Here is a 121,516-nt window from a genome sequence, read left to right on the forward strand (position 1 = left end):
TTTCCTATAGTGAGAAATCAGATTATTGAATTAAATCTATAACAGGTGAAAACCACAATGTACCATCTTTTTTTTTCCAGTTGAATAAATGGCATCGTAAAGATAACTTGTTGCTAAGGTAATACATAATGGAAATGGCAATATAATGGAGTTTTAAGATTTTTAATATTGGTCAAATATAGTAGCTTTATAATGAAACCTTGAATAGGCAAAAGAATTTCATATAAGTTTATCATTGGTCAGAGTGCTGTTCTGTTGAATTACATTATGCAGCAAACCTTAGGTGCTATTAGAAAATGGAGAACAGCCTTTCTTATTGAGGGCTTCTCAGGAATTGCTATACCTGATCATTTGTGAATGCTTGATAATCTTTATGGTTTTCTGTATTTCTGTTAAACTCATAGTTAATGCCAGAATCTCTTACCATGAGTAAATATTTGGATTTACTTAAATCTAGTAAAAAGAAGTGAAGATAAGAGAGGAGAATTTTAAGTTATTGAAAATACGTGCAATGTTCTCAATATTAGCAAATGTTACTCAGCTTAAATTTGAACTGTGACTTATTTTACATATGTTGTTGATTACGTTGTTTCTGGTTTATAAATTCTGCCTTTAAAAAAATTCAGAAAATTTGCCTGAATTACATATTTTGACCTCCTAAGAATTTGTATCAGTATTGAATTTTGGCCACTTCTCCAACTGAAGGAAGTTACTGTTTTAAAATAAAGCAAACTTATGTTTTCCTTGGACCACAAGGCATATATATTATTTTTTAATGGGTAAGATTCTCTTATATCGTACATGCATATTCTTTAGAATTTACTTTCTGCATTCTGAAGGTGGAAATCTGTTGCCACTTACTCACCAGTCTGTTTCTCCCACTCAGCACAATGCCTTAAGTGAAAGATGATAAAAATATACTTTCTGAGCCTCAGCTATAAAACGTAAAGTAACTAGTATGTTTTGTCTCCTGTGATCTGACTAGTCCGAGATGCACTATATATACATACTGAATAGGAGTCAGCGCTGGACTTGGGAGTTCTACAAGTCAACAGGAATAATGCTCAGTTCAAACAGTCGTTGAGGATTACATGAAATAAGTTTGAATGCATTCTGTGAGTGGTAGATAGCTAAATAATGACTACTCACATGATTTTACGTGAGGGTGCTGTAGTTTCCAGTAGACTGATTTCTGCTCGGTGTCATCCTGGATACTGCTTGCACAGGCTTGCGGTGGAGCCGAAGTCATGGGCCGGTCTGTGCAAGAATCCTGTTTTCTTGATATATCTAGTTCCGGAGTCTGTCTCAGTGATGAAGAAGACAACGTGAGGTAACAACTACCAGAAACAAATACTTTGGAAAAACCATCCTTCTAACAACTCCAAAATTAGGGAGTTTTCTCATTCTCTGAATGAGTTTTCTCACTCTCTGATAGAATGAGGCAGAAGTAGACTTTTGGGAGGCGGTCCAGGATAGTGGTTTAGGGAGCTTAGAGAGCTGCTAAACTCAAATTTACATATAAAGCAGTTGTTCTTGGAGAACTAAGGGCTGACTGAATAGCTTCTGTACAATGGGAGAGGGAGGGACCACAGAGAGAAAGGTAGGTGAGAGGGAGTAATGACAGGAACCCCAACCCCAGTGCAGCACACTACATAAGGAGGGATATCCTGGGGGAGCCGGTGTGCACATTTGTCCACCCTGCGGCACAGCAAAAAAACTGGTTTAAAGGGCAATTAGCCCATGAGTGAAGGAGAGCCATTTACTAACTACAGCTGTCAGAAGAATGGTAGAGAAACCGCTGGGCCTCAGGTGGAAAGCACTGCTCATTACCATTGTTTATGTTGCCCTTCCATCTCGATAGTATAGGCTGGAGCAGAGTCCAGGCACTCTAGCCAGCCTGCTGAGCCACCCCAGTGAGCCTCAGGCCCCCACTAGCTTGAGCCGTTCCTCCCAAAGGTGGCCCTAGCATAGTGTGCATAGGATATCCCTGGCCTGTGCCTGTTTCCATTCTGGCTCACCATGCAAAGCTGTCAGGCAGCTGCAGTCTGCACAGGGCATTCCTACACACGGCCACTCCTTCAGGATTGGGAGGGGTAGCTGTTTTGCCTACTTTATAGAAGCAAAGAAAGGCAAACAAAAGAATAGGACAAAACCTGAGAAAAAGAACTAACAAAATGGAGATAAGCATGTTACCTATGAGGGGTTGGCTGGGTGCATTTTAAAAAGACCCACGTATTTGCCGGCTGCCTATAAGAGACTTATTTCAGGGCACCCGGGTGGCTCAGTGGGTTAAAGCCTCTGCCTTCAGCTCAGGTCGTGATCCCAGGGTCGTGGGATCGAGCCCCGCATAGGACTCTCTGCTCAGCGGAGAGCCTGCCTCCTCCTCTCTCTCTGCCTACTTGTGATCTCTGTCTGTCAAATACATAAATTAAAAAAAAAGACATTTCAGATCTAAAGACACCTCTATTGGAAGTGACAGGATGAAGAAAGTTATTCCATGCAAACATACAGTAAGAAGGTTAATGTTAACATTACACATATCATACAAAATAGACAAAGACTAGGGGGCAAACATGTGGCTCAGTCTGTTTAAGTGGCCAACTCTTGATTTTGGTTCAGGTCATGATATTGGGGTCCTGAGGTGGGCTGCATCAGGCTCCATGCTCAGCAGAGTCAGTGTGTCCCTCTCTGCTCATCCCACACCCACCTCCTGCTTGTTTTTTCTCAAATAAATAAAATCTTCAAAAAAAAAAAAAAACACAAAACAAAATAGACCAAGACTGTAACAAAAGACAAGGGCATTACATAATGATAAAGGGGTTGATCCAAGAGGATCTAACACTTATAAACACCTATGCAGCCAACACAGGAGCATATAAATACAGAAAGCAAAATATTGAGACATAAACATAAAAGAGAAAGTGACAGTAATACTTTAATAGTAGGAGCCACTAATACCCCCACTTACATCAATGGATAGATCATCCAGAGAGAAAATAAGGAAACACTGGCCTTAAATGACACATTAGACCAGATGGACTTGATACATACAAAACATTCCATTCCCCCAAACTGTAGAATACAGATTCTTTTCAACTATACACAGAACATTCTCCAAGAGCGATCACGCTAAGCCACAAAAGTTTCAATAAATTCACTATCAGGCCTCTTTTTTCCTAACAGTTAAAACAGTATGAAACTAGAAATCATATTAAAACTGGTAAAAACACAAAAATATGGAGACTAAAAAACATTATTAAACATTAAGTCAATGAAGAAATCAGAGAAAATTAAAAAACACTTTAAGACAAATGAAAAATGAAACAACTTTACAAAAGCCATAGAATGCAACAAAAAGCAGTTCCAAGAGGGAAGTTCATGGCTAAAGAAAGTCTACCTCAAGAAACAAATATCCCAAATAAGCTACCTAAGTTTGTATCTAGTTAGTAGAAGGAAGGAAATAATAAAGATTACAGAGGCCAGCACTGCCCTGATACTGAAAGACAAACCACATAAAAAGAAAACTACAGGTCACTATCCCCAATGCAAATAGGTGCAAAAATCCTCAACAAAGTACTAGCAAACAGAATTTAGTATGTTAAAAGGGTCATACACCATGATCAAATGGGATTTATTCCAGGGATGCAAGGATGGTTTGACATCTGCAAATCAATGTGATATACCACATTAATAAAATGAGGATAAAAATGTATGATTATCTTAACAGATGCAGGAAAAAAAAACACCACAAAATTTGATGGCCATTTGTGATAAAAACAAAGAGGGTGCAGAGGGAACGTACCTGAACATAATAAAGGCCACGTATGACTGACTCACAGGTAACATCGTCCTCAATGTTGAAAAGTTTAAAGCTTTTCCTCCAAGATCAAGATAAGGGATACCCACTCTCACCACTTTTATTCAATATAGTATTGGGAAGTCTAGCCGTAGCAATCAGGAAAAAAAAAGAAAAAAGACATCCGAACAGAAAAGTAGTAAAACTCATTATTTGCAGTTGACATACTATATATATAAAACTCTAAAAGGGTCTACCAAAACACCATCATAACTATAAATGAATTCAGTTATGAAATTTTAGACAGGGGCACCTGGGTTGCTCAGTTGGTTAAGCATCCAACTTTTGATTTTGGCTCAGATCATGATCTCAGGTTTGGGACTGAGCCTCTCGTTGGGCTCCACGCTCAGCAGGGAGTCAGCTTGAGATTCTCCCTCTGTCTCTCACCCCTGAAATAAATCTTTTTAAACAGTATACAAAAGTAACCTACAGAAATCAGTTGTAGTTCTATATACTAATAAGGAGCTATTAGAAAAAAAGTTGAGAAAATAATCCCATGTATAATTGCATTAAAAAGAAGATACCTGGGAATAAATTTAACTAAGGAAGTGACACCTATACGGTGAAAATTATAAGACAACTGATGAAAGAAACTGAAGATAACACATACCATGCTCATGGATTGAAAGACTTGGTATTGTTAAAATGCTCAAACTACCCAAAGCAATCTACAGGTTCAGTGCAGTCCCTATCAAAATGCCAACAGCATTTTTTTTTTTTAACAGAACTAGAACAAATAATCCTAAGATTTGTATAGAATCACAAAAGACCTTCCAATAGCCAAAGCAATCTTGAGAAAGAACAAAGCTGGAGGCACTGTGCTGATTTCAAAACTTATTACAAAACTCTAGTAATTAAAACAGTATGATACTGGCATAAAAACAGACCTATAGATTAATGAAACAGAATAAAGAGCCCAGAAATAAAGCCAGGCATATATGGTCAATCAATCTGTGACAAAGGAGCCAAGGATGTACAGTATCTTCATAAGTGGTATTTGGGAAAACTGGTTCACTTATACTGTATACAAAAATTCAAATGGATTAAAGACTTGAATATGAGGCCTAAAACCATAATCTCCTAGAAGATACCACAGGCAGTAAGGTCTTTGACACTGGTCTTAGAAATAGGCTTTTTGGAGCAGTCTCCTTAAGCAGGGGCAATAAAAGCTACAATAACAAGCAGGATCATATCAAACTAAAAAGTTGTGCACAGCAAAGGAAACCCATCAACAAAATGTAAAGGCAGCCACTTAGTGGGAGTTGTTACTTACAAACTGTACATCTGATAAGGGGTTACTATCCAAAACAGAAAGAAATTATACAACTTCTATCAAAAAAACAAATAACCTGATTTTAAAAAATGGGCAGAGGATTTGGATATTTTTCCAGATAAGACCTACAGATGGCCAAGAGGTGCACGAAATGATGTTTGTCGTCATCAAATTGAAACCACATACCATCAGACTGACCAGCATCAACAAGTGTTGGTGAAGATGTGGAGAATGTATATTAGAATCAAATTTGAAGGTTAAATGATTTTGCCAGTCATGGGTGTTAAAAAAATTCAAGAATTACTAGAAATGGTGTCATTTTCATCATTAACCAAACTAAAACCATTCTCCTAAATCACACCCCAATATTTTGCACCTACTTTGTGTAATACAGAAACTGCCATATTATAGAATGCTTTTCACACATCATTTTGCCACCCAAACATTTTGAGAACAGAGACCAGGGTTTTGTCATTTTTAATACCTTTATTACATCCAGTGCCGTGCTCTCTGCATACAACAGGAACCCAGGTGTTGCTGACCACATGATTCACCATAGACAGACTAGTTTTGATATAATTGTTCAATATTAGACTGATGGCTAAAGAGGAAAGACATCGATACCAAATTAGTTTGTTCAACAAACATTTATTGATAGCCCAATTTACGCTAGCCCTGTGCCAAGCACAAGAGACTAGAAGGTGAATGAGACCTGCTGTGTGCTCCCTGTCAACTCACCTCCAAGTAGTGGTCATTCTACCTACAGACCGTGGACACTTGGGGGCCTTCCAAAAGACACAGGTTGTCTGCAGATCCTTAGCAAGCAAGGAATGGTTCAGATGAACTCTTGCATGTTTATTTAAAAACATTAGTGAATACGTATTAGCTGTATGTCACTGTATATTTTCTCAAGCAGGAGATACTGATTGGGAGAGGATTTAGTATTTATACAGTAAAAAGAGTTCACATGAAAACATCGTAAACCTCTGATGCAAAAGTTAGAGAGTTTTAAGAAAACTTAAAGCTTGAAGAGCCAGGAAAGCATTTTGGAAAAAGAAACCAATATAGGAATCTTCAAAGAATTACTAGCACCTCTAACCTGTACCTCAGGTACAAATATATTTCCCAGGTTTGCAAAGGACATAAAATATTTGCTTCTTTTATACAAAGAGGATCATTATAAACCATCGCATTTACAGAATACAAATACTGACCATGTACCAGATTATTTTTCATTAAGCTAAGGCTTGTGCCAAAATTTCCTCTCCATGAACCTCTACCCCCAGAGCAGAGGAGATGCCCCCCGCCCCCACTGAAGTATTGGGCCTAGAGACCCAAAAGGCTGCTACATGCTCAACAATTCTTTGAAGTCTCCTGTTTTAAAAATTCATGTGAATTTTAATTCTGTTCCATAACATTTACTTAAGTGTAATCTTCTAAATTATTGAACTGTTTCTTCAAATTCCTTCTAGAAAATCAATGCTCAAGGAATATAGGTTATATTTAAGGAGTAGGGCTATAGACTGTGACCTCCACGTACATGTAACAAAACATGATTTTTCAGTGGGTTTATGATATGCATAGGCAGGAAACGGGAGCAATACTGAGGTGTCTCTCCCAAGAATGGAAATAAGAAGAAAATCCTTTGACTATCAAACAGTAAGAAACACAAAATGGATCAGGGTAGAAGCAATCATACGCCGGCAGATGGAGCCCGGGCAGGCCCAACAGAGACAAAGCTGAAGGTACTGACAGATCTACTGGGTGTGCCAATCAGAAACTGATGTGGAGAAGCAACTACTGGCAGAGAATCTCTAGCATCATCCAGGGGAAGAGTGTACCCTGGTCGACACACATGGATATCAGCAGGTATATCCCCACAGGGAGATGGATGCATGAGGCAACTTGCTTCCCTTGCTCAGAATCCATGCTCACCAAGTAACCGCTGATCATAATTTGACTTCCCAGGAAGGTTTGCCTAAAGGGAGAGAATGATTGATAGTTATATTTCCATTATAAATTGAAAAATAATACTAACTTTCAAATAAAATATCAGTTACTATGAGCTTGGTTAATGTGTTTCCTGAGAAAGTTCCACTTCCCATGTGCTGACATACTAGGTCTGTAAAGATCTCAGAGCCTGTAAAGATCTCATCAGACTCTAGATGCATCAAATTTGCCAGGATGGTGCCGCCTTAACTGGCCATTGACCTGCCCCAGCTACAGTCCACTGGACTACCGTCAGACTTTTGTACCCGTGTTGTCCAATATGGTAGCCACTAGCCACAGGTGGATATTGAGCACTCGAAATGTAGCTAGTCTGAACCGAGATGTGCTGAAAGTGTAAAATACACACCAGATTTCAAAGACTTCGTATCCCCAAAAAGAATGTAAAACATCTCAACAATTGTTTTTTCTAAGATGATGACTACCTATTGAATTGATACAATATTTTGGATATATTGGAATAAATGTTAATAAAATAATTCCATCTGTTTCTTTTTCCTTCTTAAAATTTGGCTAGTAGAAAATGGATAATTCACTTACATGGCTCACATTATATTCCTATTGGACATCACTCTTCTCTGCAAATAATGACAGTATGTTTGATTTTAAAGTTTGTACTATATCCTTTCTAATGAATTGGACTGGGGAAGACACTGGAGAGGCCCAGTGGTGCCTGTCTTACACTGGTACCGGTCAAAGCAAAGGCCAATATAACTAGTATTTAAGTCCTTGCAAGAGGTGCTGATGTCTTAGGCAATTCCCAACTGTGGGAACAGTAAGGCTATGGAGTCAAGAGGTAAAAGCTGACTTGTACCTTGTATCAGTCTGAACTCTGAGCCGACTAACTGGGGCCGCTTGCTCCCGCGTGAGCTGCGGAAGACCGCACAGAACCCCAGAGGACTGCGCCTGCACCTAGCTCTGCCTAAATAAATAGTGGATGAGTGACTGCTAGCACAAGAAGCGGAATCTTTGCTTTCTAATAATTTAGCATCATGATTTCCAAAAGATTGAGTTGGAAGTTAAATATCAAAGATAAATATGTGAAAAGATAGGTTTTTATTCATCAAAAGTTAACAGCAACAGGCACATATTAAAATGAGTATGGCAAAGCCTTTTACAAATGGCTTTACACTCAAGCTTTCTCCCAAGAAAATGGCTGTTGCGACAAACTGTAAACATAATCGATAAACAGTCTTTTACAGTAACAAGGGAAATACAGTTGAACTAAAAGAAAGCACCGGTTTCTCTTAAAACTAGATTACAGTTGTGCTTACTATACATAAAACAATTTAAAACAAATTACAAAAGTGGAATGTTTGAAGTTTAAAATTAGTCCTTAGATTTTGTCCTAGAAAACATCTGTTCACATCAAAAGGCCCATCAAAGGGTAACGTTTCATCAAAGGGAGGGACAAGAAAACAATGCACTTTTTTCAAATCAAAACAAGAAGTTTGGTCACTTAGCTTTGTGCATAGTTTAAGGCAACTGGAGCAGTCTGGTACAGCTCACCTACCTTCCCCTCCCCCGGTGTGGCTGCGCATTGTGTCACATTCTAAAATAATAAATAATTTCCCACGTGGATAAATATAACACATGCACAGTCACACATGCACAGACATGCACGCAAACATACATCCACACATTCACACACAACATACCTCTCACTCACTGCAGCGAAAGGGACTTTAGTACCCTTGCTCTGAAGGACACACTTCCCCATCCCACTTTATTTCAGATTGGCAAATACCCTGAGCTGATTATGGTGTTTTAAACATTCCACCTTTTTCTTGCATGTGCAGGTCAAGTGTACAGTAGTGAAAACAACATGCAATGTCTTCACTGCAGAATCATAATACAGCTAGGACATTGGTGTTCTTCCCCTCCCGCCCCAAATGAAAAACTAATAGTTAAAAAAAATTGCATTGCCAAACAGCACTGGAGGGAAAGCTTGGCGGTACTCTACGATAAATGCTCAGTTTTCCAGTGCGCAAAATAAAACTATAGCAAATGGGAGGCTTTGGTGGCATCCAAAGAAGAAAAAAGGCAAACCAGGGGGAAAGAGCTGCAGTTTCAGTTTGATCTTTAAAATTCTTAGTGGTTCCTTCACAATCATGCTCCAAGGCAATTTAGAACCAATATTTCAGAGTTGATTTGTAAACATCGAGTCTCGCAGGAGGCAGCAGAGGCTGGGCACTTCACATTTCCATTTTCTCAGAACTTAGTGGAAGGTACAGATACACAAAGTTGCATCAGACTGGTTAAATTCCAAGAGATTTCTGCTGAAAGATACAGTTCAAGTTTCGTGGTTCAAAGAATAAATGCTTTGAAAGACTCATGGCACACCGGAAAACTTCCTCTGTTACTCCTTTCCAATGGGCTCCTGCTGGGCTTTGCATATTCAAGGTTTCACACGAAAGCCAAATGCATATTGCTATGTGTTCAGGTCTTATAATTAAAAACTGGGGTCACATGATCCGAGAGACAACACCTTGGGAATAACGCTGGCCTCGTTCCTTCGGAAACCTTGGCAGCCAAGAGAACGTCCTTTCACCTCGAGACCCCATTTCACATTTCTAAAAACCTACAGGAGGCAGTCTGTCCCACTGCTTCTGGGGGCTATGATAACCGATTTTCCTGAGGTAATAACTGTGAGTTCAACTCCTCGAACGCAGCGTCCGTGTCCTCACTGGTGGACTGTTCTCTCTGCAGCCCCTTCCAGCTGGCTTTGTTCAGCCCCATATGTCCGAGCATCGTCTGCGAGAGCCTGGTATTGGAAAACCGGGCCCATTCTGTGAATAAAGGCTCCACTAGATAAGTCATGAAACCTTGAGAAAATAAGAGAAAAAGGGCATTAACATATATTCTGAAACTTTTATCTTCAGAACATCTATCCAGCGTTTATTCTCTTAAGTCCTAACCGGACATCACCTAAGTTTTCAGCAAGGATGTGTGTGCGTAAGTTGACCTAACTTCTCTGAAGAACTATTGAGTAACTCAATGGGACTTTAAGTAAAGGTGAACTGACAAATACATCCAATCTTTTCTGACGATTCCTCTCCACTGGGCAAGCATATCCTATCTGAGCAAACACTCAGTGGCCCTCTCAGCTCTGCAGAAAGCAGGACACACAGTTCCCACTGAGACAGCTGGAGGCGAGGAGGGGTCTTTTCCAAAGGCCTTTGGGTGATGAGGTGGGAACTGAAGCAGCACAGTCTTCACACCTGGTCATGCTTACAACTGGCCACTTTATTTGAGTCAGAATTTACAAAGCCAAAACTCATGACAAAATGCAAATTCTGTCACTGCTACGTTAACAGTGCTTAAAATTTTCTTTACCTCCAGAACTTTTTCTTTTTGGCAAAAGACCATGTGGACCACAGACAACCTAGGTTACATTTAGGCAACAAAGCAATCAGCACCTGACTTTTCATTAGAAAACTGTACAGATTGTGGTATCTGAACTAGTAGTTACTATTGGAAATAAGGCTTTCTTCCATTCCCTCCACACATATTAACTGAGAACCGACTATCTGCCAGGCACTGTTCTAGGGTGGCCAGGAAGATAGCAATGAATAGATATGCCCTCAAGAAGTTGTGTTCTGGTGAAGAGAGAAAACAAATAGAGAAATGTCATCACTGGTCAAAGCAGCACTGTTCTGGGAGCCATCCTCACACCACAGTGCCAAGTTGAACTGTCACCCAACGCCCTGTCTTTTCAAGGTGCCACAGTGAAGTCGTGAGCAGCTGGAGTTTAATCCCCAAATGAGATCCACCCATTATTCCAATTGGTTGAGAGCTTCCGGATCTTGCCTGTAACACCCAACAATCCGGAAGTATTACTTCAGGCTCTAAGTTAACCTCATTCTTTTAGCTCTTAAGCACCTGGTGAAAATGAATGGCTGGGGTCCTGGACACAGACAGCCACGCAGGGCCCTCTCCGAAGGTGGGGCGCCATTCATCAGCTGCCCGGGAACCCACTTACTGCTCTAGCCCACAGGCTTCTCTCACCTCCACACACACCACAGGACACCATGCCAAATGCCTTACTTACCCAGGACATAATCTTTTCTTGTTTAACAAACTATTATTCCTATTAGAGAAGGAAACTGGATTAAACATGACTTCTGCTTACTGACCCTGTGCTGGCTCTCAGTAGTCACAGTATTTACAGTCCCATGATTTATCCTAGAAATAGAACTTTCAATCCCTGTTTTACCTGGGATTTGATGTAAAAAAACCAGTATCTGTGAACTGTACAAATTGGGCAAACTACCTGAAAAGGAGGCTACCGGTGGTACTTCTGTCGTAGGGTGGTTGTGAGGAGCCAGCAGATGTCAACTGTTACTGTCATTTTCTGTGAAATCTTTGTCCCTCAGATAACCTTACCCAGAACTGTCCAACATGGACAAGATCTATAGATGGAAATGAAGAGTTTAAGGGATCCAGCTTCTCTTCCCTTTTAAAAACTGCAATTTTTAAAAACCTCATTGTAAGTTTCCTCATTAACCGAGGGGGTCATTTACTTAGGCAAAAGAATGTGAAGGGCAGCTATGGGGACTCTGCTACCCACTCTCCTCTCTTCGATTCAATCCCCTTTGCCCATGTTTCACCCATTCTTTGGCATTTGAAGAGACACAACAGATCTGCTGCTTAACTGTCTTCTCATCCTCCCCAAAGAAAACATCATCCTCGGTGAAGTTCCTCAGGCTTCCTGGCTGCCTGAGATCTCTGGGCACCCCAACACCCCCACACCATTCCTGAAGGCCTGCGCCCCACTCTGCTGGGCATGGCTCTTCATCTTCCCCACCCCTCTCTCTGCGGTCAAGTCCTTTCCTACCCACTGTCTTCCATGTGACCATCCTCTGTGGTTACAATGTGAGCATTAGATTTCTGAATTTCTCACCCTACAGCACAGCCCTCTTTTCAAAGTATTATGGTGCAGAAGCATGTTATCGTCTGAGTTTCTAGAAACTTTCTCTTTCTGAAATTTGTGTACACATTTTATGTTCACCAATGCTCCAAGACCCTACTCAACACCAACTACCAAAATTATACTCATCCCTCAATACCTAGCTGACCTGCCCCTCGGCACACTGTCCTCCTACTTTACACTCAAAACTCCACCGGCCACTCCCTGCTCTTGCACAACAAGCTGTCCAAACTGCAGTCACAGCCCATCTCCCTTTGTTTTCCATGACAGCTACGCTCGAGTAAAGTTCTCAAGTGCCCCCTGCCTGCAGGGGGCGTGGCTGGCCCTCAGGAACACATCCCCAAGGGCAAGGGCCAGGGAACCAGGAGAGACATGGATCCTGTGCTCTGGATGTCTGGAAAAGGGGTGACTCTGCCTGCAGACAGCGGAAGGCAGCTTCTGGGGGAGGTGGCTCTTCCAGAAAAATGAGTCCAGCAGGCAGGTGGGAAGGACGGCGAGGTGGAAAGAGTGAAGGGGCATCACAGATTTGGGGAACAGGGCCGAGTCCCAAGCTGCTATGGGTGCGTGAGGGGTGGATGCTGCGGAGCAGAGGCCTGTGCAGGAGGCTGAAGAATGAGCCAAAAGCAGAGTGAAAAGAGACAAGGAAGCAGTAGTGGAAACTGATCTTCACATTATGGTCCTGCTCGCTCAGTGGTCCCCTTTCTCACTGGCAACGCCAGACTCGTGCAAAAGAAGCACGAGTATTCTTTCAGTGTCAGAACAGACACAAAGCTACTGCTACCTGTTTTGCAAAAATCATGGTTTGGGGGACCTAAGATCAAATGAGAGCAAATTATGAAAGCCAAAAATGGAAAAAAATGGTACAATTTCTTCAATTAAAAATAGAAATGAGCACAATTTTAATGTTATATATTTCAAATGTGCATCTCTTCTTGACAAAACTAAAGTCAGCAGCACTTTTCTAAGCAGTTATAACTAAATAAGCACAGTTACCGATCTGGATGTTGGCAACAGATTCAGTCTGACGATCACAAAGTGGACTCACACCCAAGTGATACTTCTTTTCTATATCTCCTAAAATTAAAAAAAAAAAAAGAATTATTAATTTGGAACATACCTATTGCTTAAGTATATAATTAGAGTCCTCATCTTACCTGTAAATTCCTTAGGAAAAATGACATACTTAATCCTCCTGAGAGGATGGCTTCTAACTTAGCTTTTTTGAATTTTTAAGTTATTCACAGATAGAAAAAGTTGCCAACCTGATATCCTATTTTAAATGGAGGAGATGAAAAACTTCACTAGGTGTTACCCCAGGACTGTATTTCTGTCAGCATTTTAATTTAAAACTTACATTTCTAAAAGGAAGGGGCTTGAAATGAAGATCCTTAGTTCCTGGCTTTCAATTACTAAAAATATCCTGCCGTTCATAGAGCCATACCTTCCTCACAGGGCAAAGATGGAACAAGGGAAATCTTTCTGTATAGCAAAATTTCCAACCTGATCTACATCTGTTTACAAATCCATACATATATTCATATCTGATCACTTCAAAAGTGAACTGTTTTTTTCCAAAATAGGTGTTCAATTGGTACATTATTTATTCTATGTATATCTACTGTGAATTGTCACTAAAAATAGCAAGCATCTCTTGCTGGACTCCTGTAAATGCCTGGGTTAGTTTATCCACATGATGCTAAAAATGGAACTGAACAGACTACTTATCACTCAAAACTGTAACTTGCCTTGATGGAAGAATTCCTCTGTTACTTTCTCACTCCACTGCTTGCTTAATTCCCAGGTCCGACATGGGTTACAAATATCAGCACATTTCAAAGCCATCTAGCAAGCAAAATATTAAAAGTCTTTTAAGGAAAAAGTAAAATTTCAATTGTACTAAGCTTCAACATACTCATAATCTAATCGTGGGAAAAATAACATCTTAATAAAAGTACAGCAACAGAAAACTCATTGTCTTTTTTCTTAAGTTCATGATGCTGTTAGGGCTCTCAGTTATTTCTGCAGGAATGCGGAAGGACTGCTCATCTAACTACACATGCTTACTAATATCCAAGAGCCATGCGGAAGGACTGGATTAAACGTAAAGCTACAAGTAAATCATGTGATTCTCTCTCATTTGTAGATGCAAGAATTGATTCGGATCCCGCTGCAGCTCAGCACCCTAATCTCACAAAAAACACTTTTGTTAGAAATCTCAAATATGAAAACTACAAAAGCAATGATGCTTTCCAAATGAGGAGATTCACCTTCTGGAAAGTGCTTCAGTAACGGAAGGAGACTCCACAGCTTTCCCTCCAGATTTGACCACTCTGAAAGCTACCCCAGAAGAATTCATTTTTATTCTAATGGGTATGTGATTTAGCCCAGAAAGACAATCTTTCCCAGCCCCATTTTACCTGTAAAACCAAATGCCTATGCCTGGCATCTTCTAGTTGTAAGTCACCTCTGTCCAAATGGGACCTAAACAATGACAGATACTCATTTTGGCGACTGATGTCTGTGGCTAGTATCAAAGCACCTATCTGAGTCTCCATTTGTTGCCTGCAATTAGAGAAATATAAAGAGAAAATACAAGACTTTCAATTAAATAGTTACCCCTTGATTTTTTTTCTTAAACTTAATATTCTAATTGCCATTCAATTTTTAACCTATCACAAAACATGAATTTTTAAAAATGCATTAAAGAAAACCTACTAAAATAATGAAAACTAAAACCAAAGGAGCTTAAAGGAAAATATCAATATGCATACATTACAAAAAAGATTTATTTTGCCAGCCAAGGAGGAATTATTTGCCTTGAAAAAAATCTACATAGCATTGGTATGTTATTTTAGAAAATTCTTTGCTGGGATGTGCTGAGGGTAAACAACTCTGGTCTATTTTTTGGTGTCTGACATCTGAAAGCCAGGTTCAAACGAAGGCTGGTTCAAACGGAGAAAGAACAGCCCATTCAACAACTAATTCCTGTAGGTATTTTGACAAAGATGCCCAGTTACACACTGATAAAATCCCACCAAATAATCTTATAAAGTTTAGATAAAATTACAATTCAGTTCTTGAATTGTAATTCAAGAATCAAAGTTATCTGAATGAAATCCAACTTTTCTGTAAAGGGAAAGGTAACATGTTAATACAAATACATTATATCATTTTTTAAACTGTCTCAAGTCAAATAACAAGAGAAATAAACCTAAAAAAAAAACCCAAAAACAAAACAAAACAAAAAACCCTGCCTTTTTTCCCCTCAATGGGCCATAGCAAATATTACCTATGTATAAAGATCAGTAAAGAGCTGTCATCAGATTAAAAGGCTCACAATACTGGATATTAAGTAAAACAAACCCTAAATAAAGGAAACATGAAAGAATGCTATTATGCAGTGTTCCTTATTTTCAGTTTTTAATCAATAGAGTTAATCATCAAATGTAAAGCATGACAAAAAGGGAATAAAGCAAGCATTTTAATCTGCCTTAATCAAGAAAAAGATAATTTATAAAAACTATGGTTTACGCAATTATTAGACTTGTACTACAGCAAGAAACAATTTTACTTACCAGAAGTATTGTCAAAACTCCAAATGGTATCCGTGAATAAAGATTTAAAAAAATAAAAAATAAAGTCCAGCTTTTTTCTTGTGGTCATTACACAAGATACTTAAGTTTTTAAAATGAAGTTGTTTTAAATTATGAAAGGGAAAAAGGAAAGAACTATGATAGTAACTTAAATTTTCGTACCCAAACATATATTTATGCCTCACCTTGTTTTCTAGCGTTAGATGGTTTATACCCATTTATGTGGTTTTCTTAAGTGCATTGTCTCTCAGTGAGGCATTAGTAAAGTTTTGTTTGTGGATCAATGGTAAGAGATTTTGTCAACCACCATCATATTGGACTCATTTGCGCTGCTGCTTCTTATTAGGCTTTCAAATGGCCTTCTTAACATCAAATGGCCTTTACTTAAAAAATTAGGGGCGCCTGGGTGGCTCAATTGGTTAAGCAGCTGCCTTCGGCTCAGGTCATGATCCCAGCGTCCGGGGATCGAGTCCCACATCTGGCTCCTTGCTCGGCAGGGAGCCTGCTTCTCCCTCTGCCTCTGCCTGCCACTCTGTCTGCCTGTGCTCGCTCACTCGCTCTCTCTGACAAATAAATAAATAAAATCTTTAAAAAAAAAATTAGTATTTCCTTTCCTTCCATCACTATTTTATCCTATAGCTCCAGAAGTCACTCCAGGACTAAGCTAACGAACTAAAAGCATTCATTTTATTTATCCATTTTGAAAACTTCCTGAAACTTATTTGAATGAGTGTATTTATTATACAGAACGATTAATTTCTTTACACCTAGAATGTAAGGTTTTATTATAATGAGTGTAACATGGAAATATATAATACTGTTTACATCAATAAGTAGTAAACTATGACTGAGCCATTGTGTTTGGAGTGAATTTTATAATCCTCAAATCCATAGAGTGAGCCATAAAAATTCACTAAAAAAAATTACTTTCTATACTGTAGAATGTTTAAATTACTATAATTTTGATGTAAATTTGTAAAGTAACTTAGCCAGTAAATTTAACAAAAACTGCAAACTGTGGAACATCTGAATAAATTTTTAAAACTTTGTAAAATTGTTTTGCCAGCTTAATCTCCATAGTTCATAACAAATTAAATGTGTCTTAATCCAGCCTACCTGCTTTCTGATGGCATATGTGAGAATAAACCAGATTCTCTCAATAATCCCACTGCAGATCTCCAGTGGTGATTTTCCAGTACTGAGGTATTCTACAAAAAAAAGGCATATCTGAGTTATTTAATGGTAAGCCTCTTCCTGAACATAAAGAATTCTTGATAGGTAATATTAATCTGGTTAAAATTCCAACATTCGTAGACACTCTGTTTATGACTTCGACTCCATTAAAACATTTTCTAGAATGCAAGAATATTAAGCTCCATGATAAATTGTACTAACCTTGTACAGAGTTGCCAAGTAATGGTTAGTTTTAATAAGGAAAGGTTGATTAACACCTGGATGATCCAGATCGTGAGTGGCAGCTGCAATTAAGCTCAGCAAGACGTCCCAAGGGGTTACAGAACTGGCAAGCTGAAGTGTGACAAGAGAATTAGTTACAGACATGTCTGAAATAAACAACCTGACCTGTGGGCATGGCTGTGGGCATCTGGCTGTGGGCATCTCATGAACAAGTAATTTATTAAGCAATATGCAGAGGTATCATAGTCTTAGGATAACTAAAACAGAGGGAAAGCTGCAAAAGAATAGGCAGGCACTATCCTAGAAGAATAGAGTAATCCAGAATAAGACTTAATTTAAAAAATTAATGTGTCATTACACAGGACAGCAAATGATCTCAGGTAGATTTAAAAGTTGACCATTAAAAAGAGAAACATGAGGAACAATTGAATTTTTAAACGTCCTATGAAGGGAAAGTAAGTTCTAAGTTGAAAACAAATCCACATAAAAAAAATTGTTTTGAATAAAAATGTAACACTTCAACTTGTAAAAAAAAATTTCATCAGAAAGAAAACTATGAGCTTCATAACAAAGACAGAGAAGTCAATGACATTAATACAGTTTTTTTTTCTAAAGTGCATTAAAACCAAAAGCCAGTGTTCTTTCCATTCCTGTGACTGTATCTGGTGATGCTGACAGCCGAGTCATGTGAAGTCTTAAGAAACTGCAAATCGTCTGCTGTCTGTGAGTGAGGCTTCACCTGTATCTGCAAAGCTATCAGCAGGGCCCTTCACCGAACAGAAAACTAGTAACAGTGAGTTTTCCTGTGTTCAATCAAAACCCTCACCATTTTTATTGTTGCTATTAACTGTTAATAGGCTCACCTGGAACAAAATTGTAATCTACATAAGTGCAGATACAAAACATAAAAAGTAAACACTAAAGTTAGAGCTGAGGCAAGTACAGAGAGAAGGAACTTTCCCCTTACTTTCTAGCAATTTGGGGGGGCTTTGAATATTTCTTTTTTCACTTTGAGTCCAGGAATTAGCTCTTACACAGAAATCATACATGGCAACTGAAAGCAGGTTTCTTACTAAATACTATATCTAGGCCTTTTTTATTTATGATTTCCTCTGTGCCTGGATCTTTCTACGCTGACTCCCCCTCAAATTTTCCCTTTCAGCTTCAGTGTTTTCTGACCACTCTACTTAAAGCCGTAAATGCTTGCCATCCACTGGTCACTGTCCAGTACACTCCTCTCTTTCACTTTCTCCATGGCGGCAATTACTAAAATACATGTCAACATTCTGAAGATATTTACTTATTTTTCGGAGAGTGAGAGAAAAAGAGCATGAGCAGGGGGAGAGGCAGGCAGAAAGAGAAGCAAGTTCCTTGCTGGGCAGGAAGCCCAATGTGGGACTCGATCCCAGGACCCCAGGATCATGACCTGAGCCAAAGGCAGACGCTTAACTGAGCCACCCAGGCGTCCCATAGCTCAACATTTATTTATTTGCTTAATGACTGCTTCTCTCACTGTGACCTATCCTGTCCTGTTTACCACTGGATTCCTAGCACAGGGAAAATGTACTCAATTAATGAACGAAAGCACCTGAAAACATGGAGCCACATGAAAGCCTGGGAAATAAAAAGATATAATCTTAAGGCTTTTTTAAAAATGCACTTTCAAAACTTCGATTCTCTTTTAAAATGTAAACTACAATAAAGGAGAAGGGAAATTTTTGCATCTGAGGGCTCAGTGATTTTATCTATCTCCTTCAGTGAAGCTCTGGCTAAGTTCATTGAGTATGTCAACGATGAAAAGTTTTTATATAAAAGAATTATCAGAGCTACCCAGGCAAAAAAAGAGTTTAAAAATTAGTATTGCCAGAGCTGCGTGGGTAAGACTGTCCTTACTCATTTTTATCCACAACCTTCGCATCCTGCATGTTCTCTGCCCCTCTCGTCACGCCCACTGCCTGGCGTCAACGTTAACTTCCGTACCCCAGATTCCAGGTGTCACCCTGGATTGGGTGCGGCCAGCAGAAGACAGGAGGGGAGAAGCCTTCACAGACATGTTCCCTAGGTTAATTAACTTCCTGTGACTCACAGAACAGGACACTTAACCTTCATCATTCTATTTACCATTCCATTTATGGTATGGTGATTTCTTACGAAGTAATTTCTCCCAAAGAACTCTCAAATAGAGGCTTCAGTCTTGGCCCAGAGATTTTCTAAAGTTCGATTAAAAAACTGGGGCATTTGGGAGTATACATTTGTCAAAACTCTACCCATGATCTCTGACAAATAAATAAAACTTAACAACAACAACAACAACAACAAAAGGACACCTGGGTGACTCAGGTCATAACCCCACGGTCCTGTGATCGAACCCCACATTGGGCTCCCTGCTCAGTGGGGAGCCTGCTTCTCCCTCTGTCTGCTGCTCCCCCTGCTTGTGCTGTCTCTCTCTGGCAAATAAATAAATAAATCTTAAAAAAAAAATGTACCCATGAAATGTATACATTTTACTATTGCATATAAGTGATACCACAATAAAGTTGCTTTTTAAAAGAAGTTGTGATGTGGAGCGCCTGGGTGGCTCAGTTGGTTAAATGCCTGACTATTGATTTCAGCTTAGGTCTGATCTTAGGGTTGCGCGATCGAGGCCTGTATCAGGCTCCACACTTAGTGGGTAGTCTACTTGGGATACGCTCTCCCACTTCTTCACCTTCTGCCCCTCCCCCACAACAGGCATGCATGTGCACTCACTCTAAAATAAATAAACTTTATAAAAGTTATGATGAGGGGCACCTGGGTGGCTCAGTCATTAAGCATCTGCCTTCGGCTCAGGTCATGATCCTAGGGTCCTGGGATCGAGCCCCGAATCGGGCTCTCTGAATAGCGGGAAACCCACTACTCCCTCTCTCACTCCCCCTGCTTGTGTTCCCTCTCTTGCTGTGTGTGTCTCTTTCTCTCAAATAAATAAATAAAATCTTTTTAAAAATAAATAAAGTCCTGATGTGTATCCTTTTAAAAAAATTGGGGTTCACATATTCTACAATCTCTTCAAAAATCAGAAGACTGTCAACTGCAGAGCTATAGTCTCAAAGTTGGCATCAACTAGCACAACTGGTTTGGTCAGGGTTGCTTTCCTTTCTAACATCTAGCCAGAATTTGGATCCCAGGGGAGAGGAGTTTATAAGCAGAGCTAAGAGTAAGCAAATGTAATTTCAGAAGCCTCAGGGGTAGGAAACGTCCACGGGCAAACGTGGCTTTCTGTTATCATCTTCAGTCAGTGATTCCCTCATCTGTAGCTCCAACAGATTCTTTTCTGTGCTCCAGAGTCTTTGATCCAACTACCTAGTTGACATCTCCATTTGGATATCACACAAATATGCTTAATTCCACATATCCAAAATGGAACTCATCATTTCTACCAGCCTTAACCCCCAAAACTTGCTCCCTTTTCTACACTCTTTCTCTCACAGAATCCCACCTTCTACTCAGCTGCCCCCTGCGGTCTTCATCGACTCTTCTCCCTATTTCACTCCCCCGTGTGCATGCAGACACTATAACCTAGGCACTCAAACTCCCGAGAGACCTTACAGACCACCCACCTCTCTCCTTCCCCAAGGCTACCTGTTCTAGCTTGGGCTGCTAGGCTCGTTCATGGTGCATTGAAATGAAACAGCTCCCGACAGGCCTCTGTTTTCCTGGTCTTGTCAGATTCATTTTTACACCACAACCAGGAGAGGTTTCTATAGTCTCCGGTTTCCCTTCTGTAGCTCCCCATTCATTCACTGACCTGGACTAACGCTGTCCAGCCTTCATGGAGCTCACAAGAAGCTTGGTGTAAATGCCAGTGTCTTAAGACAGCCCTGGGGGGGCAGGGGGTTGCTAGGATCTGGACCTTGCCTGGACTTCAGCCTCACTGTCTACAATCACCCAGTTCTCCAGCTGCTGCACTTATAAATAGAACCACGGTGGCAAATGTGATCCAGGCAGATCTCTTTCTTGTGAAGAAAGACTCTCATTTTGAGTCAAATCACTAATTTAAGGAAAAGTATTTGAAAGTAAGTCAAAGGAATTTTCTTAGGATTTTCACCCACTGGAAATGTCAGCACCTTACCTTAGGTTCTTTTAAGTAACAGTGCATGGCCTGAGTAACATCTGCAGCGTGGACTGCATTGTGGTAAGGGTTCTGACTGTGGTAATCCTCTTGAATCATAACTGCATCAAAGACAAAAGACCCCAGATTTCACTGTAGCTGAGAAACATGTACAAGTACAAAAATTAAGATGATTCCATTTAAAATTTTCATGTGGCTATCAGCTAACTTTCAGCTTCAGAGAGATGATAATCACCTCATAACTCACATGCATACCAATGAATCAATACCATTTGACGGCTAACTTGTTCGAAACTTTCAGAAGGTATTCATGTCAAAACAATAAATGTTTTTCTCTCTTAAAATGTGAATCTATCACTGTGCCGAACTTCCCTCTTTTCAATGTAATTTAAAAAGTTTCTCAGCTTAATTAAAAAACAGTATAATTCATTCAACACATACTGTGTCAAGTACTGTTTTAATTCTCAACAGTTACCAGTGAACAAAAATCAATATGAAACTAAAATATGACAGTTATTGGGGGTGTATGAACATGAGCCTACAGGTGCCTCATCAGTGGGGTACCTTCTGGATCTGGGATTAATTTTTCAGTAGTAGGGCTGGACCTCCTGCTAATCCTACTCTCTGTTCAGTATCTGTCATGCTCATGAAAAAGTAGACTAGGATTAGGGTAGAGCTGTCCCCACTGCCATCAGGTCTGCAGTATGGTCCCAATAGCATAATACCCTAATCTACTGGTCACTGAGTCAAGTGAGCCAATTCCACAGTGATAAACCAGGACTCACCGGTGAGAAGGAATGAGCACTGGGATTCTATATTTACTTTAATTCATCTTCTCAAACAATCATTTCATTTTTCTTAGTATCTATTTTTCTATGTGTTTTATAATTTATATAATATATAAGTATAGTATTACAGGCATATAAATTATAAATAAATATACATGAGAAGTTTCTCAAAGGCCTAGGTAATGAATTTATCTTTGTTTGGTATTTAAGAGGAAAGAAAATACTATCTTCTTTAAAAGAGTAAGAAATAATCCTCACGCTTCTTTTAACATAGCTGGTGAAAAACTTCAACTTTTTTCCTAGCACAGCAGTCCTAAGCAAATATCAACCTGCTTGTTTAAACATGTTAAAAATGATCTTTAAAATTTACTGTAAAGAGATTTCTGGGATCAGAAAAAGAGAACACCTAAATACAATGTACTTGATTTTTTGAAGTCTGAGCTTTCAAACTTTTTAAAAAGGACAGAAACAGTGTCATTTTTGTAACAAAGCTGTGGTCAGTATAAGAGACCGACTGCAGAAGTGTCCCACCTTCTTCACTTTGCCCTCCAGCCATGGCTTTGAACCTTCAAAGCTTCCTGGCAGAGAGGTGCTGCTCATCCCCATCTGATGTGCTTTGGCCAACAGGATGTGGTGGAAGTGATGGAGAGCCAGTGCCGAGACCGGCGGGGGGCGGGGGCGTGGTGACACCAGCTCTCTCATGGACACTGGTCACTAATCCTTGAATAAGTTCGGCTTGTTGTCAAATAGATAAATATTTCCTTTTTTTCTGTTTTTATTTAAAAATTTTTTTAAGATTTTATTTATTTGACAGAGATCACAAGTAGGCAGAGCAGCAGGCAGAGAGAGAGGAGGAAGCAGCCCCCCCTCCCCAGCAGAAAGCTCGATGCAGGGCTCGATCCCAGGACCCCAGGATCATGACCCAATCCAAAGGCAGAGGCTTTAACCCACTGAGCCACCCAGGTGCTCCTCTTTTTTGTTTTTAATGTGAATTTATTAAGGTGCCAAACTCCTCTACCTCCTTTTAATTTAATGGGAGACCATGGACAGCTAAGCCCCAGGAAGCCCAGTGTCCCCCAGCTGAGGTCTCAGGTGAGGTCCCAGGCAAGGCCCACGGAGCAGCTGGCCTATGGTCAGCCTTGGGCCCATAACTGAGCTCAGCCAGACCACAAGCAGCATTCAGTGGCCCCACAGACTCAGGAGCTAAACGAATGCATGTCATCTCATGCCACTAAATTTGGAGTAGCTTGTTTTAGAGCAATAGCTAATGGACAGAAGTAATGAAAATTTAAACAGGTTCTTGTTTAAATCTTATTACTGTTAAGCAGGTTAGAATCACTTACCTAAAAATCTACGAAGTTTCATCATATCTAAATGGAAGTACTCAATTAATCCATGAAGACTAAATAAATGAAAGGTTAAACTTACTAGACTATTTCCTAAAATGAAAGAAGAAGAGATATTAGTAAGAAATACAGGCTTGCATCATTGCACTGTGCTTCCAAATATGGGTTTTGAATATAAAACATGGGGAGTACAACTTCCTACTTTTTGTCCATCTAAAATTTACATCCTTTTATTTTACCAGCTATGAACTTTAATCAGCAATAATCGCGCCTCGGATAAACCTCATTGGCTACGATACTGCCACTGCGCAAAGCTACCAGCTATGAACTTTAAATCTCACATCTCTTTTTTTCCATTCTAAGGGAAAAAATGGCTTTGTTTCGTTTTTCTAGCTAAATAAGAAGCATTTTCAAACCGATCAATTTTTTGAAAGACACCAAAGTAATTACAATCAATAGAAACTTTGAAAACTATCCCACATTAAGTTGAATGTAGCTTCCCAAACCACCCAAAACAAGGCTGCACTCCCTTCAGCGACCCATCCCTCCACCACAGAGCTTTAACTGAATGAGGACATCGAAAGTCAACTGCCTTCGCTGCACTGTGTGTTAGGTGGAGGTTGTGTTTATTCTTCAAGATACAGAGCTAGGAGGAGGGATCAATGGTCTCAAGATCAAAACTTTGCACCTGACCACTTGACTCCCCCACACTTGTAGCAAGAAATCTGAATAGCAGCAAGGCGGGGGGGTGGGCAGTGGTCACAAAACTAAGCAGAATTCTATTCTATCACTCTTAAGTTCATGGTCAATACTACACAGCAGTCTTACTATGTTTTTCTAGCAAAATGGTTAATTTACCTCCTCAAATGCCTATTTTCAAGGCTCTTCTACTCTTCTCAAACTATTTTTTTTTAAGAGTTTATTTATTTATTTGACACGGAGATAGCAGAAGTAGGCAAAGCGGCAGGCAAAGATAGAGGGAGAGGCAGGCTCTCTGTTGAGCAGGGAGCCTGATGCAGGGCTTGATCCCAGGGTCTTGGGATCCTGACACGAGCCCCCCTCTTCTCAAACTTCTGACATACTTCGCATTCACCACCTCATTCTCAACAGGCTCAGACTTCACAGAAAATGTACAATTTTCCTTTCCTTTTCAAAGCCAATCTCTACACCCCCCCCCACAGAGTTTCTCAAAAACCTTGCTTGGATATCCTACCAACACACCCCACATGCCTCCTCCATCCCAGCGAGTCAAAATATCCCTCCTCAGTTGCTCCCTATATTGTTCAATAAGCCTGAGCACTTGGACATGCTCTAGATTTTCTTATCTTTCAAATAATAAATTATATCTGACTCTCTTGGCTCCCTCCAGTGACACCTTCTCTATTCCCCTACACAGCTAAATTTTCTGATGCAGTGGGGACTACCTCATCCTCAACTTCCACTCATTTGTCATGACAACGGAGTTAACACTTGTATAGAAATTACGTTTGGAAAAACTACTATTGTTGTAATGGTTAGTTTCCCTTCCAAGATGTGACTCTCCATTTTTGATACCTTTTATTGTATTTCTCAGAGTTTTGTAGATTTCCTCTAGAAGGACAAATATGTTGTGGCTTAATTTAAAAAAATGTAAGTTTTAAAGAGTTATGAGCTTTAAAGTTATTGCCGGCATTTAGACAATAAGAATAACATTACCATGTTCTCTAAGAAATCCATGATTCTTACAAAAATCTATAGAGCACTTAAGTACTCCCACATTGCATATTTATAGTAATAACACTTATGAAGAATTAAAAAGGACCACTGGGTTAACCTCATTACCCAAAACTGCCTAAACAACTGTCAACAGAAGCCATGGCTGAGGAAAATAGAAATCAACTGAAAAAGGATCTGAATGAGAAACCCTGGAAAAGATGAAGCTGACCAAAAGATGATACTCTTTTTAGAAAACCTGACATACCACCTTTAAATGATATTTCTTTCAAATCTTTTAAAAAACTAAACGTTAAAATGCATTCAAATCCTGATAACACACGATTGACATAAACAGGAGCCCATGCAGTTTGGAACCATCTGTGAAGAAGTGAGCTATATTTCTGCTGTTATGGCTGTAAGAACCAACTTTGCCTTGATACTTCACAATGTATGTTCAAGCAAATAATCCAGTTAAAAAATAGGCAGAAGGTATGAATAGATATTTTTCCAAAGAAGACCTACAGGTGGCCAAGAGTTGGATGAAAAGATGCTCAATATCACTAATCATCGGGCAATGCAAATCAAAACCATAATGAGATATCACATTACACTCGGCAGAAAAGTTATCAAAAAGACAAGAAATAAAAAGTGTCAGTAAGGATGTGGAGAAAAGGAAACGCTCTTGCACTGTTGATGGGAAGGTAAATTGGTGCAGCCACTCTGGAGAACAGTAAGAGGATCCTCAAAGAATTACAAAGAGAGGGGCGCCTGGGTGGCTCAGTGGGTTAAAGCCTCTGTCTTCGGCTCAGGTCATGATCCCAGGGTCCTGGGATTGAGCCCCGCGTCAGGCTCTCTGCTCAGCAGGAAGCCTGCTTCCTCCTCTCTCTGCCTGCCTCTGCCTACTTGTGATCTCTGTCTGTCAAATAAATAAATAAAATCTTTAAAAAAAAAAAAAAAAGAATTACAAAGAGAACTAACATATTACCAATTCTACTTCTGGGTCTTCAACCCAACTAAAGGAGACACTAATTCAAAAAAATATATGCATCCCTATGTTCAGTGCAGCATTATTTATAACAACAAGTTATGGAAGCAACCTAAGTGTCCACAGACAGATGAATGGATGAAGATGTATACATATACAAAGGAATATTATTCAGCCATGAAAATGAAGGAAATCTTGCCATTTGCAACAACATGGATTAATTTTATGGACATTATGCTAAGTGAAGTAAGTCAGACAGAGAAAGACAAACCACATGATCTAACTTGTATGTGCAATCTTAAACAAAAAACCAAGCTCATAGATACAGAGAATAAATTGGTGGTTGTTGGAGTCAAGGGTTGGTAATGTTGAGAAAATGAGTGAAGGGGTCAAAAGGTACAAATCTCCAGCTAGAAAATAAGTCTGCGGGATGCTATGTACAGCATGGTGACTATAATTAATGATACTGTATTGCCTTGGTGCCTCAGTCAGTTAAGTGTCTGACTCTTGATCTCAGCTCAAGTCTTGATCACAGGGTTATGACTTCAAGCTCTGTGTGGCCTCCAAGCTGGGTATGGAGCTTACTCAAAACAATGAAATAAAGATACTGTATTACATATTTGGAAGTTGCTAAGAGAGGAGACTTTAAAAGTTATCACAAGAAAAAAATTGTAACTACATACAGTGATGGATGTTAAAGACTTTCTATAATTGTCTTAAATATATACATATATTAAAGCATTACACTGTACACTTCAAGCTAATATAATGTTATGTATGTCAGTTATATCTCAATTTAAAAAATGGGCAGGAATTTCTGAAAATGGCAGAGTAGTAGAATCCTGAGATCACCTCTTACAATGAATACACCAAAATCAAGTACACATAGAGCAAGCCTCTGAGAATGACCTGAAGACTAGCAGAATAGCTTTTCCACAACTAAAGATACAAAGAAAAAGCCACATCATGAGGGGTAGGAGAAGCAGAGATGTGGGCTGGTCAGAACCCACACCCCCAGCTTGGTGACCCACAAGCAGGAGGAATATCATAGGTATAGAGATCCTCCCTGAGGAGTGTAGGGTTCAAGCCCCACATCAGGCACCCCCTGCCCTGGGGATCTGCACCAGGAAGACAATCCTCCACAATGTGTGAACAAAGCTTAACTCCAGGAGAGCTGCAGCGCTCTCCGAAGCCAAGATTCCACTCTTAAAGGGCCTGCACACAAACTCACTTGAGTGCTTGGGCCATACATTATGCAGTAGGACCAGGGATCTGCGGGTACTTTCTCCAGGAATGGAAGCACTGAAAGGTATCATTTTTCTTGCCCTCCTCCTGTCTAGCCAGCCTGATGCTGGTGGACACCATGCATCAGGTACTATGATGTACCTTGCTAACACTGCTCACCCTGGCCAGGTGTTCCCCTGTGTACCTGTCCGGTTCAACCTACCCAGCCCAGAGAACACCCCTCCAATGTGGCTCCCATCCTGTTGTACATAGCCTTAACTGGGATTGGTATCTGTCCCTCACAAAGTGACTACTGTCCTGCCACACTCAGTGAATGGCCTCAGCTGGGACTGGCATCCCACCAAAGTGGTCCCTCCCTTACAGTCACAGCCAGCCACACTGGGGGCTAGCCCTGCTCCCCAGATAGTCCCAGGATCCAGCCACAAAAGAAGGCACATGTAGCCCACACAGGGGAAAACCCTGGAGCTCCTGCTTACAGTGACCTGCAGCTAATGCACTAATGGGCCCCACAAGATGCCTTCTACATAAAGCCACATGTTCAAGACCAGGAGACAGAGCTGATTTATCTAATATATACAAGCAAAAATAGAGAGGGAAAGGAAGATGACAGAACAAGACAAAACCTTAAAAAAAATTCTAAATGAAATGGAATTAAGCAGTGTACCTCATGAAGACTTTAAAGTAATGGTCATAAAGATGCTCACCAAACTTAAGAGAAAAGTGGATGAACTCAGTGACAACTTCAACAGAGACAGAAAATATAAAAAAGAACGTATCAGAGCTGAAGATACATTAAAATGGAAAATTCAGTCGAGGGAATCAATAGTAGATTGGATGAAACAGAAGAACAGATCAGTGATGTGGAATTCAGGGTAGTAGAGACCATTTAAACTGAACAGCAGTAACGAAAAAAAAATTAAAAATGAGAAAGGTTTCAGGGACCTCTGGGACAATATCAAGCATACTAATATTCATATTATAAGGGTCCCAGAAGGAGAAAACAGAAAGGGAAGGGGCAGAAAACTTATTTGAAAAAGTAACAGTTGAAAACTTCCCTAACTTGGAGGAAGAAAATGGACATCTAGGTCCAGGATGCACAGAGAGTCCCAAACAGGATGAGCCCAAGGAAGTCCCACATCAAGACAAATAATTAAAATGTCAAAAATTAAAGATGAAGAGAGAATCTTAAAAACAGCAAGAGAATAGCAACTAGTTATGAACAAATGAAACCCCATAAAACTATCAACTGATTTTTCAGCAGAAACTTTGCAGGCCAGAACAGAGTGGCATGATATATTCGAAGTACTGAGTGGAAAAAACCTACAAAGAAGAATACTCTATCCAGCAAGGCCATCATTCAGAATTGAGGCAGAGATAATGTTTCCCAAACAAAAGTTAAAGAAGTTCATCACCACTAAACAGGCCTTGTAAGAAATGTTAACAGGATTTCTTTGAGCAGAAAGAAAAGGTCAAAAATAGAAGAAAATTATGAAGGAAAAAAGTCTTACTAGTAAAAGCAAACATGGTAAAGGTAGTGGACCTGCCACATGTAAAGCTTATATTAAGATTAAAAATCAAAAATAGTAAAAATCAACTATATCTACAATAGTTACTTAGGAAATACATACAATATGACATTAAAAAAACAAAATGTTGGGACGCCTGGGTGGCTCAGTTGGTTAAGCAGCTGCCTTCGGCTCAGGTCATGATCCCAGCGTCCTGGGATCGAGTCCCACATCGGGCTCCTTGCTCATCAGGGAGCCTGCTTCTCCCTCTGCCTCTTCCTGCCATTCTGTCTGCCTGTGCTCTCTCCCTCTCTCTCTCTGACAAATAAATAAATAAAATCTTTAAAAAAAAAAATGTCATGGGGGGAGTAGAAATGTAGTCCTTTTAGAATGTGTTCAAACTTAAGTGACTGTCATCTTAAAACAGAGTGCTGTATACATGAGGTGTTATATATGGAAACCATGAGCCAAAAATCTCTAAGAGATACATAGAAAATAAAAATGAATAAAAACACAACACTAAAGAAAGTAATCAAACCAAAGGGAAGACAGCAAAGGAAGAAAACTGAGAACTATAAAACAACAAGAAAACAACAAAATGGCAATATATACCTATTAACAATTACTTCAAATGTGGATGGACCAAATGTTCCAATCAAATAACACAGGGTGACTGAATGGATAAAAAATCAAGACCAACCTATAAACAGCCTACAAGAGGTAAGACCTGAAGACATATATAGACTGGAAGTTAAGAGATAGAAAAAATACACGAGAAAAAAAAAAGAGAGAGAGATAGAAAAAATATTCCATGAAAACACAAATGAATAAAAGCTTGGGTAGCAATACTTGTATCAGACAAAATAGACTTAAAAAGAAAACCTCTAACAAGTGACAAGAAAGGAATGAAGAATAAGAAAAAAGAAACACAATGATGAAGGGATCAATCCAACAAAAGGATAAAAAGAAATGGTAAATATCTATGAACCCAACATAGAAGGACCTAAATATACAAAGCAAATATAAACAGACATCAAGGGAGAAATTAACAGTAATACAATATTAGTAGGGGACTTTAATACCCCCCACTTAATATCAGTAGATGGGTCATCCAGACAGAAATCAGTAAGGAAACAGTGATCTTAAATGACAGCTTAGACCAGATGGACTTAACATATATATATACAGAACATTCCATCTAAAAACAGCAGAATACACCTCTTCTGAGGTGAACACATTGTATTCTCCAGGACAGATCACATGTCAGGCCACAAAACAAGTCTCAGCAAATGTAAGAACACTGACTTCATATCAAGTATCTTTTCCAATCACAACAGTACGAAACTAGATTACAAAAAAAAACCCAAAAAACAAAACAAAACAAAACCTGGGAAAAAAACAAACATGTGGAGGCTAAGCAACATGTTAAAAAACAGCCAAGGGGTAAAAGAAAAACATCAAGAGAAATTCAAACATACCTTGAGTCAAATGAAAATGAAAATACAATGTTTCAAAATATGAGACACCGCAAAAGCAGTATTAAGAGGGAAGTTTATAGTGATAAAACATACCAAAAGCACTAAGAAAATTATCAAGAAAACAATCTAAGCTTACAGTTAAAGGAACAAGAAAAAGGAAAAAACAAAGCCCAAAGTTAGTAAAACGAAGGAGATAATAAAGATCATAGTGGAAATAAATGAAATGAGACTTTAAAAATAATAGAAAAGATCAATAAACCTGAGAGTTGATTCTTTGAAATGATAAATAAAGTTGATAAACCTTTGGCCAGGTTCATCAAGAAAAAAGAGACAGGACTCAAGTAAGTACTATGAGAAATGAAAGAGAAGAAGATACAATTGACACCACTGCAATACAGATTTTAGGAGACTAATAAAACAAGCATATGCCAAAAAACTGGACAACCTAGAAGAAATGGATAAATTCCTAGACACATTTAATCTTCTAAGACTAAATCACAAAGAAACTGGAAATCTGAACAGTCTAAGTATTAGCAATAAAATGAATTGGGAATCAAAAAACCCCCAACTAATGAGTCCAGGACCAGATGGTTTCACAGGAGAATTCCACCAAGCATTCAGAGAAAAGGAAGTACCTATCCTTCTCAAACTATTTCAAAAAATTAAGAGGAAGGAATGTTTCTGTACCAGGCCAGAATTACCCTGACACCAAAATCAGACAGACACTACAAAAAAAGAAAACTACAGTCTAATATTCTTGATGAACATATATGCAAAACACTCAACCAAATACTACCAAAACGAATTCAACAATATATTAAAAGCATTACATACTACGATCAAGTGTGTTTTATTCCAGAATGTAAGGATGGTTCAACATTGCAAATGAATCAACATGATAACATCACATTAACAAAATAAAGGATAAAAATCATATTATCCTCTCAAGAGATGCACGGAAACCATTAGAAAAATTGAACATCCATTTATGATAACTCTCAAAAAACGGGAATAGAGGGAACATACCTCAATATAAAAAAGACCAAACACGACAAACCCACAAGTAACATCACAGTCAATGGTGAAAAGCTGAAAGCTTTCCCTGTAAGATCAGGAACAACAAAAAAAGAATCCCTATGCTTGCCACTTTCATTCAGTACCGTGCTGGAAGTAGGAAGAACAGCAATCAGACAAGAAAAAGAAATAAAGGGATCTAGGTTGTGAAGGAATAAGGCCATAACACAGGCTTGGCAACAAAGGTCCCTCATATACTAGACAGATTTCAGGGGTGACAAATCATATCTTGCTATTTCACACATAATCTCTCATTCCTATGAAAGGAATGTACTCTACCAGATGGCAAGTACTTTATTACTTGCCGTGGGCAAGCTGGGGCCATTTGTCTTGGCAGGAATCACTGAGTTTTGCCTCTTCTCTGACCTCCCCACAATGTCCTCTGGTGAAATGCCCAGAGTAAGGAATACAGAAAGCACTGGATCAATAAACAAGAAAGGAATACTATATACTTGGATACCATATACATATATCATCCAGAATTCATTTCAGGCTAAGCGGTTTTAAAGCAAAGCACTTCCAATTAAATTATGAAGATTAAAAAAACTCTTCTTCGGCCCATTTGCTTCTCAATAATATCTCTTCATGAACAGCATTCCTATAACTTTTCGGTGGCTGTATTTAACTGAATATGAGTATCACCATCTGTAAAATCATAGGTGGGTAGCTAACTCCTAACAATCAATCTTAAGAAGAAACCATCTGGCCAACTCCACAAAAAGTAATGAGATGATTAAAGTGAAAGCAAAGTATTAAATTAACTAATGTAGCTAGTGGCTATTCTGCCCATCCCACACACTGTCAACCTCACTCTACTTTTATCACCAAGATCCCTAACAAGCAAGATATGTGCTTTTTAGAAATAAAATTTAGAGAACAATCACTTATTTTGATGAGTGACAAGTGTCCCAGTAGACTAATAATAGGCTATGAGCTCTTACAGTTTATATAAGGCTAAATTTTGAAGGTGCTAAGGGTGGCATTATTTTATTTACATTTATCTTGAGATAACAACTGAAGTAATATTCATATTAAGTTAGAAAAAAAGGAATTTCCTATATCTTAGAAGATGAGTCAACTGATACTCTACTGCACATAATATTTTAAAAAGGGAAGTACAACTGTGTGAAAGATACTACAGAATTTTCTGTGTGGACATGCCAAAGTGGGGGCAGGGAGAGGAACAGAAGAGTCACCAAAGGGCAAAAGGGAGGTGGAAGAGAAATAGAAAAGGAAAGGAAAAAGGGTCGGGGGCAGGGAAGGGGGAAAGAGGTAAGATGATAAGACAGAGTTCATGGTCTTTATAGTTTTACCTAGAACCAGCCAAATTTATTTTCTGTCAAAAGCGTACAGACGAACAGAAGGTGATTACAAAGCTATTTTCACCTTACATGGCCATACATATTATAGGGACTAACATAGTAATTCTAAAAAACTAGATCCTCCTTGATTCTCAAGATGAATAAAGTTGTATCTTTGACCATTTTCCATGTCTTCCTTATGAAATGAACTTCATTCCAAAGTAAAATAAGAAAAAAAAAATGGTGATGTTGAAGTATATCGTAGTGAACTACAGAGCCGTTACTTCATCCTAAACACTCAGAAGTGACTTTCTCTCAGTGCACTTTCCACTCTGCTTCACTTACTAAAAAGATGCTTAGACAGGAACAAAGTCTAGTTGAACAACATGTACCATTTTTTATGCCAAAAATTTTATCCTAAATAAAAATGATTCCCAAAGGGAATCCTTTTCCTGTTCCCAAAGAGAACAAGGAAATAGGACACCTACCCCTAAAATAAAACAAAACACAGGAGGGGGTAAACAAATTAGAATCACCTAGTGTTTTCAGATCACTCATATTCTATAGATTCTGATAAGACTCCAAAGAAGCTACAAGCTCATCCCCATCCAACCATGGAGAAGCAGTGTCAGAGGGAACCACTGATTAGAATATATTCTCTCTCTCAAGTGTTCACAGAAAGAAAAGCCCGAGGACCACAAAGTCAGAAGAAAGGATATCTTTCAAAATGTCATGAATCTACCACATATCTGTGGCTATCAAAGCTGGAATACAGCATCAGAAGATTCACTGTAAATAGCCACAATCCAAAAGAAACCAAAACAGAAAAATAAAGAACATAATGAGGTAATAATTTCACTTTGGGTTATCCATAATAGTAACATGAACTAGGGTGATGATTATAACTTTTGATTACTGCTAAGAGGAATGAAAAAATAAAACTATGACAGCGATTCTCTGGCTTAGATAGAGATCAGTAACTAAGAAAAGGGACAAAATGGTGTTCTTCTGCCAGCAGAGGGCTCACCACCTAAAGAAACAAAAGCAACGACCCGCCAGGGCCTATACCATCAATGCAGCAGTCTAGAGTACACAGTTATTTGAGTCAAATTCTTCACTTACCATTTGTTAGTCTATCAAATAGAAAGATATCAAAATTCCAATTTCCAACTTTTTCCAGCATACACTGAAATGAAAACCAAACATTCCTACTGTAATTTAATTTCAGTAACAGTCTGTCTCTTGCAGATAGCCCATAGAGAAGTTAGTGAAAATGGAAAGTGATCTAAGAAATGCTAAGTATCATTTTCTTTTTAATCATGACATTTCCAGCTGACTCCAAAAACTATCCAAATGTATGCTTCATTTGGAAAACCAATATTATTTTGCTTTCCAAGTAATGAATGTACAGGTAAGGTTAATGCTTCTTTCAACTCACTGCTATACTCCCATGAACTTTTCAAGAATTCTAATTTAATACCACGGAAGTGTGGTTCATACACTGCATGAGTCTAGAAACTAGATTTTAAAAGTCTAGTAAAAATAAGTTATAATAGCTGGGTACTTACAGTATTCCATACTGTTAAAAGTGCTAGTTCACTCTTAATATTCATATCAACACTATGAAGATGGTATTGTTTTCAATATTCATTTACAGATGGGGAAACAAGCTAAAAGTAACTGCCTTGAGCAGCTAGAAAGTAACAGAGCTGCGATTGAAAATCGGGTGATCTAACTCTGAAAATGAGGCACTTGACAACTATTCTACACTATGCTTAAATTATTGGTTAGACATTTTCTTAAAAAAACACTCCCAACTTGCAGGCATTTATTCATATTCTTTAACTATCCTTATACAGTAAGTAATAGCATTTACTACATTTAAGTTGATGTGTATTTCAGTTAAACAAATAAATCCCTTAACAACCCCAAAATGAAATTGATTGAATTTTTTAAACCATATATTTGTAACCTGAAACTTTTATGGAAAGTTCACCATCATATATGTTTATCAATAAACTGACATAAATAATACTAATATATTACCAGTAGAGACTATTTACATATCATACAATCATACACAGATCAATATTCTCATTTTAAAAAGCAGAACATGTAAATTTTTCAAATTTAAAGAAAGCATGAACACCTTCTATTAATTCCCTTCATCAAACTGGGAAGCAATCTTTTTGCTTTAATGTAATCATAAAGGAGATGCCTTCGCCCTATGTAGATACACACACTTGGGAAATCTGGCCTATAAATATTAAATCAAAAAATGATTTTAAAAACACTAGAAACGTAAGATTATTAAAAAACCCTCATTTGGTCAAAACCAAGTTGCTCTGAGCTTCACCTTCATTAAGACATTTCTTTTAAACTATGGAAATAGAAAATAATGCTTATTATCACTGGGTTTAATTAGAAAACCTAAGGAATAGCACAGAGGACCACAGGGGCAGGGAGGGAAAACTGAAGGGGAAGAAATCAGAAAGGGAGACAAACCACGAGAGACTCTGGACTCTGGGAACCAAACCAAGGGTTACAGAAGGGAGGAGGGTGGAGGGATGGGGTAACCGGGTGATGGGTATTAAGGAGGGCACATGTGGAGATGAGCACTGGGTGTTATACACAACTAATGAATTGCTAATGATGTACTATATGCTGGATAACTGAACATGATAATAAAAAAAGAATTTTCTTAATGAAATAAAATAGGAATAAGATTAAGAAAAAAAAAAAAAGGAAGAAAAAACAAAACGTACAAGTCCTCAAAATATCTCAGTGATGGAAGAGACTCTGAAAAGTAATTTGACTGGAAGTCGTGAGGCCTAACATCCTGTGCTGGGTATACCTCTAGCCAGGAGGCAACCTCAAACAGGTCTCTGATGCTCTTCAGGCCACAGAGTCCTTACCTACGGAATAGTCTAATTTAGTCTAATTTCTAGAACAGCTATAATATTCTTCTCAGACTTAAGAATCTGTGTGATTGCATAGTTTAATGTCCTACTAAGCTACTTGTTAATGTTAAAATAAATGAAAACATTTTCACTATTTTAGTAACTTACAGAAATTTCCCTTGCTCTGTAATACCTAGTTACAAAATGAACATGTGCTCTAAAGGAAAAAACCTGAAAAATGGGCTTAAGTGATTTTTGCATACGGAGAGAGGTTCTAATAATTCAATACTACATGGTGGGGAAGGCTTCATTAAACTTATCAAAAATTAATGTTTTCTTGAAAAAGCAATACACACCTTGGCTTGTCCATTATAATCATCATCTAAAATGTTGAGAGAATTTGAAACAGTAGTACCACGAAAAAAGCGTGAAGATCTAAGATACCGTTGGAAACTTAGTAACCTTCTGATATTCCTTGCAGACACAGAAACTTCGATTTCAGATTGAGCTGAAATAAAAGAAGTAAAAGGTGAGTAAAGCAAGTCAAAACTGTGCATACACTATTTTTGTATCACCCCTTTTTAGTTATATATAAATAAAAATAACTCATTATACCACATTTCTAGGAGAGAAGAAATACTTTATATTTTCAACTAAAGAACTAGGAATGAAGGGGTAAATGGTCAATTTTGACAGCACTTAGAAAGCTAATAATGAGTGTGGCTGGATTAATCATCAGGTTTTTTTGTTTTTTTTTTTTAACTCTGAAGAACTATTAACCTCTCATTCCATTGCTTGAGTTTACTATATAAACTTTATGGAGCAGAAAGATAAAACCTTGTTTATCTATCCTTCATAGGGAGGAGCCAGGTCCCAAGTTGAATCCTAATGAGGTATCATTTCAAATACTAAGATAATTTTACTTAAGAGGAAAAGGAGATGGGCTGGAGAAATAAGTAATTTCTAATCCATAAGAGTTCTACAGCATAGGGACCAAAATCCTGTAAGATAGAAAAGCTCAAGAAGGAGCAAGTCTAACACAACCATTTTTTTCCCTCTAGTTTTAGAACAAACAAACTAACCAGAGGAAGTAATGGACTTGGGTTAAAAGCCACCTCCCAGGGAATACACATTATCTTCAGACTCTAGAATCAAACTAAATTCAGTGAAATGTTCATAATATAAAACACATGAAAATGGAGACTAATGATCAACAACTCATCTTAAAATAAACTCCATCTCCTTAGTCGGGAAGAAAAGGTATCATTCGTGCTCCAGGTTCTAGCTCTCTTCAGATTTGACTCAGATTTGATTTTAACTGCTTATTTACCTGTCTCCAATAAATGATGACCTCCAATGTAGGCAAGAACTATCTTCAGCTCTTTATTCCAAAGCCTAATAATAGCACCAGGTAGATATGTGAAAAATATACTAAATAAATGCATCCTATTTTTGAAATACCTGATGAGTTTTCAGATTCCCATATACTCACAGAAGCCAGAAATAAAATAATATACGTTGTTAAGTACATACTTCACAATGTATTCATTTTTCATTTCACCAAATCTAAAATAGAAAGTATCTACAACAACTGTGGAATCAAATTCCTGGTCTTTATCAATGTAACTTACAGTAAAAGGACTGGAACCAAAATGGTAAAACTATTAATATCAAGTGATAATGTCCAAGTAGAATTAGCAAGTTTGAGGAAATGAAGGTTGACTAAATTCTGTGAAAACAATGTTCCCAAGTGCTTTGAAAAAAGTTCCTCATTTAGTCCTTAGCAATCTCAAAAGATAAATATTATCCTTCACTTTACACATGAAAACACTGAATCAACAAGAGATTAAGTAACTCACCCAAGGTCACACAGCCAATACAGGATACAAGTAGATTTTAAAACACAGAACTATTTGCTTATAAAGCCTATGTCCACACTATGACTGCTAAGTTTTTATTATATCTTTACCGTATTGGTTATTAATTATAAAAATTTTGTGTATAAAATTATCCAAAACTGTTTACTTAGACGAAAGCATGCAGAAAAAGAAACAGAGGGGAAAGATGCTATTGTTTAAGAATTTATGCCTGATATTATCCTTCTAGTCCAATTCTTAGAAAAGAGCGAATCTGGAAGGGACAGAGTTGAATGGTACGAATATATGGGGAGCAGATGAGATCTAATTAATACGATACTAGCACTACCGTCTCTGTTTTCATAAGGCACCCTACAGTTCTAGAAAAGTGAATTCATATCAGCTATCCCGTTCAGTAATCAGAATAATAAGAAGATGACAAGAGTATCACCCCATTTTACAGTTACAACCTTAGAAACCAAAGTAGAAATGCAATACAGTTAATCTGTGGGAGCTAAAGCACTTAGAAAATTCTAGAAAATGTTGCAGAATACATGTATTCTATACATTATGGAAAGGTAACCTAAAAGAGTTCAAGGTCATGAGCATGCCTTCATGAGCATTTCCTTCAATTTATCTTAAATCGCACACAAAAGGTAACAATTTTATCACCGGCAATTACACTGCATCCCAGTGCGCGTGTGTTTGCATGCATGTATAGAGAAGTAACAGTAGCATCGCTGCTTTCAAATTCTATAGCCAAACTCATGCACCCCAGAAATAAATGTGAGAATCTCTTTGGGAGGAGAGCTGCACAAGGACCAAAAAATTAACGAGCCTCATTTGAGGGGAAAACCCTAATAACTCAACGCACTATGCTGAGTCCTCCTATCAACACAGCAGGATTCACAGTGTCAGTGGTTAAGACATCTGGGAGCCTGGTAGCCAGAGCCCTATTCACAAGATCACAGCTGTATACGCCTGCTTTACTCCTATTTTCTGGGTAATTTCTGAAAAGTCACAACCTCTTACTGTCTCATTTTCCTTAACTGAAACAAAACAAAACAAACCAAAACAAAAAACTAAACATGGGGCGCCTGGGTGGCTCAGTAGGTTAAAGCCTCTGCCTTCGGCTCCGGTCATGATCCCAGGGTCCTGGGATCGAGCCCCACATCGGGCTCTCTGCTCTGCAGGGAGCCTGCTTCCTCCTCTCTCTCTCTCTGCCTGCCTCTCTGCCTACTTGTGAACTCTGTCAAATAAATAAATCAAATCTTTAAAAAAAAAAAACAAACTAAACATAATTCATGTCTTCCTGTTTCCCAGAGTCCTGAAGTTGGTACACATTATCCAGAATTCTGGTTTGACCATACTGAGTTGAGAATGAATATTAGACACTGACTCAAGGGCAAATGCTCTCTCACAAGAGCCTAGCACCATCCAGCAAGACTACTCCCATAAATAACCTATACAAAGGATCAGAAACAGAGCTTCATTTAACGATAGAACCAGACTTAACAAGTACTGAGTATTTCACAGACAACGTAAGAAAGGGGAGAAGCTGTCCAGATGAAACAGCAAATCACCCAAAGTGTTTTCTTTCTAGAAGGCCTGGGGAAGATTACTTAAGAAGATTACATTGTGGAAGACTGAAAATCCCATAAGATCCTCCAGAGACAGCAGCTAAAACTACCCCTAAGCTTTGCCTAAGACTTTATGTCGAACCAGAATTTGGGGGAGAAGGGAAGAGAACATTTGATTTTTCTATTAGGCTAGTTATTGAATATGTCATGCATTCACATGTCTAAAAAATGGAAGAGGAAGCAAGATGGGACAAAGAAAAGCAGGGAAAGAATATGAGGAGGAGGGACGGAGGGAGAGAAGGCAAAAGGGAGAAAACACAGTGAAAAACCTAACCCTACTCAGTCATCCATGCAACTACGTCCTAAGCCCTCCTCCAAAGTGATAATCTTTTTCTCTTAAGGTATTCTGTGCACCTTTCCTGAGTTTGGTCAAATGTGAGAAACATTACATACTATTTCAAGTCTACTTTGGGTGACAATAATAAAGCCACACAGCTCTCTTTTGGTTACTATTTAGATGGAGTATCACTCCCATCCTTTTACTTTGAACCTCTTTGTTTCTTCATACCTAAAGCCAGTCCCTTCTAAACAGCATATAGATGGACTCTGTGGGTTTTTTTTAAATTTAGTTTGCCAATCTCCACTTTTAAGCAGAATTTAATCTATTTACATTTAAGGTGATTATTGATAAAGAAGGATTTACTTCTGGCATTTTGATATTATTTTGGGTATGTTTTGTATGTTTTTTTGTTCCTTAATTCATCAATTATTGCCTCTTTTTTTCATTTAGCTGGTATTTTGTAGTGTACCATTTTGACTCCTTCTTCTTTCCTTCTCTGTATATTTTTTAGCTCCATAGTATTATCTTGGGCATTACAATTAATGTCTTCAAGTTACAACAACCTAGTTTGCACAGTACCAACTTATTTTACAAACACTCCACTCCGATATTCTCCAACTGTTCGCTTTTACCTTGCTATTGTCACAGACTGCATCTTTACTTTGTAAGCACACACAGATTTATAAAAAAGTAACAAACCAGATGTACAATACTACTTTATATTTACCTATATAGTTACCCTAGCCCGTATTCTTTATTTCTTTTTATGGTTTCAGGTTATTCTCTAAGGTCCTTTCAGCTCATCCTGAAGGATTACCTCCAGCATTTCTTATAGCACACGAAGGATAGTTTTGCCAGATAATTCTTGATGGCTAGCCCCCTCCTCCTTCAGGATTCTAAATATGTCATCTTACGTCCCCCTTCTGGCTTCCAACATTTCTATAATGAGAACAATCAGTTGTTAATTTTACTAAGGATTCCCTGTTCTGACAAATTGCTTCTTTTTTGCTGCTTTCATAATTCTGTCTTTGGGTTTCAACAATTTGACTATATTATGTCTCAGTGTGGATCTCTGAGTTTATCCTGCTTGGAGTTCACTAAGCTTAGATGTATGTATTTCATGTCTTCAGATTTGGGAAGTTTTCCATCTTTTTTTTTTTTTTTCCCCTTCAAATTCCTTTTCTGCTCCTTTCTTCTTCCTGCTACTGGGACTCCTAGATTCATACATTGGTACATATGATGATCTCCCACCAGTTTATTGGGCTCTGTTCATCTTTCTGTTTCTCAGTTTGAATCATTTCAATGGTCTTTAAGTTCACTGATCCTCTTCTGTCTACTCAAATCCGTTGTTGAATCCCTCTAGTGAATTTTTCATTTTCAGTCATTATGCTTTTTAGCCCCAGAATTTGTTTGGCTCCTTTTTGTAATTACTATCTACTGAGATTCTGGTTTTGTTCAGACAACGTTTTCCCGAATTCCTTTAGTTCTTTGTCCATGGTTTGCTTTAAGCATTTAAGATACTTGATTTAACATCTTTGACTAGCAATTCCTAAGTATGGGTTTCCTCAGGGGTGGCTTCTGTGAAATTCTCCCATTGTATGTATGGGCCATACTCTCTGGTTTCTTTGTATATTTTATAGGGTTGTTTTTTTTTTTTTTGAGAAGACGATATTTTGACTATTATACTGGAAATCTATTCTCTTACTCCTCCAGTACTGCTTACTTTTGCTTGTTGTGGGCTGAAGCCATCTGTTTTGACATTTTCAAACTATTTTCAACTTTTGCATATCTATTTGCCTTTGTGTGTTTCTTGTTGTGTGTGGTCACTGAAGTTCCTGATCCATTATCTCTGCAGTCATTGCCAACACAGTGACCCAACACAGATTTCCTTAAATGTGCGGCTCCAAAAGGAGGAGTGGAGGGGAGGAACAGGTTCTTTAAATCTTCCAGTAGACACTGCTGGGTGAAACCTCTGCAGCTGAAAGGCTGAAATGAGGGCAAATATCTGTGCCTAGCACTCAGGGATCTGACAGACTGACTTAAACATAAAACTCCAAAGTTTTGGAGCACAAAGTCCCCAGTGCCTACCCTGGTTTCAGCAAGCCCCTCCAGGAATATAGGCCACTGTCCCCAAAGGCTAAAGGGCTGAGGAATGGGGAATGATCACTGGTTTGTGCCTGAACTGCCAAATAGCAGCTTCTTCCTTCATCAAGTACTCCCAAGGTTCTTCTAAGTGTCCAAACAGGATCCAGAGACCTGAAATAGTAGACTCTGGTCTTTTTCTCCAGTTTAGTGGTTGCTTTGGTAGAGAGATAAACCCCTCGATCTTCCTAACCTGTCATTTTGAGTGAGATCTGCCCCTTTCTTTTAAAAGATGTGTTTTTCTTGGTCCTTTCTGGGAGTAGCTGCCCTAAACCATCTCTTCTGCTCAACCAAAGTTTGAAAGGTGGGGGAGAATCTGCATGGGAAGACTTATCTGTATAGAAACAACCAGTGTTAACAGTCTGGCACTCCAGATATTTTTCTATGAATCACTTTCTATATGCATGTGTATGTATAGTTTTTCTTTTATCCAAGACAATTCATAGTAATTTTTTACTTACAAATTCATGAACATCTTTTCAATAAGTAACATAAATACCATCATTACTTTTTTACTAGTTATATATTATTATAAAATTATTCTAAAGTATGAAATTATCATAATTAATCTTTTTGCTTTTTGACTGTTTCTGACTTTTATTTTTCTTACAATTCTGTAATAAACATTCTTTTTAAAAAAAAATACTTATTTATTTGACAGAGAGAAAGAGAGAAAGCACACAAGCAGGGGGAGTGGCAGGCGAGGGAGAGGAAGAAGCAGGCTCCCTACCAAGGAGGGAGCCCAACGCAGGGCCTGATCCCAGGACCCTGGGATCATGACCTGAGCCGAAGGCAGATGTTTAACCAAACCCTCAGAAGTAGAACAAGCACAAAGGAGCACATTTCAATGGCTTCTAAAACACACTGCCAAACTGGAGAATAAGTTTTCTAAAAGAAAATTAGAGAGGCTTCCAGAACTGTCCTAGGATAGCTTCCAAAATGTGATCTAAGAAAAGGCTTCAGTGACTATAAATCAAGGATGAAGCATGATGATGTCATTTTAAGATGGAAATTTTTAGTTTCATCAGGTTTGCTCTCCTCCCATTCTTCTCCCTTGCACACACACATACACACACACAAATGGATTCACCATAATGATCAGACATAAAATTCTTATACTGAAACAAGAAAAGAGCACTACAGGGAAAAAAAAAAGAATATCAAATTAACTAAATGATAACTATAAATAGTTATCATTTAGGTATAAAAAAGGTTACATGGAGAACTAGAAACAAGAATGAGTGACTGTGAGAATTTGATTAGTACTCTTCACTCAAACAATTAACTAAAAACTCACCCTCTGACCATACCACATAAAATCTGACCCTACTACCAATACCGTCCTGAGCTTGTTCTGTAACTTGAGGCAGGCACTATCTATTTCACGGCAAAACACACAATAGATTAAAACCGTCTTTATTAAAGCCCAGCTTCCACCAGGCTAGGACTATTTATTTTAAGTCCCAGGCTTGTTCTAGTTTACATGGTTACCTACATTCCAATCCAGCTTAGAAAGCCAACAAGGCTCACTGAATTAATCAAGTTACTATTAAAGAGCTGTTAGCTCTGCTGGTTCTCTTCTAAAATATCACATTACCTCACTATGTGACCATGAACAAACTAATCAGCCTCCAAAAACTTAATGAGTGTTGTTACTAAATGTTCATGGGAGTTACTTCCAGCCATCCATTCTTAGAGTCTCTGGGCCAAAAAAACTGAAATGTGGGATAGGAAGCACATTTAGAAGCAATTTTTTCCCCTAATACTAGAAAGTGGACAGGAAATATAAGCAATAGGTCAAGGAAACAAAAGGGCTGGAGAATCACACACGTTGAGCAGTATTACTCCCGACAGTCTCAGACTCTCTTCTCTATCATCCAAGTTGCATGGCAAAGGATGTCACTGATACTTAGTTATTAGACAAAAATGTTTTTAACAAAAAGTCTTGGGATCCTGAGACTTGATCACTACTTGCTGTAATGGTCCACAAGAGGGAGCCCTGTAGTCACTGTATCTCCACCTTAAAGTCGTAAAAATCAACTTAGATGCATGCATGTAATCACGAATTATCCTTGGAGATTATTTTTAAAATGTTTTTAAAATTCAGTTCCAACTCAAGCCTAGGGCAATGTCATGTTGAATGGTAATGGAATAAAAAACCTGGGGGCGCGTGGATTGCTCAGTGGGTTAAATAAAGCCTCTGCCTTTGGCTCAGGTCGTGATCCCAAGGTCCTGGGATAGAGCCCTGCATCAGGCTCTCTGCTCAGCGGGGAGCCTGCTTCCCTTCCTCTCTCTCTGCCTGCCTCTCTGCCTACTTGTGATCTCTGTCAAATAAATAAATAAAATATCTTTAAAAAAAAAAACAACACCTGAATTCTATATTCTAATCTCCCTTTAATTTTCCTAAACACACACACACAGAACCATATCTGAAAGGCTAGTATTAATATTGAATAATTACATTTATCAATGTCTATGGGGAAACTTTGCTTGGAAGAATATTTACATTGAGCATGTGTGAACACATGGGGAAGAGCAAGGTGCATAAAGCCACGGTGAAGTCTTGTAGTAAACAATACAGCAGAGTGGGTAAAACACATGGGCTTGGGAGTCACACACCTGAGTTCGAATCCCAGCTCTGCCACTTTTACTAGTTTTGTGACATTAGGAAAATTATTAAGGTCTTAACACTTTCCTCACTGTAAAATAGGCTTCATAGGACTGTTGTGAAAATTAAATGAGATAATACATGCAATATGTCTTTCTGGGAAAGAATAAACACTTCAACATTAATGGCTACAATTATCATACATATCAAATATTTTTTTACTGGAGGTATAACTGGTCTGTAACATTATTTTCAAGTTCAAATATTTTTAAACACATGACTTCACACTACTTATTTTAACAAAACCGAAGTTATTCTTTGTGACAGCATAACTTCATCCTGAAGACCACTGTATACTTTTATATACTATCAAAATAAATGCTCATATTTAAAAGATTTCAATATGCTTACAATTTTGTTACTTTATTTGTGTATGTAACTATGTGTGTCTGTCTGTATGTATTTAAGTAGGCTCCATGTCCAGCACAGAGCCCAATGTAGGGCTCTAACTCACAACCATGAGATCAAGGGTCAGATGCTCAACAAACTGAGCCACCCAGGGGCCCCCAATTTCCTTACTTTAAAATGAATATATAAATAGCCCAAGCTTCAATACAAATAAAAGAAATAAACGTGCTACTCATAATCTAAAATCAGATCAATGTTAAGCTGTAAAATCAATATTCTTTCCCTTAAGCAATTCTCACAGTTTATGGAATGCAAAGTTCACTTGACAGGATTTGATATAATAATTAAGATGAAACTCTTTTAAAGATTATTCTTATTATTGTTCTGGATTAGGCATTTCCATAGTAGGATATGTGATATGTTGGATCTCTCTTATGTTCAAACTCAGGACTTGAACATAGCTCCTTATTGATTACATTTTTAGTTACCTTCTTAGTGAACTGAGAAAGAAAAGTACAAAAAGATTTAATGTGTAACATACAAAATAAAGCCTAAAGTTAAATCTTCTATTCCCCCAGTTCTTCCAAGCACAATTAGAATTAAAATACCATTAAATTGTATTAAGGCCCGTTCCATATTAGTTCCCTAATTGGTGCTATGAAGTTCAAGAAGATAGCTAGAGGACAGAATATTCTATCAGTTAGGGACAAAGAAACAACAAAAGTCAGTGGTTTTCAAATGTAGACATTTCACAAGCACCTGGAAACTAGGTAAATTTTTTTTTATAAGATTTTATTTATTTAACAGATCACAAGTAGGCAGAGAGGCAGGCAGAGAGAGAGAGAGAGAGAGGAGGAAGCAGGCTCCCTGCTAAGCAGAGAGCCCGATGCGGAGCTCTATCCTAGGACCCCAGGATCATGACCTGAGCCGAAGGCAGAGGTTTTAACCCACTGAGCCACCCAGGCGCCCAAAACTAGGTAAATTTTTAAAAATACACAAACATGGGGCAGAGTGCTCTGTTTCCTAATTCAATTCAACACAGCTGTGCTCCTCTCTACACGCACTGGTTCATAAGGGGATTCTTATAGGAAGTAGGATCATTCATGACAAAAAGGCAGGGAAAAAAAAGACATAAGATAATTGTTTCCTGTGATAGCTCTGTGAACTATTATAGATATGTTGTTTACATTACATATTATACATATGATCTCAAGACAAATGGATGACTGGGAACCAACTAAAATTTAACAGAAACCCCAGACAAGATGTGACCTTAGTCTACAATACCACAGATTTAAGTAGAGGCTGGGATGCTATATTTGTAATGAGACCAAATTATAAGTGGTGAATAGCTACGTTAGCAGATCAAACAAATAATGGCTGAAGAAAATATGGTTGTAAATAGTAAAAGTACTGGTCAGGTGGTTAATAGGAAAAAGACTGTAACGAAGAAAAAGTCATGGCTGAGGGAAACACCGAGCAACAACTTTTAAGCTTAAAGGGAAGATGTAGGAAAAGCTACCAAATAGCATAGCATCTACTCTTGTGTGTGAGTTGCTATACATTAAAGACTCAGGTAATCTAAGACAATAAAATCAGTAAGACACGGACTTTTAAACTCAAAATACACATAGAAACAGATGTTCTTTCTGATCATGTAACAGTATAAAACAAGTACTGAAGTCCGACACAGCCCTGTTAGGAAGACAGGAAACAATCCCAAATCAAACACACATGAGGATCTAAGAACAAGTTTAAGGAGTTTGTAGGTTTTCATAGCGAGTCGTTACAATAAAGACAACAGAAGACATTTGGTTCAGCAGAACGGCAGCAACTAGCCTGAATGTGGTTCATAGTTTCAGATTATATTTAGGGAATGACAAGTGGGACCCTATAAAACCTACCAGTGGAAGATAGTTTTAGACAACTTGATGCCAAGGAGCCAGACCCTGCCAGAGGCTAGCATCAAAGAGATGAGTAAGACTAAAAGCCTAGAAAACCTAAAAGCTTTTAGGCTACAATTTAAGTATCCTGACAAGTTCCCTTGCTGCCCTAGTAAGAGTGGAGTAAGAGTTCGCTAAAATGAACACAAAGCTCTAGATAATGAGTAAAACACACATGGACTGGAACATTACCACGTGCCAGAAGGAAAAGAAAATGGAAAGAACTGCATTTACATGGACATGAAAAAAAAAAAACAACAACCTGTATGAAGAGCATATTCCTTGTATTACATCTTGTCTGATATTGGCAGAGAGAACATGCCTTCCAGTCTGGATGACGTCAGTAAGCTCTAGTGAATTCCATGAAAAGAAGTAACTGTCAAGCTAGAAGCTTCTGTTACTATTTAATAATGATGTCAGAAATCTTTCAAAAAACAAAGCAAAGGGGCGCCTGGGTGGCTCAGTGGGTTGAGCTGCTGCCTTCGGCTCAGGTCATGATCTTAGGGTCCTGGGATCGAGTCCCGCATCGGGCTCTCTGCTCAGCAAGGGGCCTGCTTCCCTCTCTCTCTTTCTCTCTCTCTCTGCCTGCCTCTCTGTCTACTTGTGATCTCTCTCTGTCAAATAAGTAAATAAAAAAAAAAAAATCTTAAAAAAAAAAATTATAAAAAATAAAAAGCAAAAAACCCCCAAACCCCCAAAACCAAACCTCATCAGATTTTCTAAGTGCACACAGAGAGTTACAGCAGTTCTTGTACATTTTAAAGATACTAGTATTGGTTATTATATAAGCTAAAAATCATGTGTAACTAAAAGAATGATTCATTAATTCAGGGACATATAATTTTAGAAGCAAACAAGAGATAAAGTGTGACAAAATGTCAACAGAGAATTCATTTCATCAAGTCCCGTAACTGAAGCCTCAAAATACTGTAACTCAACAGACCAGGTATTAGAAAACTATCTGTAGGAATATTTGGGGCTGTTAATCCAGCCTGCTGAAAGTAAGCCACTGTACTCAAAAGGAAGAAAGTGAAATGAGGAGTCTCCTGGTGGTCTCTAGAGTTGAGTGAAAGCAGTAAACTGGAGAAAGCCTGGGGAGGAGAAGCCACATTACGGAAGGACGCTCAAGAGCACAGGAGCCCAGGGTAGGGAGACACAGCTCTGAGCACCTTGCCGTGTAAAGTACTCTCCTGTGGGGCTCATGTCTCCATCAGCCCCTCACTCTCTAATCAAACAATTTTTTCTGCCCCCTTCAGCTTTTCCTCCCAGTGTGTTAATGATATAGATCACTCAGTGTCACTAGGTGCCTCAAACGTAGACTTTTCACAACATAAAATCAGGAGACTACATAGGTTAAACTTAGTTGAATGAAGGACATCCAGAAGCAGTTTTTAAAAGCCAGAGGACCAGAAATCTGTACCTTCGTGAATATAATTCCCAGACACAGCAGGTCTGAGCGTTAGGGATCTTTTTACCTATTTTTAAAAATTATTTATTTATTTTTTTGACACAGAGAAAGAGAGAGAGAGAGAGAGAGAGTGAACAAGCACAAGCAGAAGGAGTGGCAGACTCCCTGATGAGTAGGGAGCCTGATGCGGGACTCGATCCCAGGATGCTGGGATCGTGACCTGAGTTGAAGGTAGACTCTTGACCAACTGAGCCACCCAGGCACTCCAGGGATCTTTTAAAAATGGGATGAAAGCTTAAGTTTCTCAGTGGGTCTCAGGAAAGTGTTAATACCAACATTTTCATATATATGATACATATTACCTCTTGTTCTATAATGTAAAAGTTAATAAGAACAAAAAACAAAGATAAAAGAATGCTTCAGAAATTCCCTTCAGTGAGAAATGATACCTGGGAAAAATTTTTGATTTCTTGTCCCACAGAACCACAATAATACCTAATAAATGCACACAGAAGTTAGCATGAGCTGCCCACTAAAGCATCAGAGACAAAAGAGAAAAAGTAAAATCTGGTTAAGAATAAAGCTTCTGTGCAATAATACACCCATTTCAGGAAAAACTTAAAGATATAGCAGAATTTACTGATTAAAGCAGAATCATTGCAACAAAGATGCCAGACTAATAACCCTGACTGCAGATTTATTCCAGATTTTTGGGAAACACTTCTTGGCAAAGAGGATTCATGATCATTGAAATCCCTCCATCCTCTGTAGCAATGAATATAAGTAAGTTTCAAATCATCCTCCCAAAGTCTGGACTCTCTCAGTTCTGTAGGCACAACCACAGAACCAGTCTACTACCAGTTATTTAACAAATACATAATGAATAAAAACCCATCCTTTTTAATAAGCACATGATTACCAAACTTTCTATTTGGAAATCATTTCAAAATACAGATCTAAAATACAAAAAGTTACAAACTAAATAGTACAAAGAATACCCTTTACTCAGATTTGTCATTGTTAACATTTTATTACATTGCTTTAACATTTGCACAGCGTTGTGTGTGTGTATATGTGTGTGTGTGTGTACACAATTCTCCTTCTGAACATCTGAGAGCAGGTTATAAACATTCTGGCTTTTTACTTCTAAATACTTCAGTCAATAATACCACAATTTAATGCATTTCCTATATAAACAAAGGCAAAATGAACATCTTTGGACATACATTAACATTTACATGTGATTATTCCCTTTGCATACATTTCTGGTGGTGAAATCAAAGGAAAAATCTGTTTAAAACTCTTGATGCAGACTGAGGAACTGCCCCCTAGAGCCCGTCACAATGTTACTATCACCAGCACTGGAACAGACAGTTAAACCTCCTAAATTTGACAGGAATTTGTCTGTTTAGAAGAAAGGCTGAGCACTCTTTCTGCATTTAAGGTAATTCTGTGTTGAACTGATTTTCTTCTGTTGTTTCTTTACACCCTTTCAGAAAGACTAAAAGGCCTATTGTGAAAATAAATTTATGGGCCTTAAGAGAAGATGGATTTATGATAAAAGACAATCTAAACAACAAAAACTCAAGGCAGAAAAACCTGTAGTATCTACGGAATTTTCCCTAACTAGGCAGCTCTCTTGAGAAGTCACCTTGAGTTTGATCCCGGGTTTCGGCACCAAAAAAAAAAAAAGAGAGAGAGACAGAGAGACAGAGAGAAGTCACATTGATACTATAAACCTAAACACTTTATTATAAACTGTATTATAAAAAATATTGATAGAAAAGCGCAATATTGCAGTGTAGATGTCTAATTTCCAGGTATATTCCAGCATTTAAATATTAGCACCTCACAGATAAAACACAGAGAACACAAAATTACTGACAAAAAACAGTATTAATTAATATGCTAATAGCATACTACATCTCTTTACCAATTGCGATGCATTTTCCCCTACTTCTTAAGCTTTCCCTCTCTTTAGGAAGACCCAACTTTGGGTACAGAGTACAGGACAGATTGCAGGAGAGAAATCTTAATGTTTAAGATAATACCAGAATAATCCCAGACAGGGGTGATGAAGGTCTGAATCAAGCAGGAAAAGAGATAAAAGAGGACAGAGAGTAAAGAAGTATGGCAGTTATTTCCGGCTAGAGAATACAGGAATTTAATACAGACTGGATTTAAGCAACAGAAGAGCAGAAAGAAACAGGAATTTTACAACAGGGAAATTAAGAGTGACTTCAAGTTACAACCATAGAGATGCGCAGAAGAGGTGTTAAGGAGCTCTATATAGAGAGAATTCTAACTTTAATCAATTTAATACACATATCTAGAAGTTTGCAATCTGAACATCTAAAAACTATTTTAACTTGAGCTTGCAATGTTTTGTGCCACTGTGAAAAATAAGATGTTATTTTTAATTATATATATGGGAGAAGACACATTACTAAAGTCTTTCAAGAGCTTCAGTCCTTCTGAAGGTTTAAACTTATCCTGGAAAGCTACTTAAGGGTAGGTAGGTGCCTTCCACCAAGTCTGCAGAAGAGATGGCTCATGGGAGGTTTTAGTCATAGCAGCAGCATGTGCTCACTCAAATTAGATCACATTTCACAAAACATACTAGATTAAGGTTTTTTCTTTTACGAATTCTGAGCTCTGCAATAAACAGTACCCACACTACCAGTAGGAAAAAATGATTCATTTTTTTCTATTAAAAAAAAACCCTCCAAATTTTATTATCGTCTTAGCTTAGTGACACTGTTTTGCAGTAACTATAGAACCAATTCTAAAGTGAGCCAATTTTCCAACTACAACCCAGACTCTTAGACTTTTGTCACTTTTTGTAAACAATCAGTGTAATGAGGTCAAGAGTTATAAGATACCATATCACACGGTTCCTACAATGGGTCTAAATCACCGGATCAGGATCCAAGTCTAAGTCCCCAAATCCAATTTAACACCTTCAAGCCCGGTACTGCTTCATACTGTTTTCAACCATTCTATGTCATTAGGTTTCATTTTTTACCTAGTCTGAGCATCTTCATCTCTTAGAAGGAATATCTCATCCCTTTACCTTTATTACTATCATCAATATCTTTGGTCTGCTCTCATTTTGTCCTTCAGATGTTATATTACTTGCTCCTGGTTTTGTTATGATTTAGAAGGTACCCATCCTATTTTAATTCCACTAGAAAGTACTTCCAACAATTTGGTCATTTGTAACTTCCCTCTCCCAACAACATGTCCCACTATGTCCCTCATTTAAATTGACACTTTATAACAATTATATTTTTCAAATCCTCTATTTCATTAAATTAAGTGAACAGCAAGGGGTTATACTAGAGACTCCCAAGACAATGGTACCTTTCTATATAATACTGTCAATATTTAGACTTAACCTTTTTACTGATATCCCTATTCACAGCCAATCTTTGTATATTATAAGTAATTTTATTTAAGCTTTTCAATAATACATGCACATGAATCAATATTCAAAAGAGTCAACAACAAAAAATCTCTTTTTCTTTCATCTTCCCAAGCCACCCATTTCCTCCTAGAAGCAATGAATGTTATCAATGTATTGCTACAAAAACCCCCCACAAAACCTAGATATTAAATCATGCTTGTGTTCCTCCCTTAAACAAACTCACTAAGGCTGGACTATTGTTCTTTTCATGCTGTTGGAATCCTTTTGGCTAATATTTTTTGAATATTTTTTATAGACATTTATAGTAAGAGTATACTTGCTTCTTAAAAACAATCATCAGTCTTTTAAAGATCCCAAGAGAATATGCCTGCAAAACCTCTACACCTCATGATTTTAGAGAGGTAACTGTTCTGCAACTTTCTCAAACATGTTGCTCTTCCCAACTCCTTCACACTCTTTAAAATTACTGACGGCATCAAAGAGCTTTAGCTTATGTGAGTTACAGCTATTGATATTTACCATGATAGAAATCAAAACAAAATTAGTAAATACTTATCTGTCATTTCGCTTTAAAATACAATAATAGGACTTCGAGTTTCTGTATCCACATAAAAGAAACTTGGAAGCTGTTGGTCTGTTGTAACAATAATAAAAAGTGAAAAATCAACAACTCTTTTAATATTCATGAGAGGTGGAGGGCACAGGAAAAACCACTGCCCTCAAGAATGGAGAGACCAACAGATGATTAGAGAAAGTAACAATTCACTAGAGCACAGACTCACAGAAATCTGGTTGGGAACCAATGCCAGGGTAGGGAAATCTGAACTATACTGATGAATTTCTGAAAGCCTGGTGCAGACAACTCTGAAATCCAGTCATGGGAGGCCCAACACTTTGTGAGATTTACTTCCAGTGGTCTAAGTTCTCATGGTAAATGTCTGCCAAAACTCACACAAGAATAAACGGACAATCTGAATAGGCCTGTATTTAAGAAATGGAGTCAATAATTAGTAACCTTCCAAGACAGAAAACATCAGGCCCAGATGGGTTCACTGGTAAAATCTGGTGAACCCTTAAGGAAGAAGTTATATCAATTCTCCACAATCCCTTTCAGAAAACTGAAAGAGAGGGAAGGAATACTTCTAATTCAATCTATGAGGCCAGCATTACTCCACTACTAAAACCAGGCACAGGTGTTCTAAGAAAAAGAAAACTACAGACCAGTATCTCATGTGTACGGGTGCAAAAATCCTCAACAAAACACTAGCAAATCAAATCCAAAAAAGTATTAAAAGAATTATACACTATAACCATGTGGAATTTAACTCAAGCACGCAGGCCTGGTTCAACATTAAAAAATCAATTAAAGTAATCCAACGAGTCAACAGACTTAGAAAAAATTACACATGATCATACCAATAAATGCAAGAAAAAGCACTTGACAAAGTCCAACACTCGTTCTTGATTAAAAACTCTTAGTACACTAGGAATATAGGGAATGTCCTCAACTTGATAAAGACTGTCTACAAAAAAAAAGCCCCACAACAAAAATACGTTGTGGTATTTTGGTGAGAATTAATGGCGAGAAACTTGAAAGTTTCCCACTAAGATTAGGTAGAAGGTAAGCATATCCCCTCTCACCATTCTTTTTAAAATCATATTAGAAATCCTAGCTAATGCAATAAGAAAAGAAAGAAAATAAGACATAGGCAGATGGGGAAGAAACAAAACTTTTGCTCACAGATGACATGACTGTCTATACAGAAAATCTGAAAGAATAAACAAACAAAGAAACCTCTTGAAACTAATAAACAATTATAGCAAGATTGCAAGATACAGGTTAATAAAGAAAAGTCCATTGCTTTCTTATATACCAACAATAAACAAATGATATTTGAAATTAAAAACACAATACTATTTACATTAGCATCCCCCCAAAGTGAAATACTTACATATAAATCTAATAAAATATGCATAAGATCTACATGAGGAAAACTACAAAACTGGGATGAAAGAAATCAAAAAAGAAGTAAATAAATGGAGATATTCCATGTTCATGGATAGGAAGACTCAATACTATCAACATGTCAGTTCTTCTCAACTCAATCCATAGTTTCAATGCAATCCCAATCAAAATCCCAGTAAGTTATCTTATGGATACCAACAAATTAATTCTAAAATTTATAAAAAGTGACAAAGGACCCGACTAGACAACTCATTACTGAAGGAGAAAAACTAAGCTAGAAGACTGAATTGACCCAACTTCCAGACTTACTATAAAGCTACAACGATCAAGAGTGTGGTATTGGCAAAAGAAGAGACAAACAGATCATAGAACAAAGTAAAAAGCCCAGAAATAAACCCACATAAATACAGCCAACTAATCTTTGCCAAAGGAGTAAAAGCGATACACTAGCAAACACAGTCTCTTCAAACAAAAGGTGCTGGAACAACTGGACATCCACATGCAAAAAAATGAATCTAAACACAGACCGTACACCCTTCACAAAAACTAATTCAAAATGGATCACAGACCTGTATGTATATGTATAAAAGACAAAACTAAAGAACTCCTAAGAAGATAACACAGGAGAAAATCTAGACAACCTTGGGTACTGATATGCCTTTTTAGAACCAATATCAAAGACATGCATGATCCATGAAAGAAAATTGGTTTTTAGATGGACTTCATTAAAAATAAAAACTTCTGCTCTGCAAAAGACAGTCCCAAGAGAATAAGAAGACAAACCACAGAATGGAAGAAGATATTTGCAAAAGTCACATGATAAAGGACTGATATTCAAAGTGCACAAAGAACTCAAAATTCTACAAGAAAAACAATGATTTTTAAAAATGAGCCAAAACCTGAACAGACACCTCATCAAAGAAGATACACAGATGGGAAACAATCATATGAAAAGATCACCCACAGGGAATTTTTAATTAAAATGAGATACCACTATGTACTTATTAGAATGGCTAAAATCCAGAACACACCACCAAATACTGATGTGAATACGGAGCAACAGAAATTCCCATTCATTACTGGTAGGAATACAAAAAGGTACAGCCACTTTGGAAGACAGTTTTGCAGTTTCTTACAAAGCTAAACATACTTTTTGCCATATAATCCAGCAATCACACTCCTTGGTATTCACCCATAGAAGTCACATCCACACAAAACCCCACATGGATGTTTGTAGCAGCTTTATTCATAAGTCACAAAACCTGGAAGCAACCAAGATGTCTTTCAGTAGGTGAAAGGATAAATAAGCTGTAGTACATCCAGACAATGGAACATTATTCAGTGTTAAAAAGAAAAAAGCTATCAAGTCATGAAAAGATTATGTGTAACCTAAATAGCATATTATCCATGTGAAAAAAGCCAATCTGAGAAGGCCACTAACAGTATGATTCCAACTATATGACATTCTGGAAAAGGCAAAGCTATGCATAAAGTAAAAAGATCAGTAGTTGCCAATGGCTGGGAAAAGGGGGGATGAATAAGTGGAGCATAAAGGATTTTTAGGGAAGTGAAAATACTCTATATGCTGTAACAATGGATACATACTATTATATATTTGTCCAAGCCCATTGAACATACAACACCTGGAATTTAATCCTAATGTAAACTACGGACTTTGGGTGATTATGATGTGTCAATGTACGTTCATCAATTATAACAAACATATCACAGTCTTGTGATGTTGACAGTAGAGGAGACTATGCATTCGTGGTGTGAGGATATGTGGGAAATCTCTGTACTTCCTCTCAAATTTGCTTTCAACCTAAAAATGCTCTAAAAAATATATTTTTTGAAAAAACATAATAAACCTATGTTAACATAAACACCACTTTTACTTGAAAATAGTATTTTCCTAAACACAAATTATTAAGAGTAAGCGCAGAGGTCTATTTTTATTAATTTCCCTTGTATCTATAAGGATTCCTCCCTGCGTCTGCTTAGTTTTTAAGTATTCATATTCACTTTATTTAATCCATTAAGTCAGCCAGCAGTTTATCTACTTTGTTGTAAAGAACCAGTTCTTAGTTTATTTTTATTTTCGTTTCTTAACTCATTAATTTCTGGTTTTAATCTTTACTAATTGCTCTCTTCATCTCTTTTTAGGTGTACTTTCTTGTTCTAACTTCTTGAACTTGTCTATTTAATGCACTTGTTTCACTTTCTCATTTATTAACATAAATATTTTTAAAGCTATGAATTTTCCTGTAAGCACTGCTTTATAACTGAATTTTGCCTGAATTTTCATAGGTTTTTATATGTAGTCTTCATCACTTTTTAAAAAGTCTGCAGTCAGTTTCCATCGCCTCTTTGACTCAAGAAGTATTTATTTCAGAACTTACAAATTTCCAGGTGTTTTCCATTGTTTTCTAGCCTTGGCTATTAATTTCCAGCTTTAGTGATCCCACTTCCCCTGTCAGCTGCCTCACTTTTTCCTTTTCTTTGCAGCAAAAGTCTCTAAAGGAGTTATCTGTATTGGCTACATCTATCTTCTTGTTCTCTTAAATTCATTTAATCATAAGGTTTCCCCCATCACCACCTCCATATCACTAAATCAATTCTTACTCCTCATATTATCTGACTTACCAGTACAAGATGGAAAACTAAATACACCCAAATTTGATTTTTTCATGTATCGTGTGAATAATGGGTCAAGATTCATTTTTTTCCCCCACATGGGTAGCCAGTTGATTCAGCACCATTTATTTAAAAGATAATCTTTTCCATACTGCATTACCATATTTGTCACCAATCAAACACCCACAATATGTGTGAATCTGTTTCTGAACTTTATTTTACAGTGTTTTATTATCCCATTTGTCAGGCTTTGAACCAATATCACCCCAGTTTAAAATTATAACTATGGTTTATAATAAGACTTTATATCTGGGAGGAGTAACTTTTTTATTTTTATTTTTTTAAAGTAGGCTCTATGCTCAGTGTGCAGCTTGAACTCATGACCCTGGGATTAAGACCTGAGCTGAGATCAAAAGTCAGACATTTAATTGACTGAGCCACCCGGGGCACCCCTGGGAGGAGCAAATTTTGCAACATGGTTCTTATTATTTTTCTGATTGTCTTGACTAAAATTTGGGCTTGCCCTTTCTTCCTCCTTTTCTTCCTTCCTCCTTCCTTTCCTCTTCCTTCCCTCCTTCCTCTCTTTTCTTAAGATTTTATTTAGTTTTTTTTTTTTTTTTTTTTTTTTTAAAGTGATCTCTAAACCCAAACCAGGGCTCAAACTCACAATCCTGAGATCAAGGGTCACATGCTCCACTGACTAAGCCAGCCAGGCTCCCCTAGGCTTTTTCAATTTTTATATAGGTTTTATAATCAGTGTGTCAATTCGACCAAAGGGGAAAAAAAAACCTACTGGGATTTTTACTACGATTTCACTAAACCTACAGGTCAATTCAAGAAAAACCAACATCTTCAAAATACTGAATATCTTCCAATCCATGAACAATAGTATATATTTCCACTTATTTAGGTCTTCTGTTTCTTCTGTAGCATCTTTTTTCTATGCAGTTTTCTATGAAGAGTCATGCACATCTTTTGTTAAGAGTGATCCCTAAATATTTGACCTTTTGTTAATTTGTTATTTCAATTTTTGTCAATGCTGCTTTATAAAAATACAACTACATACTGTCTTCTTACCAAGCAAACTCGCTAAATTCACTTATTACTCCCAATAGTTTTCTAAGTATAGAATCATGTCATCCATAAATAATCACACACTTCTTCTTTCCTAATCCCTATATCTTCTATTTCTTTTCCTTGAATTATTGTACTGGCTAGATACACCAAAACAATACTGAATAGAAAAGGTGATAAATGATACCTTTATATATTGGTCTTTCTGTGACTTTTCTCCTTTATTCTACTAACATGATGAATTACACTGACTGGTTTTTGAATGTTAAAGCCAGCCTTCTATTTCTGGGAAAACACAAACTGGGCCAAAAGATATTTGTTCCTATAAATTACAGATTTAATTTGATAGTATGTTACTTAGAATGTCTCATCTATATTCGTGAGTGATAGTGGCTATGATTTTCTATTCTTGTCATATCCTTGCCAGGTTTTAGTATCAAGATTAAGCTGGCTTTACATAATAAGTTGTGAAGTATGTCCTTTTCCTCTTATTCTCTAGAAGAGTTTGTGGGTGAAATCTTAGTTTGACATTTATTTTTTTCCATCACTTTGAAGCTATCTTTCCTTCTGTTGAAAACGAAACAGAATCTGTTTCTGGCAATCTCATAGCTGTTCCTTTGAAGGTAATCATTTTTTTTTTCTCTCTCACTACATTTTTTTTCTTCTCACTACTTTATATTTTTAAAATTTATTTATGTCTTTTACCTTTCCATTTTGGAAAAGAGCTTATTCTCAGGTTTAAAATGCCCCATATATATTTTTAAAGTTTTATTTAAATGTGTTAGCTAACATACAGTGTAGTATTAGTTTCAGATGTACAATATGGTGATTCAACACTTCCATACATCACCCGGTCTCATCACAACAAGGCCCTCCTTAATCCCCATCTTCTATTTCACCCATCCCCCCATCCTGCACCCACCTCCCCTCCAGTAACCATCAGTTTGTTCTCTATAGTTAAGAGTCTGTTTCTTGGTTTGCTCCCTCTTCCCCCACCCCTTTGTTCTTTTGTTTTGTTTCTTGAATTCCACATATGAGTGAAAGCATTTCTCCTTGATTTTGGTTTTCAGTTATACTATGCTAATACACTGTGATTTTCTTTTAATGGTACTGTACTTAAAATTCATAATGTTTCTTGAATCTGTACCTTAATATGCTTTTTTCAAGCCTTGGAGATATCTTGGTCATCATCTTTTCAAAGACTACTTCTACTCTAATTTCCCATACCTTTCCTGGGACCCTGATGACCTATTCAACACATTTTGTGCCAGATTAAGGTTCGAAGACTAATAATTTTTTTTACCTCATTCCCTTTGACAAGTGGGATCTATGTCCCCTGTGTATGAATCTGGGCAAGCTGTGTGACACAGCTGATCAATAGAATAGGAAAATATGAAGTTGTGCCCGTGTCCATGCCCACATCTTCAGACACCAGGTGTTCCCATACTTCCTCCCTCTCGGAATGCTTGCTCTGGGGGAAGGCAACAGCTGCCATGGAAGAGGTCCAACTCCCCTGAGATGGCCATTTATGGAAAGAAAGAAACGCTGGCCAGCCCCAGAAATTCCAGCCACCTTACCCTGGCACCAGATATAAGAGTGCAGAAGTCATCTGAGATGTTCTAGCCCCAGCAGAGGACATGTGCAGAAAAAGCAAGGCCCCAGACATATGGACCTCGTGGAGCCATCCCAGCCACCTCTAGCTGTCTGAACTATCCCAGCTGAAGATCAAAACACTGTGGAACAAAGACAAATCCAACCTGATATGCTGACTACATTCCTGACCCTCAGAATCATGAACATAAAAAAAAAAAGCAATGCTGTTGTTTTATGCCAGTAATTTGGGAGTCCTTTGTTACTACTGGAAGTGGTAATCCTCCACAGAGTATTCTCCTGAGTGCCTCTGCATGTTCTTCCTGGGTGTGCCAAGAACCCCAAGCCCTGACCAGATCCCTATCCAGGCCATTTCTTGCGTTTGCAGCTAGCAACCTTGAGAGATAAGGAACATCTTTTTCTGGGACAAAGAGCAGTATGACTCTAAAAGGGGGTATATTCCCTAAATTCATGGAGGCAATGCAAATTCACTGTGTGCACAATATCCACATAAAACCTTCTGTGTTGTCACTGCAGGATTTGCTGGGGCTAGAAGAACTGACATAATAGAATGTTCATGCTGCTTGCTGTGCCATGAATAATAAAGTCCTTTGTCTCTGACCTAGGAGTCTTGTTTCTTCCGCTAGCATCCAGGAAGCAGTAACTTATTTGTTAACTTATAAAGTAGAATCTTAGATTCGTCACGATTCCTGACAGATATAGAGCAATCAATAAGTAGAACATACTCCATTTTATTTATTTTCTACTTTTTACTTGTATTTCATTCTGAATTATTTCCTTCTGACCTAATATTCCAAACCATTAATTCTCTCTGCACTTTGGTCTTATTTGCTGTTAAAACAACCTCCAATGAGTTCTTATTTAAGGTATGTTATTTTTTCAGTCTTAAATTTCCATTTGATTCGTTTCTTTTTTTTTTTTTTCTTCACAATTTGCAGTCCTCTACTGAAATTCTCAAGCAGGTCTTTTTTCCCATCAGCAAATCATGTTTAGTTATTTTGAAGTTCATGTAAAATAATTCCAACATTGGAATTTCCTGTGGATATTTCTACTGTTGTTTCCTTTTCATTTTTGGTCACACTGTCTAACCTCCTTTTGCCTTTCTCATTTTTAATTCAGTGCTTGACACTGTACATGAAAAATTCAGAGGTAATATGAGAGTTAGGGTAATGTTACCTTCCTTCAAAGAGGATTAACATTTTACTTCAAGTAGGTGGCTAGAGGTACTGAAGTCACAGATCACCTTGATCTAATCACTGACTGAGATATTTCATAGCTGGGATTTATTTCTAAGGTATAGATAGTACTTTGGGGTTCCAACTCGAGCAGAGGGGTTACCAGGATCAATGCCCCAACACTGGTGGTATATCAACAGCTGTTTTTGTTTTTTCAGCCTTAAGTATCCATCAGAAACTGCTCAGCTTCTTGACAACCTTTCCCAGAATTGCCAGATTCTACTAAGGAGGAAAGTAGCCCTAATTTCAGGTTCATCTCTGCCTTAACAGCATTCTGATATACTCAATACATGTCTTCCATGTATTTGTCCAGTTTTTCTAGTTTTTTAAACTGGAGTGTTAATCCAAATAATTTATCCAACAATACCAAAAGTGGAGCTTCTCCAAAAGCAGATATTGTTTACTATTTAAGGGTTTTATAAATTCTGTTTTTTCCATTTTCTCCATTATGAGCCAGACCCACATAATGTTTGCTTTCAAGACATGCAGTCTATGAAACATCTTTAAAGTTGGCAGTGTATTTTCAAATGAACCAGGATATACCTTAACTATGAGAATACCTTATGAAATGTCATTTGCACAAAAACATTTTTTATAGAGAAGACAAAATATGGAATAAAACAACTTTAAACATTGTGTGTGTGTGTGTGTGTGTGTGTGTGTGTGTGTGTGTGTATATATATCAAGAAAAAAAAATGTAACAAAGTAATTTCACATTTAAATTGGAAAGGAGAAGAAAAACTGTATCAGCTTTCACATTTTATACTTTACAATTCTAATTGCCTCTAAGCATTTACTAATACTATCTAGAAATAAAGCGTCGTTTATCATGACCCAGTGTTTTTAAAACATTCCAAACATAGCTTTCTTTTTCCTTTGAAAAATTACATTATTTTATGAAAATCTGAAGTTTGCTGAAAGCCTAAGAGAAATACTGTATATCCCAACACTTACCATGAAAAATACGAAAATCAATATATGGATGAGAACCTCTTCTTTCTGATTCAAATCCTGCTCGACTCCTTACACGTACATCTCCTGGACAAAATCAAGAAAACATAAGCTTAGAAGGCTGCCATTTTGGGAAAGAGCTCCCATATGTAACAAGGGTTTATGTGGTATAATACTCATAAGTACTGACTCAGTAATGATAAATATATGGAGTAAGGAGTTAAGAGTTTATCTATTTAAAGGGATTTACAAATTCAATTACAACACAATATTGAATTGTAAGGCTAGATAGACTTTTTTTTTTTTAACTATACCTCTATAATAGTAGTAGTAGTAATAATAATAATCATCATCATCATCATCATCATCATCTAAATTTTAAAGTTAGCATTCAGAGACATGACAAGTATATAACAACTGAACCTCCAGAGAGAAAAATATTGTCTACCCCATGCCCAGGACTATATCAGATTATAAGAGATATGAAAGAAAATACATGACCCATTCTCAAGCACTTTACAATTTTATGAATGTACAGAAAAATAAAATGTTAAAGATTTTGCCTTACATGTTTAATTTGGCCAATCTTCTCTTTTCTCATTGATAGCGGATATACCCAAGGCCTTTTGCTGGGTCTTAAACTTTGGCCTTTATAAGTTCAATATTGTTTCTACATGTATTCATATGACTTTCAGATCTACTTCTACACATAGCAAAATAACCACGGGAGGCATGTACCAGATACTATTTTTGTGCCTTATAGGCACTATTTTATGTAATTCTCTAAGCAACTCCAGGAGGTAGGAATGTTAGTCCCCATTTTACAGATGAAGAAACTGAGACTTTGAGGAGTTAAGTAGCCTGTCCATGTCACTAAGCTAGTAAAGGGTGAGTCAGGATACAAACCTAGCTCTGTGGACTCCAAAGACAGCACTTTCCCTACTACACTTCCACAGCTTCCAAATTCATTTTGGGATGGACCTATAACCTTTAGGTCTTCAGTCCCTGGCCCTATGCCCTTGAATTCTGCTTGCCTAGAAGGCCTTCCTGTTCACTCGTTATTTCTCTAAGTAAGGCCATCATTTCTGTCAAGGTTCATGTCATCCCACAATGATGAATCAACTCTTTCATGTGGGGATTCCTTCAACCTGCAACAAATTCTTACTGAACACCCACCACACGTCAGGCACTGCAAATACAGCAGTGAGCAAAACACATAAAGTCCCTGTCTTCATGAAGCTTATCCTTTCACGGAGACAAATAGCGTAACAAACAAGAATTTCATTCTATGGAAGATGTTAATAAGTAACCTGGAAAAAACTAAAGCAAGGAAAGAAGAATGGTGGGGGTGTGGAGGGGAAAGTATGGGAGAATGGACTCACTAGTGTGGTCAGAGAAGCCCTGGCTAAAAAAAAAACCAACATATTTGAGCAGAGGCCTAAAAGAAGTGAGGCACTGACCTATGTGGCTATCTGGATGAAGAGGTTTCCGGGCATAAGAAAGAATAATATACCCTGAAATGGGTGGCATGCTTGACATGTTCAAGGTTAAGCAAAGAAGCCAGCGTGGCTGGAGTGAGGTGAGAGAGAAATAAGATCAGAGAAGTGATAGGGCCAGTTCATGTTGGTCCTTCATGGGCCATAATAGCAGCTCTGGCTGTTTGTCTAAGAAAACCATCAGAAGATTCTGAATGGAGGAGTGAGACAGATTTAACTTAGGTCTCAAAAGGTTCACTTTGGCCACACAGACAAGAATTAAGCAGAGGCACATAGGTAGAGGCAGGCAGATTAGCTAAGGAGTGAGTGCAAGAAACGAAGCAATCTATGGCTTGGTGAGGGGTCGCTATGGGTCGCTGTTCAAGGGGAACCACGTGTCAGTTATGCAGGATAAGTTCCGTAGATCTAAAGTACAACAATGTGACTATAATTAACTATAAAAAAAATAACTATGCCTTAGATCATGATGATAACAGCATCAGGGTGATGAAATTCTGGATATACTTTGAAGGTCTCAGCCAAGAGAATTTGCTGATGAAGTAGACATGAAGTGGATAAGAAACAGAGTCAAAAATGACTCAAAGGTTTCTGACCTGACAACCAGAAGAATGGAGTTAATGCTCTGAGATGCCAAAAGACTGAAAAATGAACAGACTTGGGAACACAAATGTTTTGTTCTTGCACTTTGCTCCTTAGCTAGTCTCCCTGCCTCTCTACCTATGTGCTTCTGCTTGATTAAATGTGAGGTACCCAAAACACACTCATGTGGAGATGTTCTACAGAGTTTAAAAAAAAAAAAAAAAAGAATCTAAAGTTGTTTTCAGGAGAACAGAATCCCAAACATGTTTGCAGAGAGAGACAGAGACAGTAAAGAGGAATATACCACACACTAGTGAGGAAACAATTCATACTACAGTAGAATGGAGTTAAGACAGACACACAAGGTAAATTAAAGAGGGAAAAAAGGGAAGAAAAGCAAAAACAGGGCACTGGAGAACAGGTAGGCTTAAGAGGATGAGAAGGAATTAGTCAAAGAGGCAAAAACAAATAAAAAACCCAGAGAAAGGTGAAGAATATGGATTGCTCAGTATCTTAGACGTTGAGGAAGGAATTCTGAGCATGAAGAGAGGAGTCACAGAAGACTCCTTTAAGAAAAGAGAAGTAAATATGCCTACTGGAATCTTAACTGTACATTAAGTACAAGGGATCAAGGAGTGTGTGATGAGAGAAATCTGGCAAAGACAGGGAGAAGAGAAAAAACTGATACATATATACACAATCTAAATTCATTTTACATTATGGACTTGAGTAATACACAAACAATTTAAGGACTGAGACTGGAAGAAGACACACTGTGTTCCTCACCAGCCGAGCAAGAGGAGAATGCACACAGCGACAGGACTATGTGTTCAGGTAGTTTACAGCCTCATCTTTGTCCACGTTAACATGCACATCTTTTTAGTTCATCAACTCTACAAGTCCAGACCCTTTTTTATGAAGAATACTCAGAGTTCAATTTAAAATTGGTTCCTGGGACTCCTGGGTGGCTTAGTCATTAAGCATCTGCCTTCGGTTCAGGTCATGATCCCAGGATCCCGGGAGAGAGCCCCACGTCAGGCTCCCTGCTTGGCAGAGAGCCTGCTTCTCCCTCTCCCTCTTCCTGCTGCTCTGTCCACTTGTGCTCTCTTTATATCTCTCTGTCAAATAAATAAATAAAATCTTAATAAAAAATAAAATTGTGTACTAATGATAGAGTCCCAGTTATTAAATCAGAGACTTCTTAATTACTCTAAAATGCCTCTTTATTCACATAACATTCAATACTGGTTTTAAGACTTTTAAACACCAAAATAATAGATTATTCCTATTGAAAATAGTGATGAAAAGCAACGGAATGAAAACTATCTTAATCTCAAGTAATCTACACGATAATAAAATTAATGGACATGGGTACAAAATAAATACTGCTTACCTAGCATACGAATGTACAACGCAGTCTGGTCAGAACTATCATAGGAAATAGCTCCACGCCTCTAGAAAAAAAAATACACACATTTTTAATGCATGGCAATTACATGGGATACGAAATTTAACCAACATTTGTTATTTACTCTTTGTAAAGCATTGTACAAAAGAAGCTGAATATACAAAATGAAATTAGATAGGACATTTGCTCTTAAAATCTCTAGTTGTAAAGAAGACAATTATAATATGATTAAGCAATACCACAGAGTGGATACAGAGCAAGGAACATGCAATACGTAGAAAGCTAATGTCAGTCAGACTAGCTCACTTGGGGAGAGACCTTCTGCAGAGGTAGACAGAAATGAAGAGGAGATATGATTCAACTATCTATCATTCCCTTAATTTAAACATGAATGAATAAGCAAACAAGAATCATCATTTGAAGAAACCCATCAGGCTGGAAATAAATGGAACAAAATGAAAAACCAAATGGCCCAGAGGCTGGCAAGAAATAAGAGAATTTAAAAAAAATAATTAATATACGCAAAGAGAACTGAGAAGACACTGAATCTATAAAACAAAAAAAACAGGGTACCATTGAAACAGAAGTTTTAAAATATATTTTGTGTTTAAAAGTAAACAGATACAGAGGCGCCGGGGTGGCTCAGTCAGTTAAGCATCTGCCTTCAGCTCAGGTCGTGATCTCAGGGTCCTGGAATCGAGCCGCACATCAGGCTCCCTGCTCAGCGGGGAGCCTGCTTCTCCCTCTCCCTCTGCCTGGTGTTCTGCCTACTTGTGCTCTCTCTTTACCTCTCTCAAATAAAGTCTTAAAAAACTTAAAAAAAAAAAAAGTAAACAGATACAAAAATGCATCTTTGCAACATTATTCATAATAGCCCCAAACTAAAAACAACCTGAATATCCAGCAAGGAATAAATGGAGGAATAAAAATGCAGTATATCCATACAAAGAGGCATTATTCAGACACAGACAGGAAGTACTTGCATGCTACAACATGGCCAACCCGCAAGAACGACATGTTGAGTGACAAGAGCCAGTCACAAAGGACCACAGAGTGTATGGTTCCACTGGTATGAAATGTCCCGTACAGGCAAATCCACAGAAGCAGGAAGTCGACTGGTGGTTGTCTAAAGTGAGGAGAGCTGGTGAGAAATGGGGAGTAGGTGCCAATGGTACCATGTTTCTACCTATAGGGCTGAAAGGGTTCTCAAATTATCTATGGCAAGGACTGCACAATTCCGTGAATACAACTAAAAATTATTGAACTGTATACTTTAAATGGGTAAACTGTGTGGTCTGTGAATTGTGGGGTTCAATAAAGCTATTATAAAAAAAAACAAATACTACAAGTTTAAAATGTACGTCCCAAAACAAAATAAACCGGAAGCGCTGCAATACCCCCCGCAAGCTCTGCCACCTCTCCCTGCGCACACCTCTCCCGTTCTCTAGCTCCACTTCTTCCTTCTGTCTCGGGCACCACCACCTCTAACCAGGCTGCTGACTGCTTCCTGCTGCATCATGTGGCCCCCGGTGTGCTCTTCACATAGAAGCAACAGTGAACAACTCGGCTACTGCTCAAAAGCCTCCAAAAGGCTTTTCACACACTTGGAATAAGGCCCAACAGCAAACTCTGATTTCCAAAGGCCGCCAAGATCTGGCCCCCCACCCTCTCCTCACCGCCACAAGGCCCCTGCACTGTCCCCTTGCTATCCATCAGGTGCACCATAGTTTCAACCTTTATATTCGTTGTTCCCCTGTCCAGGATCACAAAACCACTGTTCCCTTCTTAGCTCTCCAGTTCTAGATGAAACGTCATCTCTTCAGAGAGGCATTCCAAGGCTATCAAATCTAATGACATCTGAGAGCCAACCCCTCCCACTGCCTCATCTTCCGGCCCTGCTATGGCACTGGCACTTAGCTGCTATTATCCCGTTTGCTTGCTTGAAAACAGACAGGAGCAGGAACTGTGTGCTTTATTCACTGCCATAGCCCTGGCCCCTAAAACAGTAGCTTTTAGTAGTTTCTAAATAAATATCAGATAAATGAGCGATTGAGTGGATTTATTGCAAATAGTGAATAGTTTATTAAGTTGATGAATAAACTCATGAATAACAGAATTCACAAAGAGAGATTTAAAAATCTAGAAGATGAAACTGACCAAACCTCCTATTAGAAAAGCCTTTCTAATCATTCTATAAAACATGTCTAGAAGTCATGAAAGACGGATCAAAATCAAAATGAGTGCAACAGATATGAATGACAATGGGCGAATTCCCCCCCTATTCTATCTAAAAATGAAAGGAACAAAAAGTGCCTTACAAATCAATTAGAAAATGCTGAACAGCAGTGTAGAAAAACAGGTAGGACATAAACCTACTATTCACAGGGAAAGAAACAATAAGCCCATAAACACAAGACAAGAAGCTCAACTTCATTAACAAAAGAAATAAACATTAAGGCAATAAGATATTTTTATATATCAGATTAATGATCTTCTTCCCTCATGAAACTCCAGCATGAGATTTGCAATTCCTCAACACACACCTAGAAATCTCAAAGAAAAATAATCTTTTTTTTTCCACTATCACTATAAAGAAATTTGCTTTATTTAAAACTCTTCTTTGAATGTAGTTTGCAAAGTAACTCCCCAATCATTGTTATAATCTCCTTAATGCTTATTGTGTAAGAGAAAAATGTCAATTATACTCTTACATGATTTCATGTATCCTTACAAAAATGAAAAACAACAGTTCAGGAAATGTAAAAGGAACAGAAGTTTCAAAGAGAAATAAAATTCTAGTTTTCAACACTGGTTGTCTCCAGGGAGCCTGAGGGACACAGAGGTAGAAGGAGGACTTTTCAGTGCTTATCCACTGGATTTTGTAGTATGTGTAGTTATCTACTCTCAAAATAAACCAAATTAAAATTAAAAAGTAAAATAAGAATCTACTACAAAGAAATATAAAGAAAAGCACAATTTATGTCAAATCCCAAGGCACTATATCATACACAATACATTTCCGGCAGCATCATGCTTAAAGTGTCTTCTACCAATAGAATATCTCTCATAAGGAAGCCTACTGCAGTGTAAACTAAAACAGTTTCAGGGTAAACTATTTATTTTGGAGCAAACAGCCTCTGTAATCACTTGGTATTAAAAGGCACCTCTTGGACCTGTTTGATCCCCTCTAAGATATTTAGCTTATTAGATGACAGGCCTCCCCTTAATACTACTATATTGGAGGAAAACCTAAGAGCCTAGAGAGCATGTATGTGCAAATAAATATTTCTCTTAGCCAAGATATATGAATGAAGCTAAGATATCACTATGTAATAGCTTGTCATGGTCAATACCTATCTACCCGCTACCCAGTAACAACTTGGATAAATAGGTTGTGAAAACGAATTGTGACTTGCCATCTCTAATGGCCCTCTTTAAGAGAGTGATTGACATTATTTTTTTAATGTAGGATGACTATTTACTAAAACAGTCACTAATTAGGAATGTAAAAATCTCATTTATCACTTCACATATTAAGGAATGAGAAAGACTAATATCAGCTTTCTGTTAAATAAAATAGTGTAAGCCAAAAACTTATTAGTGAACATAATCTACATTATAACTATGACATACTAAAAATATTTTAAGGTAATCCTTTCAGACTTTTTTATAGAAGCACTAATTTAGATATAAAAATTATAGGGTCTGTATTAATCATAATAAAAACCTGGCAAAAGACTAGAATTTAATTTTAAATAGATTAACAAATTACTTAGCGAAGCACAACTTTTTCAAGTTATTTTGTTCATTACTAATTTAAGTAAGTCTGGTCAAAAGCTATATTAAACAAGACATAAGTCTTATAAAATAAATCCAAATAAGACAATTTTTTTAAAGGATAGACTTTAAAATAGATTTGAACCCATCAGCAAATACATCCCGAATGATACTTCATTCATTCATCTCACCAAGATTAAAATGAATATTAAATTCTTTTACTAAATAATCGAGGTAGAATAAAGTAACTCAATTTGGAAAAATACATTATAAATTATGAATTGTAAAAATCTGATTTAAATGTTAGAATTAGTTACTTTATACAAAGGTCATATGTGCTTTATACACCAACACTGCAACACAGACCTAACATACAACATTTCAAAGCCATATACTGGTAAAATCCCATTTTTAGTAAACTAGTAAAACAAATTTAATATCAATCCTGTGTTGCAGTCAGTCACAAAACACTCTGTACTATTATCGACATTCCCACCTCACCTCACCAGTGAATGGAAATAACTGAGACGCTTCTACTCGTGACTCTTCTAATTTAGCCATCCTGGGAACAGCTTGTAAAGCAAACTGGTATAGGTCAAAACATGGGCGAGGCTGAGCTAATCAGAAACTGACAGCAGCAGCATAAACAAGTTCAACTGTAAGGTTCCAAGGATCCACCGCCACGCTAATAGACTTCTGAGTGCCCTGGTAAGACACTCTAACCGTCAATCAGGATGAATCACTCTTCCACAAAAGATCTCACTTACAAAGTGAATGACAGAAGGTGTAAATGGTGTTCTGATATTAGTTAATAATGACACTTTTAAAGACAAACATTTTAAAAAACTGAGCAAATATATTTTAAGTGCCTCTGTTTTTATCTTGTTCAAGTTTTCCACTAAAATGATCTACTGTGCAAAAGCATGTTTATTTCCCTTACATGGGAAAAGTAGTATTATTAACTAACACTTGCTGAACTCCTACTTTGTGTCAGAAAATGTTACAGATGCTTTCATATAAAATCTCACTTAACCATACAAGACCTTTATAAGATAGGTTTTGTTGGCCCCATCTGGTGGATAAACAAACTGATGATCAAAGGGCTTAACCACAGTAGCACTAAATAAATTTTTTGGTAACATTACCAAACAAGAGTAACAGATTATGAAAGATGGAAGTGCAGCCATAGTTTTAAAAGCAGTTTTCACTGATGTAGTTAAATGAGCTTTTTCAAAATATACTCATCTTACACATGCTAGAAAAACATGCTGATGTTTGTCTATTAAAACACTGCATTAATCCACTCAATAGTATCCATCCATTCTTCCTGTCTATGCAAACAACATGTTTTTCAAAAATATCACAAACTTAAAATATCAACATTCTTTTTGTTTAAAAGCTTAATTTGGGCAGGCACCTGGGTGGCTCACTCAGTTAAGCATCCAAGTCTTGATTTTGGCTCAGGTCATGGTCTCGGGGCTTTGAAAAGAAGCCCCCTGTCAGGCTCTACATTGGGCATGGACCTACTTAAGACTGAATCTTTCCCTTTGCCCTACCCACCACCGTGTCCTCCCTGCATCCTGCTCTTGCTCTCTCACTCGCTGTCATTAAAAATAAAAAATAAAAAATAAAAAAAATTTTTTTTTTGCTCGTTAGAGAAAAAGTAAAAACTCTCTGAAAACATTCACAACTCAATAAATTATTAATATTAACTTGACCTTCATTCAATAACCTGGTGAGCTAATCCTTTAAAAACAATGAGTAAACAGCTGTCAGTGCAACAAAATTAATTAACTTACAAAACACAAGGATTTTAAAAATTTGAGCACACTGTTTTTCTTTAAGAGATTTCTTCAATCATATTCACTAAGAAATCAAGACTACTTCAATAAGGGACCATTATGTTTAAAACATTATGTGAAAAATTATGTACCAATGATTAAAACTTTGCTTGAAAAAGAAACTTAATCTTATTGAACCTTTACATTACTTAGCAAATACTGAGGGCTTAATAAATTTTAAGTTAATATTCTTCAATTTCTTAATGCAGGAAGAAAAAAAAATGCAGGAAGAAAAAAAGCTGCATGATGGACTAAAGATCTAATCATTTTTATACAAGTATAGAAAAAATAATTTCACAAAGTATCATCTTAAATATTTCCTACATTAGTTTCAGACTTTTGTCCAGATGGCAAATGGCTAGCTTTCTAGCTAGCCTGATACTCAGAATTAAAGTTCAAAAACAACAGATACCTAATAATCTTACATTTTTCCCAACATATTAGAAGTATGTAGGTATAGTAGAAGGTATACATTTTAGTAGCAGCAAGACTTTAACAGAGAACATGATAGAGGGGAGTATTTAGTTTTTAAAAAGTTCATAACTGCTTAGAAATTCACAACAACTACACACTTAACATATTAGTAAATTCTTTACTTCCAAAGAGAATATTTAAAATATGTACACCAAAAGTATAAATTAATAATTAATCTTAGAAGCTGTATTTCTTTAATCATAAACTTCTTTAAGAGAATGATACTGAGAGAAGCTACTCGATATCAAGGAATAATACCCTAAAAAAGCTCTTGAAAGGAGTAAGAAGGTGGGAAAAGAAATAAAAAGTCCACACTTAATTACAATTAACCTTTTCAGCTGACAGTAAAACTCATAGCTCTTTTAATCAGAGAAGTAAAAGCCGAAGCAAAAGAAGAAACTCCTAGCAATTCTATTCCAACCAAATACATAAACTAATGATTAATGTCACAATCCTAAAAATAAAGATGGCCTACCTTAGAGGCGATCCACTTGAGAACAACCACAGCCAGACACCAGATCAATGTAATTCCCATTGGATCAATCAAAAGCCCACTGCATAATCTCCCTCCTCTTCCAGCAGGCAATAAGCAAGGAAGACTTGTTACAAGTTTGATAATAACCAGCTGTCCTGAGGCAGAAGAGAGGGGACACTGACTGCCTTGAACCTCAAGCAGCTGCCTTCAAACAACGATCACCTGACTCCTCTGAGAATGCGCTGCCAGCCAGCCTTCCCTCAGCGAGTGCTTAATGCCACAACCCCAGGGTTGGGGTGGAACAGCTTGAGCAATGTTGGAAGAGGAAAGGAAAGAAAACCTTAGGGAGGGCTGACCTAACAGTCTCACAAGATATACACAAGAGAGGTCTCAGGCTAGCCCCAAACACTTCTATATCTTAATACTAACAGAGTGCTTTGACAGAACTTTCAAAAAATGTTTAGCAAAACACAAAATATCCTCATTTCTTTCACACAGACAAGCTTCACAGGTACGATGTTCCAGTACTTAAAAATATTAATGCATTTTATTCTATCTTTTCAAATTTTAACACTGAATTTGTTCAACGTTTTATTTCTTTTAAGGCTAGGATTACTTTATGAATGTTAGAGTCATTTATAAATGCTGTCTGCCCTATTTAACACTCTAATTCATTCATTTTAGATTTACTGGCAAAGGCCAATCTCACATGAATTTTCAATTAAAAGTATATTACTTCTAAGTCCTCACTGCCATCTCACTTACATTACCATATTTGGGGTACATGTCACCTTCTCTTGGCTGGTGAGTGAACTCTCTCGCAGCCGGGTGGGCCTATACTCCTCCACCTTCATGACCTCACAGCAGCTAGCAGGCTGCAAGTACTACTGCTGAGAAAGTCTGTCATGAAACTCCCATTCAAGTATTCTGCAAATATTTGTTAACTTTCTACTATGTACCAAGCCCTGTGCTAGATGCCAGGGCCACAATCCTTCAGTAAAAACAGAAATGGCCCCTGCGCTTGTGAAGCTTACAGTTTAGTCAGAGTCTACTTTAATCAAAGTCTCAAACGTAAATATAAAATTGCCAGTGTAACAAGTATAATGAAGTGGGGAGAAGAACTGCCAACACAGTCTGGATCTGACCTAATTCAGAGGAGTGGGACTTCCTCACAGTTCCTGAAACGAAGGGGCAAGCACATAAAGAGGACAGGCAGAATGATCAGGGCAGGCACGACGACGACGCATGACGGCCAAGCAGCTATGAAAACAGAGCAAGGTAAAAAGAGACAGGAAGACCAGGGGAGGCTGGAAAGCAGGGCGAGTCAAGTGGGCCATGCGCAAGTGTTTTACCTTCATCCTAACACCTAATCCCAACCTAAAGAACTTTTGCAGGTGCTGGTCAAGGACAGCTATGCGGTGGGAGCTGGATGGGCAGGGCCACTGCAGAGGTCCAGGAGAGGGGAGAAGAGCCCAAGCTGGGTGCTAGAGATGAAGCGGAGGGGAAGGGAGTGGCTGGCTGGAGAAATACTCAGGACATGACAGGACTGTCACAGACTGTAGTCTGTGACAAGACAGAGGCGTCTGCAAGGCAACAGTCCACAAAGAATGGTTCTAAAGTATCTGAAATAGCCCTAACGGGTCAAATACTAACGTAATGCTATTTTCATGATCCAATCCTCAGTACAAAGAAGTTTATTTAAAAGAAAAGTTAATTCGAGACCTGTCAAGAAGAAGCATAAATTAAATTAGCAGATCTAAATCAAAATTTTCCTAAATTGAAACCGTTCAGAACACATGGTCCTACATTTCTCACTCTACCTTATACATTATGTATGTCTCTTCCTGCTACTGAAGCAACAAGCTGTAATTCAATCCTTGCACAAACGGAGAATTTTTTGTCGGGAAACTAGGTGTGATATGAGATTGGCAGAGTCTTTCATTATTCTCTGTATTCTAGTAGGACTCCAGCAACAAAACTGAAAGGATGCCCAGGAATAGGATCAAGCTGCAGAATGCGTATTAGCCTGTCTCAGGAACAATGCTGGTGGCCATGGGTGAGGGGCTGTGCAGCCCGGGCCAGGGCTAACACGGGCTTGAGGTCGCTATTTGCTGCTCTATCCCTAGCCACACACTCCGAATTAGCCCATCACCGTGACGCTCAGCCCAGGAGGACTTCTCAGTTTCACACTTCCTTTCCAATCAGCTGCTTAAGGAGTCAAATTTTGAGAAGCAAATACAAGATTGCTGTTTTGGGTACAATAGTTTAATATTTTTATAAAAGTCTTTTTGACTAAAGGTGAGCTCAAGAATCTGCACTTTCATGGAGTCTAAAAAGGATCGATCAGGAAAAAAAGGAAAGAATAAGAATTGAGACAAAAATTAAGGGGGGGAAAAAGGCTGTAAGAAAGGCAGTCCCAGAAGTTCTGTCACTTAAATGAATTTCTGTCAAGTTTATTTCCACCACCTCAAAACTCTCCTGGGTTTAGAGACAAGAGCCTGGGTTTCTTTCCCGGCTTTAATGCTAAGAGCTGAGTGACACTGAACAAGTAATCACTTTGCCGGGCCTTATTTTCCTCACCTTCGCAGGACTTAGATAACATCTGTACAAGAATACCTTGCTCATAGTAGGCTCTCAATAAATTTTAGCCAAATGAGAATTAAACACTTAAGACAAGAATGATACTGAAAAATCACTCCAGCTTCAACCTAACAACAGACTGAACTGAAATCACAATGGTCCATGAAGGGAACCTGCACGTGCTTGCCTAGGGCCCTCAGAAACATTTTTCTGAGTCCTAGGAGAGTGAGGTCTTAGCTTTCATTTTTCACACTAGGCACAGGTTGGCTCCCTAAAGTGGTTTCACCAACATCTTCGTAAATTTGTACTCTGTGTCTGACAGTGAAATACAGAGATAATCAAGACACGATCCTCCCAGGTTAGAAAATTCTCTGTTTGAATAGAAACAGCTATTGAATTTATGCCTAAAAACCCCATAGATCATTGCTAATGATGCATACACATCACTCAATCTTACAAAAATCTCAGGCAATGCAATTCTTTTCTTAACACAGTACACTTACCTTTCTTAATGGCATGGATCTAATAGCTTTAAATGTTTTCCTTATTTTTTTTTAATTTTTTAAAAGATTTTATTTATTTATTGGACAGACAGAGATTACAAGTAGGCAGAGAGGCAGGCAGAGAGAGAGGAGAAAGCAGGCTCCCTGCTCAGAGTCCCAGGACTCTGAGATCATGACCTGAGTCAAAGGCAGAGGCTTTAACCCACTGAGCCACCCAGGCACCCCATGTTTTCCTTATTTTAAGATATGAAATATTTACCACTAATTTATGTGTATCGGTTACAAGGACTTCCTTTAATAATAAAAATATGTCGGTAAGATGAAATAAAAGCAAAAGCTGTTATCAAACTAGTGTGAATACTCGTTTGCATTATGTTCACTTCATAGAAAATTCTCCTAGAAATTAATCTTCCCAGATTGAATCATGTAACTTATTATTCCATAGAGAAATAGCTGTGTCTCTCACACTAATAACAAATGTATCCTTTTACATTAACTTTTCTCACCTCCGCCTTATTGAAACCTGGCAGAGTAACAAAAAAAAATCAAACTATACTAGAAAAATTAGTGCACAGGATACAACTAAGCTTCAAAACCAGAATTCAATACTTTAAGAAGAAAGCATAAGACTTTTTACCTTTCTGGGGCTAATAAAACTACTATCTAAAAAATGAAAGTATTAAAAGAAGACCTCACTATTTTAAAACTGTGATCAATAGAAAGAAAAGACATGACTTTGATCACTGTGTTTTAGGGAAGTAATCCAAGTGCAAATTTTATTCCTGGGGCTCTCTGCCACCCACAGGACACCTGTCAATCTTGGCAATAGCCTTTAGCTATCCATATAGAGACTCAGCATGTCCTTCCCTTGACCAAATTAGGCTAACCTCATCTGCATTGACATCAGTGTCTATAATTTTGGATTCTCATGGACAGAAATAGCCTATCCCAGAGTTCTTTATACAAATGTTGTGTCTGTGGAAAACTATAACCAATTTTATAATAGAAAAACGTGAACACTATAGTTAAAGCCCTCCAATTGTACTTTTATCATTTTGAATTCCAGCCAATTTTAATATCAAGCCATAAAGCAAAGCAGGGTTTTTGGTTCATTTCTTTCATTAAAATCCACATATCGGGGGTTCTTATTCTTCAAATAGTATGAGTTTCAAGAGATATGGAACTGACAAAAAAATAAACTTTGATAACAACAAATATTTTAAAACTATGGTAACATGGGAATTTTACCTGTCAATCAATACCTTTCTGTCATACTGATTTAGAGCTCTGAATTAAGTTTTTTGTTATATAGTATCACAGTAGCTGATGACAGCAGGCATATGGTTAGTCCTGGTATGAAAGAAAGAGTAAAAACACTTTGATACTTTACAAAGCTTCAAGTCTGTTTAGACTTGTTAAGTCTAACAATAGTCTGATAGTCTGTTACAGACAACTACCTCATGACATTAAAAGAACTTAGAGATTTGCTTATTGAACAACTGTTCTTAATATATCAAAAATTACAGAAAAATGGAAGTAGTCACAATTTTTAGAAGGAAATAACAGTAGTGTAGATCTGCAGAATGGGAACTTAAAAAAGGAGCATTCAGTGTGCATGCTGTAAGTGTAAGGCTACTAGTATGTTATTAGACCAGGAGAATGCCACAAAGATGGGACCCCTTAATTTCAGCAAAGCTGCACACAAAGTCTCTGGTGGCAACCTTAAACAAAACAGAACAATGTGAGTCCCATACTACAGTTAGGCAGACTCCAAGCTGGCTAAACGAACATACCCAGAAATTAAGTGCTTGATACCAAACAAGTGGAAGAATTCTAGAGGTAACTAACAGAACTCTGCGTCGGAACTTGTCTTGTTCCATAGTTTATTCACTGGGATGGGGTGCGGATCAGACAAATGCATATCAAATCTGCATATAACATGCAAAGGATAAACCAGCATGCTTACTTACAAATAACTTAAAAAAAGGTCAGGATATTTAATCTCTAAATTAATAAGAGACAGTAATTAAAGGCACTGAAAGCTAAGTATCCAGATCAAGGATGTTCCACTATTCTCAATACAGGACACATTTTAAAGACTCAGTTCAATTCTGAAAACACACTGGAAGATGCATATATACATGGCATTTTAAAATACAGATAAGAATAATATACAGGGGCGCCTGGGTGGCTCAGTGGGTTAAGCCTCTGCCTTCGGCTCAGGTCATGGTCCCAGGGTCCTGGGATCAAGCCCCGCATCGGGCTCTCTGCTCAGTGGGGAGCCTGCTTCCCCCTCTCTCTCTGCCTGCCTCTCCGCCTACCTGTGATCTTTATCTGTCAAATAAATAAATAAAATCTTTAAAAAAGAAAAGAATAATATACACAAGGAATAATAGTATTATGAACTGAGATGCTTTAGGCAGAGAAATAAAGAGAGACAGACAAGTGTTAAAGAGCTATGAGATAAAATAATCTAAAGGGGTTTAGCTCTACTCTGCAAAATTACAGAAGGTGAAATAAGACCAACCGGCAGTAAGTTTGCAGAAAACAGATCTTGACTCAATATTACTATCTAGGAACTTTCTACAACTTAAGCTATGTAAATTGAAAAGAGGTGCTTCAAACGCCTCTGTCAAGGAGGCTGTGGGACAGGCTGGAACAACCAATCTTCAAGTTCTCTGCCAATTCCAAAATTCCACAGTACTCTAACTGAATCAGAGACCGGAATTCAGGGAGGCTAAGGCACTTGAAATTTGTAAGGTAGAGCACCAGAGAAAAAAAGTGTGAAGAAAATGGGCTCCAAAAGGCTGAAAGTGTGTCTCCTTGAGTCTTTGGCTAAATATTAAGTTAGTTATGTATAGTATGAGATTCCATGAGGCCAGAAGAACGACCAGGGTAAGAACTACTACAGGGGAGCTGGGAGACATGAGTCCCACCCAAACATGCACTGTAGAAAGCACTCACGAAATACCTGGGACATTCCAGAGAGACCCCAGAAATGCCATACCTTAGGAGAAGGGCAAAACTAGCCCATCAATGCAGAAAATTCTATTAAACAATACTGGTCTAGAGCCACACTAACAAAGCTCATAATATGCCAAAAAAGGATCAGGCTGATCAGAAAGTAACTAAATTACCTGCCAGATCAAAATTTAACACTCTTTTAAGAATGACAAAAAAAATTACAAATTAAGAGAATAAACAAGAAAAGGTAACCCGATCCAAGGGGTAAAAACAGTCAATAAAAACAAACCTGGAAATGATCAAGATGACGGAATTAGTAGAAAAGAACTTCTAAAATACTATTTTAATATATCCAAAGATTTAAAGGAAAACATACACACAATGAAAAAAGAAATTAAAACTTTTTTTAAAAAATGGATTACTTATAATTGATAAATACAGTATCCAAATTGCAAAATTCACAGTTGAGCTTAACAACAGAGTAAACACTGTAGAAAAAGAGATCAGTGGGAATTACAAACCTCTTCCAAATTTGATAGAGAACTATTAATCCAGATGTCAAAGCTCAATGAACTTCAAATAAGAAAAACACAAAACCACAAGATACATGATAATAAAGTTGCTGAAAATCAACTGATACCAAAAACACAATAAATGTAATCCAACATATTAATAGAATTAAAAACATCAATTATTTCAATTGACAAAGAAAAAACATTTAACAAAATTCAATGCCAATTATGATAAACACTCTTACTAAAATAGGAATAAATGAAAACTTCCTCACCCAATAAAGAATATCTATGAAAAATCTACAGCCATTCTCACACTTAGCAACAGAAAACAATGTTTTTGCTCTAACATCATGAACAAGGCAAGGATGTCTGTTTTACTACTTTAACATAGTATTAAAAACCAATGCATTAAGGCAAGAGAAAGAAACATAAGGCATACAAATTGGAAAGGAAGAAGAAAATCTATCTTTATTTGCACGACAGCTTATTTATGCAGAAAATCCTTAAGACTCTACAAAAAAACTACTATAACTAGTATTTACCAAGGTCACAAGACCAATATACAAAATCAATTGTATTTCCATATATTAATGAAAAATGTTTAGAACATGAAATTTAAAAAATATTATTTCCAATAGCATCCACAAACATGAACTACTAAGGGAAAAACTTAACAGAATGCATGCAACGAAAGTTGTACAGTGAAAACTATAAAACATTTTTGAGAGAAATTAAAGAACTAGGTAAATGGAGAAATATACTATGTTGTTACGGGAGTGAACTGTGTTCTCACAAGAGATATGCTGAACTCCTAACCCTGGATACCTGTGAATGTGACCTTATTTGGAAATAGGTTCTCTGCACATGTAATTAAGATGAGGGCATACTGAGTTAGAGTAAGTTCTGAATCCAGTATAACTGGTGTTCTTATAAGAAGAGAGAAATTTAGGGACGCCTGGGTGGCTCAGTGGGTTAAGCCTCTGCCTTCGGCTCTGGTCATGATCTCAGGGTCCTGGGATTGAGCCCCGCATCGGGCTCTCTGCTCAGCAGGGAGCCTGCTTCCACCCCCTCTCTCTGTCTGCCTCTCTGCCTGCTTATGATCTCTGTCAAATAAATACATAAAATCTTAAAAAAAAAAAGAAGAGAGAAATTTGGACACAGACACACAACCACACAGAGGAGAAAACCATACAAAGATGGAGACTGGAGTAATGCATCTATCTACAAGACAAGGAATGCCAAGGACTGCCAGCAATATCAGAAGTTAGGTGGGGAAGAGATTCTCCCCTAAAGCCCTAGAGACAGCTTGGTCATGCCAACACCTTAACCTCAGACTTCTAGCTTCCAGAACTGTGAGATAATCGTTTTCAATCATCTTAAACCACACACTTTGTGATACTCTGTGATGGAAGCCCTAGGAAACTAATACAAAACCTGTGGTGCCCATGGAGAATGACTTTATCTCAGGGATTTGTGAAAAATGCAAATTCAAGGTGCATCAAGGGTTTCATAAAAGCCTTGAAAGAGAAGTGAGCAAAAGAGAGAGCAATTTGGTAGCAATCCTCTATTAATCTAGACCATAGAGTAAAATTACCAAATGAGAGAAGACAAGATGGTTAAAACCAAATCTTAAGGCTCTCAAGCAGGGGAGGCCTGCGAAGGCAAAAGGCCAAAATTTACAAATGGTAACATTCAGATTAAATAGCACCCCCCCATTCTGTTTTTTTACCCCTCTTTCACACATATATGCAAATAATATTCCCTCTACACCTCAGTAACATTAAAGCCAGTAAGAAACCGCTTTGATAAAGAACAAAAAGCAAGTGAGAAGAAAGCTCAACAAAATTCAAATACCCTTTTAGGGCTTAAAGTTTCTTACAGACTTAGGCTAGAGAAAGAATTTTGGGTTCAGCTCTCCCTAATCTAGGCTCCTTCATCTTCATAGAAGATGAAAGCAAGGCACAGCAGCTAATACTGAAACTTCTTCCATCCAGTTCTATAACTGACACTGATTTGAAAGAAGCTGTTGAGAGAAATAGTGGCTAACCAAGACAAAAACCCATGTTCCTATTATATTATTGACTAGGTGGAGTGAATGAATCTCTTGTCAGTCTCTTAGATCACTTTCATTTCCAATTGTGGACTAGTTCAAAGAAATGCTCCTACCACTGAAAACTGAAAATAGTGGAAAATGCAGAAAATATCTACTGAAATGAGTCCATGAACTGGTAAGAATATAAGGAAAACTCAGGCAAAAACTACTTAAAAGCAGGAATGCACAAAGATAAGCAGAGTACTGAAGCTGGCTTCCATTTCAAGGTCAAAGGAGAGGGTAGAGGGGGTGCAGCTGAGCTTTGGATTTTTTGCAGACACATGGGTATATGGAACAAAAAACACCAAAGTCCAGGGTCTGGCCAAAGTATAGAGCATGTCCTAGTACTTTTAACTAATGGAATATACAATGGGCAACAATTACATTCTATGTTCATTAAAAAAAAATAGCTTGAATCAAATCATATGCAGTTTGACAACCACCATCCACTAGGAAAACGTAACAAATTTATGTAGGCTGGCAAAAGACTGCCATATTTTGGATTTGCTACAATTCTGAACTTGACTGCAAAGACAGTTAAGATTAACTAATGCTACCTCAAGAAGCTCTAACTAGAACAACATATAAAAGCAGTTTATTGAGGTTCAGAGAAAGGAGTTACTTTCTCTTAAATTAACACCAATTGTTTACATTTAATAAAATGAAGAGAAAAGGAAGCCTTCTGTACTTAGCACATATAATTATAATGCTTTGTTTAAAACAGAATACACAAAGATTTAAAAAGACGAAAATAACTTTTAATTTACATTGAAGTACATAGTACTTATTCAAAAGAAATTTAAAATCTAACTTGTATCACCTAACATCAACAAAACTCTCACTAAAAAAATCTTTTCTTCATAGAGACATAAAGTAGAATAGAGGTTACCACAGCTGGGGAAAGAGGGGAGGAAATTACTGTTTTATGGACATACAGTCTTTGTGTGGCATGATGAAAAAGTTGGGAAATAGATACTGGTGATGGTTGTAGAAAACTGTGAGTATACTTAATGCCACTGAATTGTGCTTCCCAAAATGGTTAAAATGGCAAATTCTAGGTTAGGTACAGTTTAGCATGATAAAAAAAAAAATACATACAAAAAACTATTTTCATCTAATTTGCCTTAAAGTTTGGAATTCTCTTAAGTCTAAAATGCATGTAAATAAGTATCCTCTAAAAATTGGACTAGGAAAGCAGAGGCTTTGGGTTATGTAATCATAGATTCAAATCTGAGGTAGACTCAAATCTACCCTTCCTAACCACAGACTCTTGATACATGTTACATTCTAAAAGCTTCAGTTTCCTCCACCTGGAAAATGGGAAAGTACTTGCACACAAAGTTTTAGGAAGGATTACAGCAAACAGCTACAGTATGCATGAAGATAATCCAGGAACTTCACACCAAGGGATTTTTATTCAGTTCTCTTCTTCATATGAAGAGTTATTAACTAAAATATACAAACCTTTAAAAATCACCTAACACCCTTTAAGCAGTGCTTGATAATATATTCAAGCATACAAAACTTGATTCAAATTCTTTAAAATGGCTTTTCCCTCTCTGTTTATCAACCAGCTCTTACTTTTTTAAAAAAGATTTATTTATTTAAGAGAGAGAGAGAGAATGAATGTGGTGGGGAGGGGCGGAGGGAGAGAAACTCAAGCAGACTCCCCACTGAATGTAGTGCCTGAAGTGGGCCTCAATCCCAGGACCCTGAGATGATGACCTGAGCCAAAATCACGAGCTGGACACCCACCTGATCGAGTCACTCAGGCTCCCCTGAACCCAGCTCTTATCTAAATTGCCAGTTTCTCTAAGTTACAATATGAGGCAGTCAGGAGTATTAAAAAAACAAAACAAACAACTTATTGTTAAGTAAAAGAAATCTGACTATAAATACTCTCCTTTTCAATTTTTTGCCAGCTGCCACCCAATGGTAATAGTCCATTTACAGTCATCTCCATCAACAACAGGCATGCACTTAACAATATTAAACCAGTCAGGAATTTGCCCAAAGTAGTGTACAGTCTAGATCACAATTTTACTCTTTTAGGAAATGAGACATGGCTGGCATAGGTGGTGTTTAATCTTCTTAAGTATCAAATACTTTGCATACCCCAACATGATACAAGTTAATCTTCTCATACCCTGAATTGCATTTTTTTTAATCTGCACATTATGATGTCTGACAATCTTAAGAAACCATTCTAGCTGGGAAGAGACTGCCTGTCCCAGAGCTAGCCAATGCTTGGGAGACAGCAAAGGGCCCAGCCAGGAGCTTGTCCTTGATGTGCAAACTAATTCAGAGCCAGACCTTCTCCATCAGATCCTTTTCCCCAAAGGCCTTAATCACCCAGAGCCAGGTACTAGGCATCTAGAACCACTCCAGCCCAGAGCACACCAAAGTTATTTAAATCTGCCAACCATAAATCATTCACTCTGCCCTGCCTTTCCCTGGGAACCCCCAACTAAGACTGTGGCTCTAATGCTCTCCTTTCATTCTGGTCTTCTGCCTGCTGATCACCTGGTGCTTTCCCTGTGGCCCTGCAGGGTGTGCTCTGTCTCCTGTCTGAGTATAATAAACTTTGTTTTTCCTCAAGCCTTTCCTGTGTCTCTTCTTGTGGCTGCACCTATCAGCTAAGAATACAAAACACATCCACTGATTGAGAAAATACAAAACATTATTTTGAGTTCAGTAGTTATGTTTAAATAATTTTACTTAATCACAATAGTATCTACTTATATTTGAAACACACTAGTACTGTATGTTTGGGATTTATATTTTTAAGTTAACTATTTCAAATACATATTCAAATAATGTTTCAATACATGTGGACTCATGAATCCCTTGCTAAATTCCCAGATTCTCCTGGGATTTGCCATTATCATTTGGGAACCACTGGCCAGAGGATGATAAGGCAAGGTGTGTGTGTATATGCACAACACTGCTCCCCCACCCCAATCCGCCCCATATCCCCACCTCTGACACACACTTCTGGAAGAGATACGCCCATTCAGTATACCATCATCTCTCTTTTAAAAAGCTGATATAAGAAAAAAAAAAAAGTGTTGAAATGGGACACACCAAAAAGCATAGAATAACTAACCCTCTCATCGAACTGTACACACAGCACTTTATCATACATCTTTCCTTACCTCATAGCATGCTGTATTACCAAGAAGATACAGAAAACCACTTAAATTTGTCTTTTATGGCACAAATTTAACCTTTTTCTTTTTTAATCTCATTTCCCCCTATACATATCCTAATTCTAGCCAATTAATCAAGATTTCCTACACAGAGTCTAGACATTACTGCTGCCATACTTGTACACTCATTTCCTCAATATAGGCTGGATTTCCTATTAGGAAAGTCATGTCCCTATTAACACCTCAAACACATATTTGTAGAAAGACAAAAATGAAACCCAGTCATTTTTGGCTATAACAATGGCTTATTTCAAGATTTACTGGAAAACTTAAAAAAACTAAAATGGGTAATTTGATATAGTTGAAGATTTTAGTTCATTCCATGAACAATTAAGAACCAGTTAAGTGTAATACAGGCAGTTACAACAAATGAATAAAATAAATTCAAAGAGCCTCTTGTTTAAAACCTAGAATATAGACTGGTAGCATAGGAATTTTGTTAATCTGAGCAAATATTTCAAGTACAGTTGATTTTTAATATTTTATTTATCTATTTATTTATTTATTTATTTGAGAGAGGGAGAGGGAGAGTATACAAGCAGGGGTAGCAGCAGGCAGAGGGAGAGAGAGAAGTAGGCTGCTTACTGAGCACGGAGCCCGATGTGGGGCTCGATCCCAGGACCCTGAGATCATGACCTGAGTGGAAGGCAGACGCTTAACCGACTCAGCCACACAGGTGCCCCTGAAGTACAGTTGATTTTTAAATGATGACTCTTGTTCACTGAAAAGTCTGTAAAGTTTCAAGTACAAAACAATTTCCAAAATTAGGTGAACATTTAACTAGTAGACAGCTATCACCCTATACATAAAAAATTTTTTATTGTATTATTATACTTTACAACTTTTTAAGTCTTTCTTACATTATTATTTGAATGTAAATTGATACAATCTTTCTGGAAAGTAATTTGGCAATGTATATCAAGATTTGAAACTAAATCTAACGTTTTAACCAGCCATACCTCTTCCAGGAATTAATCTTAAGGAAATTATCATGAATAAGCATGAAGATTTAGCTACAAAGATTTTCATCACAGCATTGTTCATAATGAAAAACTGAAACTTCTAAATATCTGACAGTAAGAGATTGATTAGCTAATTATAAAAATAGAAATACAGAATATTTAAATCATTTAAAGTGACTGCCGTAAAATATACATACTCAAACTGTTTTGAAACTTCCTATAACTCTTGGATACTTTTAACTATCTAAAATCTGTAGTAATAGTAATGCACATATTTAATATGTAAGTGCATAGAGGCAGAAATGGAAGACTAGTTCTCAGGGGCTAGGGAAGGAGAGCGTGATGAGTGATTGTTAACAGGTAGTTTTAGGTGATGAAAGTGTTCTAAAAGTAGATAGTAGTGAAGGTGTGCAATATTGCACAACTTTGAATAAAAACCACTGTACATTCTAGAAGAGTGAATTTGAAAGGTACGTGAATCATTTCTCAAAAAAATGTACATATTCAAACATTTAAAAAAAATTTTTAAGATTTTATTTACGTGTAAGAGGATAGCGAGAGACAGCATAGGCCAGGAGAAGCAGGCTCCCCGCTGAGCAGGGAGCCTGATGTGGGGTTCAATCCCAGGGCCCTTGGATCATGAACTGAGCCAAAGGCAGACACTTAACTGAATGAGCCACCCAGGCACCCCTCAAACATTTAAAAATCTTAACTGTTACATATGTTATATATTAAAGTATATATAAATTATAAATACAGATATACTTTACACAAATCTTAAAGTAGGCCATCCATTGGCATCTCTGTGCAAGTATCTGAATGTTTTATATGTGTGTTACTCATGAGCAAAGTTGGTCTCTGAATGGACCTTCTATTTTCATTTAGGACTGTGCGTGATTCCTCATGTAAAATTATGATCTGCTAAATCAACTGAACTCCTCAAACAAATGCAAGGCAAAGCTCACATGCATCTGTTCACATATTTCACTATAACAAAGCGGTTTTATACTAACAGATGAACATGCAAGAGCACCATTGGGATTGTATAATTTTAAATGCTTATTGCAACTTTGGCATACTTCTCAAACTTTTATATTCATGACAAATAAAATGGATGGAATTTTAGATAATTATTACTAACTCCACAGTGAAACCAAAATTTCTGACTTTTTCCTTCAAACTTCTGGGTCACTATAAGTATTCTGAAACCATGAGGGAAGCTTTAAATACTAATTAACATTTTTAAAACAGCTTTCTTGAGATACAGTGCACAAACCATACAATTCACCTATTTAAATACATAGTACAATGGTTTTCAGTATACCTAGATAGGTGCAAACATCACCACTGTTAATTTTAGAATATTTCATCAACCCAAAGGAAACCTCATACTCATAAGCAGTTATTCTCCATTCCCCCCTCCCTCCCCTCCAGTCCCTGGCAAACACCAATCTGCTTTTTGTCCTTATTCCCATAAGGACATTCCGGGTATTTCATATAAATGGAATCATACACTGTCACCTTTTGTGTCTGGTTTATTTCACTTAGAAAAAGTTTTCTAGGTTCATCCAAGTTGTAACAAGTATTAGAAATTCATTCCTTTTTATGGTTGAATAACATTCCACTGTATGGATATACCACATTTCATTTATTCATCATGTGATGGACATTTGGGTTATTTCTACTTTTTGGCTATTTGAAAAACACTCCTATAAACACTCAAGTATAAGTATTTGTGTGGACCTCTTTCCATTTCCCTTAGAAGTGAAATTGCTGTGTCATTTGGTAACTCTATGTTTAGCATTTTGAGGAACTGCCAAAATGTTTTCCAAAGTGGCTGCACCATTTTACATTCCAAACAGCAGCGTGTGAGGGTTCTGATTTCTCCACATCCTTGCCAGCACTTATTATTTTTTATTCTAGCTGTCTCTCATTGTGGTTTTGATTTGCATTTCCCTGATGCAAATGATGTGGGAAGCATCTCTTCATGTGCTTATCAGTCATTTGTTTATCTTTTTTGAGAAATGCCTATTCAGATCCTTGGCCCATTTTTTAAATTGGGAGTTGTCTTTTTTACTATTGAATCGTAAGAGTTCCTTATACACTCTAGATGTAAGTCCCTTATTATATGTTTGCAATGATTTTTTTTTCCTCCCATTTTGTGGCCTTTTTACCTTTTTGATAGTGTCCTCTAAAGCACAAGTGTTTAATTTTGATGAAGTCTAACACATCTATTTTTTCTTTTGTTGCTCATGCTTTTGGTGTCGTATTTAAAAATCCTTTGCCAAATCCAAGGTCATAAAAATTTACCCTATGTTTTCTTCTAAGAGTTTTATAGTTTAGTTCTTAAAATTAGTTCTGGATCCATTTTAAGTCATAAGGATCAACTTCATCCTTTTCCCTGTGGCTACTCAATTGTTCTACCACAATTACTGAAAAAGCTATTTCTTTCCCCATGGAATTGTCTTGGCACTCTTCCCAAAAATCAGTTGACCATGGGTTTATTTCTCCACTCTCAATTCTATTTCACTGATCCCTGGGTCTCCAAGGTAAGTATTTAAGTTAAGAACTATAAGTGCCTGTATCATACTGTTTGGATCACTGTGGCTTTGTAGTAAGTTTTAAAATCAGAGACTATGGGTCCTTCTACTTTGTTCTTTAAGATTGTTTTGGGGTCCCTTGCAATTCCACATAAATGTTCTTTTTTTAAGATTTATTTTTGCAAGAGAGAGAGGGAGCATGAGAACAATGGAGGCAGGGGAGGCCAGAGGGAGCAGAGAAAGCAGCAGACTCCTGCTAAGCAGGGAGCCCCATACGGGAACTGATCCCAGGACTACCTGAGCCAAAGGCAAGCACTTAACCGACTGAGCGACCCAAGCATCCCCCATATAAATTTTCAAAATTAGCTTTTCAACTTCTACAGAGAAGTCAGCAGGGATTCTAAAGAAGACTGTACTGAATCTGAAGATCAATCTGAGGAGTACTGCCACCTTAATAATAATGGGTCTTTTAATCTATGAACACGGGGTACTTTTCCACTTACGTGGATCTTCAAGTTCTTTAAATAATCTTTTCTGGTTTTCAGAGAGTAAGTTTTGTACTGCTTTGGTTAAATTTATTCCTAGGCATTTTATTCTTTTTAATGTTATTGTAAATGGAATTGTTCTAAGTTCACTTTTGGGTTACTCATCTCAAGTGTAAAGAAACATAACTGATTTCTTTCCCCCAAACACACATGACTGATTTTTGTATATTGATCTTGTATCCTGCAACACTGCTGAACTCATTTATTAGTTCTAATAATTCTTTAGTAGATTCCTTCATTATTTTCTATATAGATCATGTCATCTGTGAGTAGGATTTTACTACTTCTTTTCCAATTTGGATGTCTTTTCTTTTTCTTGCCTAATTGATCTGGTTAGAACCTCTAGCACAATGTTGAACAGAAGTAGCATAAGTGGATATCCTTGTCTTGTTCCAGATGTTATGAGCGAAAGCAACCAGTCTTTCATCATCATGTATGATATTAGCTGTGGGTTTTTCATAGATGCCTTTTGATCAGGTTAAGGAAATGCACCTCTACTCCTAGGTTTGAGTGTTTTGTTATGAAAGGATGTTGGATTTTTGCCAAGTGCTTTTTTTTGCATCTATTTATACAATCATTTGGCTTTTATTATTCTACTGAAATGGTGCATTACAATAATTTATAATAATTTCTGGATGCTAAGCCAACCTTGAATTCCTGAGATGAATCCTACTTGGTCATGGTATATAATTCTCTCTTATGTTGCTATTTTCAGTTAGTATTTTGTTTAGGACTTTTGTGTCCATATTCATAACAGATATTGGTCTGTAGTCTCCTTGTGATTTTTTGTTGTTGTTGTTGGGTTTTGTTATATTGGCCTCATAGAAATAGGTGGGAAGAATACTGTAAACATTTGCAACTTTTCTGAATAAATGAAAAACTTACCATACAATCAGAATAGAAACATACAAATTGAAGCTGATAATACAACTGGAAGTGACATCCCAACACCAGTGCAGCAGACCCTGTTGGTTATACAACCATTATCCACCTTCTTCTTCTCCTCCCTAAAAGGATCAACATTTTGTTCAGATGTCTAGCAGCCATGTGCTTCAGGGGAGTGCGGCTGCAGCTTCAGACCTGAAAAGTGGACCCTGATTGGTCCAAACAAATCGTAATGGTTCCATCTTGCTTGCCAGAGGCTAGTTTTTGTTTTTTGTTTTTCTTTTTTGTTTTTTGACAGAGAGAGATCACAAGTAGACAGAGAGGCAGGCAGAGAGAGAGAAGGAAGCAGGCTCCCTGTTGAATAGAGAGCCCGATGCAGGACTCGATCCCAGGACCCTGAGACCACGACCTGAGCCCAAGGCAGCAGCTTAACCCACTGAGCCACCCAGGCACCCTGCCAGAGGCTAGTTTGAAAATGGCAATGTGATACAATCAGGTGTGATGGAAACTCTGCTAAAGGAGCCTCACGGAATTTGTTGTTGTTGTTGTTGTTTGTTTTTTGGGCTTTTTGTTTTTGTTTTTCTTTTTTTTGCACTTAAAATGATACAAAAGGAAAGAGACATCCCTCTCTTCCCCTGGAAGCTGTCATGTCTGGATACATGGAACTGTATCACTTTGCAACCATGACAAAATCTGCCGTGAGGACAACTCCGACACACTGAAGACAGCAAAACAGAAAGAAAGCACACAGGTCGGTGACGATGCTGCTGAGCTGCCGAGTTAACCAAATCTGGAACCACCCAACCTTACTGTAAATATACTGCAGAAATCGGCAAGCGCCACAAATCAGGTAGGTTTTTCCTTCAGAGATCCAAAGGAATCTTGTCTTTATAGAAATGTATTCTCTGGATAGTTTATATAAATGGAATCATTACACTAAGTGATCTTTTGTGTCTGGCTTATTTCAGTTAGCATAACATTTTCTAGGTTCATCCAAGTTGTAGGTAATAAGCATTTACTAGAAAACCACTGGATACAACCCTATTTCAAATTTTTTTGTTCATCAAATAATTTTTATTCCCATAGTAAAGTTGTAAATTAGCAATATAAAAATTTTACCAATAAAACACTGCATTAATTTGGGTTTCTAATAAGACTTTATTTAGAAAAAAGTCTCTAGTATTTGAAATACTGCTATATTTCATAATATGAAAAATTATTATAAGTTTAAAAAACTGATTATAAAACATTATGCACAGTAAGAGGCAGAGAAAAAGAATACATTTAGATAGATACTAGAATTGTTGGGCTCAACATCAATATGTTCACACTGTTATCTCTGGTGGTAGGATTACAGAGGATTTTGATATTTTTGCCTGTTTTTTTCCCCCTAAATTTCCTTCATAAATATGTATTAACTTAGTAATAAAGAAAAATGTAATTCATTCTTTTAAAAGGAAAAATTTCAGTATTTTTTCTTCATGAGTAAATGAAGACACACTATTTTTTCTTCCATTTTTGTCTGGGAAGAGCCTATATAAACCTTGTACGTAGTTTTTAAATTGGGTGATTGTGACATGTATAGTATTAAGCTATACATGTTCTCTGACCCCCTCAAAAAGAAGTTGTAGGCTTGGGGCGCCTGGGTGGCTCAGTGGGTTAAAGCCTCTGCCTTCAGCTCAGGTCATGATCCCAGGGTCCTGGGATCAAGCCCCGCATTGGGCTCTCTGCTCAGCAGGGAGCCTGCTTCCCCCCTCTCTCTGCCTGCCTCTCTGCCTACTTGTGATCTCTGTCAAATAAATAAATAAAATCTTAAAAAAAAAAAAAAGAAGTTGTAGGCTTAAATTGAATTATAATATGCATTATAAGAAGAGTGCTACATTGTTCATACAATCACTTTCGAAATAAGATCTGAGCCAAGGTCTCTCCTATTTTGAAATATGCACGTGATCGGATTTCACTGACTCTACTCCTAAAGATAATGAAGCAAAGGAGCATTGACCAGGTGTCACAAGATTTATTTTCTAGGTCTAGAGATAAACCTGATTAGCCATGTGACCTCTGGCAAGCAGCAATCTCTCTGAATCTAAACCTTACCTGTTAAATGGGGCAAAGACCTACCCATTTCTCCTCATAGGATGAGGAGAAGTAGATGAAAGATCAAGTGAAAGATGGTATTGTACGTCACCAAAGCATTACATACACATCTTAAGTCTGGTAACAATTGTACTTTGTACCACAATGATAAAAAGTCAGCCTTACAATCAGCAAGGTATGATGCCAGTTTCCCTGGTAACAAGTTAACTTCCACACTGCTTTAAAGATATTTGCGTGTGTGTAAAATCTCTTTTCTTTGCTGCTTTACTGTTTTTAACTTGCCTCTAAAAATACTGGAATGATGTAAACAAAGCACTGGTACCACAACATGACACTGGATGGAGAGAGAAAACTATAGATCATTTTCAGTAAGAAATACTGTTGCAAAGATCCTAACCATGATACTAGAAGGTACACTCCTAAAAATAATACAGTTCAACCATGTAAGAATTATTCCAGAAATATAAGGGTAAGTTAATATTAGTCTACCTATTAAGATAATTTACTAAATTAGTAGACTGAAGGTGAAAAATTTTAAGCATCTCAATAGATGCGCAAAAATGTACTTGAATAATATAACCATTCCCAAATAAATACTCCAAATGAATAAAAAAAAAGCAAAATTACCGTTTTGAAAGTGATGCACTGTCTGCTGATGTTCATGAAATAAGGTATTGAAAAACTGTTAGAAACAGTATGAAAATTCAGTATACAGCTATTATAAAATTAACTATGGAAAATCAATAGTTTGCTTATATCCAATTAGGTAGAAAACATAATGAGAGAAAAGATTCCATTTATAACTGCAACTTAGTAAAAGTAAACCTGGGTACAAAAATCAATAGTTTGCTTATATCCAATTAGGTAGAAAACATAAGGAGAGAAAAGATTCCATTTATAACTACAGCTGAGTAAAAGTAAACCTGGGTATAAACAATAAATGATAAAGGGCATTAATAAGGAAAATTTTAATATCTACTGAAGGATCTCAAAGAAGACTGGAATAGGGAGATTCAGTATTAGTAGTAATGAGGAGGAGGAGAAAGGGGAAGATGAGAGCAGTTTCATCAGTCAGGCTCCCAGCAGGGAAATGATGGCACATTCACAGGGCTAGCAATAGCAGGGAGCTGTTATCACTGTTACTACTAGACCCTAGTAAGGCCTCTCGCTATGGGAGAGGAACCAACCCTGGCAGAAAGTGCGGCCGTAGGTAAACAAACACAACTCTATAGGGTAAGGGGCTGGGAAATATACCCTCTTTCCTCCCACACACTCATCATCTCCTACCCATAGGTAGACAAACACATCTCTACAGGGTAAGAGGCTGGGAAATATACCCTCTTTCCTCCCATGCACTCATCATCTCCTACAAGACCTCCCATTGGCCAAATCCAACAAGAAACCAGAGGGCTGGAGAGCTTGGATGATGTATTCCACAGAGGTCAGCCTCCTGGGGCATAGAGCAAGACAGAGAAAGTGAAGAATATATTTGATGAGGCACTTACTCTATGCCAGGCACTGCTCTAACCACTTTAGGTGAATTAATTCTCATAATGTCAATTTGCCCAAACTGCAAAATCAAACAATCCCAGTAAAAATACCAACAAACTATTTTACGGGTAGTGAGGGGGCAGAGGGGAGTTTCTGACTACCAATAAGTTCTTCTAGAATAATAAACACATATGCAAGATTAGGTAGGGAAAAAAAGAGGGGAGAGAATGGTCCTATTAAATATTAAAATGTTATTAAGCTGTAATAATTAAAAGTTTAATGCTACCACATGAATAGACTGATCAATGAAACAGAATTAGAGTCCAGAAATAGACCAAACAGATGCAAGAATTTCACATATGGTAGAGGTAGCACTTTAAATAAATGGGGAAAAGATATATTATATAATAAATGATTTAGGAGAAACTAAATAGTGAGTGGAGGAAAAAAGCACTAGATTCCTGACTTATTTCTTATATAACAATAAATTCCACATGGAGCAAAGATCAAAACATAAGGAATAAACTGTGGAAATAGAATTATCAAGAGAATAGTGTAAAAGGCTCTAGAAGAATACAAGAAAGAATATATTTATTATCCTGAAGCACAGAAAATAATATTCTAACTATAATATAGAACCAGAAGCCTTATAAGAGGAAAAAATGAGACATTTCATTAAACAGATACAAAACTAATACATAAAAATTTACCATAAGGTTATTAGTAATACTATAATAAGTCTTTACTTCCCTAATACTGGAAATATCTCTCATAATAAGAAAGTAATTGGAAGGTACATCTTTAAATACAAAGGCCATTAAAATTAAAATATGCATAGTGTGACTTATAATTAAAGAGAAGCAAAACAAACCTAATGAGACATTTTTTTTTTTGCTGCCTATAAGAGACTCATTTTATTTATTTTCAGTGTTCCAAAATTCATTGTTTATGCACCACACCCAGTGCTCCATGCAATACATGCCCTCCATAATACCCACCACCAGGCTCACCCAACACCCCACCCCACTCCCCTTCAAAACCCTCAGTTTGTTTCTGAGTCCACAGTAATGAGGCATTTTTATTTTAACTTATCACACACTGGCAAGGACTACAAAGCCTGATAACACATCAGCATCAATGAGGGGACAACAGGTACCCCGTGTTATTCAAACTCTCACTATCCAACTGAGGAGCTAAACAGATTAGGATAGATTTTCAAATGAACCCCTTATTATCTGGACTGTCCCTACTCTAGCTACCCAAATCTCAGGAAGTAAACAGATTGGGATAACATCCAATCTCTCACTGTACAAACTCTCACACTACAAATTCTCATTGTGCTAATTCAAGGAAAGGTTTGGACAACAAGGAATACACTGAAAGTATATACAGAGTTTTATAGTGAGTTTGTAAATTCATATAATCCTTTTAGAGATAACAAAATTGAAAATGGTCATAGCTCTTGACCCAAGTTCTTCCCCTTCTAGATATGTAATCCATAGACATACTCACATGGGAATGTAAAGATTATGTACATGATATTCTCTATAGCACTGTTCAGAAGAGACACACACACACACACACACACACACACACAAATACTGCTGGTCTAAATACCCTTGATTGGCAGGGACCTGATAAATGACATACAGTACACCCATACAAATGGAATTCATGTGCTCCTAGTTTTCTAAACATGAAAGATTTTGAGAAAAGATCACTTAAGTGAATTATTTAAGCTAAGGACCAGAATGTAATTGTAAATACTGAAAATGATAAAGGATTTTCAAGATTTTGACTTGAAAAATAAAACAAAAATATAAGTTTTAAGTTATCTTACATTTGACAAGATTTAAGTTATAATTTCAACTATGCACAAATTTCTTAGAATAAAAAAGAATCAGGTGTTGACTTTATTTTTTAGTATAATCTTTTCAACAAAATTGCATGATAACACAATATGCCACATCTTTCATGTTTTTCTCTTTGGAGATGATCGCAAAGATCTTATTTTCAGAAATACTGAATGGCTTCAGCCATTTTTCCTAGGAGCCCTCTCTTTAATCACTTACATCAAAAGTCACTGTAATCAAATCAGGCTCCCTTCAAAGCATCTGTCATTCTTAAGATTTTTCTGTTTCATTTGTCTGTCAGTAGCTCTGAGTTTTTAAACATCATATCCATGAACTTCATAAAAACTTGCACACTTTCCAAGACACCCAATTTCAGTTTACAAGTGACTTTGTTTTGTTTGCAAGTGATGACTTATTTTTGACCAATAAAAATGTTAACAAAGGGTCAGGCGCAACAACTGAATGAAAGAATTACATTTTTAACTTTAAAAGTAATGTTTTCATTACTAAAACTTTTCTCGTAATAACCAATCTAGTAACATATATATTAATCAGCCATTAAAAAAGAATGAAATGGGGCGCCTGGGTGGCTTAGTTGGTTAAGCATCTGCCTTCCGCTCAGGTCATGATCTCCAGGTTCTGGGATCGAGTCCCACATTGGATTCCCAATTTCAGCGGGGAGTCTGCTTCTGCCTCTTCCCCTGCTTGTGCTCTCTCTCTGAACTGAATAAATTATTAAAAAGAATGACATATATACTTATATAAAAATATCTAAAATTTATATATTTACAGAACAATATGTATGATTCCATTTGCTTAAACAGATTTTCATATGTATATGTATATGTGTAACACATATACATATAATACATACCAAGATACCTATATGTGAACATATTTTCAGGAAAAGCACTCAAGAAACCATTCACATTGCTTATCTCTTGGGAATCGGTAAGGTAAGGTTTACTCTAATTACATTTTACACCCTTCTAAATTATTTAACTTTACCACAAGGAGGTGTAACTTTTACAATGATGATGATGATATATATAAGTAGGATTTAAATTAAGTATATAGTAATAATAATCTGTGGTCCCAGCTTCCAGTAGTTTTAAATTAAGCCCTAACTTACAGAAGCCATTACATTCAGAAAACTCAAAGACTAATAAAAGCCATTTCAAGACATTCTTATGCAACGCTCAATTATCCTAACAGTTTTTTTTTTCCAGATTATTTCAGTCAAAAAACTTTTGTTTTTTCCGTTATCCTTTAGAGATAAATCGGAAGGATGGGTTCTGATGTACCAAAGTATATTGCTTAATATAACAATGAATCAAAAAAATTCACTGGTTTATGTCTCAGATTCCACATTGCAACCAACCTTTACAAAACTACCATTTCTTGAATTCTGGCATCATATCAAAGAAAAATATCCATAACTATAATTAAAGGCTATGATTATACACCTCCCTTTTCCAACTACATCTGAGTGGGGCCAGATTGTCTTTCTTTTTTTTTTTTTTTTTTAAGATTTTATTTATATATATGAGATAGAGAAAGAGAACATGAGCAAGGGGACCCCCAGAGGAAGAGGGAGAAGCAGGCTCCCTGGTGAGCAAGGAGTCCGAAGCGGCGCCTAATCCCAGGCACTGAGATCATGACCTGAGCTGAAGGCAGATGCTTAACCAAGTGAGCCACCCAGGCGTCCCAGATTTTCTTTATATACTTCCACCAAATGAACATATTTCGATAAATTCAATACAGAAGCCTATATGAGAACCCAGCAGTTTTCTATTAAAACCAGACAATGAGGAGATTTGAAAAGTATAAAATCAATACCATTCTTCTTTTTTGCTTGTGAATAGTCATCTTCTAAATTAAAAAACATGTTATTTATGTTAACACATAACTGGTATGGTTATTTGTAAATAAATAGCACTCGAATTTTTTCTGTTTTATTTCCTAATAAAAAAAATATCAGTACATAAAGCTCATTTAAGCAAAAACTCTCTGGAGTCTTCAGTAACTTTTTAAAATGGAAAGGAGGTCCGAAACCAAAAATTCTGACATTCTACAGACCAAAAGGCAAACAGCTGTGAACAATTTGTTTACAACAGGGATGAATGAACTATAACATGTGGGGTGGGGGTAATGAAATGTTACAGATACTGAATTTGTTTTCAGATGGGATTCAAGTATTTTTGTTAAAATTAATGAGAAAAAGAAGTATTTCAAGTTTTTATATTAACCTATATATTTACGTTTCCAGTGTCTTCCTTTCTTCTTGTGGATCTGAGTTACCATGAGGTATCATTTCCTTCTTTGAGTATTTCTCAAAGGTCTGCTTGCTACAAATTGTCTCGGTCTTTGCATATCACTGTATTTGTTTCACCTTTATTTCTGAAGGACAGTTTTGCTAAATACAGAACTATTCATAGACAGTTTTTTCTTTCTTTCAGCACTTGTATTTGTCATCCCATGCTAGCTCCTAGTGTTTCCGATGAGAAGGCAGTGATCAATCATACTGACGCTCCCCTGTATGAAACAAGTAATTTTTCTCTTGATTTTCTAGATTTTGTCTTATCTTTTTACAGACTGACTATGCTGTTTCTGGGCACAGGTCCTTCATATTTATCCAACTAAAGTTCAATGAACTTCTGGATATATAGTTTTTCATCAAATTTGGAAAATTTTCCAAAAGGCTATTTTCTGCACCTTTCTCTCTCTCCATTTGGGGGTCCCAGCACAGACATGTTGTATGACTGATGTTTTCCCCAAATCTCTGCGGCTCTGGTCCCTTTTTCTTCATTGGTTTTTCAGACTGAATCATATCTCTTGGTCTCTTTAAATTCAATGATTATTTTTATTGGCACCTTGAGACTACTATGGAACCTCTCTAGTGAATTTTTCATTTCAGGCATTGTATTCTTCAAGTCTGGAATTTCCATTTGATTTTTTTTTTTTAACTTTTTGCTTTGGAATAATTTAGATTTACAGAAAAGTTGCAAAGATAGTACAGAGAGTTCCTGTATATGCATCACCCAGCTTTCCCTAATGTTAATATCTTACATAAACATGGTACAATATGTCAAAAGTAAGAAACTAACATTGGTTCAAAACTACAGTCTTCATTCAGATTTCATAGGTTTCCCCACTAATCTTTCCTTTTTCCGTTCTAGGATCCAAATGCGGGACTATTGCATTCAGTCATCATGTCTCCTTGATCTCCTCTGATTTGTAATAGAGTCTCAGTTTTTCCTTGATTTTCATGACCTTGACAGATTTTAAGAGTACTGGTCAGGTGCTCTTACAGAGTGATCCTAAGTTTCATTTTGCCTGTTTTTTGTTTTTTTTCAAGATCAGCCTCAGACTATAAGTCTTGGAAAAGACTACTACAGAAGTGAAGTACTCTCTCATGATATCATATCAAGGGTACAGGTTTTTTTGTTGTTGTTGTTACTGTTTTTATTATTTCTAGACCCTCATCCAGAAACTTCATTTGTTGACTTATAATTTCCTGTATTTAAACATGGTTCTCTTTAATTCTTATAACAAATTTTTAATAGTTTAAGTCTTTATTAAACTCTAACATTTGGGGACATTAAGAGAAGATTCTTTTTCATTGCTTCTTTTCCCGTGCATGAGTCATACTTCACTGCTTCCTTACATGACTTATAATTTAGCTGTTGTTAAACCTTAGAATTTTATATAATATAATATAGCAACTCAGGATTCTGATTCTTTACCCACTTATAGGTGTTGTTGCTTCTTTCTTTTTGTTTGCTTCTGTCATTTTGTTTAGTATCATGTCTAGGCTAATAAGTACGTAAAATCTTTCTCTCTGAGGTATGCACTCACCGATATCTCTGCTCAGTTTTAAATATACTGTTTTTATTTTTAAGCCTGGTTTCCTAAGTGTTATCCCTTTGCATTACTTAGGGGTCAATCTGTGGTTAGACAGAGTTTATCTCGAACACCTCAAGCCACTAAGGCTCCCACCCCTGCCAATGGATATGTGTGTGGGTAAGGGGAGCTCATTTGAGTTCAGTCTTTTTTCAAGTTTGCCCCAGGTTTATCTTTCCATAGGGTCCTTTCAAGTCTCCTGGTGCATGAATGCAATTTCGGGGTCAATCAAAAGTATGTGAATACCTTGAGCCTTCCCAGATCTTTCTTGTGCTTATGTGCAGGCTCAATCAAGAATGTTTGCCTCAAATATTACTGTAAGCCCCTGCTATTGAGCAGGGGCCATTGGCCATTGGCCCTTCCTTGTACTTCTGAAAATGATGCCACTGGGCATCACCCACCACTCCGAGAACTGAGCCCTCTTCAAGCTGAGGTCTTTCAGCCCCGCTTCTTGCTGGCAGAACCTCCGTGCCAGTCAAGCTGGGTCACCGTGGGGTGGAAAGTGAGTAGTCCCAAGCCAGAATCCCATTGATTCCCATTTTTCTTACTTGAAGTTCAACAGCATAATACCTCAAAGTTTCATACAATTGGCCTCTGGTTAACCTCCAAAGTACTGAAAAGTTACATAGAAATAAAAAATCTATTCACATATTCATACTGTTTGGACCAGTAATCCCAGTTATATAAAACCATCCTAAAGAAATAACCCCAAATCATGGAGAATGCTGTGGAAATAAAGCATGTTCCTACAATGTTATTTCTCCTTTAGTGCCTCCCTCACAGCTAGGTGGAGCCCTGTGACTAAGTCCTCACCAAGAATGGAAGAGATACCACAACTTCCTCCCGCATTACTTCCACAGTAAACTGCCCTGAACCACTTCTCTTTCCCCTGCCCTAAGGCCTAAGTTTGGATTGCAAGCAACTCACAACCACAACAAATGGATCCCTGTGTTACCTCATGGAATGGAATCACTTCACCAACCTATACCTATTTCTAGGCAATTATATCACAACAAAATAAAATGTTACATTACTAAGTGACATTACAAAACCACACTTTTAAAAGAAATACATTCCAAAAAGCTACAAAATTAAAGGTACTGATTCATCACAGCTACCTTAAAATATGTATGTAAACAGGGCAAATACATAAAAATAACAATGTTATGGTGGAATTATGAATTATTCCTTTACAAACTTTCAAAAATATTGTTTAAATTATTTTGATAATTTTAAACACTGAAATTATTTAAATTAATTAAATTGGTTAAATATTTCAAAATCATTTTTACATTTCAAAAGAGATTTAAGGAATCTTTATACTATAAAATTTCATTATTTGTAGAAAACACAGATCCTCTGGCCAATGTTCAAATCCAAGATGCCTGGTCTGCAATCCAGCCACTGTGTTCTTTCTTTAATAAATGAAAAATTATCTACTCATGTTCCTCAAGGGCACTACTAGCTAGAACCTTAGCCAAATAAGACTGACTCTGTATAACCAAGTAAACTTTTTCTACTTAAAAAAAAAAAAAAAGTCCTTTCATTTCATCTTTTATACCTGTATTTCTTAAGAGAAAACAAAGTTTCAATGCAAAGGGATATATTGGAAACTGATCCAACAAAAAGCTTTATGTGTTTTCTCATCCAGCAGCTTCCATCAACCTAAAAATATATCTGAAGAAGGATGAAAGCTGGCCCCACTATGAAAAGCATAGCTTTTAAGATTAAAGCTACAGGCCCCCCAAAATCCCAAGAAACTGCAACAGCCCAGGCCAAAGAAAGCAAAACAGAGCTGCTAAAAACTTCGCTGTCCTCTCATATTTGAAACTATACAATCTCTCTAAAAATGCAGCTAATTTATACAGTGTTTTAATATGTCCAAACTTCCTAATAATTAAATTTAAGGCTTGAACAAGGGAAATGTACAGAACTCACAAAATATAACTACACATTTGTCCAATTATTAAAAAAAAAAAAAAAACGGTTCTGACTCCAACAAGACGTACCACAAAACATCAATCACTAGCCACCTGTGGCTCCAGAGTACATGAGACAGTGCTTGTCAGAACTGAAATGCGCTCTCCAAAAATATAATGATAAAAATAGGTCATTAATATCTTCTTAATACCGATTACATGTTAATACTTTGGATATAGCTGGTTAATAAAATACATTAAAACTAATTTGACCTGTTTTATTGTTTAAAATGTGGCTCCAGGAAAACTTCAAATTACATATGGGGCCCTGCTTTATTTCTATTATCCCTGGTGTTCTACTTGAACAAACCATTCCAGTTTCTAACCAGCAAAATTTTATAATCATTTTCTTTTGGTTTGGTACTCTCTAGTTCCATATTCTTATCCTAAAAACAAAAAGGGTATGTTAACCTGGGATTATGTCTGACATGGTATTGAACATAAGGGCTGCCTATAGTCAAATGGCTACTCAACAACAGGAATCTAACCTATTATCACAACCAAGGCCCCAAAAGAAAGCCAGATTCCTTTTATAAAGTCTTTAGAGCCTGGAAAGCTAATCCTCACTCCAACCAAGTCACTTACCAGCTTTCTATGAGGGAATGTGAATACCAATACTTCAAGAGACTGTCCAGAAATCCTTCAGCCATCAAAGAGTTAAAAGTGACCACCTTAGGATGGCATAAGAGGACTTAAGGCAGAAATGACTAACTTGCACAGCAGGGTGTGAGGAGGCACTGTGGGAAGGAAGGGATGGGAGGGAGTGTGAGTAAAGCAGAAAGCTGGACTTTGTAGGAGTCACAGATATGACTTCATAAGGGTCTGACTGACGTACTTTTTACATTTGCTTAGTATCTACATTATGTGAAGCACTAGGATTAACACAGCTAAATAAACAGTGTCCACTCTTAAGGAGCTCATAGTCTAATCAAACTGAAGTCAGGACAGATCAGTGTACAATGTCAGCTGTTTTGACAGTTAATCCTGAGCTATAATCTCAAGGACGAAAATCAGAGATGGTTACTAAAGTCAAATCAGTAGACAAAAAGTTGTAGCTAAATGGATTCAGGAGGTAAAGAAGGTTATGGTTAAATGGGTATCATGATGAATGGACTCCAAGAACCCTTTGAAATGTTACATTTGTGGCGTGTGTGTGTGTGTGTGAGAGAGAGAGAAAGAGAGAGAGAGGGAAAGAATTCATAGCAATCAACAGATGCTCTGAGGTAATGGTGTCCAAACTTGTAATGCATTTTTTATGAACTGTATATACCGACTTTTATGTACTCTATGCAACATGAATAAAATTAGGATCTAAAACAATAAGGCTAAAAATATAAATAAAAGTTCTAAAATTTTATTTTTATATCTTCAATGGCTTTTCTTGCATAGCCCACATGAATCTTGTTCTAAAGGAAATTTAAAAACACCACTGATAGGGAAGTATTTGTGGAAAGCCTCGACGGTTACTAAAACTACACCTCAACTGGAGATGAGTTAAGGTCAACCACAAAAATCCTTTGTCACTTCCAGAAAGTTTTTCTCTGAAAATGAAATGAGTATTTTCACTCTGAAACAAAGGAAACATTCTTAAAATGTTGGTTCTACACATGTCAGATAATATATACATACTTTGCTTTTATCTTCAGTTTGTCCTCCTTCATGTTAGTATTTTAAGCCCCTAAAAAACCTTCTAAATGTAAGATAGAAATTATCTTTAAAAATTGAGATTTTAGAAAAGCTGTGTAAAATGAGTTCTATGTTGATTTTTTTTTTTACTCGTAAAAAATGTGAGGTAGTATCACTAAATTTAAAATATTGCTTGAGGGAGAGATTGTGTGCTGTTTTAACAGTGAGAGTGCTTCTGTAGTACATTTAGAAGCTCTCAAGTCAATTGTTTTCGATATACTTTTCCAAGCATAAAATTTTTTGCCTCCAATTTCACATTTCAGTTCCAGAAAAATAGGTAATAGATATAGACAAATCAAAGAAAATAGCTAGCAGGTAATTAGTAATAAACATCTACTCCAAGTTTAATATCAATAAAAATCTAAGAAATGGAAACTAAAAATATTAGCAAGGTATGAAAAGGCACTCACATACTGTTCACAGAAATATAAATTGATATCATCACCTTTCTGGAAAGGAAATCTGACAGTATGCTCTGATCTAGCAATTACATTAGGAAATTATTTCAAAATTTGGAGAAAAATTTGTATATGAAAATTACATCACAATATTTTATTTCTATACAGAAAATGATTGGAAGAAAGTGTTCTAAAATGTTAACAGTGTTTATCCCAGGGTGGTAGGGCTACAGGTTGTGTTTACTTTCCTTTTTTCTTTTTCTTTTTTGGTATATTCTGTTTAAATAATAAGCATGTATTAAATTTAACCCCCCCAAAATTCAAGTTTTTTAGAATTCCTTTTAACAAGTATCACTCAGATCCTCTCAAACAAGTAAGTATCTGCTATTTCTATTTCAAGTAAGAGAGGGCTCCTATTCTAATCCTTGATTTTTACCTCCCCCTCACCAAAAGCATTCAGCCCCCTACTAAAGCACAGCAGAGAGGAGCTCTAGTCAACGACAGATCTAAGTTCAAATCCTAGAAACACCATTTACATTGTGTTACTTTAGGCAAGTTTTCTAAACTTCAGAGAATTCTTAAATAAGATTACATAAATTTAGAGATTAAGATAGTTTCATACCACAGTGGGCAGCTCAGAAAGGGTATAAAGATGAAGGTGGAATTTTAAGGGGAGGGAGTAGGTGGGACTATAAAATGAAATTACAGGAATACAATTTGGGATTCATCCCAGAAAGAGTTATGGTGACATATGATCTGACACGATAGCATGAGACTAAAAGAGTAAATTTTTCTTCAGTCTTCTGTATTGAACATTTCCTGTGTGTTGCACACTAGGGACACTGCACTGAACAGAGTAAACAAGATCCCTGCTTCCTGACCACACATTCTGTGGTAGCAGGGGTGGGGAGTCAGGTGGGGGTGGGAGGCGGAGACAGACAAACGAATCAAGTTAGCGGTGTGCGCCACAAATAAAACAAGGTGAGAGGACAGCTGGGGGATGGGGTGATGTTTTAAATAGGGTGGTCAGAGATGATTGCTCTGCAGAATGGGCTGCGACTGGAAGGACAAAAAGCCATGACAAGATCTTGAGACTGAGAGGAGAACAAGAGCGAAGTCAAAGATGGGAACAAACCTGATGTGTTCACAGCAAAAAAGCCCACTGTGGAAGAGGGAACTGAAAAGTTAGCAGGTGTGAGATTACATGGGGCCATAGCATGAAAAGGAGTTTGGGTTTTATTTTCACTGTGGTAAGAACCCACTGATGTTTCAGCAGAGTGGCATGAGCTGACTGCATTGAAAAAATTACTTCAACAGATCTGTGGAGAATTCTAGTGACAGGATGCTATGACAGCAGGCCACACATGCCTTGAACTAGGCAGGATTGACAGCACAAGTTGGGGTGGAATTCCCATAGAGGCTGATTTTCAGACCTATCTTTCAAACTCTTTCAGACCAGTACAAAGATTTCTCTTTCTAAAACCTGCCCTGGTTCTCCCAGCTCAACTGTGCCACTACTAAACTTCATATACTATCATAATGAGAACATATATAAATTGTAAAGTGTATTACAATTCTAGATTTACATAGCTATCCCTCCTACTAGACCAAGCTCCAAGAACCAAGGCAGGAAACATGTTTCATTTCTCTTTGATACACCTAGCAGAGTACCTGGCATATAAATGTGCTCAATTAATGTCTGCCAATTCAAAGGACGAACAAATACATTTACAATAATCAAAGCCATTTGTAGTCATTTCCTAGGGCTACTGAAATAACACAAACTTTGTGGCTTAAAACAAAAGAACCTTATTTTCTCTCAGTTCTACAGGCTTCTGAAGTCCAAAATCAAGTGTTGGCTGGGAAGAGCTTGTTACCTCTGAAGGCTTTAGGGAAGAATCCTTCTTTGCCTCTTAGGAGTTTCTGGTGTATCACAGCAATCCTTTGCATTCCTGGCTTATAAACTGTATCACTCCAATCTGTTCTATCTTCACATGGTCTTCCCTGTGTGTGTCTCGGTCTCTGTGCATCCTTTCCTTTTAGAAAGACATCAGTCATTGGATTTAGGGCCTGTCCTAATCCCATATGACCTCAACTTGATTATATCTGCAAAGATCCTTATTCCAAATAAGGTTACATTTTGACGTTCCAAGTAGATATGAATTTCTGGTGGACACTATTCAACCCACTACGCCATTCAACACCACAATGGATTGCCTTATAAAGTGGTAATCTTATTCCAAAAATGTTCAAGCAAAAAGTGAATAGCCAAAATGGATGTTCAACAGAGAGATTTTTTTTTTAAAGATTTTATTTATTTGACAGACAGAGATCACAAGTAGGCAGAGAGGCAGGCAGAGGGGTGGGGGGGGGCAGGCTCCCTGCTGAGCAGAGAGCCCGAAGTGCAGCTTGATCCCAGGACCCCGGGATCACGACCTGAGCTGAAGGCAGAGGCTTTAACCCACTGAGCCACCCAGGCACCCAAAAGAAGAGATTTCTATATTGCCTCTGTGTGTCCTTTAAAACCTCTGTGGTTTCAGTTTACTTAACTGTATGTTGAGGAAACTCATTTTTATAGTCTCTTCTAACATAAATGTTCTGATTCTGGGTCATAAATTTTCTTGATGATTTTTTACGTTTTATAAATATATTATGCTAATATAGAGACCCTTAAATATGTGAATAAATTAAACTATAGCAGAAAGCTTAACTTTTCAGTTCTGAAATAGGCAAAATAGTTTTTGTAAACTATCTCCCACCGAACTTCATTTCCCCATTAAAAATGCAATGTAGGGGGCACCTGGGTGGCTCAGTGGGTTAAGCCTCTGCCTTCGGCTCAGGTCATGATCTCGGGGTCCTGGGATCGAGCCCCATATTGGGCTTCCTGCACAGCGGGGAGCCTGCTTTCCCCTTCTCTCTGTCTGCCTTTCTTCCTAATTGTGATCCCTCCTGCTGTCAAATAAATAAATATATTTAAAAAAAATGCAACGTAGGGCGCCTGGGAGGCTATGAACAACCCACTTCTGAACCAGTGAACAACCCACTTCTGAACCACCTATTTATACTTATTGAATTATTAGCTAGCTAGACCTTTCTTCATTATTTCTACATAACAGACGTGTCACTTAATGGTAAGTTTTTTAAAAAAAGCTTTACTGATTTCTATTACAAAAGTGATATATTTTTACTCTTAAAAAAATTCACAAGGCACCTGGGTGGTTCAGTCATTAAGAGTCTGTCTTCAGCTCAGGTCACGATCCCAGAGTCCTGGGATCAAGCCATATGTCAGGCTCCCTGCTCAGTGGGGAGCCTGCTTCTCCCTCTCCCACTCCCCTTGCTTATGTTCCCTCTCTCACTCTCTCTGTTAAATAAAGCAAAAATCTTAAAAAAAAAATTTCACGAGCACAAAGATAGTAAAAATCACCGCAAGTCCCAGTCCCAAAGATAGCCACTGTTAACATTTTGCTGACCAACCCCTCAGACTTGTATGTATGCATACATTGGTGTATATAATATCCTTCATATTTTTATTTACAAAACTCAGATGTTATGCAGAAAGTTACATAAACAGCCTAATACACATGTTACTCTGCAGGTAGTCTTTTTCCCAAATTGTTATGCATACCTTCCCAAGACGAATATGGATATATGGCATCACTTTACTGGATAGAATTTTATGCTGAATTAAAACAACATATTCTAACCAACCACCACACTGATGAGCACTGGAATAATCTAAATACCCATCATTCCAGTGTTACAAATTGTTACCAAAAAAATTTCTGTGCATTTGTTTTAGCAAATTTTTGCAACTACCCCTTTAGACAAATTCCATGACTACAAAAAGGGTAGTATTCACACTTAAAATTTGGATTTGTAAAGATCTACTGCCTTCCCAAAATGCTGAATCAAATGATGCTCCTAGTTCTTTATATAAGAATAAGCCATTTTTCTCAGACCCTGCTAACACTGAGTTTTGCCAGTCTTTGCCAATATGAAAATATGATTCCCCCCACCAAAAATACTCTTTCTTTCTTTCATTCTTTCTTCCTGCATTTCCTTTATTACTACCAAAGCTAAACATGTTTTCCTATATTTGTATTTCTTCCTGGAGATGAGTGTTCTACCAATTTTCTAATGAGTAGTCTTATATTTTCCTATAGGTTTTTTTTTTTTTTCTCCTTTTTCCCTGTAAATCTTATTGCTCTTGCTCTGTTAAAAGAATCCTTTAGGAACAAGGTAAAGGTTATTTCCTTTCCCTCCTCCTTTTCAATGTCACACTGGATATCCTAGCTAATGTAGTAAGACAAAAAAAAAGGGAACACGGTAGAGATTGGAAGACATAAAACTGTCTTTGTTCACAGATCTCATGACTGTCTACAGAGAACATCTTGTAAGAATAAGGAAAAAAACCCACCTGGAACAAAGGAATGCTATGGCAAGGTTAAAGGATACAAGGTTAATACACAAAACCAACTTCTTTCCTGTATACCAGAATGAAAAAGTGAAATTAAAAATTTAAACACAATACCATTTACATTATCACTTCCAAAAATGAAATACTTAAGCATATATCTAACAAAAAATGCACAAGATCTATGAGAAAATAACAAAACTCAGATGAATAAAAGAGGAACTAAATAAATGGAGAGTTACTGCATATTCATGGAAGGGAAGACTTAACATTGTCAAAATGTCAGTTCTTCCTAACTTAATCTAGTTTCAATGCAATTCCAATCAAAATTCTAGTAAGTTATCTGCACACAGTGGTTTGTGGCAGTTTTACTCCTGAGTGCCAAAATTTAGAAGCAATCAAGATGTCCTTTAGTAGGTGAATGGAAAGACTGTGGTACAACCAGACAACAAACAGTGCTAAAAAGAACTGAGCTATCAGGCCATTAAAAAAACAGAACAAAAAAAAACAAAAAAATGGGAAGAAACTTAAATGCATGTTATTAAGTGAAAGAAGCCAATCTGAAAAGGCTGGTGACTATATGAATCCCACTATATCCAACTATATGACATATATGATATATATGACTATATGACTCATAGAATGTATAACACCGAGAGTGAACCCTAACATATAGTATGGATTTTGCATGATTATATCAATGTAGGTTCATCAATTGTTACAGATGTAGCTGTCTGGTGGAGGGTGTTGATAAAGTTGGAGAAGACCATAAATGTGTTGGGGCTGGAGGCATGTGGAAAATCTCTGTACATTCCTCTTAAATTTACTGTGACTTTAAAACTGCTCTAAAAAAATTAAGTCTTTAAAAAAGGTCTGCTATCTGGAATAGCTTCACTGTTTTTCTTAAAATTTTATTAAAATGTCCACTATAAAGAGTTCAATGAAAAAAGTAAAATGAAGTAAAAAAAAATATCAAAAAATTCCATCACCCACCATTTCATATATAAAAGGCTATAGAGTGAACAATTTGTATAACAGGAATATTAATTATTTTATTCCTCAATGTGAAAAAAACTTTATTCTTAATTTTTAAAGTATAGGTGAAATACATCTTTCTTTGTAAAAGGTTATTCCTGTTGTATATAACTCTCATTTCAACAAATCAAACGGTATCTTCCCAACTGGCCATTACACTTCCAATAATGGTTTGGCTTTATCTCTTACTACGTTTTAAGAAATAACTCACATAGTTTTAAACTGAATGTGTTTGTACTCTGACTTGTTTACATAATCACTGGATTATACATAGTTGCTATTCAAAGAATAATGTTCAGTAAAGAAAGACTGAAATTTAAGAAAATTCAAAGGTCAATCCTTTCACAAGGAAGTAGGGGATATAGTGAGAGAAGCAACAAAGTTAGAAAGAACTAATTTTAAAACTCTAATTTCTCCACTGTCTAAATTGTGGGATCTTGGAGAAATCACTTAACCTTTCTGAATCTCAACCAGCGAATCTTTAAAATGACTTACAGGATTCCTTTCAAGTATTAATATCCTGATTCCATTTCCAAAGAAGTCCTAGAGTGATTAAGCATGAAGACCGAGATTAGAAGTAAGCATATACCATGGGGAAAAAATTTGATGTATGAAATATTATTTCTATATGCCTGTGGAAAATGGTAAAATACAACCAGAAGATAATAACAAGGTGGAATATAGAAAACGAGTGTCTGCAAACTGGGGCATGCACGTATAGCCCTTAGAAGCACAAGAGCATGGAGAGTTTCAAAGAAATTAATTTCTCAGGTTTCAACTTCCATATATACAATTTTCTAGAATCATTCCGCTAATCCAGTATAGCAGTTTTTATTTACCTCCACCCCCCTTTCATCCCTACTCCTCTACCACCTCACAAAGGAACCTGCAACACTCAACGCTTCCCTATACTTACTGTGGAGCTGACCCATGTCTAACAGCTCTATCCATGGCAAGAAAGTTAATGACTTTACAGACTGGGGTATCCATTTTTTTTTTTTTTTCAAGTAAAGGCGTCACCAATTCTGACTTCCATGAATACAGAAGTTAAACCAAATGTAGTTGCTACCTAAGTATTAAAAATAATTTTGAAAAAAAAAATTTGATCAATCACTTCATTGTCAACTTGGAAGAATGTGTGATATTGCTAAAACAAAGCACTTTTTATTCATGAGATTTCTCAATAGTTTCACTATTAAAGTAAAAAAGGAAGAACAGCAATTTAAGTTTTTACTTATTTGAGAAACAGAGAGCATGAGCAGGGAGAAGGGCAAAGGGAGAGGAAGAAGAATCCCCACATGCAGGACTCAATCCCAGGACCCTAATATCATGACCTAAGCCAAAACCAGAAGGTTAACTGACTTAGCCACCTAGGCACCCCAAACTTAGGAAAGTTTGAATGTTTTTAATTATAATTGTTTTTGCACAGAACTCAGAAGAACTGGGTGACAATTAATACAAAACATTTTTTATTCCCATTCACTAAATTCATGAATTTACTTACTTTAATTGTAGAAAAGTATGATAGTGTGATTGGTACAATGCTTCCAAGTATAAAATATGTAGTGACAGAAAAATAGAAGTGAGTTCAAGAGAAAAATAAATATAAAAATTCTGACTGTTAAAATTAAGATATTGTTCACATATTTTTTGAAACAGATGTGGAAAGTATCAAGTTGTCAAAAACTCCCTGGATGTATTTTAAATAGTGATTTAAGTAATACACCAAAAATTATATCATTTACAAATACTGAAACTTAGAGGAAAGGTTGTTTTGTTTGTTTGTTTGTTTAAGTAGGCTCCACAACCAGCATGGAACCCAACATGGGGCTTAAGCCCATGACCCTGAGATCCAAGACCTGGGGTGAGATCAAGATTCAGATGCTCAACTAACTAAGCCACCCAGGCACCCCTAAAGGAAAAATTCTTAATATGTGAGAAGGTTTATAGTTTTGTGTTTGTTTTTCCAGTTCTTTGAAGGGGGTACATGAGCAAAAAACCCTGATAGTGAAAGTTAGAACGTATCATTTGTCCTAACCTTCCTAAGATATTACCTACTGGATATCCTCACCTGGATACTCCCCAGATACTTGAACTCAATATACTCAAAGTAAATGTATTATCTCTTCCCCTCTGCGCACCGCCCCCCCACAGAAAAATAAAACCTGTCTCCTCTTCCTATCTGTATTTTTGTTATTAGCTTCATGACCTACCTGGTCTCCCAGACTAAAAAAAGTAGGAATTTTTTTTTTATTACTTCCCACATCAAACCAGTTCCTAGGTCCTAACTCCTAACTTTCTAGTCCTTGTGCCATGGTCATTGTTTAGCATCTCCTCATGGGCTATCATCAAATAGCTCTTCAAAACAGTAACTATGCTTTTTTTTTTTTTTTTTTTTTAGTATAGTTGACACACAATGTTAGTTTCAGGTGCATAACATAGTGATTTAACAAGATTATACATTATGCGGTGCTCACAACAAGTGTAGCTACCATCTGCTCCCAAACATCCCTATTACAATATCAGTGACTATATTCCTTATGCTATGCCTTTTATTCCTGTGAATTCTTCATTCCATAACTGAAAACCTGTATCTTCGACTCCTACTGCCCATTTTGCCCAACCCCTCACTCACCTCCCCTGTGGCAACCACCAATTTGTTCTCTGTATTTATAGGTCTGATTCTACTTTTTGTTTATTCTTTTTTCATAAAAAGATTTCACTTGAGTGAAATCATACAGTATTTGTCTTTCTCTGACTTATTTCACTCGGCATTATATCCTCTAGGTCCATCCATGTTGTCTCAAATGGCATGATCTCATCCTTTTTTATGGCTAAGCAATATTCCAGTGTGTGTGTGTATGTGTGTGTGCGCACGCATACACGCACACATCTTCCTTATCCATTTGTCTATCAGTGGACACTTAGGCTGCTTCCATATCTTGGTTATTGTAACTAATGATATAAGAAACATAAACCTTTTCAAATTAGTGCTTTTTTTTTTCTTTGGGTAAATATCAAGTATTGGAATTACCGAATCATATGGCATTTCTATTTTTAATTTTTCAAGGAACCTCCATACTGTTTTCTACAGCGGCTACTTAAATTTACATTTCACCAACAGTGCATAGGAATTACTTTTTCTCCACACCCTTGCCAACACTTATTTCTCGTCATTTTGATATTAGCCTTTCTGACAGGTATATGGTGATCTCTCATTAGTTTTGATTTGCATTTCCCTAATGATGAGTAATGTTAAGCATCTTTTCATGTGTCTGTTGGCCATCTACATGTCTTCTTTGGAAAAAATGTCTATTTAGGTCCTCTGCCCATTTCCTAATTGGATTTTTTTTGGTGATGAGTTGTATAAGTTCTTTATATATCTTGGATATTAACCACTTATCATAGATATAATTTGCAAATATCTTCTCCTATTCAGTAGGTTGCCTTTTTGTTTTACTGATGGTTTTCTTCACTGTACAACAGCTTATTTTGATGATTCTCAATAGTTTATTTTTGTTTTTGTTTCCACTGCCCTAAGGAGACATATCTAGGAAAATGCTGCTACAACTGATGTTGAAGAGATTACTGCCTATGTTGTCTTCTAGGATTTTTATGGTTTCAGGTCTTACATTTAGGTCTTTAATCCATTTTGATTATTTTTGTGTATAGTGTTAAAACATAGTCCAGTTTTATTGTTTTACATGTAGTTATCCAGTGTTCCCAGCACCATCTATTGAAAAGTCTTAGTCTTTTCCCCATATTCTTGCCTCCTTTGTCATAGATTAGTTGACCATATAATCAAGAGTTTATTTCAGGCGTTTATTCTCTGTTCCAGTGATCTATTTTTGTGCCAGTACCTTACTGTTTTGATTACTACAGCTTTGTAGTATAACTTGAAATCTGGAACTGTGATACCTCTAGCTTTGTTTTTCTAACAATAATTACACTTACATTTACTTCTCAACAACTCCCATGGAGAGTGAAACTACTTTATAATTGTCAGAGCTATACAGAATTACCTATAATGTGCATAATTGAGTTAGCCAAAGAAATTACAGCATCATGAAGTTGGAAGGAACCGGAAGAGTCAATCCCCTTGACCGTATCTTTCAAACTGCTATCTCAATTTATAATCTCATGAAGTAGCCTGTTCTCTCTCTGGACATCTCTGTCAGAGATCTGGACTCAAATACAACTTGTTTCACTTTTTCTAAGATTATTGTGATTAAAAAGAAGATTCATGCTAAAAGAAGGACATTGGTAAAATTACACAAAATTCTAAACAAAAAGGTAAAAGTAAGTTATAGTTAAACATCCAGAGATGGCTTCAGTTAGCATCTGGGGATACCTATGCCTTTATTTTTCTTTTTTTGTGAGTATGCATGGTGTATAGATATGTATACATTTTGTTATTTAGTTTTAAACAAAATTGGGACAAACTATAGATGATCGGTATTAAAAGTAAAGGCAATGTATTAATTTTTTTATTCAATTGCTCAATTACTTTTCAGCAAATTTACAATTTATATCCTACTGGCATTTTGTAATCTTCATGTTATATACTTATTTTATCATTCTTTTAGTTTGCATTTCTTTAATTATTAGTGTGATTAAACACAAGGGCTATGTCCCTATTGTTTCTACCTATTAGTCTTATTCTACTCTCTACAGTAACATTCTTTTCTCGTGTCATAAAAGGAAGAAGAGAACACATAGTCTTTAGGACCCCCAGAGCTTAATCCATTTCTACTATCTAGTTGTGTTACCTTGGACAAGGGATGACTTTAAGCTTGTATCTTCTCTGATATATTAGCAACTGCCCTCACCAAGTAGAACAGGGTATAGCAATCAAGAACATACAACCAATCAAAATCTTAACCCTTCCCTCCTTTTTCTCATTCACATGGTAGTAATTCACATACTGGAAGAGAGCAATGCTCTATCATCTTTTACCAACCACTCTTCCACCTCCACCCCCAAGTTCTTGGCCCAAATTCTAAGGCTTCCCTTTTCCAAATTAATGTCTCCAATTTCTTCATTCACATATCAAACAGTGTGCATTGAAATCACTTCATTACCTTGGTAAATATCTTCAGAGTATGATTTAACTTAGTCATGTCCTCCTAGAAAGTGGCAACTAGAACAAAATCCAGATATGATTTGAAACAACCAAAATAAAGGTTATCACTTCAAATAATCACCTCAAACCATCAAATGTGTTTTCTTTATCCACATCTATGAGCCAACAAAAATCTATAATCATTAAACATAAAGACTAACTACATTCTATGCACCTTCACGGAGGCAGACTAGGATACAAAGTAAGGGTGTGAAACATGAGAGGACTTTCTCAAAGTTCTTGTGATGCGTTGGGCAAATAATGTATTGTGTCTAAGGTCAATTTACTCCTTGGGAAAAAAGGTAAAAATGGGAGTAACAGCACTTACATAGAGTTTTTGTAAAGATTAAATACATCAATTACAGTATCTGGCATGTGAGGTACTCAATAAATAGAAACAATTATCACTGAAACAAGAGTACTGCACCTTTATTAAGCACCATTTGTCAAGTACTTTACATGGTCCTGAGCTCAAGCTTGGTCTACCCGAAACGCAGATGAGAGAGAGGGTTGGCTGAAACTTAACCAATTAACAATTCATCTTCTTCCCCCAATTCTCCCTGCCCTACTTTCATCCTCTCCTCCTCTTGCCATCATCTTCAGAAAATGAAGAGCCCTCCCTACCAGTAGGTGGAGGCATGGAGCAGTAATCCAAAATTCCTACTCAAAATTACAAGCAGGAGAAACTTCTGATCACTGGCCCAGATCCATTAGGAAGGGAACTTGCCAGCAGCCAAAATGAAGCTCTGCAAGCTTCAAAAGCTCATCTACAAATGTTTTTGTTCCTTTCCTCATATACTACTACCTCATATAGTATACCTGAATGCAAATACGTGAAAGTAGCATTCATTTGTGAGTAACCTTTGAAAGACATTTTTAACAATATAAAAAATCAACAAAGTCTATATTGTGTTTAGGCAAGAACAGGCTATTTAAATATGGGAAAGAATAAACACTCAATTTTCTCTCAATTCAAATTAAACAAGATATGAGCAATCTGTAGAATAAAAAATTTTAAGTTGTTTCTAACTTAGAAGATTAAAAATTAATTGTTGACATTTTCGGGAATTCCCTTTGGCCAAAGGGAATGTAAGAATGCCCAGATTTTAAAGACATTTAGTCAAGGTACTTCTAACAGAATTAGATTTTATATAAACACAAACACACAGTCTTTGGTACAGAAAACTGAATTCCTTAAGATCTTCATGCAATGAGAATTCTTTTATCACCTAAATTTCCTAAGTGTCTTTAGTCCAACTAAATGGGTATCAATGGTCCCAGGCAAAAATCTGAATTAAGCAAATCTTTATCAACTTCCTTTTTCTTCAGCTCTTCTTTTTCCAAACTTGTCTCTATACCCATCACTAGAAAGAAGTTAGTTCTCTAAAATTACTCTGGTCCTTCATGAAAAGATAAAGGAAAAAAAAAAAAGGAAGGAAGGAAAGAATGGTTGAAACTTAAAGTATAAGCTGACATCTTATCAAATTGCCCCAAAGAGAATGGATGGTACCTCTCCTTTCCATCCAGTGAGTTCCCTACTCTTCATAACTCCCTGAAAAGGCTTAATATTTTACCTTTTGCAGGACATTTGTGTTTTAAAAAAGAATTCTTAAATAGAGAGTATGTACAGCTGATGGAACTCTAAGCATAGCAACAAGGCAACAAAACCTGGGCATAGGTCTAAAACCTCTTCCAATCACATCCCACAGACTAAACGTGTTCCTGATGACAACTTGTAAACTAGCAATTTGAACACCCTACTCCTCAATCAGAATAACACTCCAAATACACTATAAATTTACATTAATATTATGTTTGAACATATATTTGAATTATAGCATAGATATAGATTGCTTCAGAAATAAAAGCCAAAATATGGTACTATTAAATTTAAATCAAAGTAAGAAAAATTTCTGAAAATAGAAAAATGAAACCAAGATCCCAACACAAGTGTTTCAGGAGTAGATAGGGAGGAAGCTCTCAGCAAATGAACCACTCCAGGACGTCCCACTGACTGTTCACATTGGCTTCTGAATGTAGATTTGTGAAGAGGGAACTACTATGGTGACAGTAATTTGGAATATTGCACTATTACAAACTGACATTAGATGTATAACAGTCCTTACAAACAAGCACAAATGAAATCTGACAAAAAGGAAATGTAAATGCACAGAAACACTTCGGAAAGTGTGTATTATTGCTTAGTCTAAGTTGAAACAAACTCAGCATACCACAGTGCATCTAACATAGAACATTTCTATAAATGTTTATAAAACATTCATAAAATTCTTACTAATTATATAATATTATAATCTAGTAATCTATGATTGGTGATGAAAGAGTGATAATCATTTATCTTAGTATTGCAAAAGGACAGAGCATTCTAGAAAGCCAAAAAATGTTCTTACTTCTTGACCCAACCCAGTGATACCATTCTAAAGATTTTATCAACATGTACGAAGGTGTTAAGGTTCTGTGTACAACATCAAGACCTGAAATAGCTCTAACGTTCAACATTCAGATAATGTGGTACTCATAGATCAACATGACATCACCACTAATGATCATTAAATATACATAAAACCATGCTGATCTCGGACAGCATAGTAGCCACTAGCCATATGCAGCTATTTAAATAAAACTAAATTTACAATTCAGCTCCTCAGACTAGCCACATTTCAAGTGCTTATCTAGGTATATATGGATAGTGACTATTACACTGGATACTCCAGAGAAATTTTCCATCATCACAAAAAGTTCTGTTGGATAGTGCTGCCCTACACAATTTCCCGGACCATCCTCTAACAGCCCCCACAACATGCACCCACTTATATAGAAACATCTACATAATCTTCAGGCTTTGGCCTAAGCCTCAACTACTATGTGAGGCTTCCCCTGATTTATTCAGGAAATCTGGGTTTACCTTCTTGTAGTCTCATTATGCCTTGATAACTCCAAAATAAAAATTATGTCACATATAATCGTACCATTTTCCCCAACATAATCCTGTAGGCTTCTTTAAGAACGAACTTTTATCCAAGGGACTTTGAACTGTTCTGGCACATCTAGAAACCTGAAAATTTGTCATATACTAAGAACATTGCTAAGACAACAGAGATGTATACTGTAAGTAAAAAATGTTTATGTATAAGGAACATAATGTATCAAAGAAAAATGTGGTTAGGTTGGCAGGCTCACAAGTCATTTCTTTTTTTTCAATTACTAATTCTTTGCATTTTCTTAGTACTCAATACAAGGAATCTCATTCTCAGAAGGTGTTTTGTAAATATTTATGGAATAGTTTCTGTATTTAAAAAAAAGGAGAAAAAGACACCAATAAGGAACCCTAATGTAAACTATGGACTCAGGGTGGTAATGATGAGGCAAAGTAGGTTCAGCAATTTTAACAAATGTATTACTCTGATGGGGGATGCTAATAATGGGGGAGGCTATGCATGTACCAGGCCAGAAAGTGTATGGGAGATCTCTTTACCTTGCACTCGATTGTACTGTGAACTTAAAACTGCTTTAAAAAGATAATGTCTTCAGGAAAGAGAACCTAATATTTTGTTCAATAATACATACCATCAATTTATGATAAATTTTAAAAATTAGATCACAAATTTCTAACCGAAATAATATTTCTCTCCGGTGCATAGAAAATCTGACTAAAATAATCACAGGCACAGTGCTTTGGCATGTCATCAATACACTAAGTCAGCTTCCACACTTACTAAGTACTTACCTATGCAAAGCACTATGGACACAGTAGTGAACTAGACAATTTCTTCTTTTTTAAAGTTTTTAAAATTTATTTGAGAGAGAGAGAGAGAGAAGGAGAGTGAGAGGGAGAAGCAGACTCCCTGTTGAGCAGAGAGCCTGGGACTTGATCCCAGGACCCTGAGATCATGACCTAGTCTAGTCCAAGGCAGATGCTTAACCGACTGAGCTACCCAGGCACCTCAAGCAAGACAAGTTCTGCTCTCACAAATATTTTACCTAAGTAATAACTTTATTCTCCAAGAAAAAACCTTGGATAAAATCTTGGATAAAAAATCTTGAATAACTTTAATATCAATTATCAACAACAGATACTCTAAAATGGCAAAAACAAGCTTCTCTTATTCTGATTTTTCAAATAATTCAAAGAACTCATATTAACCATTTGAGAAAGTAGTACATGACCTGGTTTAAAACAAAAAGTTAATGCCTCATTTACTTGGCATTCTTGGGAGAGTTAGTTGGTATTCCACAGAAATGAATTTTTCAGACAACTCACCCTTACCCATTTAAGCACTGGTTTGGCATGGAGATTTTTTTAAGTGGGAATCTTTCCATTTTTAAAAGCAGATTCAATTAAGTATTATTTTGACTAATAATTATTGGGTTGTATAACACTCAAGCTCCTAAAGTATATGTCCCCAGGGTTCCCTTTTAAAAGTTGCTGGCTTTGAAGAGTTTTTCTTCTGATCTCCAGCTTTGGTGAGTCCGCTGTCAACTTTTGCCAGTATCAGTGAGAAACTGATTCTAGCAGCCTCCAACCCCTTTAAATTTTCGCTGCTTGCAACACAAGTTTGTCAGAACTTTACCTAAAACACACAGGCTTTGAGAGGATCATCAAATCTATATTTTGGTTGCTCAGTCTTCTGCTTATTTCCTGAATCTTTTTGAAGTCTGCAGTTATAAGTTCCAAACCAGGTTTGGGATAAAGGAGTGCTATACCTTGATAAAAGTCCTTACATTGTTTTCATATTTAAAACTGATGCCCAGTCAGAGGTAACTTCATTACTTATTCACTCATCCAACAAGTATTAAGTACCTACAAGGAGATAGTCTCCAGTGGTACGGTGAAACTGAAGAACTGAAAAAATTGCCAGTTTTGAACATATTCTAAAATGGATTCAGAAAAATAATTTCGTAGCACCTTAAAAAAAAAAAAAGAAAGCCAGGTTTGGAGGGTTTTTGGTTTTTTTTGTTTTCTTTTTTTAAGTATTAAATGAAACTACCAAACCACCTCAGCTTTTTAAAAATTTTGTACCTTTAGACTTAGGAACTGAAAATTCAACGGTTTTGATTTAATCAAACATTTATTGTATAAAGCTCTGAATAAGATTCCCAAATTTTCTTTTTTTTTTTCTATTACACATTCCCATCTAGCCCTAGATAAATCACTAGCAACATGAGTCTTGGTAATGATAAACAGTCTAAGTCTTGGTAATGATAAATACACCCATTTCAGCGCATGGTAAGTTTAACATCATTTTAATGCTGGGCAACAATGTTTAGAAAAAATGTTATAATTCAAGAAACTTTCTGTCCAAATTTTCGTAAGTTCCTATATATTTCACTTTGGGGTATAGTTTTTTTACTTTTTTTTTAAGCTTTAGGAATTAGTAAAATATGGTGTAAATCTACAATATTTGCTTTATCTGCCACAACCATAGTTTTAAAATTCCATTACCCATTTAAACCCAAGGCTAGGAAATGAGTCAAGAAGGAGCAGAGCAGGGCTTCAAATTGGTCTCTGAGGATTAATTATGACAACAGGTAAAACCCTGGTATGAGGCTTGTTTAAATGCTCTTGGAATCTCCTTTCTCATTCATTTTCTCCTCAGGGAGCACAAGTAACTTTATTGCTATTTTATTATTTTATAAAAAACTACTTATCATCCTTATTATTTATACTGATCTGGAAATGGGTATTAGTTATGTGCCTGTGATCTGAGAAAGTTAAATAATGTTGTGAAGTGAAAAAAATTACATTAAAAACCTTTTCCAGCAATGCACTAACATTTCTTCAACATTAATTTTGAAACCTGAAAATGCTTTAAGCTTAAGTACTATAAAGGCAGAGAATGGACTTAACTTTCAAAATAACAATGTAGTATTATTTAAACTACTATAGTAACCACAAATTTGGCTCTGACCTCATTAGCATACCATCTTGTCCTGTGAAATAAGTCTCATTTCAAACAAAAACAATTTACAGAGAAATCCAGATGGTCTCTTGCTTTCTCTACCATTCAGGCAAAGAAGCAAATGACAAATATTTATTGGACTCACCTATCATAAGCAAAATCTCTACCAGGTGCTATCCACACTACGGGTTTAAACATATATATACACACATAGACCCGGCTCAAGATAATTACAAGTGGAGAGAAAATATGCTTCATAAAAGATACTAACCAAGAGGAAAAACAAATATATTCGAATCAAAAACTGATCACAAACAGGTAACATTATGGCAGCAGAAATGCAGGGTACTTGGTTCAAATGTAAACAAAATTGTTTTTGCCTATTTTAAACCTGGCAATCAAAATCACCCAGAACTAAGGAGTTGGGCCAACAGCATCACCAAAGGAAAAAACCGAAATTCTCAGGAGCGACTGGTATTGGACCATTCAAAATAAAGTCTCCCTGTGAGTGCTCATTAGTTTCTCTCCTAAAATCTCCTTATCAAATTATAAACAAAACTGATGCCTGTTTATCAACTTTGCAGAAACCGAAGCTCTTCGGGGAAGCACTCCCGATTCTTGTTTCTTTGCTAGCACTTAAGGTCCATCCACAGAATAGAAGGGGCTGGGGAACAACGACGAGGAATTGGCCTATTGTTCAGAGAACCGCAGGACCATCCGAACGCCACGGGGCGCGCGGGAGCAGGGGGGAGGCGAGGCGCAAACGCTGCACAGGTGTGTGCATGGGGGGAGGGGGACAGGTGTGCCCGCGGCCACAACTAAGGTTAGAGAGGCCCGACTTCGAGATCCAGACTTCGAGAAAGGGAGGAAAACGGTCATTCCCGAAGCTTAAACCGCTGAGCACGGAGGGGGCGGACCTGGAGAAGGTCTGAAGGGCTCCCAAAACCCACCCGGGTTGGGCGCGGGGAGGAAATCAGAGAAGGCCGGGGAACTTAGAGTGCAAAGCTCGAGGATAAAAGAGAAGGCTCTCGAACCAAGAGGCCAGCCTAGAAATCCCCAACAATGGACAATGTTGGGTCTGAGGTAAATGGCTAGGAGACTGAGGGTGTCGCGAAGGTGAAGCCGGGTGGGAAGAGGGAAACAAAAGAGAGAAGCCCCCAAGTGTGGGTTCCCGGCGGCGGCGGCGGCGGCAATTACCTGTGAGAGTTGCCGGGGATTGGGGCAGCCGAAGAGCGCGGAGCTGGAGCTGAAGCTGATGGCTCCTCGGCGGCTGAGGACGTGCTGGGGGACCGGCCTGTCCAGGGGCAGCACCGGCAGCTGGTAACATACTTCCATTGAATACGCCCGCCCTGCCCCCGCGCGGCGCCCGCCCAGCCGCGGCTGCCGGCCCCTGCGCTGGGAAGGGGCCGCGGCTCGGGGGCGCCGGGCCGAGGGGGGGGCAGGGCCGGCGGCCGCCGACCCCGGGCCGGGAAGCCGCACTCACGCCTTCCCCACCCCAACACTCCCCCCGGGCCTCCGGCGGGAAGACGCTGCGGCGGTCCCGGCGACAGTTACGAGGACCGGCGCGCGCCCGGCTCCGGGGTGTAAGCGGGGGCAGCACAGGCAAAGTCGGAGGGGGAACCCTGCCGCCCAGGGGCTCCTCGGCCGGGAGGAGCGGGTCCGGGGAAGGCAGAGCAGGAGCGGAGCAAGGACAGAAGAAAGCGGTGCAAGAAAAGACTGCCGGAGCCAGCGGCGAGACCCAAGGCGCGCGGGGCTTGGACCAGCCACCAGCTCGGGCCACCACCACCGTCCAGCCCCTCCCCTCCCCCGGAGCCTGACTTCACTCCGCCGCCGGCGCGAGCCCGGCGTAATTCACACTTTGCAGCCGCGGACGGTGCGCCAACCACGGCCGCCGCCACCGTGACGTCACGACGCCGCGCCGCAGGCCCCGCGCCACCGCAGCGCCCAAGGAGACGGACTAGCGGCGGAGGGGGTAAACCGCCTTCCTCCAGTTCTGCACGCTAAAGTCGGTCACTGTCCTCTCCCGCCACACGCCGCCCTCCCTCCTCCCGCACCAAAATCAACCGCCAGCTCCCCCTAGCTCTCCTCTATCTGTCCTCCACCCAAGGCGCGTGCGCACGAGGCCCCACCGTGTGGGGACATTCCCCTTATCGCGAAACTCTTGTTTTCGAGTGCGCTGAGGGTGTGAAGTGGGCTCAGCCTGCGCTACGAGAGATATTCGGGCCTTCTGACCCGAGAAACCTAAAGCATGCCGCGCACTTGCGCGCTCAGCCTTAACCGCGGGGTCACCGCTGTGCTTCCCTCCTTGAATTCCCATTCTTGGGCTTCGCTGGGGACCGCTGCGGCAGTGACGTCAGCGGGCCGCGCGGGCCCCGTCCTCCCCGCTACGTCACTGTCAGCCCTTTGGCGGGGCCAGGCTGGGGCTCTCCCCAGGCAGGTGCGGGCCCCAGGGCTGCCCAGGGCCGAGGGAAGAAAAGGGGTGCGGAGAATACGGGAATGAGTAGGGGGTGAAAGAGTGGAGGGGAAACACCGAGACTGAGAAAGAAGAAGTGAGAGTATGCTCTGGAAAAAATGAGAAAGAAAGGATGGTACTGAGAAGACAAAGGGAAAAGCCTGCATGACCTTTTACCAAAAGTGTTTTTCTTTGTTAGCTTTGATTTTTAGAAAGCGGATAAAGAGGTCTTGACCTGGTTTGTAAACTGAATATGTCATTTGCAGGTTCATTTTGTCACATTTCTCCCCAAACTATCAAAGCTTTTCAGTTTCGGCCCATTGTTTCAAATGCATTCCAGCCCCCGGAAAGTCAGCCTGAACAAGCTCTTTCCTGCTGGCAGAAGGATTCAGCTCTGCTCTCAGGGCACCCACCCTTCCACTTATTTGCTCTGAATAGCCATTGGCACGTGGTAGATCTTTGAAAAGTACTGCATAGCCATTACTGATGACATCAGATATGAAATGCTCATGATTCTATAAATCAAAAGTCTGCAAAACCTTTTGTAATCTTTCCATGGCATTGTTTCTTTCACATCACTTAAAACATTCTACCTCTTCAATGGTTGTCTATTTGTCTGTTCTCTACTATTAAAAGAAATATAACTTCCACTATGGTTTCGCGGATGTTGTCTTCATTAGATGGTAAGCTCTCTAATGCAACACTGACCCACTCATCTTTGAAACCCTCATTACTCCCACAACATCTAGTAGATATATTGAGCATCTGCTGTATGCTTAGGATTAAACTAAACACTCTTCTGACAAAAACTCTACGAGATAATAGAATCTAAACAAACTGGGCTTAGGGAAACATAACTTGCCCTAGATCTTACACGGATAAATGGCAGAACTAACCAAGTAATGTTTGAATTCTCTGTACATTTAAGCACCTAGAAGGTGGTATTAGTGTAACATCAAACCGTATATGCTTCAAGTAACTATCACATTTAGTAACATCTAGGAGACTCAGTTCCATTAAATCATTTGATAAGACTCAGGGCACTAACTAAACAATGCTTCTCTCTTCAACAGAGAGGGGAGCTAGCATTATGCACCCACTGTGAGCCATGACAGGTATTCTACATGAAACATTTAACTTAAACCCACACAGTAGCCACATATGTAATCTGTGCCGTCGAACTCTGTTCTGTGTGATTTCAGAACCATGCATTTCCACCACACCATACAGTATCTCAAGACCAGAATGTCAGTTGTTCTCAGTGTTGTTTACTGTACTGGGGAGCATACAGTCAGTGTTATCCAGAAACACAAGACCAATAGGAGAATATATATATATACACACATATATATATTATGTATGTATACGTATATATACGTACACACACACACACACACACACACACACACACACACACATTGCAAAACTGCAGGTCATGTGCAAACTGCAGTGCTTGGGAACCCGCATGGACCTACCAAGTGTAATGGCTGGTGCTTCACTTCCACTTCCCAAATCTCTTGCAAATTTCTGTTGTGGCCAACCAAAACCCTAAAAATGAGAGAATTCAGGGAAATGTAGTTCCAATTCAGCTAAGTTGCTAGGGCAAACTAACCTAGTCTGAACTCTTGTCAATTTGACAT

At 37.5% G+C, this 121,516-nt stretch overlaps 1 protein-coding gene and 1 pseudogene across 4 annotated transcripts; both read right to left on the minus strand.

Annotated features, from left to right (window-relative positions):
• Positions 1-8,173: 8,173 nt before the first annotated feature.
• Positions 8,174-119,378, minus strand: PDE7A (phosphodiesterase 7A). 4 transcript variants are annotated; one of them, XM_032882651.1, is made up of 13 exons: positions 118,622-119,378; positions 64,152-64,212; positions 60,687-60,770; positions 35,857-36,008; positions 33,723-33,786; positions 23,315-23,410; positions 21,184-21,284; positions 17,055-17,186; positions 16,776-16,867; positions 14,484-14,547; positions 13,812-13,908; positions 13,060-13,140; positions 8,174-9,961 (listed from the first exon to the last, which is right to left on the minus strand). In XM_032882651.1, the coding sequence occupies exons 1-13, from the start codon at positions 118,757-118,759 to the stop codon at positions 9,753-9,755; spliced, it is 1,371 nt and encodes a 456-aa protein (XP_032738542.1). In that variant the 5' UTR covers positions 118,760-119,378; the 3' UTR covers positions 8,174-9,752. The 4 variants fall into 4 exon arrangements, with proteins under 4 accessions (XP_032738542.1, XP_032738540.1, XP_032738541.1 ...); XM_032882649.1 differs by having other exon boundaries at positions 14,484-14,628; positions 118,622-119,364; XM_032882650.1 differs by lacking the exon at positions 118,622-119,378 and adding an exon at positions 70,734-70,913 and having other exon boundaries at positions 14,484-14,628.
• Positions 23,508-23,633, minus strand: LOC116882357 (annotated as a pseudogene).
• Positions 119,379-121,516: the final 2,138 nt, after the last annotated feature.

This window comes from Lontra canadensis, unplaced genomic scaffold, assembly GCF_010015895.1.
Source record: "Lontra canadensis isolate GAN:19392208 unplaced genomic scaffold, GSC_riverotter_1.0 scaffold83, whole genome shotgun sequence".
Taxonomy (NCBI): Eukaryota; Metazoa; Chordata; class Mammalia; order Carnivora; family Mustelidae; genus Lontra; species Lontra canadensis.

What these genes read in the sequence shown, in the direction of transcription:
- PDE7A (XM_032882649.1), bottom strand. Translation starts at nt 118,759, where the DNA reads ATGGAAGTATGTTACCAGCTGCCGGTGCTGCCCCTGGACAGGCCGGTC. An exon ending in CATATGCCATCAGAAAGCAG is followed by an intron (nt 14,629 to 16,775) that starts GTAGGCTGGATT and finishes CTCTAATTGCAG; the next exon opens with GCAACAAATGGAGACTCAGA. An exon ending in ATAGGCATTTGGTTTTACAG is followed by an intron (nt 13,909 to 14,483) that starts GTAAAATGGGGC and finishes TTTGCTTGCTAG; the next exon opens with ATGGCTTTGAAATGTGCTGA.